The sequence below is a fragment of the Canis lupus genome, chromosome 10, assembly GCF_003254725.2.
Source record: "Canis lupus dingo isolate Sandy chromosome 10, ASM325472v2, whole genome shotgun sequence".
In the NCBI taxonomy this organism is placed as follows: domain Eukaryota; kingdom Metazoa; phylum Chordata; class Mammalia; order Carnivora; family Canidae; genus Canis; species Canis lupus.
Window position 1 is genome coordinate 27,873,391 of NC_064252.1, and position 124,710 is coordinate 27,998,100.

Consider the following 124,710-nt stretch of genomic DNA (forward strand, 5'->3'; position numbering starts at 1 on the left):
GATTACCGCTGTGTGTGTGTGTGTGTGTGTGTGTGTGTGTGTGCACGCGTGCTCGCGTGTGTAGGCGGGTGAGACTGAGCTCACAGCCCTTAGCTGCTGCAGGTTTCTCAACTGCCCCGGAGAAGATCCAAAAATTTGCCTGTGGTGCTTCCTCCCTTTCCTTGCTGAGACTCACTCCCCGTTGTTGACCTGGATCCGTGCATTCACTCCAAGATGCTGTTTCTCCTAAATTGCTTCTCCTCCTAGGGGTTCTGTGACTCTAATGGTGGAATTTCAGTCGGTGTCAGAGGGGAGACAGCTCGGGATGGAGGGAGCTTCCTGGAGCCCCCTTCACGACGCGGACAAATCGAGATTTCCGACCTTGTGTTTGACAAACGAATCACCTGCAATCACACTTATTTTTACCTGCATAAACTGAAGCAGGAGGCAGAGCGTTGGGTTGCACCTCCTGTGCTGGGAGGCTCTTCGTAGGGTTAATTCTAATAAGAGCAGTTAGTGTGAAGTCGGGATGAAATGTTCCAAAACCGGTGAGTAAATTCAGGTTCCTATCACACACATCCATAAAGAAAGAAAGTTCTCAGCATGAACATGATGACCGTGGCCGACGATAAACAGCCCCTCCTGGGTAGCAGCCACCACCGCAGGCTCTTCCCGGGTCGGCCTCTGTAATCCTCACTCCGTGGTGCCCATTTTACAGATGGAGAGACTAAGGCACGAGGAGGGCCACTGTCTGTGGAGCAGGGCCCTGAACTCTGGCTGTCTGGTGCCGGTGGGGCGTCCCCAGCCACTGTGCTGTGCATTGCAGGACAGTCGTGTAGGGTGCTCACGGCATGGCTTAACAGCACCCCTTCTTGCAGGAGAACCACAAGCCATGGTGTCACAGGTTGCTTCTTGCCAGTGACCCAGTTTCACGTGGCAGAGATGGAGGAGGGCAGGCACAGAGGAGGGCTCTACACCCCACCCTGGCTAGTGTCCGGATGGTTGGTTGGTTTTCTCTTTGTGATTTGTAAATATTCTGGCCCGTTATCTCTGCAACAGGTACGCTGTTGGGCCCAGCGCTTTGCAGCCTCAACAGCCCTTGTGTGAAGAGCTGTCACTGTGGTGACGCGCATGGAGCATCATGGGCGCTGGGCTGTGGGGTCCGCAGGGGTCTGGGAGCTGGGATTTGAACACTAGTCTCTCTCTCGGGAGTCATGGCTGTCTGGGGGGGCGCATCCGTAACGTGGGGGTGTCAGAGGTGGGGGTTGCCCAGTAATTGCAACCTCACGGGGCTTTCGTGGATCAGGTCAGGATTGTTTCCCATTGCAGATAACAGAGACAGGAAATGAAGGCTTGGACCAGATTGAGGCTTATTTCTCTTCCACACAAAGGATGTCGGGAAGTAGGAGAGTCCGGGGCTGGTGGGAGCCTCAACAGTGTCGTCAGGGACCCGGGCTCCTCCTTTTTCTTAGTCCCACCAACCTCAGCACATGGCTTCCAGCCTCAGAGGCACCTCATGCTACAATGTGGCTGCTGGATCTCCATTATCACATCTGCTTTCTGGAGCGGTGGGTATCGACTGGCTAAATGTTTCCCTCTGTCCCACCTAACAATTTATGCTTGCTCTCATGTGCCTCACCTCGCTGCAAGGGAAGCTGGGAAAGGGAATATTTTGGCTGGGCACATGGCCACATGAGGTTGTTGCTAAAGTAAATGGGAGACAGGACACAATTAGGGTACTCTGCAGTCTCTGCCACAGAGTACAGTAGCGTCCTATGCACCCCAAAGTGAAGCTTTTTCCAGGTGCAGTGACTATTTCAGACCAAACGGCTGGAGGGGGTTAGGGGAAAGAGCCCTGGCAGGGAATGCCAGCACCCAGGCCTTGCAGGGGCTTGCTGGTTTGGGGTCTTATTTCCTCCTTAGTGTCCCGTAGTAGTTCTAGCCTTGAGGAAGGGGTTCTGCTGGACAACCACGGCAGGGCTGGGGAGAGGGAGGGAAGGCTGCCCAGGAGGGGGCTCTGTGCCTTGCAGATATGTTCTGGAAGAAACTGTGATGACCGTGGTGATGGTATAGCTTGGCACTGGGTTGGCGGTCTGGGTGGTCCACCTGGGAGGGCAGGATACGGGTAACCCAGAGTCTTGAGGATGTAGGTGGCCAGCAGAGGGTAGCTGGTCTGGGAAGACCTCTTGACACTCCTGCAGGTCCAGCCCCAGGTGGCTCTGGTCCAGTGACCAAGTTCATGCAGGTCCCCCTGCTTCTGCTGGGCCCTGAGAGGGCGTCACGAGGGTTATGACCACCCGAGGGAACATTTCACTGTCATAGGCATCTTCACCTCCATATCACACAGATTTGCCCCCATAGACTGGTGAGATTGGCAGAAATTCTTTCTTTCTTTTTTTTTTTTTAAGATTGATTGATTGATTGATTAGAGAGAGAGAGAGAGAGAGAGAGAGAGGCAGAGACATAGGAGGAGGGAGAAGCAGGCTCCATGCCAGGAGCCTGACGTGGGACTCAATCCCAGGTCTCCAGGATCGCGCCCTGGGCCAAAGGCAGGCGCTAAACCACTGAGCCACCCAGGGATCCCAATTCTTTCCTTTTTACAACGGAGAGGGAAACTAAGACTGAGAGTTGGTACAAGGTGTGCTCAAAGTCACACCATGGTGGAGCTGGGCTGGGCCCCAGGGGTCCCTTGAGTCCCAAAGGGGTGGGCAGGGGATGGTCTGAGAACGTGTTCCAAATGTAGTGTCTTTTCATTTCTCTTTTTACTTAAAAAAAAAAAATTGAGGTATAATTTACATATAGGAAAGTGTGTAGATCCTAAGTGTACAGTTTGGTGAATTTTGCCTGTTTGTCAAAGCTTCCCAGTGCCCCAGACGGCTCCTCATGTCCCTTCCTAGTCACTAATGTGTCCTCTCCCAAAGGGCAACCACGATCCTGACCTCTGTCACTAGAGATTGGTTTTGCCTGTTCTTATGCTTCATATAAACAGTCATGCAGTGTGTTCTTTTGCTTTTGGCTTCTCAGACTTAGCGTAATGCCTGTGAGACTCATCCTTGGTGTGGCATGTGTGTCTATAGCTGATTCTTTTTTATTGCTAAGTACTGTTCCCCTGTGGGCTATGCCACCATTTGTCTATTCATTTACCCGTTGGTGGACTTTTGGGTTGTTTCCTGTTTGGAACTGTAGTGAGTAAAGTTGCAGTGAGCATTCATGTTCCCATCTTTGTGTAGACATATACTTTCACTTCTTTCGGACAAATACCTAGTTGTGGGATGACTGGGCCAGAGAATAGATAATATGTTAGATAATATGTAAACTGTCAAGCGGGTTGGACCACTGCCACTTCCACTAGCTGTGTACAAGCTGTGTATCCTTCCTGTATTTGATATTTTTCAGTCTTCTTAATTGTGGCCATTTCTGTGGGTGTGAATGATACTTAATGTGGTTTTAAATTGTAAATCTCTGATGATTGATAATATTTAGGGTCTTTTCATGTGCATATTGGTTATTTTGCTATTTTCTTTCATGAAATTCCAGTTTGTACCTTTTGCCTATTTTTTAAAGTGTTTTTTTTTCTTATTAATGTGCAGAGGTTCTTTATATATGTTGGATACTAGTCCTTTGTCACATGTATGTATTGAAATATCTTTTTTGCATCTGTGAATTGGTTTTTCTTTCTCTAAATCATGTCTTTTGATGAATATAACTCTTAATTGTAATGAAGCACAATGTATCATTTTTCTGTTATGTTGTTTTGTGTTCTGTTTAAGAAAGCTTTGCCTCCCCAAGTGGAGTCTTTTTGACACGTGACTCCACCTGGCCTCACGCCATCTGTTTGCTCTCTCTGCCTCCTCACTCTCTCTGCCTCCTAGTCTCCTATTAGACATGCCTCTCAGTAGCAGGGGGTGAGGAAGGCAGAGATGGGATGAGAGATCTGGGATAAAATGCAGGGTTAAAAGCCTGGATTACTCACCTCCGCAGGGCATGAGATTTGTGTCCCTCGCCCCCTTCCTTCCCCTGTGCGGATTTGGGTTTATGCTGCGCTGCAAGATTAAAACCAAAGAGATTAAAAGATTAGCTCTGGCAGGGAAGGCAAATTCTCTGTCCCTTTGCTCCTGGAGTCAGTAGGGAAGGTCCGGGAGGAGGTGGAGTGAGTGGTAGTGATGGAACCACCTCTGCCTCCAGGGCCTTCCCCTCCCTCCTCCTCTGGGGAGGCTTGGCCAGGGCCACCTTAAGCGTGTGTGGCCTTGGGGCACACACTTACCTCTCTGGGTCTCTGTTCTCTGTTGAAAAGCAGGTGGGGGAGCTGAGCTGGAGAGTGAGCACCAGCATGGGCTTCAGTGGGTTCTCAGAGGGTGAGCCCCAAGCCAGCAGTCCCAGCAACAGCTGGGGATGTTCTAGAAATGCAAACATCAGGCCCCTGCCAGACCTACCGAGGAAGAAATTCTGGGGAGTGGGAGGAGGGGCAGCAATCTGGGTTTTAAAAGCCCCCCAGGGCATTCTGATACGCTAGGGTCTGTGTACCAGCATCTTTCATTATGGTGACAATTGCTAATTTTTAGAGCATTTGACTGTGCTCATCAGTGACTCTTCTACAGAGTATGTACCCGCTCACCAATGATGGAAGTACTATTACTCCACTTTGCCCCAAAAGAAACCCAGACACAGAGAGGTGAAGCAGCTTGCCCAGGGTCACATAGCTACTAAGTGGCTCAGCCTGGATTTAGATTTGGGGAGACTGGCTCCAGGCGCTGAGCGGCTAACCCCTGTTTGAATGTGCTGAATTCCCAGGGCTGTGCACCCTGGACCTTCATTGAAGTCCACAGTCCTCCTCGGCTGCTCCAAGGAGTGGTGGCTCCAAAGGGCTGACTTCCCTGGGCGCTCCTGGCTCTCACGCTTCTTTCCTGGCCTCCCCCATGAGTCTACTTCGACCATGCAAGCCACCTTCCCACTTCCTCTTCCTGCTTCCTGGGGAGGAGGTGGTTGGGAAACCCCTGGGCTGAGGTTGAGAGAAGCGGATGTGTGTCTCGCCAGACCCAGAGATAGAGACCTATGGTGCGCTCAGTGAAACTCATTCATGTATCGGGTCATTTCCACCTTCAGTGTTTAGTGATCCCAACCAGAGAGAAGTAGAGGCCAGCAGAAGGCCAGAGGCAGAGAGAAGGGGAAGAGAGGAAGAGGAAACCTGTCTGTTAATTTTACATTCTTCCTACAAGTCCCCTCCTGCACTAGGGCCGGTTGAAAACACCAACCCCAATGCTGGAAAGTGATCAAGGAACAGCCAAGGCCCAGATGAGGAGGCTGATTTATGGCAGCAGTGCTGGGGAGCCGGGGTGAGCATGCCAGGTGGGAGAGAGCAATCCATCACTGCTCCCTAGGGGAGAGGAAAGGCCCCCCACCGGCCTGGCCTGGACTGGGATGCAGGCCTGCCCTGCTGTCTGCCAGGTCAGCGAGACCCCTGCTCTGGGGGGGTGAGGTGGGGGGAGTGGGGGGTGGGCGGGGGGGTGGCATTTCCTGGGTAGCTGGGGAGCCCTAGCACTCCCTCCCACTTTTATTCCCCTTCATGGGTCTAGAGCCCCTTCGAACCTTTGGGTGGGGGCAAGGGTGGTTGGGGGCAGGAGGAAGGACCCCCAGATGCAACTCTGGACAAGTCCATTCTCTGAGACCCAGCTTCCTCGTCGGTAAAATGAGGGCCTCAGCCCAGCTGTGCCAGCCTCACAGGATGGTGGTGGAGGTGAAGTGGTCTAGGGGGGGCTCTGCAAAGCTCTGTCCCACCTGAGACAAGCGTGGGGTTGGAACAAGGAACTGGCCTCCTACGGCTGTGTTCCCGGGCGTGTGCTGGGCTCTGCGTGGGGAGGGGTGTGTCAGGCACTCAGGGGCTGCAACCCAGGGTCCTTGCAAGCAGGGTTGTCTACCAGTGCATCTACATGACGAATTCAAATCAACAGCTACGCACGTGGTGCCTGTGTGTGCATGTACCCATGTATGTGCAGGCATGTGTGAGTGTGTGTGTGCAACGGCACTGACGGCCTGAGCTGCCTATAATCCCTTTACTCCTGCCAGCTGGGGAGGACCCCTCTGGGTGGTGGTGGAGGTGTGGCTGGGTGCTTATGCCCAGGCCCCATCCAGCTGGTTATTTATTGATTAATTTTGCTGCCAGTGGATGGATGCCAAGCCTTTGCCAGGCGCAGGCCCTGGGCTGATTTACATAATTAAAAACCATCAGTAACAGAGCCAGGCCTCACCCGCCAACTGCTTCCTCTGGCATGACAACAGGCTGAGCCTCCCTCCTCCACCCCTACCCCTGCTTCTGTACCCCAAGACTTCCTCGCCTCCCCAGCCCCCTCGCTCTCCGGGCCTGCCCCGAGGCAGCCCACCAGCCAGGGCTGCTCTGTGACATTGGCCACCACCCGGTCGGTGATGGAGAGATTGTAGCATCCTGGGATTCTCGAGTCACTGACTCCAAGATTCTATTAGTCCATGGTTGTGAGGTTCTTTGATGGAGAGTCTCAGATTATAAGATTCAGCTGTGATCCTCCAAGTATGTGATTTTTCAAGAGTCTATTACTCTATGTGACAAAGGGGAGAAATGTTTGCTCTCAGCAGTCCTGCCCGCTCTCAGGAGAGCCCGCTCCCCGTGGAGGCCACTGCGGAGGGTGGAGGGTGTCAGTCACTGCTTTACAGAAGGAGGAGCGATTGCTCAGGGCCCAAGGCTCGGGGCAGGGGTGGGTGCTGGTGAGTCTGGGCAGAAGCAAGGAGGACCGAAGGACACCTTGGGGAGGGGAGGGAAGATACCCCCGGTGGAGGCCTCCCCTCTAAGAGGGGCTTCGGAAAATTCTGGATTCTGTGGAGTGTGTGACATCAGCCCCCTTGCTGGTGTTGCTTTCAGTGTCTTCAGAAAAGGCTCTCGCGTTCAGAGAGGCAGTTTGGGGGTGACCAGTGTAGGCTCTCCGTCTTCCAGCTATATGACCTTGGGAAGCTGCTCTGCCTCTCTGAGCTGCAGTTACCTTCTCACCTATAAAATGGGGCTTGTCTAAGTGGGGGGTGTTAATCCGTGTGACGTGCTTAGTAGGCAGCCGGCACGTGGTGAACCTCCATGAACGGTGGCTATAATTGTGTGGGAGGTGGTGTCTTGGGGAGACCTTCAGTGGGCTGGTTAGACTTGGTGATGCAGGGGCTCAGGAGGGTGGGGGCTCTACACAGGTGGGCTGGGTCTGCTTGTCTCTGTAGGCAGATGATCGAGGATGTTTGTTGAATGAATGAATGATTTTCTCTTCTCTCAGCCCTTCCGGAACACAGTACTGGCCTCAGCCAGCCCACGGCCAGCTCAGGCAAGGTACCTGGCACGCGTGGCTTCTCACAGGTGGGTCCCAGGCCTTGCTCGCTCCTGCTCCATCTGTCCCCGTGTCTCCTCCTCTCCTGCATGCCCACAGCCCAGCCCCAGCCACTTCCCCTCCTGCTGCCCTTCCTCCAAAGCAGTTTGGGAAGATACAGCCCAGTGACCCCACGCCCAGCACCGTGGCCTGGAGGTGCACCCACAAGCCCCAACACAGAGCCACATGTCTTAGTCTGAGCACGCCAAGACCTCAACTTCTCAGTTTTCTGATCCAGAACCACAGAACTGAAAGCCCACAGGGTCGTCTAGCCCCTGCCCATGACATCTTGGACTACGTAATGGCACAGGGGAACCACCAATCTTAGGTAATTAAGAAAAGATGTGTCATAATTAAAAAAATGTAAATAAAATACGTTTAAAATTAATGGTAGAATGTAAGATGGTGTGGAGAACAGTTTGGCAGTTTCTGCAGAAGAGAAATATCGAGGGGCACCTGTGGGGTTAAGTCAGTTAAGCGTCTGCCTTTGGCTCAGGTCATGATCCCAGGGTCCTGGGATCGAGCCCCATGTCAGGTTCCTTCTCCCTCTGCCCGCTCATGCTCTCCCTCTCTCTCAAATAAATAAAATCCTTAAAAAAAAAAAAAAAAAGAATGAATAAGTTAAAAAAAAAAAAGATTCTCTCTCTCCCTGCTCCTCCCCCTCATGCTTACAAGGTCCCTCTCTTAAAAAAAAAAAAAAAAAAAAGGTACATAGAGTTATCATCGAATGTAGCGATTCTACTCCTGGCTAAGGAGTTTGAAAGAACTATGGAAGCAGAGATTCAAACACACCCCCAAATTCACAGCAGCATTATTCAGAAGTGCCCAAAGGTGGAAGTAACCCAAATTCCATCAACTGATGAATGGTTACACAAAATACAAGACATTGTATAAACATACTGAAGGCATAAAAGAAACATGTATCCAATGGAACATTTTTCAGGCTTAAAAAAAAGGGAGTAAAGTTCTGATCCTTGTTACCATATGGATGAACCTTGAAGACCTACGCTAAGTGAAAGAAGCCAGACACAAACTGGCAAATTCTGGAGGATTCCACTTAAGTGAGGCATCTGGAGTAGGCACATCCATAGAGAAAGAGAGTAGAATGCTGGTTCTGGGGGGGCTGAGGACAGACGATGGGGAGTTTGTGTTGAGTGAGCACATCGGGGAGGATGAGAAAGTCCTCGAGATGGGCCGTGGTGCTGGTGGCACAATGATGCCAGTGCGCTTAATGCCGCTGAACGTACATTGAAAAATGGTAAATTTCGTTATATATATTTTACCACAATTAAAAAAGTGTCTTCATTTCACCAGACGAGATCATTATGTTTGTAACCCCTGTTTTTAAATTTTTAAGATTTTGATTTTCCAGGCCATCTGTGTTCTGGGCACGTAGTAGGCCCTCCATCATGACTTGCCAAGTGTATGAATGAGCCAGGCCTCCCCATCTGGCCCGATGACAAGCTAGCTTGTCCCGCAGTTCATGGTTCCCATCCAGGCAGCTGCTTCTCTTGACTTCACCAGAGCAGACAACCCATCGCTCAGCCACAGGTTGGTGGGGCTGGGACAAGTGTCTGGTGGTGGTGGTCGGTGGCCCTGGGCTTTGAGGATTGGACACAGCCCCTGAGCTGATGAAGAAGCAATTTTGCACGGAAGCTTCTTTCTGGAGCCATCAGAAGGGAAGATGCCACGCTCGGCGCACTCCAGAGCTGGAACGCTGTAGGGACCAACAGCCCAGACCCTGCTTTGGTTGCATTTCAGGCTAGAAGACATTCCTTCTTGTTTGGCAGCAGCCCTTGGATGTGACTTTTAGTATGCTTATTGCCGTGTCATTGATTTGTCCCCCTGAGCAGTGGAGAGAATCGTCAAGTTCTGGGACAGTCAGGCTGTTGGGAAAATCATGAAATTTGCCCCACAGTTGGTCTTTCAAAACCCTGGTATCTTTTAATCAAATGTGAACATTTGATGGAGTCTGATTATTCCAGGTGCTAACTGTGGAGACAAGTCATGTTTCCAAAAACCAAAGGAATGGTTTGCATGGGCACTTTTGTGTCATAAAGAAAGACTTTGAATCTTGGCCTTCATTAAAAAAAAAAAAAAAAAAAAGCTCGATGTGCACCTTCATTCAACAGCGAGAGCGGCTCAGGTTGGAAAAGCAGACTTTTGTTCAGCCCATCTCTTTTGACAGCTGGCTAAAAAGACGTCCACTCAGTGGCCTTGGCTTGATTGCACTTGTAATATTCTCAATTTCTCTCGGCACTGAATGAAGATCAGGAAACACATTGTTGCCTGCCAGCTGCTTACTGTGAATAAGCTCTGAGCACTGGTGTTCCAGGGCAAGTGCCTCCATCCACGTAGCTGTGCCCTTTCTCGCAGCTGACATGTCAGAGGAGAATCAGGCCTGGTCTCATGGCCCCTTCTAGTCTACATCGTGGCTCACAAATAATCATCAACTTAACCAAAAAACATCCTTTTTTGGCAGCACCAATGTTTGAGGGATGGACAGGACCAGATAAATTGTAGAGAACATTTCTCTCATACATGGACAGATCAGGCTGCGGGTGTTGGGGGAAATATCCAACCACTATGTTTTATTTATTTTTTATTTTTTATTATTATTTTTTTTTATGATAGGCACACAGTGAGAGAGAGAGAGAGAGACAGAGACACAGGCAGAGGGAGAAGCAGGCTCCATGCACCGGGAGCCCGACGTGGGACTCGATCCCGGGTCTCCAGGATCGCGCCCTGGGCCAAAGGCAGGCACTAAACCGCTGCGCGACCCAGGGATCCCCAACCACTATGTTTTAATAAATAAAGGTGCATTCCTGAGAATATAGGTCTGCTATAGCAAAAGCCTGATAATGGTGATTTAAATAAGATAGAAGTTTACTTCTCTTGAATATAATAGTCTGAGCATGACATGACCAGCACTGATCGGTTATAGTTTTTCATATTCAGTGTTACCGGCCTTCCCAACCTGGAGATGGCCCCACTGTCTGGCTTAATATGGCTGCTCCAGCTCCTGTCATCGCAGCCACATTCCAGCCTGTGGGAAGGGCTGAAAAACGAAGAAGAGGTATGCACTTCTTCTTTAGAGGGCATGAATAGGAAAGTTCACACCTTGGCTCTTCTCTTGTTTCATTGGCTGGAATCCAGTCATGTGGCTACACCTATCTGCACAGCAAGCTGGGAAATGTAGTCTTCATCTTTATCAGCAAAATTTCTATTATTATTTTTTTTAGAGAGACGGCATATGGGTGTGTGTGTGCAAGCAGCTGGGGTGGGGGGGGGACTAGGGGATCAGAGGCAGAGGGAGAAAGAGAATCTTAAGCAGGCTCCATGCTCAGCCTGGAGCCCAACATGGGGCTCTGTCTCACGATCCGAAGATCATGACCTGAACCAAAATCAAGAGTCAGACACTCAACTGACTAAGCCACCCAGGTGCTCCCAAATTTCTATTTCTGCAGAAGAAAAAGAGAGTAGATATTAGGGGACAACTAGAAGTCTCTTCCTTTTTTTTTTTTTTCCCCATAGTCACTTATTTATTTTTGGTACAAATGTACATGACACGTCTTGACAGCCCACCCACCGCCACACAGGGAGAGCCTGGCCCCTGGCACAGAGGCGGGACAAGGAGGAGAGCTGGGAGGCAGGCCATCTCCCCCTCCAGCCTTCCCAGGCTGCAGCCCAGATTCCAGATACCCAGATACTGCAGGGTAGGTGCTGGCCTCTCCGAGGTTATGGGGAGGGGGCTCTCCGCTGAGTCAGGGACCCTGCTCAGTTCTCTGCCCCAGCCAGCACATCCTCTTCCACGAGGGAGGGGGAGGAGAGAGGTAGGGAAGTGGTTTTTGTTGAATTCATAGAGAAAGGGGTATGAGTGGGGGTCCAGATGAGGGGAGGCAATGGGTTGGGCCCCAGCTGGTTACCAGCAGTCCCTGGGCCCCAGGATGGGGAAGAGGGGCTGACCCCCAACACTGGTCCTGCTGCTCTGGTCCCCTCACCCTTCACAGAACTCCAGACGGGCCAGGCCTCCGGAGCGGCACTGCCACCCTGCACACTCACACGCGAGCACGCGGGGACAATCCCTTACTGCCATGTTAGAACTAAGGGGCGGAAAAGAAGAGTGACGGTAGAGCAGGGAATGAGATAGGGAGCATCCTGTTTCACACGGACTTGACACTCCAATGCAGGAGAGCAAGAGGACAGGGTTTCAAGGATGGGGGAGCGGTCAGCCGTGCCCGCTGTGGCCCAGCAAGAAGCCTCGAGGTGGCACCAGATGACCAGCGCAGCTGGGTTCCAGGTGGGCGGAAGGTGGGAGGGATGTGGGGCTCACCAGCTGTGTGGGACTTCTTTTAAAAGAAAAGAAGAGCTTTCTTAGAAACGTCCCCTCCCCCCCCAGCTGCTCCCTGCTTAGATCTCATTGGTCAGAACGGGGTTGTGCGGCTACCCCTGAGCTGCAAGGGAGGCTGGGAAATCGGGATCCTAATTCTCAAGATGGGCTGAGAGCAGGGCTCATGGCCCATCAAATGTAGGGTTCAGCCTCAGAGAGGGAAGGAGGCCGGCCTGCCCCGTCCTTCCACGTGTGTGCCAGAGTCTGAGCTGCCCTGCCCACCAGGGATTTGGGGCAGCTCTACAGGGAGGTTATGTGCCAGCCCGTGTGTGATAATCACCCATTTTCTACATCATTGGCCGCTGATTTTTATTTTAAAGATTTTATTTATTTATTCATGAGACACACAGAGAGAGGCAGAGGGAGAAGCAGGCTCCACACACAGGGAGCCCAATGGGGGACTTGATCCCAGGACCCCAGGATCATGCCCTGAGCCGAAGGCGGATGCTCAACCACTGAGCCACCCAAGCGTCCTTTTTTTTTTTTTTTGCCTTTATTTGTTACCCGCTAACTTTACGGACCACCCCCACTCCCAATAGTGTTATCGGATCAGAGAGAAAATAATTTTGCCAGTAGCTTAAGCTGTTCGCTCAGACTTGTCACTCACCGTGTGGCTGGCTCTGTACCTGTCCTGACAATAGAATAGCTTCCACCTGGCTTTTCTATGAGGCAAGTGCCTTTGAATAATGCCTCTGTTGCTTTTGGTCCCTTCTCTGCCTTTCGTGACGGAAGTCATCAATTTTGCACTGGAAAGCTTTACTTCGTGCTTGTTCTAGAAACACTCCAATGGTTTCCCAGAAGGCTGGCTTGATTGTTTGGTGGGGGAAAAGATGTGCAAACTTCAAAGGCTCCTAGCCACCGCCGGACACCCCGACATGAGAGACCCCACACTGGTCGTGGGTATGACGTGATTTCACTTTCAGTTATTTAGGTTGTACTATTTTTACTTTTCTTCTTCCCTTGTGCAAAATCCTACTGCTCCAAACCAGCACATTTCACAGGCACATCAAGATCCTATTCACAATGGAACTTATGCCTTATTCTGAAATGTGGAATTTTCGTTAATATTTCCATCCCTACTTTAGTGTTTCGACAAGCCATTTTGTATTACCAACCTATTTGCACTGTTTGGGGGCTATAACCCAACAGCAGGTGCGTTTAAGGGCTCACTATGTGCCCAGCGCTATTCTAAGTGCTTTATATATATTGTGACAATTTTAAGACATGCTCCCCAATTTTTGGGACACTTATTTTTTTATTTTTTTTAAGATTTTATTTATTTATTCATGATAGTCACACACAGAGAGAGAGAGAGGCAGAGACACAGGCAGAGGGAGAAGCAGGCTCCATGCAGGGAGCCCGACATGGGACTCGATCCCGGGTCCCCAGGATCGCACCCCAGGCCAAAGGCAGGCGCCAAACCGCTGCGCCACCCAGGGATCCCATTTGGGACACTTTTATTAAGAAGTGGCACTTACATTCCTTCCTCTTTAATCTGTGCCAGAGTTAGTGACTCACTTATCACCAACAGAAAGCAGTACAGGTGATGATTTGTGATTTCCAAGGCCAGGTACCAAAAGGCTGTGTAGCTTCATCCTGGTTCTCCTGGGGCACTCGTTCTGGAAAAAGCCCAGCTCCCCGATTCTGCCGTGATGGAGGTAAGCACTTCAGTCACCAGCTCCAGCAGAGCTGCCAAACGACAGCAGGCAGCAGGTGCCAGCTGTGCAAGCGAGCCATCTTGGACGTGCCGCACAGCTCAGCTGGGCCATCAGATGATGGTGCCCCCAGAATGCATCTGACCTCACCCACACGAGGTGCTCGGCTGAGCCCTTCTAGGAGTCCTGACCCATAAAATGGTGAGCAGAATAAAATGGTTGTGGGGTTTTTCCCCCCACCTCTAGAATTTTTAAAAAAGATTTTATTTATTTATTCATGAGCAACACAGAGAGAGGCAGACACAGGCAGAGGGAGAAGCAGGCTCCCTGTGGGCAGCCTGATGCGGGACTCGATCCTAGGACCCCGAGATCATTCCCTGAGCCAAAGGCAGAGGCTCAACCACTGAGCCACTCAGGTGTCCCCATCCCTAGAATTTTTAAGCCAGAATAGTAACCAAAGACAGAGAACTGATTTGGTCTGGAATTTTTAGCTAAAGAAATTGAACCCCAGAGAGATTTGGCCAGTTGCATACGTTTTCATGGCAGAGGTAAGAGCCGTGTGCAGGCAGGCTGCTTCTAACATTCTGCCTCTTGACAATAAGGGGGTGGGGGAAGAAAAGGAAACAAATGAGTAGTAATGCACAAAATGTAAAAATTGAAAAAAAAATGTAAAAATTGTGCCAGCCAGGCTAACAGCGTCCCGTCGAGGGAAGGTTGCTACCTTTGGAACCCCCATCACTGACTGATGGACTTCGGAAAACATATCACCACTTTTAAGAACCCAGTGATTTCTACAAAAATCTTGATTAATTTTACACTTCAAATTTACAAAGTGCGAGTGAGTGAAAGTCTTCTGACAGTTATTTTCTCCTCTAAAACCTCCACCCTGCCCGGGGATGTCAGGATTTTGAGACCACATGAGGTCCTTCTCCCTGACCCCTCAACTTGTAGTATCTCAGGCATAGGAGCTCAGAAGCTTCCTCACACAAAATATTAAAGCCATAAAATTAAATGACATCAAATTTAACTGTTGGAAGCACATTGGAGTTCATCTCATGCAACCTCCCACCCGGGGCAAGACAGAGGATAAACCACGTGAGAACAAAGCAAGTGCTCGATAGGATGATTCCAGCGGAACCAGTAGGCAGCTTGTGATTAAGGGCCAAGGAACTGCAGAGAAAATATGGTCGTCAGATCCCAAGGTCAGCGTGGTCACTGAGGGCCGGGAACTGGGTCGGCTTCATGGGCATGTGACCTGTGCTGTCACCCTTGCCCTGAAGGACCCCACACTTTCATGTCCTGTATCACTATCTCGAAAGTGGCTTCCAGGCTCCCGGGTCGATCCTAGGACAGGGCCTCACACCCGCAAGGGGAATTTTTGGCCTCCGTCCTCTTGCTGCAAACCTCATAGCAGATTCCACGGTACAGTCTTTCTCACTTTCCCGTCCCCTAGAGCTGGGCTCCTGCCTCGGTTTCCCTGTCTAAAACTCCAAGGAGGGGATCCCTGGGTGGCGCAGCGGTTTAGCGCCTGCCTTTGGCCCAGGGCGCGATCCTGGAGCCTCGGGATCGAATCCCACGTCGGGCTCCCGGTGCATGGAGCCTGCTTCTCCCTCTGCCTGTGTCTCTGCCTCTCTCTCTCTCACTGTGTGCCTATCATAAATAAATAAAAAATTTAAAAAAAATTAAAAAAAAATAAAACTCCAAGGAACTGTGGGAGAATGGGAGTCGGACAGGCCTGGTTCACATTCTACCTCGTCATTTGCTCTAAAGCAAGCAGCTCAGCCTCCACGAGCCTCAGTCTCCATGTCTTTTAAGTGGGAGTAAATCCCCAACTCACTCAAGTGATCAAGGTTGGCATCACCAGTCATGCGGATCCCGTGTACCCCCGGATATACAGTGATGACAAGGCCATCCCAGCTCTATGCTCTCCCCCTTTTCCCATGATCCCTGATGGGAGAAAACATGAAATAAACCCCAAGGGGTCAGGAATGTCGCAGAATCCCTGACTGGTACCCTTCGAATCTGCCAAGGCCATGCAAAGGAAGGGAAAAATGACAACCTGTCATAGAGCAGCAGAGACTCAGGGGATGGGGTGACTGAATGCTAAGTGGTGTTAGGAATAGGGTGCTAGAACAGAAATAGGACATTAGTGAACAATTGGGCAGATCTAAGTGAAATCTAGAGTTTATTGTTATTTTTTTATTATTATTATTTCTTAATTTTGACAAATGTCCTGTGGTTATTATGTAAGATGTTAACCTTACCAGAAGCTGGGTGAAGGGTACACAGGCAAACTCTCCTGGGCTCCCTTTGCCTTTTTTCTCAAAACCTAAAATTATTCCAAAATAAGTTGTTCATGAAAAACGACTGCTTGGGATGCTGGTGGCTCAGCGGTTGGACATCTGCCTTCAACTCAGGGTGTCATCCTGGAGTCCTGGGATCGAGTCCCACATCGGGCTTCTTGCATGGGGCCTGCTTCTCCCTCTGCCTGTGTCTCTGCCTCTCTCTCTGTGTCTCTCATGGATAAATGAATAAAATCTTAAAAAAAAAAAAAAAGAAAAACAATCGCTGTTTATTGCTTTTGTGTGCTCAGTGTTCCTGCTCCATTCTTCTGCTGACCGAGCCCCCCTCCACCCTGGTGACAAGGGTGGGGATACCTGACCCAGGCTGGACCATTAATTTGCCCTCAACATCCTGGCCGCAGTGATTGGTCCAGGAGGGTAAGCAGGTGACCCAGGCTGGGCCTATCAGAGCCCTTCCCTAGAATTGTTCAGCTTGGAACAGGAGGCAAAGCTCTCTTAGTCTCCCTGTGAATCTGGGAGGCTGTCAGCTGGAGCTGTGGGTGCTCCTGGCTTCACTGCAGTGGACACTATGACCCAGAAGAGCTAAGCCACCTAGAGAGGGAGGGGGAGTGAGAGCGAGAGAGTGAGAGTGAGAGAGAGAGAGACAGAGAGACAGCTGATGGCATCAAGGTGGCCTCTTCCTCCCTCCCAGTCTTCCTGAGGCAGGGCCTCCCCAGCTTGTCCTGTTATGGGACCCAGTATATCTTCTCTGGAGTTTAAACCCGTTCAAGCTGGCCCGAGTTGGGTTTCTGTCACTTACAACCCATGAGTCCTGATTAATACCTTCCTCTCAAGTTGTTGTGAGGATATGACGGGTTGTCTCCAACAGGGTATGGGACCCCCTTCCCTCATAAATGGTGAAGGGTATTGGGATCCTCTTCAGGGAGTCTGGGCCCTGCCCCAAACTCCAGCCTATTCTGCTGTGGCCCTGACACGGGCCTCACTGCCCGCCTGGCTCCCACACAGCCCCCTGACTTCACATACCCTCCCACCTCCAGGCCCTGGGGTGTGCAGGGTGGCATGGGGGCTCCTCCTCTCGGTGCTGGGAGCTGAGTGTGCTGCTGACTGGACTCTGGGCACCAGGGAAGAGGAAATTTCCTCTGCGGAAATAGAGGGACAAGCCCACACCGGCCCTGCCAGACCAGACCCAGGTGAAACCAAATGTCGTTGGCCTTGGAATGCTGAGGCATATCCTAGTGCTTGTTCTGAGGATAAAATGATGTGGCTCCAGGGACCTGGTTCCAGGGAACCTAAGCAGGAGGGGGCCGGGGAGCAGGAGATTTGGGAGAAGCCTGAGGGAAACCACGGGTAGAGCAATCAGAAGGGTTTGTGTGCTTGCGCAAGGGCAGCAGTCGCTCTTTTATCTGAGGTCGGGGCTGTGGGCCAGGAAGGGAGGGAGACACCACCAGGAGAGTCCAGGGGATGTACAGAGGGCACGCCGCCACCTTGCCCAGGCACCTGGCCTTGGGCTGGGGAGGACCTTTGTAGGGCCCGCGGAGGGATGGGATGGGGTCCTGGGTTGCCTTTCAGGGGCTCAGCTGCCCCCTGTCATCCTGGCCATGTCACGCTTCTGGGCCCCGTTCCTTCCAGGTGTGCTGCCCGCACGCCCCTGTGCACCTGCCAGGCTGGCAGGGAGCTGGGGCGTCTCTTCCTGCACACACTTCCCATTCGCCCAGAGCCCCCACCCCCGGTGCCCAGGGCAGGACTGAATTTGCTCACCTTCCTGCTCTCCCACACGTCTGCTTTCCTGCTCCGCTTCCTCTTCCTGCTTTCATTTGTTCCCTCAGGCGTGAACCCGATCGTTTTATTCCACAAACGTTTTTGGAGTGCCTACTGCCTGAGAGCTTCTTTTTTCTTTCTTTCTTTTTGAAAAGATTTTATTTATTTATTTGACAGAGAGAGAGAGAGAGAGCACAAGCAGGGGGAGTGGCAGGCAGAGGGAGAGGGAGAAGCAGGCTCCCCATGGAGCAGGGAGCCTAAGCGAGGTTCTCGAGGCTTGATTCCAGGAGCCCAGGATCATGACCTGAGCTGAAGGCAGACACTTAACCGACGGAGCCACCCAGGAGCCCCTGGATGAGAACTTCTGAATGAAGAGAGAGAAGAGGATGGATCTTGCCTTTGCTTGCGTGGGGGAGACGGGGAGGCCAGGGGCTGGGTTTAGGGTACACTTCGGAGGCAGCGTTAACAGGAGTTGTTGATAGATCAGGTTTGTGGGGAGCCCAGGCGGCATCAAGGTGGCATCTGGTTTTGGTCTCAGTAAGCCAATAGCAGCCACATACCCTTCATTCCCCACAGAGCCTTGGGAACACACAGCTACTCTCCCGCCCACAGGGACCTTCTGACACCCAGATTTTAGACTGAGAGAACAGTAAGTATAAAGGCTAGGAATGGGGTTACCAGCCTAAAATACCCCAAGACTCCTGAGGCTACAGCATGGCTTCATCAACAGGACAACCTGGGTGGGTCGTGGCATTGCTCCTTCCTCTCTGTGCTGCCTTGGTCAAATTGCTTAGCACCTCTGAGCCTCACCAGTAAAATGGGATTTTTTTTTTTTTTTAATTTTTATTTATTTATGATAGTCACAGAGAGAGAGAGAGGCGCAGAGACACAGGCAGAGGGAGAAGCAGGCTCCATGCACCGGGAGCCCGACGTGGGATTCGATCCCGGGTCTCCAGGATCACTCCCCGGGCCAAAGACAGGCGCCAAACCGCTGCGCCACCCAGGGATCCCTAAAATGGGATTAATAACACTGAGTACCTCGTGAGGTTGTTGTCATCGTTCACTGAGACTTTAATTCATGGGAAACACTTGGCATTGAGCCTGAAAGAAATAGTAAACGCCCCCATGTCGCGCTATGATTATGATTCTAGGTAGAAGGTGGCCAGGTTGCAGAAAAGCCCAGATGCTAGCGCAAGGAATTGGCGCGTCACCCCATGGAGTCAGAGCCTGGAAGTTTTCGAGCAGAGAAAGAACACAAGGAAACCAGCCAGTCAGCACCTCTCCAGTCCCTGCAGCAATCTGAGCCTCAGAGCCGGCAGCAGGTCAGCGGGGGCGAGCCAGGCCACGAGGCTGGTGACCTCCAGCCTCCTGGGGCCTACGGCTGCCCCAGTTCCAGACCCAGGCGGTAGAAATGACTCTGCCCTCACCCCCAGCATCCCTCCGGGCAGAGCCAGATAGATGGTTTAATAACGCAGGCTGCCTGGCTGACCCTGTGGCCGCTGAGCCAGCTGAGACACATGCCACCCCCTTGCGACAGCTGTGGGGCCCAGGCTTGAGGCGCCAGTGGGGTCCCTGGACAGGAGAATTCTGAGGCCCCATGTAAGGGTGCTTAGATCCCAACGGCAGACACTTTGACAGCGTGGGGCTCCGCAGCCTCTTGCTAGTGGGCAGCAAAGACCAGGTAAATGCAGTGCCTGAGCCCCTCATCCCCTCCCAGCTCTCCCTGGGGGGTGTCTCAGAAATGACCCCTGGCTCCAAAGGCTGGGGAGCCCGTCTGTTCCATGCATGCAGACCCTACCTGTGTTGGAGAAGGCTTCAGTCTCACCCCTGTGCTACCGGCTTGGGCAGCTCATGAGGGCTCTCCAGGGGCACCCTCTCTGTGCCTGGTGAGTGGCTGGGCACCCAGGATACAGATTGGGTCAGACGTGGCTGGATCTGGGAGCTGGGAGCTGCTCATCTTCCAGTGGAGACACCAGGTAGACCCACAGAGGGGCTCTCATTTCCTTCCTGTCTGAGGGTGCCCTCCAGGTCTGCTTTACCAAGACTGGTGGGGAGGCAGGCTGGCCAACCTCGCCACCTAGGGATCTCGGCTCCAAGCTGGGCAGGTAGGGTGCAGTTAGCACCCTTAAGGAGCTTCCCTGGGGGCCCTCCCATAACTAGATCTGTGGGTCAAAGAGTGTCCCCATGGACACTTCAAAATATCCCCCAGAGGGTAGCCTTGCTCTCTGGCCCTCATAGGCACCCTCTCCTGGGGGCCAACACCCAGCCAGCCTCCCGTCTGGCTTCATCAGGAACTTTATACATTCTTCCTGCCCCACTAGCCTTGAGCTGCCCTTGATTCATGGATATGAGGACTCTAGACTCTCAGCATCATCAAATCCCATGGAATTAGGTTCTCCAGCTCCAGTGTCCATACTCTTAATTCTGTTTTCGCCTTTGCTAGTCTGGATGCAGACACAGAACTTTCTGAATTTCCCCCAATATAATTGATTGACCTCAAGCCCATGGGCTCCCAGGATGGCCCCCGGTGATACCTTCCTCCTGGAATTCATATCCTGTGTAGTTCTCTCCCACAGGGAACAGGGCAGACCTATATAACCAGTAGGAAATTGCAAACACTGAGAATGTGTAAGTTTGGAGGATGGGGCATGTAAGACACTGTGGCCTCCTCTTTGTTGGCTCTGGGGGAAGCAGCCGCCATACTGGGAGGACGCGCAAGCAGTCCTGTTGGGAGTTCCACGCGGCACAAACTGAGGCCTCCCCCCACCAGCAGCGCCAACCTGCCAGCCACATGGATGAACCACTGTGGAAGCAGCTTCTCCAGCCCCAGCCCAGCCTTCAGATGAATGCAGCCCCAACCAACAGCCCGACTCACTCTTTGGAGATTTCTCAAGCAAGAATCACCTGCTCCAGGGGGTGTCTGGGTGGCTCAGTAGGTTAAGCATCTGCCTTTGGCTCAGGTCATGATCTCAAGGTCTTGGGATCCAGCCCTGTGTGGGGCTCCCTGCTTAGCAGGAAGTCTACTTCTCCCTCTCCCTCTGCTGCTCCCCCTCTCTTGCTCTGTCAAATAAAGAAATAACACCTTAAAAAAAAAAAAAAGAATCACCCACTCCTAAATTCCTGACCACAGCAACATTGCAATAATAACTGGGTTTTTGTTCTGTTTTGTTTTGGCTGATATAAGCCACTGGGTTTTGAGGTACTGTGTTACACAGCCACAGATGACTAATATGATAAGCATGTAGACTTTCCTAAAGGAAGCAGGGAAGGGAAGGGGTATAGGGAGGATGAAGTGGGGAGGGGGATTATACTGCACACTCCACAGCAAAATGACTTAAGAATCCCTTTGGGAAGTGTGTGTGTTCTCCAAAGTCCATTCTTTTTTTTTTTTTCCAAAGTCCATTCTCTGGGGGCTTCCCTGCATCCCTCCTTCCTCCTGACCAGCCCTAAATCCTCTCATCCTATTAGGCCTGGGAATTTGCCCTGCCTTCAACCTTGCATACTGTGACCTGTTATGGTGCCAGCAAAACAAAACACTCCCATGTAAAGGAACCCCCCTTCCCCAGAAGCTCGGTCTCCATGTCATCATATTCCCTTGGGATGGCTCTGTGGTGGGCAAGGTGCAGAGATCTGGGGGTGGGGAAGCTTCAGGTTTTCCCTTCTGGGGGGTCCTGCATCTCATCACTGGTTCTTGTCTCTTGTGATTGTAGCCTTAATTCCAGCAGCAGAGGCACAGCAGAAAAAGCTGATTTTTGGTTTGGATCCAAAACAGGAATGTGACACCTCATACACACTCTGGTATCTGTATGTTTCACTAAAAGCATCTTAACCTAATCTTCTTAATCAACTCAAAATGCCACGTAGACCAAGTGAAAAACAATTCATCTAAGTACAAAGGGTAGATCTCACGGTTCACTTTAGACAGTGCGGGGAGCTGTTAGCATTCCTGGGTTCGTCTGGAACTTACTGCTCCACTAAGTCCTGCAGAAAGGAAGAGCTTCTGGAAAAATGTCCCTGTAGCCATGTGGCCAGGGCAGTGGGCTCATCTGGGTGTGATCCACGTCTGGTCAACTCAGGGGAAAGGGGTGCTCATGGGTGGGCTCTTAGAGGCAGCTCACCAGCACCACTGGGAGATTCCAGAACTCATGGGATCTGGGATTCAGGACAGGGGTCCAGGCAGCTGGAAATACCTGCCTGTCATCTGGCATGAAGGCTTCTGGGATGGTTCTGCTTCGGTGGTTTTTCCTGTCCACACATCACTCCACCTACAAGGGCTCAACGAGCCCAGCAGGGGCGGGGGTGGGGGTGGGTGGGCAGGCATTCTGATTCGCGTTCCACCAAGACTGCATATGCACGCACACACATACACACACGTAGGTGGGAAGAGAGGCGATTGTAGTGTTGGTGGGAAGGGAGATAGATGCTGGGTGCCCAGAACAAAAGCCCCCTAATGTCCACTTCAGTGACTTATTAATGAGAATAATGGATCAAAAGCGCTCTGCGCAGTGTCTGGTCCTGAGTCAGCCACCATATCCAGTAGCTGCTATGATGGAGGTGATGGGTGAGGAGTAAGTTGGGGGAGGACACATGTGAGGATGAATAATAGTACTGCTGTCATTCAGACCTACACAGAGTGTGGCAGGAACCAGTGGAGGAAGAAGTAACTTGGCCAGCTCAGCTTAGGGGTGCTCAGGGGAGGCTTCACAGAGGAGGTGGCCTTTGAGCAGTACCTGATGAAAGACTGGAAGTGAACAGGTGGAGAGGGAATATGAGAGGAGGAAAGGCATCCGGGCTGAGGGAATAGCGGCGTCAAAAGTACAAATGGTATGGAGATTATAAGATGAGGATTTCATGGCATGTTCTGGAAAGGGCAGGTCTTGGTGTTGCTGGGACCCAGAGCACGTGTGGGGTGATACGAGAAGATGCTGGGGTGGGGGGTAAGTAAAGGCCCCACTGCAAATGGCCTGATCTGGGCAGGTTAAGGAGTTTGAGTTTTATGTCGTGGCAGAGAGGACATACTACTCTTCCCCGTGTCTGCGCCGAAGGCAGACAACACCAGTGGGTCATGACACTTTCTGCAGAGGGAGCACCCAGGCAGCTGCTGCCAATCCCATGGCATTGTCATGAGAAATGGAACACACTGCATTGCTGCATGGGAGCTCTTGGAGGGTGATGATGAGGTGACAGCACAGGTGTCCATGTGAAAGATGGCAAGGCCTGATCTAGGACAGTGACGACGGGGATGGACTTATTGCTGCCCATGTTTGTCTTAACTTTACCTGTCCATCTAGAGAGATTCTAGACAGTCTCCTTATCACCCCTGCTCCCTGGTCCGGCCGGGATGCTCAGGGTGCTGTGTGTGTGTGTGTGTGTGTGTGTGCTCCCTATGGGCCTCTATTTTAGTGAGGGTGCTGCTGTCTTTCTGGACCTGCACTATCCGACATGATAGTCACTAGCCACCTACAGCTGTTTAAATCTAAATTAATAAAACAAAAATTAAAATTCAGCTCCTGCTCGACCACACTAGCCACAATTTTGAGCACTCAACAGCCATATGTGCTTAGTGACTACTGTGCTGGACAGTGCAGATAGAACATTTCCACCACCACATCTCTAGTTCTCTCTCTCTCAAATAAGTAAGTAAATAAATCTTAAAAAAAAAAAAAAAAAAAAGAAAGGAAGGGTGCCTCAGTGGTTCAGTTGGTTGAGCATCCCACTCTTGATTTCGGCTCAGGTCATGATCTCAGGGTCATGGGATTGAGCTACTACGTCGGGCTCCACGCTCAGTTGGGAGTCTGCTTGTCCCTCTCCCTCTGCTCCTCCCTGCACTCCTCCCATTGCACGTGTGCTCTCTCATATAAATAAATAATCTTTAAAAAACTAGAACACTTCCACCATCACAGGAAATTCTATTGGACAGTACTGGTCTAGAGAAAGCCCAGTGAAGTGTCCAGATGGTGTGGGCCATCATGACGGGGGTGGGGTGGGGGGGGTGGGGGGTGGGGGTGGGGTGTGTGTGGCGGGGGTGGCGGGCAGACCAACTATCTCCTATTTAGTGACAGTGACTAAGTTAAGAGTTTGAAAGTCTTTCCAGCCCATGTCGGCCTAGGAAGGGCAGCCTCCAGGAAGAGAGTCTCACTTAGAACATTTTAGAGCTGAAGTCACCCCAGAGCTAAGTCAGCTAGATCTGGGGGTCCCAGGTGGGAAGGCAGTGCTCATGTGGCGAGCACAGCGTGGTGATGAGGACAGGGCTGCTTTGGCTACTCTCATTTCACCAAAGGAAACCAGGCTCAGAGAGGGGTGCGACCTGCCCCTCGGCAGATGGCTGGGAGAGTCACGCAGCGGAACCAGAAGAGGCTGTCTGGCTGCCCGCTGCCCGGTGTTCCTTGAGATCCCGGCTCAGTTTCTGGGGCCGGAGCGCGTTAGGCAGGCCTCATCCCCTAGGAGGGTCTGCACGCTGGAGCCACGGTCACCGGGGTGACCAGGGGAGCTCTGTGCAGTGGGGCACTCCATCCGCCAGAGGGCGCAGGGGCCGCTGTGTCGCCTCCTGAGGTGGACGAGGCGGTGGAGGGGGGAAGGGGGAGATTCTTCTCGCCAGGACTTGTTGGGGGAGGGGAGGACCCGGCTTCACGCCCAGCTCTGTGCGGGGTGGGGGTGGGGGGGACGTCCTGGAAGCCCTTGCCCTCTAGGAGCGCTCAGTTCAGAGGGCAGAGACGGCATAGTGACTCGTAGGATCTGCAGTGAGGGGCCTTGAAGGGTGGGTAGGAGTGCGCTGAGCAGCCTGCAGTGCCGCTGGGGAGGGCAGAGGTGCAACGCTCTGTTGTCTGTCTCCTCCTTGGGGAGATAAAGGTGGCCTGCGTCCCAGCTCTTCTCCGCCCTCCCGATCCCATCCCGGACCTGCTTTCCTGTTCTCAGTTAACAGGAGGGAGGAATTTCTGAACAGACGGTCTTGCCGCTCCAGTGGCACCCGGCTCTGTGGAGTTCCCTGCACACACACACCTGGCTGTTTCACGCCTCTGTGCCTTTGCACAGGCTGTTCCCACAGCCTGATACACCCCTCTCCACCTTCTCCAGCTGACCACCTCCTACTCATCCATCAGAGATTCAGCTCGGGCAGGGGCTCCGGGGAGTCGCTGCCGTTCCTGGCCTGGACGGGACGCTCCTGCCGCCCTCCTGCAGCGCGGACCTCAGGTCTGCTGAGCACCACCTGAGGACGGGCACTGGCGCATGCGCCCCATAGAAGTGATGGAGACACAGAGGACCTGCTCCAGGCGGGGCTTCAGCGTGTGGGTTCGCGGGTCCTGGGAGCCGAGAGAAGGCGCCTGTTTCTTCGGGTCTGACGGGCACAAGCCGAATCTCCCCACGAGGTGCTCGTGTGCCCAGGTGCCGGCGTACAGGGCCCGATGCCAGACCTTTCTGCATCTCCTACCTCCTCCCCCTAGCTTCTCCCCTTTCGCGGGTGGCCCAGGTGTGTGGGGGCATCGGCCGGGGAGGGGCCAGGGCCTAAGAAGTCTGCAGGGGTCGGCGGTGAAGGGCAGGGAGCCGCAGCCCCGAACCCCCGCGCAAGGGTAGAGATCTGAAGTCTAAGGCGGTCTCTGCGTGACCTTGGGCGAGTCATTCCCCTCGGGAGCCTCAGCTGGCTCGCCCGTCAAGTGGGAACGCAGCGGCCGCACTTGGCGGGTTGCCCGCGGTGGAGCGCGGAGCTCGGCGGGGCGCCGGGACGAGGTGAGGAGGGGTCCAGCCGCCCAGGGGGAGTCGGGGGGCCGCGGGCGTCCCCGGGCGGGCGCTGGGGGGCGCTGCGCGCCGGGCGGCTCGCCCCGCGGCAAGTTTGCCTCCAGCTGTTGAATGCGCCCGCGACGGCGACGGCGACGGCGACGGCGGCGGCGGGACCCGGAGCCCGCGGGGTGAGCGGGGCGGGGGGCCGGGCGGGGCCGGGGCTCGGCGCTCCCCGCGGCCGCCGCCGCCGCCTCCCCGGGCGCTGCAGCTGCGGCGTTGGAGCCGGGCGGGCCCCCGCCCCGCGGCCGCGTGTCTGCGTGCGCGCGTGTCTGTGGAAGGATCGGGCCGGGGGAGGGGGCGGGCGGGGTCTCGCTGCGGACGCGCCTGCGGACGGACGGACGGACAGACCGCGGGCCGCGGCCCCTGACGCACGCTGCGCTCCCACCCCGGCGGCGGCGGCCCGGGCCGGGCGGGGGCGGGGGCGTCTGCGCGCACACGCGGGCTCGCAGACACACACACACGCACACGCGGGCCACGCCGCGCACACCCGCACCCGCGCCCGCGCTCACACTCACTCACACTCACACTCGCGCGCAGGCCCCGCAGCCGCCGCCGCCTCCGGAAGCGGCGCTCGGCCCGGATCCCGGCCGGGCTGGAGGTGAGTGAGTCCGGCCGCGGCGGAGGGAGTGAGCGCTGGGGCCGAGGGGCACCCCGTCCGCCGGTGGGGGTGGGCCTGCGGGGGCCACAGCCGGGGGCGGCGGAGGATGAGGCCGGGAAAGCCGCCCGCAGGGGCTCCCGGTCCGGGGACCACCGCGAGCCCCCCGGGACCCCGTGCGCGGGAGGGTGCCGGGGGCGGTGGGCGGAGGCGGGCGGGAGGACGCGGAGGACGGCCGGTGAGGTGAGCATTCTCGGGGGGTGGTGCAGAGGCTCGAGGGTGGACGGCTGTTCCGGGCAGAGCCACGGCGCACCTCTCAGCCCCCATCCTTGCGAATCGGGGCCCTCGTCCCCCTCTCTCACGGGGGGCTGCCGGCCGGAGGAATTCATCTTCGTAGCCGGTGAGGGGGGTTTGATCGCCGCTGCTCCAGGGGGGAGGGGGCAGGGTGGGGCTTTACCCCCTTTACCCGCAGGAGGGCGATGGGTTTGGTAAGGGCCAGATCCGGGGAGTGGGGTCCCCTGGCTGGGTGGGGACCCCGCAAAGGCTTTGCCCCCTTCTCCGTGGTGCTGGTGCGGGGCAAGCGGGGAGGCAGCCCTGGGAAGCGGCGGAGACCGGCATAGACTGCAGCTCTGGCAGGGCCAGGGCCACTGCCGGGCTGCGTGTGTGTGTGTGTGTGTGTGTGTGTGTGTGTGTGTGTGTTTGCATGTGTGGACTCCAGCAACTGGCAAAAGCTGGGGGACAGGGGGGTGGGCGTGTTAGCTGGTGGGGCGCTATGTGCACGTGGGGAGGGATGTGTGTGCCCTGTGTGTGCACACAGGGCTGTGTGCAGGGTGGACACACACACACACACACACACACAGTCTGTGGCCCAGCAGGATTTCCTTGGAATGTCTGGAGGGGACAGAGCTGGTTACGTGTGTATGTGTGTGCACTCGGGAGGCGTGCGTCCAGGACAGAAGCAGCCACGGAGTGTCAGGCATGCCCAAGGAGAGAGATCAGAAGGGGATGGTGGCGCTGGCCCTCGGCTTAGCCTCGGAGGAACATCAGGCTTAGTACTTGAGGGCACTTTCTGTAGCACTGCGCCCCTTCCCTCTGAACTCTTCCTACCCCAGTGGCTGCCTCTGGGGGACACTGCCTGGGTCCCCTTGCCGAGACACAGGTGTTGGGCTGGACTGTGTGTGCGCGCGTCCGGTCTGCGGCTGTTGCCGTCATCAGGCCAGGCTGTCGGAGGAGGAGAGAGGCTGGGGTGGGGGGGGGGGGGTGGGGGGAGGAGGGGGTGCTGGCAACACCTGGAGGAATGTGGTAGAAGGCGCCAGCCCCGACTGCCTGATTTAGTGATTTAGTCATTGAGGGACATTTTCATACAGGGAGCTGCATCGTGGGGGTGGGGCTGGGGCTGGGAGGATTTGCCTGTGTACATGTGTGTCCATGGCTCACACACCTGTTCCCGTGGTCTGTCGGGCACCTGTGGGACGTGTTGTGTCTAGGCCATCAGCAGGGCACATGGGCCTGCTCATGTGTGTAAACGTGTGTCCTATGGGGAACGCACACACATGTGCATGCACGCGCAGGCCTTGCCTGTAAACGCCTGTCCGGAGTGAGCTGTGCCCCTGGAGCTGTGTACGTGGGTGGGGACTTCTGGGCCATCTGCTGCTGGGCAGCATGAAAGAGGAGTAATTGCAGGGGAGGGGGTCTCAGGGAGAAGTGTGCGTAACATCAGCATCGGCCTGTGGGTGTGACGTCAGTGAGAACCTCTGGGTGTGACATCAGCTCCAGGCTGCCAGTGACGTCACTAGGACGGCAGTGATAAGGGGTCACCCCCAGCAGCCGGAGGGTGTGATGTCAGTGTGTGTGTGTGGGGGGGTGCGGCCGAGTCTGGTTATGTCCCCTATGTGTGAGCGGTGAGAGGGGGAGGAGGATGGAGCCTCTGAGTGAGGGGTCCCTCTCCAGATGCCCCAAGTGGATGTGGAGCCCCTTTCCTGCAGGCATCCTGCCCTAATAGGGCATCTTCTCTGCCCTCCACATTTCATATGGGGTGCCTTTCCTCCTCCCCCTGGCAGTCCCTATTCACCAGTTCCAGCTAGGTCATAAAGATACGTGTTAGCCAGTGAGAGTGTGTGTGTAAATGTGTGTGACAGCACAGCCAGGGAGACAGGGCCTCGAGAGTTCCAGTCCTATGTTGTACTCTGTGTTTTGTGACTTTGGCATTCTTGTCGCCTCTCTGGGTCTCAGTTTGTCATCTGAACCTGGGGCAGGGGTGGTTGGAAAGGTGAGGGGTGTCCCAGGAGACAAAGGGCCTTTGGGGTGCTGGGTGCCTGGCCCACAGTGGGGGCTCAGTCCACCACGGCCCCCGGCCTCCCGTCCCCCAGCTCAGAGTCCAACTTTGTAAAGAACTTCTCTTTCCCTCCTCGGATCCCCAGAGCTGTCCTGTGGGGCTGGCAGGCAGGCTGCCATCACGTGGACACTTGACAGATGAGCAAACTGAGGTCTGAAGGGTAAAGTAAGCTGTCTGTTGATTCATTCCTTAGTGAGAACTTGCCCCCATCTGCCTTCTCCAGCTTGGCGGGTGCGGGGAGACACTCTGGATTGGCAGGTCCCTTCCTGCAGGGCACTTTCATTTTTTTTTTTTAATGGAAGGACAGAGAGCTCTGTGCAGTGGGGGTGGGGAGTGCCCAAGGCTCAGGGGTCACTGGTGACTGCAGAGGCTGCCCAGACTCCCAGTCCAGTCTGGTTCATTCTCCCACTCGACAAGGTTCAGGGACAGGCAGGGTGATAGAAATGGGTGCTTCTGGCTGCTGAGCCTTCTCCAGTGCACTGTATGCCCGCTCCCCGGTGTGGCTTCCTCATCCTCTGAAGCCTGCGGGATGTCTGCTTGGGAAGCAGAACCAGTTCAGTGACACCTCCACCACCGAGCAGCGAGCAGCAGTGTGTGACACGGGGGTCAGCCGCTCTCTCCTCTGTCTGTGAGGTGGCAGCGGCTGCTGTCTTGCAGGCTCAGTGAGCCAGTGTGAAAGTGTGGCATCCACGCGCAGGGCTGGGAGGTACCCATCGCGGTTACCCTCACCCAGTCCAGCTTCAGTGCCCCTGGGTCCAGGTCTGTGCCCCCCACCCCACCCCCAAGTCTGCAGTGACACCCTGGGCCATGCAGAGCAGAAAGCCAGGAGGCAGGATTGCCTGGAAGCCGAGCCTCCCTAACCAGTAGTCCAGAAGGTTAACTCAATCCTCTGCCTCCCGCTGCTCAGTCCAGTCCCCTATTAAATTCACCTTCTTGTGGCTCAATTAGCCCCTGGGGCAGAGTCACTGCCATTATTACCTATTACCGGGAGGCCCCTAGTCCTGGTGGGGTGGGGGGGGTGACTGGGGGTTGGAATAATAGAGCCCCTCCCCCTCTGCTCTGCAAACAGTCCCCAGGGAGGCCCCAGAGAGGCTCTGAGGGCTAGGGAGCCACCTGGGCAAGCCGAGGCTGCATGGTGCTGCTGGCAGCAATAATTACAGTGACAATAATAATCATGATATTAGCTAATATTCATTGAGCCTGAGAGCCAGGCCCGGGATGAAGCTCTTTGTAAGTGTTTAATCCCGCAGAACCTTCTGCAGCACAGCTATTCTTACTCCCCATTTCCCACACAAGAAACAGAGAGGTTACAGACCAGCTTAGGGCCACACAGCAGTGGAGCCAGGACTGGAAGTCCCATATCAGCACCGTGAATCAATGAACTCCTTTGCCAGGGGACCTTTCCATCTCGGGGTGTTCCTCACTGAGGGACCCCTCTGGGCCTTGCCTTGCTCATCTATCAGCAGGAGAAGCAGTGGGTGTGGCAGTGGCTGCAGGGACAGAGAGGCGGGGAGCCTCAGGCCTGTCCCACGCTCCTCTGTGCCCCTCCCCCACCAGGTGACCTGTGACATCCCTGTTGACAGCAGCACACTCTCTTGTGCATCCCTGTGGCACCGAGCACAGCACTGGCACACAGTGGGTCCTCTGTAGGGGCGTCCCCTGGGTGATGAAAGGGATGCTGCTCCCAGATCAGTATCTTCCCCGGGCTTCAAGGCTGTCACTGTCTCAGCTGTGGTCCCTCCTGGGCCACTCGGCCATATCCTCCCCCGTCTCACTCTCGGAAAGAGTAGGGCCCCAGGGTCCAAATTCTGCCTCTTTTTAACTGTGTGTGTCTTGGGAGAGTAAGTTTTCTTCCAGAAGCCCTGCTTCCTCAATATAGAGTAGGGATAATGATGCCGGGTTCCTAACTTTTCCAGTGTGGTTACATAAGAGAATGTCAAGTGTGGAGCATTGTGTCTGGCACATAGTAGGTGTCAATTAGATGAGTTCCCTCCCCCTTCCCATCTGTCTCCCTTATTCATGCCTGGTTCTCTGGAGTGGGTCCTGGGCTGTGTGTGTGTATGTGTGTGTATGTAGGTATCCCTCCCTCTGCTTCCAGCTTCTGTGTTCACCCCCTAAAATACATAGAAACTGTTTCCAGAGCCAGGCTGGGGGCCCCACAGATGTGTGAGAAGGGGCTGGGAGCTTCCCCAGCTGGAACGTGCAGAGGGGCTGGGAGGGGGCAGGGCATGTGTGTCTGTGTGCACCTGTGCGTGTATGTGATTGTATAGGTGTGCGAGTGTGTGTGTGTGTGTGTGTGTGTGTGAGACTCTGTGTGTGTACCTGCACATCCGGTCTCCACCTCTCCCTGGGGAAGGTGTGGAGCAGTTCTGAAGGGCTGCCTGACCCGTCTGCTCTGGGCCCAGTCCCCAGACTCGGGCCTGACTCAGTTTCCCTCCTTGGCCCATCTTTGTCCTCCTTGAAATTCTCCGTGGATGGTGGAGAGACCCAGGCGGTAGGGTTGGCAGCCCCCCTGCCTTGGTTCTTGTGCTTCTCATTACCTGGGAGGAGGGGGTTCATGGTTCTGCTTGTTTAGCATTTCCTGTCTGTCTCCTACGAGTACGGCAGCTCCACACAGGCATGGACCGGTAGGCCCTCAAAATTTACTTGCAGAAGTTCTTCTTATTTACATGCTATTGAGGATGGACTGACTGGTGCATTTCACATTCAGTACACACACACACACACACACACACATGCGTGTGCACAAGCATATCTCATCCAGGGATAAAACCACTGGGTCTGGGGCTCAGGCAGGAACTTGCAGAGAGGAGTTCCTGCCTTGGAAGAGAGATGGGACACGTGGAACATCTGCCAAGTGCCCTGCGTGAGGCCTGCACACAGTAGGGCTTGGGTGACAAGGGGTTCTTGGTTGTCTGTGACCCCACCTCGAGGGGGCTGGCCCTGCAGGTTGCGGGTCAGGTGCTGAGCCAGCCTGGTAAGCTGGGCAGGAGAGGCTGGGGACCACTTCTGCTCAGGGCTCGGCAGGATTCCTGTGACAGTACACCTGCTGTGAGCCAGGCATGGGACACAACACTGTCCATTATCTTGTTTAATTTTGGCTGGAGGACAGTGACAGAGGTCCAGCCAGACTCTGGGTGGGGGCAGGCCAGGTGAGAGACCACCATGTGAGCCAAGGTCTGGAGGTCGGAAAGCCCGGAGTGGATTTTGGGAAAATGAGTCTGGCGTGTAGTTGAGGGACCAGTCACATAGGACGTAAACTTTGGGCCAAGAAAGTGAGTGTTGGCCTTTCTGTCAGGGGGCAGGCGAGGGGGTGGGCACCAGAGTCTCTGTGTGTTTGTTAAAAATGCAGATTCTTGGGCCTCAGCTGATGAGGTTTTAATTCAGTAAGGTTGACGTGTGCCCCGGGAACCTGCATTTTCAATGCATTTCCAGAATATTAATTCACCCACGTTTGCTGGTTGGAGGGCAGCCGAGGGGGCTGCATCTTCTGGATCTTCCCACACAGGTGAGGAGGCAGCAAACCACCTGCATTTTTCAGAGGAGCCTGGGCTCACAGAAGTGCGGTCCCTTGTCTGCGGCGAGGCCAGGCCCCTACTGACTAGTCGTCTCCACGGTCACTGACTGCAGTTCTAAGCTTGCTCAGTGGCCCTCTTTATTTTTATTTTTTAAAGATTTTATTTATTTATTTATTCATGAGAGACACAGAGAGAGAGAGAGGCAGAGGGAGAAGCAGGCTCTACACAGGGAGCCCGATGCGGGACTCCATCCTGAGCCCAAGGCAGACGCTCAACCACTGAGCCATCCAGGCGCCCCTAGTGGCCCTCTTTAAAGCCCCAGAACGACCCTCTGCATCATTCCTGTTGTATAGACAGACGAGGGAGCGAGAAGAGTTGGTGGGCACAGGTTCAAGGCTGCACAGCTGGTAAAGACCTGAAGTGCGGTGGGGATGAAGCGACACAGGAGAGGGCCTGCCTGGCATCTTGGACAGACCGTGCCCTCCCTCTCTCTTCCTTTGGTGCCAGAGCGCAGGTGGAGGTGAGGCTGGAGTTGTGCATGTGAGCAGAGGCCAGAGGCTGCCAGGCGGTGGAGGTGGGAGCAGAGAAGCCAGAGGAGGACGGAGAGCCTGGAAGGCCTCCTGGAGGCGGCAGTGCAGAGTTGCTTAGCTGGGGCCTGAGAGCTGTCATCCTGTGGGTGCTCTGGCCCAGGCGGGTCTGGGGGTGTGTCCATCCCTAGTGCCAGTCCGAGGCCCGTCCCGGACGGCCCCAGGGTGCACCTGCACAGCCCTCGCAGGGCACATGCATGATGGCGGGGTGGGCGGGGGTGCACACGGAGCCCCAGTACCCCCCTCCCGCCAGCTCGGTGGCCTGCTGCCCGCCAGTTTCTGCCTTACTTCCCTGTGCTTGGAATTTGCAACCGCATCCCTTGCCGCTCTCAGCCAATTTCACGGCCTCTGGGCTCAGCTCGGTGCACAGATCGTAAACCCGAGGTGCAGGGCAGGGGCTGGCAGACGGCAGGCCGCGGGGCGTGCCTGGGAAGGGGGTGGAGGGGCGACCCGAAGGGCCTGCGACTTGTTGGTGAGGGTGTGTGTGTGTCAGGTGGGTGTGGATGGGCCGGGGGCTCCCCTGAGAACTGCCCTGGGAGAGTGGCCCTGCGCCTGTGGGGGGGTGGGGGGCCCTGCATCTGCAGGGGGTGGGGGGTGGGTTAGGGAGTGGTTCCTGGTGTGTGGGGGCACAGTGTGTGGGGCTGTGTCGGGGCCCCTGTGTCTGTGGGCATGTTTGTCTGGGTGTGTATGGTGAAGCCTGTATGTGTTGGGGGCCGTCCAGGGTGAGTGGGCTCCAGCGCATTTCCATGGGTGTGTGGACGGGTGTCTGTGCAGTGGCCCTGGGCGTGTGAGTCTGTGTGTCCAGGGGGTGCCCCTGTGTCGGGGTTCTGTGGGCAGCTGTGTACAGTGCATCTGCGTCCATGTGCACACGTATGTCGGAGGGAATGTGAAATTCTGGTGTGTTGTTTGCTGCCTGGGGTCCTGTGGGTGCTGGTGTGTGTGTGAGGGTATAGTGTGGGGGGGGGCTCAGGGTCAAGTGTGGGGGGAGGTACCCCTGGGGACCTGGGCCCCGGAGCGCTCTCCAGGAGCCAGCTGGTCGGTCCTCGTTCTGTGCCTGTGAGCGGGGCCCGCGTGTGCTGTTCTGAGGCGGCCAGCTGCCAGCTACGTGTGTTTATGAATGGCGGTGTGGAGGGGGCCAAGGTGTGAGCCCCTGCCTGTGCAGCAGGGCTGGGATTGCCATCTGGGCTGGTGGGGGGTGGGGGCCACACAGAGGAGGGGCCTCTGGGGGAAGAGGATGAGCGTCTGCATGTGCACGTGTGCGCCCAGATGGAGGAAGGTTGGGTGGAGGCACGTCTGTCTGGAAGTCTGTGTGTCTGTTCAGGTGGAAGTCAGGCAGGTAGTTACCCTTAGGGCGTGTGAGTCTACGCGGCAGCCCTGCAGCTGGCAGGACGCAGGCTGTGGGCACGCTGGGGGGCGGGGTGCGGGCCGGAGCGTCAGTGAGAGAGGATAGGCTGGGACGGGTGCTCATTCCCTGTCGCTGTAGGATTAGGTGGGGTCCGCGTTGGGGTGGCCATTGGGAGGTGGTGTGGTTGCCGTGTGAGGAGGGAGGGGCTGTGTACGTGAGCACCTGGCGACAGGCTGTGGGAGGGTGTGGGGGCCACCCCACCTGGGTCTGCTGAGTGGGGTGTCTGGCTGGACTTGGGAAGAACCTCCAGGCTCCGGGGCCCTGCAGGGTGCTAGGACCATGGGCTAGGCTGGGTGGGGTGGTAGGAATGGGGTCCCTTCAGCTCCCAGAGAATCTCCCTATCCGTGGGCTGCCCCTCCTCCGGGAACCTGGAGGCCTTGAAAGAAGTCCTGTGGCCCCTTCCCTCCCCTCACTCCCGAACCCTGTGGGGGAGGATGGGGACCCAGACTTCTATCTCTTCTCCATCATCTTTCTGTAGCCAGCCTCCCTCTTCCCCTCCCGCCAGCCTCCATCTCCCCCATCTCCCAGCCTCCCTCCCCACCCAGCCTCCATATCCCTCATCTCCCAGCCTTCCTCTCCCCTATCTCCCTGCCGCCATCTCCCAGCCTCCATCCCCCCAGCCTCCATCTCCCCATCTCCCAGACTCCACCCCCCCAGCCTCCTCTTCTCCATCTTCCAACCTCATTTCCCCCATCTCCCAGACTCCATCCCCCTAGCCTCCATCTCCCTATCTCCAGGTCTCCATCCCCCCATCTCCCAGCCTCCATCTCCCTGCCTCCCGCTCCCCATCTTTCTGCCTCCATCTCCTTGCCTCCCTACCTCTATCTCCCAGCCTCCCTCTCCCCCATCTCCCTACCTCCATCTCTCCACCTCCATCTTCTCTATCTCCCAGCCTCCATCTCTTCACCTCCATCTCCCAGCCTCAATCTCCCCCACCTTCCTGCCTCCATCTCCTCTGTCTCCCAGCCTCCACCTCTCCTGTCTACCAGCCTCCACCTCCCCTGTCTCCCAGCCTCCACCTCCCCCGTCTCCAAGCCTCCACCTCCCCTGTCTCCCAGCCTCCATCTCTCCACCTCCCAGCCTCCACCTCCCCTGTCTCCCAGCCTCCATCTGCCCTGTCTCCCAGCCTCCATCTCTCCACTTCCCAGCCTCCACCTCCCCCGTCTCCCAGCCTCCACCTCCCCCGTCTCCCAGCCTCCACCTCCCTCTTCTCCCAGCCTCCATCTCTCCACCTCCCAGCCTCCACCTCCCCTGTCTCCCAGCCTCCACCCCCCCCCCCCCCCCCGTCTCCAAGCCGCCATCTCCCCTGTTTCCCAGCCTCCACCTCCCCTGTCTCCCAGCCTCCACCTCCCCTGTCTCCCAGCCTCCATCTCTCCACCTCCCTGCCTCCATCTGCCCCATCTCTCTCCATCTCTGCCTCCATCTCCCTCCATCCCTCCCCTCTCTCTGCCTCCTCCCTCTCTCTCACACTGATATTCATTTGTGGTATATTCGGTTGCCATGGGAAACCTAAGAAAGAAGTGAGTGTACCCTTCAAGACTTCAGCATTCTCCCTCCTCCCTCCCTCCTGCTGCCCCCTCCCCCTCCTTCTCTCCTCCTCTCCTCTCCCTCCCTCCCTCCCCTCTCTCCCCCTCGCTTCCTCCTCGCAGAAGGAGAAGACCTGGGTGAGAAGCTGCTGCCGCCTGAGCCAGACTGGGACCGAGACCCCGTTGCTCCTGCTGCCGCTGCCAGCGCAGGGCCTCCCTGAGACCAGGCCAGGGATAGACCTCGTGGGCCGGAGGGGCCCCCTTAGCCTGCAGACATCGGTAAGGACAGGGTCCTTCTGACCGTGCTCGACTGTGTGGCTGTGTGAGCCCGGCTCACATGACCTGGCCTGGGACCTGTGCTGGAGCGCGGCCTGCCCGGATCCCCTGGGTCCCTTCCTGCCCTGCCCTGCCCGCCCCCGGCTGTGGGCGCCCACCGGCTCCTCCCGGGCATCCCTTCCCCGGGCTGTGAGGCAGCTGGCAGGGCGGCGGGCCTTTCCGGGGGCTGGGACAGGCCCCCCGTGGTGGGTGGGAGGAGGCCCAATCCTGCCCTAAGCCTGCCTGCGCCCCAGCAGGGCTGGGGCACCTGCGCACGGGCTGGGGCAGGGGTCGGCTTCCAGGTGGTCTCCTTTCCTCCCTCGGGCGGCGGGCGGCGGGGGGGGTTTCGGGTGTCGGGGGCCAGCCTGAGGGGCTGGGAGCACAGACAGGCAGGTCAGAATCGATACCGGGTCTGATCCAGCGTCTGGAATTTCTTGGGGGAGCCGTCAGGCAGCTGGAGGCCTCGGGCTTGCAGGCGGGCGGGCGGGAGCGGCTCCGTCTAGGCTGGGGCTGGTGGCTGCCCCGGAGAGGAGAGGCTGTCACTGTCACCGCGGCTGTGTTGGTGGTGGCCACGTGGAGGGAGCTGTGGTCCGGGCGGGTGCTGAGTGACGGTGGTTGCCTTGGCGAGGGAGCCGCCTCTGTGGCATTGTGGTCTCCATGGAGAGAGGAGGAGACGAGGGAGGAGGCTGGCTGTCTGGGCCTGGGTGTTGGTGGTTGCTAAGGAGAGGGAGATGCCGTCTCCAGGGCGCGGTGGTCCCCACGTGGAGGGGCTGTGGCTGCCGAGCTGTTGACGGCCCGGGGAAGGGCTGGTGGTGGGTGCCCTAGGGGGGCCGCGCAGGGAGAGAGTTGGGGGTGGGCTGGTGGGGGTGAGGCAGGGAGGGGAGGGGCTGCGGCATGGACTTGGGGTGGACTTGGGGTTGCTGGCCAGGGGGTTAAGTGGGGTCCCTGGGGAGCAAGGCATGCTGGGTGGGGCTGAGCTGTGCCTGTCCCTTCCATGCTCATCTTGTCTGTCCCTGGGGCCAGACTGGGGACCCTGCTACTGTACAGGGCCCTCCCAAGACCCCGTCTTGCCTCTTCTTCCCTCCCACTTCCGCACCAGGCTCCCCAGCTCTGCCTCCTGGAGCCTGGAGCCTCCTCGGGGCCTTTGAGTCTACAAGTCCCCCATCTGGATGCTTGTTCTCTCCTTGGCCCCAAGTGACTTCGTCCCCTGCCCTCAGGCTTGCTGTGCCCCGGGATACCCGGCTTTGACACCTGCCTTTGAGACAGGGGAGGTACCTTGCCCACAGTCACACAGCAGGCATGCACTGGGGCTGGGATTGGACCCCTGGGCCCCTGCCTCCCCAGATGTCTAGCTCCCCGGTCCTGACTCCTCCCCGGGGAGCCTGCCCCTCTGTGACCACCCACTGAGAGTTCTCTCTGTCTTCCCTCGGGGCCCTAGGTACTTTGCCTAAGCAAACAGTTCACTTAAATAATTCCAGTAGGAAGCAGCATGGAACAGCAGAGTCCTGGGTTTGAATCCTGACTCCGGTGCTTACAGCTGTTTCGGTCCTGTGCCTCAGTTTCCCAGGCTGTAAAATGCAGGTGATGCACATGCATCGGGGGGCTTGCTGGCACTCGGGATAATGTGTGTGATGGTCCCGGTGTGGCTCCTGGCACGTAGTAGACTCTCCATAGGTGTCAGCCACCACCACCATCATAATTACTTTGAAAAATGATTTTTTGACTTGCCTGGGGGAGGACAGAGGTGACTTCTCACTGGTGATCTGCCTTGCTGCTTCCTTCCTGTTGACCCTTGAGCCCCAGAGGAAGTGACCCGATGGTAGGAAGCAAGGCTGGAGAGAAGGGCCTCCTTGGGTGCTGAGCACCTTGGGTGCTGAGCCAGTATAGAACCAGATGTGCAGTTGGACACACAGCATGCAGCACCTTGGGAGCTGAGCCAGTATAGAACCAGGTGTGCAGTTGGACACTCCCTGGCTGCTTGCTCCAGGGGCCTGCAGGAGCACCTCACTCGGGGGGCTCCTGGCTTCCTTCGCAGGGTCTGAGCATCCTGAGCCTGCTCGACTGACCCCGGCCTGGGTGCAATGTGCCTGGTGAGTGGCTGGTGGTGTCCTGGGACAGTTGGACTCAGGGCCAGCCCTTCCCACTGCCAGGGGACAGGCCAGATGATGGAAGGAAAAGAATGCCCAAAGGGGGACTTTGAGGATATTTGATTTGGAGGGTGAGTGGCAGCACGACTCTTTTTCTGAGTTCAGACCTGAGTTCAGAGCCTCTGCTGCTCTCCAGGTAGGTGGCCCCGGGCCAGGTTCTTCTCTTTCAGGGCCTCAGTTTTTGTATTTGTACGATGGATGTGATGAGACTCCACTTGACTCTGCCCATGTGAGCACAGAGTCTGCTGCCTGGGAGGGGCTTCCTGGAGCAGCAGCTGCTCTTTTGAACCCATGAGCCCTTCCCTACCTTGCCAGTGACCTGCAGGAAGCTGGGTGGGGTAGGGGTGGGTGGGTGGAGGGGGCTGTCCTGTGTGGCCCCAGATGGCAGAAGGGGGCCAACAAGGCCCAGATCTCTGTTCATCTCAAGAGACTTTCTGACAGTCAGCATGGTCTCGGGGTAACCCGGGAGAGAGGGAGTGAGTGTGTGAGTGCTCTGGGACCCGTGAGGCCCCAGGAGGCCGTCAGGACATAGGGTTTGGGATTATGAGACCCTGGTTCCCATCTTCATGTTACCGTTTATGGGCTGTGGGGTCTGGGGAGCCTCAGCTTCCCCACCTGCAAAATGGGAGGAATAAAAATGAATTGGGGGTGAGTGGAGCAGACAGGCTTCCCTGGAATCTGCACAGCATCCCATTTTCCAGAGGGGGAAGGCAGGGCGCAAGGCGCTAGCGCGTTTATAGCAGTTAACACCACCAGCTGCTCTTTCTGGAGCTTCTGCTGGGGGGCTGGGCGCTTCCCCCAGGCTCCGAGTCTTGCTGAATTCCTCGGCCTTCACACTAGCTGTTCCTTCTGCAAGAGCGGCTGTCCCTCCTGTGCTCACTGCTGCTCGCCGGGCTGGTTACAGGGCTGTCCCCAGTTCCCCAGGGAGACCCTTTCTGACCGCTCTATTTGTGGCTCTGGGTCTCTTCCTTCTCTGTGTTTCCTTTAGCCCCTAGCATAACCTGATGCCATTTTTATTTTTATTTTTATTTGCTTATTTATCATCTGCCTTGCCACCACTGCCACGTGTCACCTCATGAAGGCAGGAGCTTTTCCTGTCATGTACCCTGCTCTATCCCAAATGCCTCGAAGGGGGCCTGGCCCATAGTAGGTGTTCAATAAATATGTGGTGAGTAACCCTACTGGCCACCCTGGAACGCCAGTCTTGTTGTTCCCATTTATCCCACAAGGAAAGTGAGGCCTGGGAGGCCTGGTAAAGTGGCCGTTGCTACACAGCAGAAAGTAGGTGGCTTCTGAGCCCCAACTGGGCTGACTCTGGGTTCAGTGCTTTTTCTGCTACGCTTCGCTACCTTGCTGGGGACCTGGCCTTTCAAGCTAGAGAGTTTGGACTTCACTCTGAACTTGCAGAGGCAAGATCAGCAGAGAGGCTCCGACGTGGGGAGGCTCTGGCTGTAAGGAAGAGCTTTCCGTAGCAGCCTGAATTGTCAGAAGCGATCAGTTCAGCTGCTGCTCACTAGCTGTGTGCCCTTAGGCCCATTACTTAACCACTCTGTGTTCTCAGTTTACTTGTTTGTAAAATGGAGATGATATCCTGGCTTATCTAGATAGGCTTTTGGGAGGCAGTGGGCTTTGAGCTTCGATTTGCAGGCTTGACTCCAAGGCCCTCTCCTCGGGGTAGAAAAACAGCCACTGCTGAATCACCCTAGTGCTGGGAGGCCCCTCTGCTCATTCCTGAGGGATGCACTTCTCACTTCTGAATAGGAGACATTTCAAGCGCTTGGAAAGGGCCGTCTTCTGCCCTGCCAGCCTGTGCTCTCCCCTCTGCCCGTGCCACCCCCCTAAAAAGAGAAAAATCAAAGAAAGTAGGAGCCTCGTTTTCCTTTGAGCACTGGCCATGTGCCGGGGGCCTTCCTGTCTGTCCCCCTCCGCAGTCGCATCAGCCTGGGTGGAAAGGGATTGTTGTGCCCATTTTACAGATGACCTGACTCAGGTTGGGGGAGATTCTCCATAGGGCACAGAGCAGGGATTTGGACCTGGGCTCAGAGGCTCCTGCTGGCATTGTGCTGGGCCAGGGCAGGCATGATGCCGGTGTCTGGGGTGGGCCTGCTCTGATGTTACCCAGGGAGTGGGCTGTTGATCGTAGCCCCACCAGGACATAGCTGAGAGAGCCCTGGCCCTGATTTTGGAGGCTGGGCCTTAAGAGAGGCTGTGGCCCAGACAGCCTGCTCCTCGCAGCCTGGCTCCCCCCTCCCCGCCCCCTGGCCCCCTGCTGGCAGCGACATTAGCCCCGGGAATAGATCTGGCCTTGTGTGCGGTCCCAGTGGCTTACTCAAGACCCCATTTGTTTGGGGAGGAGAAAGTGGGGTCTGTGGTGCCCAACAGAGGTGGGATTCATGGCCAGGGCCCGGGGGAGGGGAGGAGGCTGCCTGGTACGGGCCAGGCCTGGAGGACTGCCAGGAGGGAGAGAGAGAGGAGGAGGGGTCCTGCTTGTGCCATGGGTGCCGACCGTTCTCTGGGTGGGCGGCTGTGTGGGTGGGCGTGCGGCAGGAGTAAGGTGGGCGTCCCACCCTCGGTACTTCCTAGTCTGAAGGAAGGAGAGTGTAGTGGCCCTGTCCTCAGGGAGTCCCTTGTCATAGTGAGAAGAAAGTCTGCCATCAGTATCCTGGTCTGAGGGAGGCGTAGCCCTGACTTCAGGGAGTCCCCTGTCTCCCAGGAGCCCAGGTCTGAGGGCAGAGGCTCAGTTGGCTTCGGGAGTGTGGGAACAAGGAACAGTCCCTCTGCGTGGAGCTCCCTGAGTTCTGGGAAGACTTCCTGGAAGAAAGTCCCTAAAGATCAGGAAGGGGTTAGATTTTGGGCAGGGGCTCTGGGAGGGCATTTTCTGTGGTTGGGAAGCAAGGCGCTGTGGGTTCCACCCCGACCCTGAGTGGTCCTGTGCACCCGATGAAGCTCTCTGTTTACTCATCCGTGAAATGGGGACATTGCCTGTGGAGGGTGCTGGGCTCCTGCGGGGGATGGAGAGAGGAGTGTTTACACACAGCAGGCCCAGAGGGCTACTGGGGCTGCATGGTTGGTAAGGCCTGAGGCATTCTAGAAGTTGCTAAAAATCCCAAATGCCTTTCTTTCAGGAAAGGCACAGCTCAGCCAACCTAGCTTTAGTGTTTATAAACACAGGAGGGAGGGCAGACTGTGCTGATCTGTGAGGTAAAGCCAAGGGCCGTAGCTCTCCTTCCTTCCTCTGACTTGCTGTGTGACCCTGGCTAATCCCACACCCTCTCTGGGCCTCAGGCTGAGACCCAGCTCCTCATCTTGAGGATATTAGCTGAGGTCAGGGGAGACACAGACCGTCCCCTCCCCACCCAGGGCTGCACTTTAAGGATGGAGGTGGGAGCTGGCTGGGGATCCCGAGTGTCGAGCATCCTGGGAAGAGATGGGCCGTGGAAAGGTTGGGAGCGGAGAGCAGGTGTGATGGTACCTTGGAGTCCTTGAGCTAAGCAGGGACTCGAAGGAAGCCCGTCTTGCCTCTGTCTGACACTCCTGGGTATCGGCTTGGTGTCACTGGGTCAGAGCAGAGAAACTCCCAGGGCTGGAACATGGGGTGACACAGGGGTCAGGCATGTGGGCCCAGGCCTGGATCCAACCCCAGATTCTACTCTGAGTGGCCACACTTCTGTAAAATGGGAATAAAAATAGTACCTGTCTCCTAGGATTGATCCTATAAAGTGCCCTGCTCCTGGTATGTATACAGAGAGTGCTCAATACATGCTCACTCTGTTGTTGGAGTTCCTGGGGGCAGGAGCAGGTAGGCAGGGCTTCAATGGCCCTCCCAGCCACCACCTCTCAGGCTGTTGGGGACTGGCTGTGGCCTACGGAGTCCTGAGGCCTGGGGTGCCGGGTTAGGAAATGTGGGGGTGTCTGCCTGTCGGGTCCCTCCCACTCTCCCCAGTTCCTGCTGGACAAGACGTGGACATTGCTGCTGAGTTTTGGAGTAGGTGGTCTGGGCTCCATCCCAGCTCATTTGTCCCCTTGCTGGCTGTGCGCATGGTTCTGGGCAGATCAGTCTCCAGACCTCAGACTCTCCATCCGCAAAATGGGATCAAGCGCCTTCATGAGAATTAAGTGAGACGAAGCGGGCGGGCTGCATGCGCTCCTCTCCAGGCTCGCAGGGCGTGTGGTACTTGCTGTCCTTGTCACTGGCCTGCTCCTGCCCTCTCTGACTGGGGCTGGGGTTAGTGGCTGCAGAGAGGGAGGGGGCTTTGGGAATGGGGTTCATGGATTCAGGGGGGAGCTCCAGGGAGGAGGAACGGGGCTGTGCTCAGAGACCTCTGGGCCCACAGGGCCGCTTGCAGGCAGCGAGGGGTGCAGGGAGAGGTGGGTCTGCATGGCATCAAGGTCTGCATCCCCCCAGAGAGCCCCGGGCCCCGGGTCATTGCACGGTGAGCGGCCGGGCTGAGGGCAGAACCCAGGTCCCACAGCTTTGAGCGTGGGCCCTTTCACCTTCTGCAGCCCCCGGGCCTGCCCGAAGTGGCCGCTTCTGAGCCGGTCACCCCAGGGTCTGAGCAGAGCTTTCTTGGCTCTGTCTCTGTCTCTCCCTCCATCTGTGTCTCCCCGTCTCCTCTCTGTCTCTCATCTCTCCACTCTGCCCATCTCTGTGGCAGCTGTTGTGTCCCTTCCTTGGGTCAGACAAGGAACGTGGCTGGCTGGCTGTGCGTCTGCATGCACTGGGTGATTTATGTGTGTTTGAGTGTTGGAGTGTGTACGTGTGAAGGAATGTGTGTGCAAACACCTGCTTTCTAACTAAGAACTGACATGTGTTCTCTGTGCATAAAACAGGGCGCCAGGCTGGTGCCCCTGCCCCATCACTGGTAGGGCCCTTCCCCGTGTTTCCAGGCACCTGCAAACACATGTGCGCCATCTGGTCTTACCCACGTGGGATTCGCCTTGCAGCCTCTACCCCTCACTCCCTGCCCCTGACCCCACACGCTGGGCATCTCCCCTCAGGACCGCCGCGGGGGCCTGGTCCCGATCTGCCTTGGCACAGGGTCCCCTTGCACGGCCATTTCCCTGTTGGAGGGTGGAGTGGGCTGGGTTGGTTGCATGTGTTCCACTTTCACCAACGGTGCATGACTTCAGGTATTCGCACCTCTGGCCCGGGGGGGCTGCCCTGTGATGTGGGTGAGCTTGTTTGTGGGGATCAGCTTCTGAGGTTGAATGTGGTCTAGGTTCCCCTTGCAACTGAAGGCTTCAGGGAGGACCCCTATTCTGGATGGGATTCATGCCTGTGGGGCTTCTTGGAACCTGGGGAGGAGTGGGCCCAGGAAGCCCCCGGCTGTCCCTGGGGCAGAATGCTGGAAGCAGCTGCTGGGGGGCCATACTACCCCTTGCCGCTCCCTGCCTGCCATGTCCCAGGACCACTGGCCTTGGGCCCTTGGCACCAAGGAGAGCTGCTTTGGCACCTGGCTGCCCAGGGCCCCTGGGTGGCCATGAAAGTGCCTGGGGCTTCTGGAGCTGGGGGTGGGGCAGGGAAGGAGGTGCAGGGCCTGGCTCCCAGCCTGTGCTCTGACCTCTGTCTCCATATAGCCTCTACTTACCTCCCGGGGCCCGAGCCAGGGTCAGTCCTGGGACTTCTTCGTTCTTGTGGTAGCTGAAGCTACCTTGGTGCTGTAAGGAGAAAGTACTAGGCAGGGAGTCCTGGACTCAAGAGTTTGAATCTCAGCTGTACCCCTTGCCCTCTGGGGGACCCAACTCTCAGGTCATCCATAGAGTCAAGGGGAATAATTTATTCCTTTAATTTAACAACAGCCAAGTAATGCTTACCATGTGCCAGGCTCTGTCCTAAGAACTTTACAGAAATTAAATCCTCTCAACTATCCAACAAAATGTCTTGACCCCCATTTTACAGATGGAGAAACTGAGGTGCGGAGAGGTTAAGGATCCTGCCCATGGTCACAGAGAGAGCCAGTGGTGAGACTGAGATTTGAACCTGGGCCATCTGGCTCTCGGGCTCCCCCTGCCCCCAACTGCCTTGCAGTGTGGAGCCCTTGATAATCTGTAGAGAGCAGTGCTCCTGCAGGGTCTGGGCCAGCCTGGTCCCCTGGTCTGAGCCTTGTGGGTGGTCCAGGAAGGTGCACAGTGGGTGTGGCAGCTTGGGATGAGGCTGGATTTGAGTGCCCAGCTCATCAGTTACCAAGCAAGTCACTTGACCTAGCCGAGCCTCAGTTTCCCCCTTTGTCAAACTGGGTAACATGCTTACCTGGGAGGGCCATTGTGAGAATTCTGTGCAGTGAGGCCTAGGGAGCACCAGGTACATTGCAGGCACTCAGGATGTGGTGGCCAGCTGTGATGGCTCCACGACAAGGCAAGAGGGAGGTGGTTGAAGGGGTGGCCTGTGCCAGCAGGGGTGAGTGTGCACCCTTGGGAGCCTTGATTGGGAGAGGATGAGCCCCTGGGGGTGCAGGGCAGCCCCTCTCATCACTGGGTGCACCTGTCCATCCAGTGTGTCTGCCGTGCTCCTGGACCCAGGGCTGGGACAGTCAGCTGTGTGTGTGTGTGTGTGTGTGTGTGTGTGTGTGTGTGTGTGTCGGGAGCATACCACCACCCCTGGTGTCACACATGTACACGCACCCACAATGGGGAGACGACCGAGAGTCCTCGCTTGTGAGAGTTGGAGACCATCTCACTCTGCTCTGTCGTTGTTGCAGATGGGGAAACAGGCCCAGACAGGGGAAGGAATTTGCACTGGGACCCCCAGTGAGTCACAGCTATCTGAAGTTTCGCTGCTGGGCAGGACCTTTTCTGAGAAATGCAGTGACCAGCCCTGCCTTCGGTAGCCTGTCTCGGTCACACTGGCCCATCTCCATGGGGTCGGTGCCTTGCAGGATACTTCTTTCCATCCCACCCTGTGGTGATCGGAACATGGAATTTTGGAAGAGTGGAAGCCATGAGGACAGAAACCTTGTCTGTCTGTCCACAGCTGAGCCCGCGTGCCCAGCACGGAGCCTGGTGTGTGCGTAGTAGGTGCTTGGTATCCATTTGTTAACTAAGTGACCCTAGCGATTGGCCCCTCCTGCTCCCTCCCGGTAAAGCCTGGACTTCGGAGGGGCAGGGACTTACCCAGTGTAGAGCCGGGGATTGAGGCCAGACGTGCTGGCTCCCGGTCCCAAGCCCTCTCGTGTGCACTCACAGATGCAAGTAGCACGTGCGCGCGCGCGCGCGCGCGCACACACACACACACACACACACATGCAAGCCCACAAGCACACGTTCAGTGCACTCGCTCTGTGCCATGATCCAAAAGCTTCACTCTGATTATCGCTCAATTTTCTAGCTTAAAAGTATCCATCTGTCCATCTCTCTGCCAAGGCCGTGGGCTGGACACCTAATGGGATGCCTGTTCTGGGGCCTCCCCCAAGTCTGGCTGCTCCCAGGATGGGGCAGGAGTCCCGGAAAGGGACTCTGGGAGGATAGGACCTAAGGGACACTGCCCCAGTCACATTCCCTGCTGTGCCCCCACCCCCACCCCCACTTCGGGCCACATCCAGCTTGTCCCACGCTGAAATCCCTGCCCAAGCATCCCTAGTTCTCTCCCTCACCATTTCTGGGCCATCTCAGGCTTTGGGGGAGGGGGTGTCATTCCTGAGGACCAGCCTCCCCGCCTCCCCCAGGAAGCCTGCCCTAATGCCCAGGAGGATGGTAATTAGCATGAGGCAGGCTGATTAGCTCAGAAATTAAGTCTTTGTTTCCCTCGCTCCCCCGTTTCCCTAATTGAGCAGATGCAGAGTGGGGGGAGGGAAGGGGCTGCCGGGTTGGTCATGGGGCTGGGTGGGGGCTCATGTGGCTGTGTGCTCGGTGCTGGAGGCGGTGGGGGTATGGGTGGGGGTGGATCAGGGCACGATTGGTGAACGGCTGGGTGGCGGGGCTGGTGGAGGAATGCCAGGGTGGGGGTGGCACCTGGGGTGGACCTCCCAGCTGTAGCCCTCTGGGGATATGCTACCTTGGCTGGGGCAGAGGGGGGAGAGGGCATCACTCCCAGGGCCCCACTGGAGTGCTCGTGGGCCATCATTCTTTCCTTCGGGTCTTTGCATCTGCTGTCATTTATGGAGCACCTGCTGTGTGCAGTTCTTGGGCTGAACACCTTTTGTGTATCTCCTCGTTTAGTCCTCAGACAGTGGTGCAGGCAAAGGGTCCCTCATTTTTTAGGGCAGGAACTTAAGGCTCAGAGAGGTGAAGTGACTTGTCCGGAGTCACACAGCTCAGAGCAGTTAGGGCAGGGTTCAGACCCAGGCAGTCTTGCTTGGCCCTATCCTGGGCTGAGAGGCCCTTTGGGCTGGGGAGGGAGGATCCTGGGGTCAGATGGTGGCCAATTCAGGTCCCGGATGCTAGGGTAAGTGAGGCCTTTGCCCTTCTCATTTATTGCGTGGGGATCATTACATTCGCTTTCTTGGGGAGGAAGCTGTAATGATGACCACAGTGATGATTTAGTTAGTGCTTGCTGTGTGCTGGGTGGTGACACATGCTAATGGGGTTTCATATTTCACACAACAATCCCATGAGCCATGGGCAGATGCCCTCCTTATCTCCATTTCATATTCCCAGAAGCAGAGGTTGGAGGGGAGGCAGGGGGCCGCTCCTGGTCCTGTAGTTAGAAAGCAAGGACCCAGGGTTCAGCCCCGGACCAGCTGACTCTGGGCACTTCCTCCTTGAGCACCCCTCCTATGGTCTGTAACACCTGTGAGGTGCACGGCTCGTGCTGGGTGCTCTACAAGGGTTAGCATCCTGCCCCCTCCCTGAAGGAGCAGGTTCCTTGAGATCCCGCACCTCGGATGCAGGAGGAGGCCCTCCTCATACAACCTGTGGGATAGGCATCACCTGTAGTCCTATTTTAGAGATGGGGACGTTGAGGCTTGCCAGGGATCTCACAGCTGGTGAGGTTAAGGGGCCCAGATTTGAACCAAGGCGGTCTGGCTCCAAGTGCTGCCATGTGGAAGGCCCCTGCTCGCAGTGTCCACTCCGGGCCATGCCTGTCCCTGGGGAGTCAGCTTCCTGGCCTGATCGTCAGCCTCTGCTCTTGCGTGGTGCTCCACTTCCCTGTACAGGGGAGTGGTGGGAGGGAGCACCCAGGCCTCTGTCCTCTGCTATGCCCCACCACTGGCTGGTAGGCATTGGGTATGGCCACCTGCTGATTGGACACATCCTTTGTGGGGGTTCTTCTCACCCCTAAAATTCAACTTGTTCCATCCTGGACTCCTCTCATCCAGCATCCTGACCCATTTGTTCTTTCTCTGAAGCTTTCTGTTCCGGGGTGGGCACTGCCATTCCTGAACCCTGGGAGTCATCCCTGAACACTATGCTCAGCCTCCTGTCTTCATCCTGAAGGTGACCCTATGGGTCACTGAACCCTGCTCTCGCAGCCTCCTCCCATCTGGTCATCCTGCCACCATCATAACAGCTCCTCAAAGGCTGCCCCTCCACTCCTGTCCCTGCAGTTCATTCTGTACTCTCCCATTGGCGGGACTCCCTAGCATGTTACTGGCCCCCCATTTTCCTTGGGCCAAGATCCAAAATCCTTACCCTGGCTTCGGAGACCTGCCGGGACTTGGCCCAGGCTCAGTGCTCCTGTCTCGAGGCGCCCTCTCCTCTCATAGGCCGTGATCCAGTCCTCCTGGCCTCCTTCCAGTCCTCAGACTGCTACCCTTTGGGTGCTGCATAGGTGATTCCATCACCAGGATCTGCCTCCACAAAGCCTTCCCTGATCTCAGGATAAGGAGGTCCCCAGGTGCACAGGGGACGTCCCTCTATTTCTCTGAAGAGCCTTTTGAGGGGAGTGGTGTTCCCATTTTGCAGATAGAAAAGCTCAGGCTCAGAAAGCTGGGCTGGCCTCTGACCCCAAGGCTCTCTCACCGCGGAGCCCATGTTCTCGGCGTGTGCATGTGTGCGTGCTCGTGTGCGCTTGTGTGCGCGCACCACAGACGCTGCTGTCTGTTGTCTGGGCCAGGCAGTGTTTGGGCTGGGACGAGCCGCCCCCTGGGGAGAAGGGAGCGTCTGGGATGGTCTCTGGGGACCAAGCCTGCCTCTTCCTTTGCGGGGTGGGGATGCTGCTTGTGCACGTGGGGCGGGGCGTCAGGCTCTCCAGCCCCGACCCGCAGCCTCCCAGCTCCTCCCACTAATCTCCCCTTCGCTTCAAAACAAACACCCGGGAGCCCAAACCACCCATCCAGCCAAGGCACAGATGGAGCTCCAATCGGAATCAATTAGTCAGGTTACCAAGGCAACGGATCCCAGGATCCAGCCTTACCTCTCCATGGTGGGCCCCCCCACCTGCCAGGCTCCGCCCCTGCCTTTCACGGCTCCGCCCCTCAGCCAGGCCCCGCCCCTGCCTTCCATGGCCCGTCCCTCATGCCCCAGGCCCCACCCTCTCCCTCTGCAGCTGGGTGGGGGTGCCTTGGGGATTTTCCCCAAATCTGGAGGTAGTGGGTGGGAATGTTCGAGAGCTGGGTTCGAGTTTGCATTCAGGCATGCTTGGCTTGGTGGGAGCTGGGGCAAGACCTGCAAAGCTGGGAGCCAGGCTTTGTTCAGTAGGAAAGGACGATGGCTGGACCTGCCTGAGGAGGGGCTTCGAGGGAGCCGTTTGAGGCTGGCAAGAGAGGGAGAATGACTGTGGCCTGAACTTGAGGTCCCGGAGGTGACGGGCACTGTTAGGGTCAGGCGGCCTCTACGGTCGGCAGCAGTGATGGGGCTGCCTCCCAGGCTCCAGGCACTGGACTCCTTCTTCCTCCTCCCATCCCCACCTGGTTCGGCTCATCCTCTGCCTCATCTGGGCTCCTGTAACCAGGCTTGGGTTTTCCATCCTTGCTCCTTGGTCTGCACATCAGTCCACCTGCTGTTTCTTGCGGAGTAGCCTTGGGCAAATTACTTAGCTCTTTGTGCTTCTGCTTCCTTGTTTGAAAAACGGGTATAGCAGCATCTGTGTAGTAGATTCTGCACCTACCTAGCCCCCAGCGTGGTGTCCACCTGATTGTTCCTTGTGCCACCGTTGGATGCAGGCTGGGGGCTACCCAGTGAGAGGGGCTCTGGGGAAGGCAAAAGGGACGGAAGCCCCACTGCCCTGTTGGGGAAGTTGAGGCACACACAGAGATGGCCACATTGACCTGGTGTTGAGGACCCCCCGCCCCCACTGTCTTCTCTCAGAACGGCTCACTGTGTGGGAGTTGGCCATATTGCAGATGGGGAAGTCAAGGCCTGGAGGGGGTAGCTGGTGCCGCAGGCTGGCCTCTGGCGTGGGTCTGGGCTCTGTTTCCTGGATCGTGCTGGCTGGTGTTGGCTGGACGGTAGCACAGGACAGGTCTTAGAAGGCTAGCCTCTCTTTGTGGAACCATAGGGAATCCATTTCTCCTCCTGCTCGGGCCTCAGTTTCCATTTCTGAGAGATGGGGGATCACGGGGATGTAGCTGGTGTAACCCTGATGGAAGCAGGTTGGGGCCACAGCTTCTTTTTTATATATATATTTAAAATTATTTTTCTTAAATAATATATTTTTATTGGTGTTCAATTTGTCAACATACAGAATAACACCCAGTGCTCATCCTGTCAAGTGCCCCCCTCAGTGCCCGTCACCCATTCACCCCTGACCTCCTCCCCTTCCACCACCCCTAGTTCGTTTCCCAGAGTTAGGAGTCTTCATGTTCTGTCTCAGCTTCTTATGCTTTGTGACGTCAGAAGAGGAGCTAGTGTGGACGAACGAGTTGCAGTTTCTGGCCTAGGCCATCCCTGGAGGTCCATCCAAGGGGGTGGATTTTGAGGGGCCGTGAGGGGAACAGGCCAGCTCTAGCCCTGTCCCACATCCTTGGAGGGCCCTCTGATGCTGGGCTCTGTGTGGGTGTGGCGCATAGGAGTGGCACGTGGCTTGGCCCACCATCGCCAGGTTGGGATGAGGCTCAGGACAGGCCTTGGCTCCTACTCCGCCACCCACCTGGTCCCGAATGCACTGAGCTCACGGGGGCCAAGCCTGTCTCTCCTGCCACCTGGCTAAGGGGCCATTTGCTCCTCCGTGTGCCCTGGGGGCGTCTCGCAAGCTGGCACAGTGGGGCTGGGCCTGGACTGGTGGCTGCCCCACAGGGACCGTGGGCATATCGTTGGCCCTCCGTGAGCCTGTTTCCTCGTCTGCCACCTGGGCCTCATGTTGTGTTCAATGAGATCACCAGTTGGAGAAACTTCTCGAGGCATAAACCAGGGGTGGCAAACTCAAGTGCCCACGGGGGGCAGGTCACTTAAAGGTTCGAATCCGGTTCATGGGACAATAGGGTGCGGTGGGGCCTGTGGTGCCCGCCAGCACTCAGAGCCTGATGGTATCAAACTCCAGTTTTTATCAACAGTGAGCAAGCCAACCAGAGTGATCCGTGGGCAGCGTTTGGAGCTGCCAGCCTGCCCCAGAAGGCAAACTCTACAAATGGATTAACTGGGGGGTATTTAACTCTCCTTTACATAATAACAAGGGCTAACATTTATTGAGGGCTCGTTCTGTGCCAGGAGCGAAGTAAGCACTTTAGTGGGATTATCTTGTGTGATCCTAACACCAACCTGGAGGCAGGCGGTGTGGGGTACTTTGTGGCTATTATACCAGAGAGGTTCGGCCAGAGCCCAAGGTCACACAGCCGTGGTGGGGGGGATAGCAGGGTCTTCCCCGCCCCCCCCCCCCCCCCCCCCCCCGCCCCTCATCCGGGGGAGCCTTCTGATTCCTCTGTGGAGGTGTCTCCTCTGAGCCCAGAGGGTGGAGGGAGGAAGGGCAGACCTGCCTGGCCAAGGGGGGAACCCCCAGATCTGTGACAGCTTGTGCTTCTCTCTGGGTTGTGGGGGGAAGGTTGGAGAAACAAAATTAAGCAGAGGGAGAGTGTTGTGGAGCTGAGGAAGGATAACTGATTTTTTATGAGCTTGTTAACATTTGTGAAGTTAAGTAAGCAGAAATTTATGCGCTTCATTTGCATGCATTAAAGGAGGGCTGCCCGGCCCAGGGCCCAGCGTAGTTACCAGGAAACCTCACGCTTCCCGGGGCATCGGGCCCACCGCCCCCAAGGCTGGCGTCCAGCAGTTGCCCAGGTCCGGAGGGTCTGTTTTGGCGGGTGTGCGGGGATTTCTTCAGATCCAGCTGTGGCCATTTCCTGACGGCCACTGTGTGCGTGGACTAGCTCCTGCGCCCGGACTCTCCTTGCTGTGTCTGAGACCAGGTGACCTGGCTGCTCACAGAGCAGCTTGGCCCTTAGTTCAGAGGCTGAATATACTAGAGCCTGTTCCCTCCCCACCCTGCCCCTGGTTGGGGGAGGCCTCGGAAGGTGCTGGAGGCCCAAAGACCACCAGTTTTTCTGCGTAAGAGCTGTGAGGCCTGAGGCAGGTTGCTCCAGGTCTTGATGTTCTCATCCGTAAAATGGGGACGGTGGTGGTGCCGACCTTATGGGCTTATGTCCTGCTCACGACACGGCTCGCCCGGGATGATGTTGACTTGGGGGGTGGCATGACCTCTTTGCACGTTGACCTGGCTCTTTGGGGGACCCTTTGTTTCCAACAGCCCTGAGAGCTACGTGGCCCTTTCTCTGGGAGGCCTGACTGGACACCCCTGACCTGGCCTTGGCAGCCCCCGGGGCTCCCCGACGTCCCCTGCCCATCCTGCAATTACTGGTGTCCTGTAATTATAATTCCCTTCCAGCTGTGAGCTTCCTCAGGGCAGAGCCACGACCATCCTGATCCCTGGGGTGCCTCGTGCCTGCCCCAGGGCATGAGAAGTGATATTAAATGAATGAGTGGATGAAATCTATCATCTCAGCCTTTGTTTTTCACCCGTTTGGAATTAGAAGTCCCTTCCAGGTGTGTAGTGATGTATGTTTTTTTTTTTCAAGTTTTCAAGATTTATTTATTAATTTGAGAGCGAGGGAGGTGAGGGAGAGGCAGAGGGAGAGAGAAGGAATCTCCAGCTGACCCCCCACCGAGCATGGAGCCTGACATGGGTCCAATCTCACCACCCTGAGATCATGACTTGAGCCCAACTCAAGAGTCAGATGCTCAACCACCTGATTGATGGCTTTAAAGACACTTTTGGGCTAATGCCCTCATTTGATCTCTACCTTTTCGCTCCCCTGCAAAGAAGGCAGGGTAGGTCAGTGGTTGAGCGTCTGCCTTCAGCTCAGGGTGTGATCCCGGGGTCCTGGGATCGAGTCCTGCATTGGGCTCCCCACAGGAAGCCTGTTTTTCCCTCCGCCTGTGTCTCTGCCTCTCTCTCTGGGTCTCTCATGAATAAATAAATAAAAAATCTTAAGAAGGCAGGGCAGGCTACAGATGGGGAAGCAAAGGCCCAGGTGGACGTGGAGGGATTTGAATCCAGCCCTCACTCATTTGTTTGCTCAGGGCAGCTCCTGAACTCCTGCTCTGGGCTGGGTAGGGAGGTCCTGGGGGGCATCAGGTGGGATGCTGCCTTCCAGGGATTCAGAGGCTGTCCTCCATAGGTAGGCACAGCGTGGGTGGGAGGAAGCTGAGGAGGCCGTGGGGCGCAGCTGCATCGCTGTAGGCCCCGGTCCTTCATCTCGTCTAGTGGGTGACAGCTCAGAGGCTTACAGCTTCTTCCAGCTCTGATGGGTGAGATTCTCGGCAGTTCAGGGGGTTTGTCGCCAGGCACCTGCCAGGAGGCCCATCTTGCAGCCCTGTCCACACAGCCCTGGCCTATCCAGAAGGCCGACGGGCCCTGTAGACACGGGTGACTGGGCCTCTGGAGGGAGTGGCCGTCCCTGCTGCTGTCCCTGGGCCTGTGACAGTGGGGGTGGTCGTCTGCACACTGTAGGGGTCTGTCTCTGGATAGAATTTGCAGTCAGCCTGGAGCTAGGAGGCAGGGGTGCGGGGAAGGGGATCTGAGGGGCCTGAGGATTGGTGGGATGGGGGGTAGATGTGTGAGGGGTGGTCAGCTTCTCTGAATGGGGTTGTCCCATTTGGGGTGGCCCCCTGGGGGGAGGTTGAGGCTGAAGAGTAAGGGGTGCCTTCCTTTCTGATCTTCTCCCCCCCTGCTCGCTGTCCCCTCTCCCAGGGACCTGCTGGGTGGGCTGGGGTCATGGAGGGCTTGGCCTTAGGAGGCAGAGGGGTGCCTGGCTTTGGGCAGGTGATCGCCCTCTCTGTGCCTCGATTTCCTCATCAATGCCTTGGGGGTGGTGCCAGTTCACATCCTCCTCCTGGGGATTTAGTGAGGGTTCAGTCACCTAAGGGCACCTTGGGGGGCGGAGCCGGCCCGGGTGGGGGTGGTGGTGAGCAGAGAGGTGAGGAAACCATGTCGGGAAGGCTGTGGGTTTTATTGTGACCTAATGGGAGTCAGCAGGCAGGTGAGGTTGGCAGCAGGGAGGAAGGTGCGGGCAGCTCCTGCAGTGGCTCAGGTGTGCCACTGGAGGCTGGTGGAGGTGCGGGCAGGGGACAGATGTGCACTGGTGCTTGTTGGCTCGTGAACTTGTTCCCTCTGTCCCCTGGAGCTCGGGGAAGGTACAGGAGGGAAGTGCATTTATTCAGACAGTTCTCCAGTATCTGGTATGAGCCAGGCCTTGTGCAAGGTGTTGAGGGTCTGGGGGCTCAATGAGGACTGTGCCTGGCACCAGGGACCGCACTGCCAAGGGGGAAGGCAGACTAGCGTTGAGTGCAGCCCCGGAAGGCTGGAGGGCTTCCTGTAGGAGGTGGCTTTGAACCCTACATGAGGTGGGGGCGGGGCAGAAGGGAATCTCCAGGGGAAAGGCCAAGAGGTCTCAAAAGACCTCCTGAGTTCAGAGGAGGTGAGAAGTCATATGTGAGGATACGAGGGTCTGGGATGGATTTGGGAAGGAGGATCTGGGAGTCTGGGGAGGAGGTAGGGCTCAGAGCTCCATCCAGGCCAGGAGGAGTCTGGGATGTGCAGTCTTCAGCAGCAGGGGGCATGGTGGGCACTTGGACTTCTCAGTGGTGCTGTTCTGGGGTCAGGTGAGAGGCAGGTGGTGGGATCAAGGCTGGAGGAGGGGTCAGGGGAGGAGCCGAGGAGGCCCCCACGTGTGCATGCAGCGGGGCGAGGTTTGTTCTGACGGTGTCTCGGTTACTGGATGGTGTTGCAGGGCAGATTTGCAGAGACAAGTCCAAGCCAGATCAGGAGAGGTCTTGAATGCCGGGATAAGGACCACGGAGGCAATCAGAGGCTTCTGAGCAGGGCAGTGAGCCACGAGCCCGCTGTGCTTCAGGCAGCTTCCTCTGGCAGCTGGGCAGAGGATGGGTGGGGGCGGGGTAGTCTGGGCAGATCCCTTAGGAGACTGCACCCATCTGGGGGGGCTTCCATGTGCGGTGGCAGAGGCATAGGAGAGGAGAGAGGGCAGCAGAGCTCAGGGAAGGCTCAGTGGAAGAGGTGGCATTTGATCAGGGCTGTAGAGGGCGAGAGAGGTCTGCTCCCAGGGGGTGGAAGAGAACGACACAGCAGGTGGCTGGCACGTCGGTGGGGGGGGAGGGTGCGTGATGGGAGAGGCCCGTCCCTTCAGGATGCCTCTGAAGGATGAAAGGGAAGGTCTGAGCTGGGAAGGAATATTATCATTACTGAGGACCACCCCCCCCCCAACCCCGTGCAAGGCTCTCTGTCCCCAGAGCTGGGTGGGTACCCAGCTCCACTCCCAGCTGCTTGGCTTGGGGCGGGTCTGTGGAACCCAGCACCTCCGTTTTGTTGTCTGTAAAATGGGGGGACTGTTAGGACCTGCCCCCTGCGGAGTCTCTGAGGATTAGGTGAGCTAATCCGCCTTCAGCAGGCCTTGGAGATGCTCCATGGTTAAGTGGTTAATTGGCTGTGGTCCTTCCGATCTCATTGAGCACAGCAGGGCAGCCTCACAACCTGGGGACAGATGAGGGACGGCTGTGAGGGGTACAGAGCAAGGGTACCCCAGCCTTGGTGCACTTGCCTTCATGCCTCCTGGCAGTGGGCTGGCCTGTCAAATGCCCGGCCCAGCATGCTCGGTGCTCCTGGGGTCTGGCGGGGGTGGGGTTGGGGGACAGGAGTCAGCCTCTGGTCCCAAGGTAGGCTGGCCCCCACCAGGCGGGAGGCCTCAGGTTGGCTGCATGCTCTCAGAGCCTCAGCTTTCTCATCTGTTAATGGGGACCGCACGTGCCCCATAAGGCCAGTTTTGTGTGGGCTCCTTCCCCTGTTTCTCTGCACCTACTGACCACGCGGCCTTGAGTGGGCTGGGGCCAGGGTGGACTCGGGAGCCACTGTGTCGGTAGAGGCCCTAATGGTCATAACAGCAGTGGTAAGGAGCTGGGAGGCCCTCTTGTCACCAGTAGTAATAAAGAGCACACCTCAGCCTGTGGGGAGGTGGGGGGTGGAGGTGGGGATAGAGACCAGCTGGGAATGACGCACCTCTGGGGGCGCTGGGCGGTTCTTTTTCTTTTTCTTTCTTTCTTTTTTTCTTTTGCTTTTTCAATCCCCGTGCCCCAGGCACCTCCTCTGGGCCAGGCCCCCATCTGTTGGGGGTGGGGGGATACAGAGGGGACATGGTGCTGCCTTGGCCCTCCGGAAGGAAGACGGTGACTATTTAGGGGGACACCATTTGGAGCTGGTGAGCATGGGGTTGCTGTGGAATGGTGAAGGCAGACCTAGGGTTCAGGGCAGGCTTCCTGGAGGAGGTGATACCTGAGCTAAAGATAGTAGGGGTTCAGGTATTGGCAGCAAGTGTAGGGAGAGGGAGGTGCCAGTGCCAATGTGGGGTGGAGTGGCGGGAATGTGAGGAGGGCCATGTGGCTGGAGCAGGAGCTGGGGAAGGTACAGCCCACCTCACAGAAGCTTCTCATGCCAGCAGGGAGCTCGGCCTCTAACCCTGGGCCTTCAGGGAGCCCCTGAAAGATGGGGAGCAGGAGAGGCAGTGTCAGAATTGCCCCCTGGAAAATTCTTTCTGGCTGCTGTACGGAGGGGCTCGAGAAGGCCATGCGGGCTGCTGGGCAGGTGATGGTGGCGGCCTGTCTTGGTCAGGTGGGGGAGCAAGCAGACCTTCTGGGGATAGAAGTGGCCGATCATCTGCTGGGGGAAGGGGACAGTTGAGGAAAGCTGGGGTCTGTGGCCTGAGCAAGCAGGTGGGTGGTGGTGACCTTGACCAGGAGGAGACGTGTGGGCAGGCGTGGGCTTGTTCTAGGTGACCTGGCCTGGCAAGTCTGGGGCATCTGAGGGCAGGTGGGACGGGAGAGCAGCTGTGGGGAGGTCGGGGATGGAGCCAGGAGGAGCTGTCGTGTTTCAGGGGCTGGGGCCGGAGGGGACCCCCTGGAAGGAGGGGCTGCAGTCTCCTCAGGTGCTGCACACCCAGGGCTCAGACGTGTTCAAGGAGCTGCCAGCTCTGACGTTCTGTGAAGCCCTCCAGAGGGTCAGGAAGTGGAAGGAGCGAGGTCCCCTGGGGGTCCCCACACACAGTGGCTTTGGTCCTGGACACGAGTGCACTGATGGGGTTCGCTTGGCCAGAGCTACTGAGCACCTCCTGTGTGCCAGCTCCCGTGTTGGGGCTGCAACAGGGCATGGGCTCGGCCTGGTCCCACCCAACCCTCTGGGCTCACGCGGGGTGTGTGGCCAGGAGGCCTCCACAAGGCCAGGGCTGATACCTCACTTGACAGCCCCAGTCTGTGAAAATGCAGATTTTTTTTATATGAGAACTTAGAAGCTGGTTATCTATTTTACAAAATAATTTGTAGGAGGCTTTCCTTCAACAGCAATACTCTCTAGTACGTGTGGGGGGGTTTCCATTTGCCCGAGTCCCCTGCCGGTCTGTGAATTCCTTGCTCATCTTTGTTCCCTCCACCATGGGCCAGGAATCCCAGGCCAGGCAAACAGTAGGTGTTCATTAGATGTGGGACTTCTCTTTTTTTCTTTTTTTTTTAGATGTGGGACTTCTCGTTGGCAGAAGTGTGGCCCCCTGTGCGGATCCCCAGCCCCCTCGGGGAGAAGCAGGTCCTCCAGGCGCCAAGCCCTCCCAGTTAATAATCATCTTTGGTGTTTGGGGCTCAGCCAACCGCACCCTTGGCCTCCTGGCTGCCTGTTGGATTTGCTGTGTGCTTGGTGACAATAGGCCGGCCTCGTACCTGCTTGTCCCCGAGCCCTGAATGAACTCCCTGCTCCATCCCCCCCTGGGTCTCCCACCCCATGGGGATCCCTGCAGGCCAGAGACCAGTTGGCCAGCCCGTGGACAATGTGCCACCGCTTTATGTGTCTCGTCTACCCCCTTACAGATGACGAAGTTGGGGCCTGAAAGGGAGGCCCTGGCTCACGTCCTTGCTGCCAGGGAGCTGGGAGGGAGATGGAGCCTGCAAAGTGGATGCCTCTTGCCCCAAGCAACCCTGGCAGTTGAGGGCCTGGGAGGATTTGAACAAAGCTAAAGGGGCAGGATGGCCTCATGGCCACAACCACGTTTGTCTCTAGCCCTTCTGCTTCTTAGCTGTGCGCCCTTCCTTGAGCAAGTGGCTTCACTGCTCTGGGCCTCAGTTTTCTCATCTCTCAAATGATGCCTACCTCACAGGGCTGGGGAGAGGGTCGATTGAGTTAATTCCTGTAAAAGGCTGATCAGGGTCTGGCATGTAGTTAGTGCTCAGACACAGGCAGCAGGGCTTGAGTGCTGTTTACCAGCAGTGACCTGGGAGGCCACTTTGTCTTTCTGGGCCTCAGTTTCCTCCTTTGAGAATGAGGTCTGACAAGCTTTATCCTCTCATCCCACTAGGTAGGGGGTTGTGTGTGCACACAGATCAGGGGCGGTGAAGCCTCCTTTGTGTCAACCAGGCTCGCTGTTGGTGTTGGCCACAGCCCGGTGGGTTTGCTGTCTGGACCTGACGGAGGCCTGTTTGTTCAGGCCACAGGGTTACTGTACCGACTGGCAGGGCTGGAGCCATGGTGGAGAACACACTGTGCTTGGTGCTGGGTGGCCCCAGTGGGGAGGGTGGACACCTGTTACAGACAAGAACTGGGAGAGTCACTATGAGAGAGGGGAGAGCTGCCTGGGGCAAAAGCCGGAGGGAGGGTCTGGAGTGGGCAGCCCAGTCCGGCCTCATGGCTGCCTTGACCTTCAGGAGGACTTACGGCTTCAGCCTGGAAGCCATGGAAGCTTCTGGAAGTGTTTGAAGAGAGGGTCTTTCAGTGGGCCCATGGTATATGGCGTTTCAAAAGGTCTCTGGTGGCTGAGCAGAGGGAAGGGGAGGGACGCAGGGGACGCTTGAAATGCTGGGAGGCAGCTGTTGCTGTCTGGGTAAGAGCCTCGGTGGCTTGGATATACAGGCGTGTGGGCTGGACAGGTGTCAGGATGGATTGGAGGTGAGGGATGGACCAGGCAGAGGCAGAGTCAAGTGTGATTGGGATGGTGAGACTGAGCGCAGAGAAATTTGGTAATAGGCCCACAGTCACACAGCCAGCGGGGGAGGGAGCGAAACCTCGGGCCCAGGGCTCGTAGGGGGCGGCCCTACACAGAGGGGCCCACAGGGTGGAGGCAGAAGGCAGGACAGAGCCCGCAGGGGCAGTGCTGGCGGCCTCCTCAGTGCTTCATTCTCGGGCTCTGCCCAGCGCCAGGCATGATGGAGACGGGTCAGGGCATCTGCTGGGGATGGGGGGTCTGGGCTGTGTTGCCCGCGGCTCCAATAGGCAGGGCTCGCACGCAGAGGAAGCAGTCAGGGAAGGATGCAGCCGGCACAACTGGCAGCCGAGCATCCCGCCCTCAGGTGGCGAGTGTGATGGTGAGGAGCTCAGGACTCTAAGTGAGAGAGACCCAGGTTTGCAGCTGGTTCCCATCTGTAAAGTGGAGGTTGTTCTAAGATGAGTGGGACAGTGCAGGACTTAGCACATGGCCTGGGGTGTGGCCTCTCTGATCAGGGACAGGTCATGGCCTCCCGAGCCAGCTCAGCGCAGGGACAGACCGTCTCCTTGAGATGATGGGCAGTGCCCGGACCCAAGGCCCAGGCTCAGACGGGAGGAGGCTGCCAGGGGTGGGGGGAGGGCCAGGAAAGAATGATGGGCTCCAGTTTGTGGAGAATAGAGAGTTATGGGAGTTATGTGAGCCCCAGAGATACATGTAACTGCAGGGAAGTGACGGAGGGGTCTGCAGAAGGATGGGACGGGACCAACTTTGATGAGCCTGGGCAGTGCTTAGAGACCGTCCTTTGGTTTTACCAAGGTAAACATGCAGGAGGCCCAGAGAGGGTGAGGGCCTGGCTCAAGGTCACACAGCAGCTGGCACTGGGAGCAGACCTGCTGGCTTGGGGGCCTGGGCACTGCCCTCCTCTGAAGGAGGGTTGTGATCATTTATCAGGGGAGTTTAATAATGAATGAAGTCGAAGTGTCTTTAATGCAGGCAGCAGGCCCGAAGTAATAAGGGGCCCTGTATTAATTCGGAAGTTAATGAATATGCAGGTGTGTCTGAATGATTAATGGGGCTCCCAAGGCTTTGGAGCGGGGTGTGTGAGCTGCTGATGGAAATATGAATATTGCATACAGCTGGGAAGTCGGATAAACTGGGGAGTAGGTGGGCATTCATGCACTGGGGAGGACTCTAGCGGCCACAGAGGTTGAATTTATAGACGCTCAGGGGCAGATGGACCGTGTCATGGCCAAGTGTGCTCATGTTTTACTGTGTGATCTTGAGCAAGTCACTTAACCTCTCTGAGCCTCAATTTCCTCATCTGCAAAAGGCTCATACCTGGTACCTGGGCCGTTAGCATAGGGTCAGGCACTGTGCAAACATCTGATAAAAACCGGTATAGCCTTGTTAGAAAGGAGGGCAGAGACGGCTGAGAAAAGCCAAGGAAGGTATCACAGTAACCGTTAAATTCCCTTAAATTTGAACAACACCTTACGGTTTGTAAGGGGGGGGGGTGCGTCTCTCATTGGTCTACCCCTTGGCTCTTTGCAGCAGTGGCATGGGGCAGAGGAGATGGTTCTCGGGGAAGCTGAGGTTCAGAGAGGGCTGGTCACTGCCCAGGTCACCAGCTAGCAGGCACAGTCGGGCCTGGGCTCAGGTCCCCACTGCCTGACCATGAATCCCAGAGCAGGTGGAGATAGAACCACCAGTCAGGGGGAGGGTCCCACGGTGGCACTGACCGGAAGGACCTTCAGAGTATTTGTTGGGCCTGGGGTTGGGAGTCCCTGCATCACCTCTCGGAGCCTTAGCTTCTTTGCCTGGCGTGTGAGTGTCTGTTTGCCACTTGGGGCTGTTTTGGGGTTTTGATGAGAAAATGGGACACGGACCCCTTGTGTGTGCCTGGCCTTTGGGGAGTCCCTGGTTCTGCAAACGTCATCTCTTACTGTTTGGAATGGCTGTCCTGGGAGTCTGTCTGCAGCAGCCCTGTCTCATACTGGGGGCCGTGGGGGCTGGGCAACTTTGTAGCTTTGGGTCCTCGGGCGCAACCCTGAGCCTCTCTCTGCCTTTGTCTCTTCACCCTTCCAGTGGGCATAGCAGCGAGGCTGCTGTAGATTAAGTGTGTGGGCCCCGCACGCAGTTGGACTGGGCACAGTGAGCTCCCTTTCCCCCTTGCACCTCCCCCAGGCCCATATCACCGCCCCTGTGCGTGGGTACCCTTTTTATGCTCCCATGGCACCTTATTCATCCTTTGAGCCTGTGACCATTTATGGAGAGCCTCCTGGGCGCCCTGCTGGACCTTGGGTTTGCAGGGTGAGTGAGACCGCCCTCCCTGTCCCTGTCCTTGACAAGGTCATGGTCCAGGCAGAAGGCAGGTGTGAAACCCGTGTCCCGTGATGCAAGCTGGGATGGGGCATGGGAACGAGAGGATGGCCCTTACGCAGGCGTGGCTGGGGGTGGGGAAGACGTGCTCATTTATCTTGCGGGCTTCCCTGCTAGGCCCCCCACCGAGGGCTGTGTCTTGGCTGTGGGTGCTCAGCTCCCAGCGGGAGGCACTTACAGGGTGGCTGGCCGAGTGAACGAGGGAGTGAGTGGATGGGTGGTCGCTACCTAGGCCCCTGCCTGGCTGCTCCCGGGCTCTAGGCCAGGCCGTCCCAGGTGCGCCCAGGGGGAGGCTGTCTTGTGTCCTCCTCTTTTCCTTCCCACGTCTCCGGTGTGGGCCCTGAAAGGCACACCCCCTGCGGGCCTGGGCCAGAGAACTATAGGCTGTTGGGTAAAGAACCCGAGCTGTCACGGTTGTGGCGTGGCGTAGCCTGTGTTGACGAGATGAGGAGACTGAGGCCCGAGCGGGGAGGAGGGCTGTGGGGCAGGGCTGGGGTCAGAGCCCCCGCTGGGCCGCTCCCGGTGTAGCCCGGCTGTGCCCCGCCTGGCCGGGTATTTATAGTCTCGGCTGATCTATATTAACACCGGGGCCTGCAAAAGAGGCCTTTACAGCCTCTGGATCTAAGGATGGCTTTGAACCCCCCAGGGGCTGTGGAATCAGAGCTTGCCCCCACAGGAAGGGGAGAACGTGGCCTCTCATCTGTCCGTTTGCGGTCCTGGGGCTCACGCTGAGCCTTTCACCTGGAGAATCTTTGCTGGCCTGGGCCTGGGCTCGGGCCACCCTTTGGTGGGTTCCAGGTCTTTGTCTGGGGGATGTTATGCCCCGCTGCCCTCCTGCTCTGCAGGGGGACCATGTACACGGGCTGCGTGGTCTCGGGCAAGCCTCAGTCTCCCCATCTGTAGGATTGGGCCTAATTCTCTCCCAGCTTCACATGTCAGGCGCTGAGCACTCAGATGCTTGTGAGCTGGGAGTCAGTGTTTACGCTCCTCACGTCTCTTCTGGTCCCTGTCCCATGCAGTGCTCAGAGCCTGTAGGGACTGGAGTGTCCTCTCCATGGGCTAGCTGAGGCCATCGAGGACCTGGGGTGGCCTGACGTTGCCAGGGCCAGGCTGCCTGTTGGGGCACAATTCGGACTCCTGGAAGTCCGAATGTCCTAGCTTCCCAGACCCTGTCTCCTTCTCAGGGCCCGTGGGGTCCTTGGGGCAGGCCGGACTCCTCACCCCACCAACTTGGCTCCACCCCCGTTGCCACGGGGACAGCTCCACTAACTCTATGCTTCTCTTACAGAGCAGAGACGACTGGCCGCCCTGAGCGCAATTCAATTCAACAGACATTTACTGAGTGCCTACTATGCGCCAGGCCTTAGGCTAGGCACGGGGGTGGGGGAGCAGAGAGGAAGATGGGGTCCCATCCTCAGGTAGCTCTGGGCTGGGGGGGCTTGGAGAAGCTGAACGGCTCAGCACCAGGAGAGAAGCTGCATGCGGGGCTGGAAGCAGCAGAGGTACCTGGGTTCCAGTGCCTCCCTGGAGAGCTGCTGTCTCTCGTCTGTGCCTCAGTTTACCCATCTGTAAAATGGGGGTGGGTGAGGTGAGGTGGGGTGAGGCGATCTCTAGGATCCTTCCAGGATTCCATGGGGATAGAATCAAGGGATGGGGGTAGAGCAGCAAGACCACTACTCTCCCTGCACAGAGGAAATCTGAAGGCTTCTTGGAGGAAGAGGCATGAGGTCCGGGTTATAGGGGGTGGAGAAAAGTGGGAATGGCACCCAGGCTTAGGAACAGCATGAGCAGAGGCCCAGAGGACATGTAGATGGGCATCCCCACAGCTTCCCAGGTTTAAAGGGATGTCATGGGGTAGGAGCTGGGTGGGGGAGGGGCCCAAGGGTGACATGTTGGGGTGTGAGCTCTGCTCTGTGAGCTGTTCAGGGCAGAGAGTCAGGAACAATGGTCCTACTTTGTCCTGCCCCTTCTCTTCTCCTTTCCCCTGGGGTACATGTCATAGTCATGTTTCCATAGGACCTTGTGGGCAAGGTGGTGTCCGCGCCGTGCTGGGCACTTTGCAACCCTATAAAGTGGGCGTTGATGGGCCCAGTTCACAGACAAGGACATGGAGGATGAGAGAGGGAAGCTTCTCGCCCAGATCATGATCTGATCCCCAAACCCCCTGCGCTTCTCCCACTGGCTCTCCCTGAGGAGTTTTTCTGTCCTGTGTGACGTCTCCCATCCTGGGAACCCCCACCCTCCCAAGCTCTGAGGAGTGCCTGCCACGGGCAACGCAGCCGTCTTTGGAGGTGAGAGTGGGAAGACCCCCAGATGTTGTTAGCAGGTGGGCTCTCTCCAAGACCTGGCTGCCCCTGCAGCCACCCTTGGAGATGGTGAGGCGGGGTTCCTTCCCACTTTACAGATGAGCAGGCTGAGGCCCGGGGGTGGGGAGTCATGTGGCCTAGTGGAAAGTCAAACTCAGGGAAGTGACAGCCTGAGCAGGGAGCCCTGTCTCCTCTCGCCCAGCTGAGTGCAGCTGGAAGGAGATCCAGTTTCCCTGAGATCCGTGCAGAAGGAGACCCCTACAAGCCCTCTCCAGGAAGTGGAAAAGACTGGCATTGGAACCCAGACCTGGGTTCAATTTTTTTTTTTTTTTTTTTTTTTTTTTAAATTTATGATAGTCACACACAGAGAGAGAGAGGCAGAGACATAGGCAGAGGGAGAAGCAGGCTCCATGCACCAGGAGCCCGACATGGGATTCGATCCTGGGTCTCCAGGATCGCGCCCTGGGCCAAAGGCAGGCGCTAAACTGCTGTGCCACCCAGGGATCCCTCAGACCTGGGTTCAAATGCTGGTTTTGTCTTGCACAAATGGTGGGATCTTGAGCAAGTCGTTAATTACTCTGAGCCTTGGTTTCCTTATCTGTGGAGGGAGACAGCAGGCCTCCTTCGTTCAGTGGTTAGTAGATCTTTATTGAACACCTACTGGGTGCCTGGTTGGTGCTGGGCTTTAATGGAAAATCTGGCCCTCCCTCGGAGAACTCAGTCCAAGAGTAAAAGCAGCAGTTCCGATTCTGGTGGAGATGGGGAAAACCCTGGGGGCTGTGGGAACCCACAGGAGGGACCCTAACCAGACAGGTTTACTTGGCAGAGGAGGCAGGAGGGCAGGAGAGGAGAGCAGGAACCCACTACGCAGGACCCCAAGGGCTGGCCTCAGATGTCTGCTGTTGGAACCTTACCAGATCAGTAGGGAGCCAGTGAAGACTTTTGAGAAAGGGAGTGCCACACTCAGAGATTTATCCTCTAGGAGGCTCATGCTCTGCCGGATGGAGGATGAGTTGAAGGAGGCCAGAAGAGGGGAGACAGACCAGAGAGGATGCTGATAGAGAAGTTCATTTGGGGCAAGGAAAGAGGCTGAAGCATCACAGAGGGGGTGCACAGAGGCTTCCAGGTGTGGAGGGGCTGGGCAGCTGTGGGCTTCTGGCTGGCTCAGGGCAGAGGCAGGAGTGGGGAGAGGAGTGGAGGGACAGGAGGCAGGTGGTATGAGGGGGTGGGCCTGGTCAGAAGCCTCTGGAGGGGCGAGATGCTGGATGGGGCAGGGAGCAGGCTTGGGAGTTGCAGAGGGCCAGGCCGGGACCTCAGGGGAGGCCAGCGTAGAGGAGCCTGAGGGGGAGTGCATGGGAGGTAGGAGGAGAAGCCAGGTGTAGGGACTTCGGGAGGGGGATGGCACAAATCACATGTGTCGGGCACTTTGCCCAGTGCCAGGTCCACGAGAGGGCCCCGGGGCGGCAGGGGGGGGGGGCGGCGTTGCCACAAGTCTTTGACCGGCAAGCAGACCGTAGTCTGTCCCCTCGCCATCCCCGCCATCCCAAGGAGGAAGGTGTTAGGGAAGGATGAAGAGGGGAGAGCATTTGCATGCGTAACAAGGCCGAAGTGAGGGAGAGAGAAAGAGGGAACAGGAGATGAAAAGAAATTACCATACGCCAGGATCTTGTTATTCAACCCAATTTTCAAAGGACCACAGCTGTCGCACTGAGATAATCCGTTAATTATAACAGCCATTGTGCTTTGGCAATGGGAGAGAAACCAGGCTGGGGAGCAAGCAGACGGCGAGGTGGGGGTGGGTGCAGGCCTTTGGGGGGCCGGACCTGTGAGAGAGGCCAGGGGCAGGCAAAGAGGGGTGTGTTGCCCTTGAGATTGAAAGGAAGACACTGTTGAGGGGGGCCGGGCCTCATCCCCTCCTGGCCACCATCGGTAGGGCAGTGGGTGGCGAGGACCCGCTGTGGGTGGGGCGCTGTGCCTCGCCTGCCAGCCTGGCCACTGTAACCGTACTAGCGGTGGCTGACTTTATTGAGCACTTACTATGTGCCGGACTCTGCTCTGTGGCTGTTCACTCCGCCCTCTGAGGTAGGGCCCTTCTGGTCTCATTTCACAGAAGAGGATACTGAGACTCAGAGGGCACGTTCCGTGGCAGAGCGGGGATCTGAGCTGAATGTGGCCCGCCCTTCTAGAACATTCGGGGGTGGCCGTCTCTGTGGATCGCCCATGAGTTTTAGGACCAAGGAATTGGTAGCTAGGGATAGGACTCTTGAGCCCCAGCCTTTTAATCAGAGACCCGCAAGATGACAGACCCATGCTGTTGGAGGATGGCTTGGTGGCCACGCGCCCTGGGCCACGATTTCTGTGCAGCCGGCAGTCATGGGGTGCCCCCCCTGCATTTCCGGGGCTTTTCCAGCATGGACAGAGCTTCCTTGTTCTCCGATGCCACAGCTGCAGGCCCCTGGGGGCTCCCCCACCTGCTCCAGAGAAGCTAGTCTCAGGGCCAGGAGAGGGACCCCTTGCCACTGCCTGCTTCAGGGTTGGGATGGGCTGAGCCCCTGGGATGGCTGCAGACCCTGGGTGCTGGGGCCTGCAACAGACAGTGGCAGGCGGGGGGGGGCAGGAGTCCCAGGTGAGCAGAGCGAGGGGGTCTTGAGGTCTGTGGGGAGAGGGGTGGGAGCAAGGGGCCATTCCAGACACTCCAGAGCCCTTTGCTGCAGGCGCTATTCTGGGGTGATCTCAAAACTGTCCCTGGGATGTGGCTTCAGCAGCCGAGGCCTTGGGCCTCCCAGTGTCCACAGCAGCCTTGGCTGGCAGTGTTTTATGGGGGTAGGAATTATCTTTGGAGCCAGTAAACCTCAAACCTCAGCAGGAACCCCGAACCTGATCCGGGAACCCAAGCAACATCATTGGAGAGCCAGGGGTCCCCTGGGGGTGACAGGCAGAGCCAGGAGATTGTATGGGTGCTCCTCCGGTTAGAGGTCCCCACCCCAGTGGGCCTGCTTGGAGCCAAGGTGGGGTCTGCTTTTGGGTCAGAGCAGCTTAAAAGTAGAATTGATGACCCACAGAGACCAAGACTGAGTAGGCTTTTAGGATCAAGGAATGATTGATGGGTAGGTAGAGAACTCTTGAGCCCAGACTCATTATAGAGGCACCCCAAGATGGGAGAGCCTGCTGTTAGAGTGTCCCAGGGCCACAGAACAGGGAGGACAGGATGGCAGGGACTTCAGCACTCTCGGGTCCTAGACCAGGAGGCTTGTGGGATTCCCCCCACCCAACCCCAGGCCTGGGATTCTAATCATTCCCACACTGAGGTTCCCTCCGTGGCTGGGCTCATAACCTCCAAGGGGCAGCAGGCAGCCTCAGCCAGAGAGGCAGGGAGGCCGATGGGCATGTGCTTTGTCCCTGCAGGGACGCAGATCCTGGGCAGCCAGGCTTTCCAGGTGTTTCAGTGGATTCCAGAAATGGGGATTTTTGAAATGAAGCCTCCCAAGTTTTCAACATTGGGCAACTAATTGAACAAATGTTTTGGAAGCACTGTCCGGATGAAACAGGATCCCATGGCATCCCTTGACCGAGAGCCTGGTGCCACGGAGGGTCAAAGCCAACTGTGCAGGAGTCGTTGAGACCTCAGTTTCCTCCTCTGTAAAGTGGGAATGATAACGGTCCTGGCTCCCAAGGTGGTGCTGAGGATAAATGAGCTGACGTGAGAGGTGCTTAGGCCCAGCTCGTGAAGGAGCCAGGTCTGCAGCTTGCCCCAGGCTGCCCGTCCCTCCCCGGCCAGGCTGCCTCCCAGGGGGCTGCACTCTGTGCCACTAGAGCCTCCGCTTCTCCCGGTGGGCTCCTAATGTGCTACCCCGCTTTGGGATAGCCCTGAGGGTGTTGGAAGGCAAGGAAATGTTCACCCCTTGGGGCCCTGGAGGAGGAGCAAGCAGAGCTGGGAGGGCAGGCCTAGCCGGTGCCTGGTACATAGTAGGTGCTCCATAAATGTTTATTGAATGAATGAATGGAGGCCATGCAGGCAGAGGCAGCCGCGCGTGTGCAGGCACTGGTGAAAGAGCGGGTCCAGTGGAGACTGGTGAGTAGTGCCCGGGGTTGCAGCTGAGCGGGGCCTGGGGTTTGCTGGAGCCGAGGCCAAGAGGCCAGCAGGGACCAGTTTGGGGGGTTGGGGGCCAGGTGGGGGGGTCAGAGACTAGGTGGGGGGCGTGGGGACTAGGTATGGGGGTCAGGGGTCAGGCGGGGGGTCAGGGGCCAGGTGGGGGGTCAGGGGCCAGGTTGGGAGGCAGGGGTCAGGTGGGGGAGGTGGGGACCAGGTGGAGAGGTCAGACTGGGAGGCAGGGCCCCAGTGAGGGGGTCAGGGGTCAGGTTGGGGGATGGGTCAGGTGGGGGCAGGGCAGGGGGCAGGTGGGTATGTCAGGGGAGGGCAGGGATCAGCTGGAGGAGGCAGGGGTCAGCTGGGAAGGTCCTTTGAATAGCCTGGAGGATTCTGGGACAAAGTCAGAGATAACCCCTGGGATGGAACTAGGAGGCGAACTTTTAAAACAGGCCACCCTCAGCTCCGGGCAGGGGGCTCATAGTCTCCCCCAGGTGCCTGGCGGTAGGTGGGGTGGGTGCTGGGCCTCTCGGGGCTGGAGAGTGGGTACCAGGCAGTGGGCAGTCTGTGAGAGCTCTGAACCAGCGTCAGGCCTCTCTGGTTGGCTGCCGGGTAGTTTTTCAAGACCAAAGCCTTTTGGCAAAAACTCTTCCATCTTCCTGCTCGCCTCCTCCCACTGAGGCCTGGACAGGGCGTGGGTGCTAATGACGGATGCGACAGCCCCGGGAGCAGCTGGGCTCATGGGGGGTGACTCAGTGGGCAGTTTACAGAGGGCTTCGGGGATGGCCCCAGTAAACCAGGGAGACGCCAGTGCCCAGCTGTCCTCCCGCTGCACAGACGAGGAAACTGAGGCCCAGAAGGGTAAAGTGCTGACCTGCCCAAGGTGACACGTTGAGCCAGCCAACAGTGTGTTGTGACAGCCGAGAGCACCGAGGACGAGCCTGAGCCCTTCCCTGGTCAAGGTTACTGGGCTTGGGGACCAGTGCTTGTATGTTGAGGTCGTGCAAACCCAATTACCACCCCCCACCCCGCCCACTGCCCTTAGCTCTCAGCCCTTGCTGCTGCTGCTGGCGTGTTCTTCTAGGTGAGCTGGAGGCTGCATGAAGGCAGGGCCTGTGTCCGCTGCGGTGCCAGGCCCCTCGTAGGCGACTGCAGGCTGATGATGTGTCAGACGTGGGTGAGCGTGCAGCTGGTTACACGGAGTGCCCCGCCTGCCCCAGGGCTGAGTGGCCAGCCTGCTCCCCGTTTCCCGGTGACACAGATATGGATGCAGCCGCTGTCTGCTCGCCTGGCTCCGGATGGCAGGGAGCCGGGAGCGGGTGCTGAGGTACCGAGGGGCAGGAGCCAGCTCCCCCAAGATGTGGAGCAGCTGCACCATAGACTGAGCCTAACGAGACGTGATTGAATGGGGGTGGACGGAGCCCGGCACCTGGGGTGTAGCCCAAACCGACACTGCCCGGAGCTGCCTGAGGATGTTCAGGGTACTGGGGCTCCCCAGTAGTATGTGCGAAGGAAGGGGCCCCGGGGGTCTGGTCGACATCTAGGACGAGGTGAGGGCACAAGGCTGGGATGCGCTCCTGCTACTCGAACAGAGTGTGGTGCCAAAGTGAGGGAGGCAGAGGGCCCTGGTGCCTGTCCCTGCTCAGACCATGTTGGCCTGATGCTGGGCTCCAGATGACACATTTTAGGAGGGACCTTGACAGCAAGCGTGACCTGGGGCAGTAGGATCCAAGAGCTGGGGACTTGAGACCATGGCAGAGGAAGGGTAATAGAGAACGTGAGGCTGTGCAGCCTGGATAAGCTGACAATAGGGCATGAGGTAACTGATGGGCAAATATTGGGTCTTTAAGGGAGGCCGTTGGCCTTGTTTTCAGTGGCTCCAGATGGCAGTCGGACCAGTGGACAGGGGTACAAGGAGTCGGAGTTGGCATATAAGAAGAATTGATAACAATCAGAGCCGTTCCAGAAGGGTTTAAGTAGCCTCAGATGGGTGCTGAGATCCCTGTCACTAGGGGTATGCAAGTTGGGGGAAGTTGCCTCAGCAGGAATTCTGGGAAGTCCTGCGGTTCTAAGAGCTCAGGCAGGCCCTGGCTCCCCGCTGTGTGGTCTTGGGCAGATCACTGCACCTCTCTGAGCCCATTTCCTCATCTGTAAATGAGAAGCATAGGGGAGTCATGTGGCTAACAGGAAGGCTCAGCGTGTTTCCTGCAGCCTCTGAGCACCCCGTCAGCAAGGCCCCTCCCTCTGATATTATCATCCTGACTCAGTGGAGTCTGGGGTTCTAGGGCCTCCCTCTGCCCTCTGTCCCCATCTTTGGTCCTGAGCTCTTGTTCCACACACTGTGTTCTGAGCACCTGCTACATGTCCGACCTTGTTCGAGGCATGGAGGTTAATTATAGTTGCGAACAAAATAAAGCTTGTGTTGATTTGGTGATGGGAGGGGGAAGGCGGCTGGTAATAAAGAAACTAAATGGTGTCTGGTATTGATGAGTGCCCTGACGGGACCACAGCCAGCTTTGAGTGACCAGTGAGTTATCTCAGATTTGGTGTCAGGAAAGGTGGGCTTGAGGGGAGCAGTTGAGCAGAGACCTGAACCAAGTGGGGTCTGGGAGAAGAGCATTCTAGGCAGTGAGAATAGCATGTGCAAAGGCCCTGAGGTAGGAGTGTGCCTGGGGGCTGGGGGTTTGAGGAACACAGCTGGCCTGGAATAAGTACTTTCTAAAGATGGAGAAATTGAAGTCTCTCGGCCCGTGGAGCCCATCTCCTGATAGGGAGGAGGGTGCCTCCACAGTGGGTAGGAAAGCCACTTGGCAGCCCCTGCATATCCAGTCCCTGCTGTGGGCCCAGCTCTTTAGAGGAAGCTGGGGAAGGAGTGAGCCTCAGTTTTCTCATCTGTAAAATGAGGCTAATAGCACCAGTCATGCAGGATTGATAGAAGATTCGAGGACTGTACACTGTCAGGCAAAGGGATAGTTAGGACTATCTCCCAGGGGAGGAGACTGAAGCCCCAGAGAGGTCAACAGCTCAGCTTTCAATCCCAGCATCCTTTGCCTTCAACATCCATACTTCTTGCTCTCTGCCCTGCAGCTCGGGCTCATTGTACCTGAAATCCGAATGGTTTACCTGCCACTACCATTCAGTGGTGAAGGTATAATTATCCCATTTTACAGACGAGGAACTGAGGCCCAGAGTGGCCTGCCCTGGGGAACCCCGTGAGGTGGAGGCAGCGACAAGATTCAGGGTCCGGCCCCCAGAGGGCAGCGGGGTAGGAGCCCATCTCTGGGACCCCGGCCTGGTGCTGTCTTAGGGCAGAGTGAGGTGAGGCGGCTGCCTGCCCGGAGAATTCTGGCTGGGTCCCAGGAGTCCTCAGCCCTCCTAATCCTGGGTAATGGTGTTGACACGGATGGTGACAATGGCACCTCGGGGAACCTTGGCCAGCCTGGCCCAGGGCAGAGCCCGTGCCAGGGCTTATCAGCTGCTGCAAATGAGCTTTCCCCCAGTTAACCCTTACCTCCCTGCTCCTGGGAGGCCGGAATATGGACTGCACCTGTTCCCCAGATCCCACCAGCGTCCCCTCCTCCAGTGTCCCCTTGGGAGCCTCCTGCCCTGTGTCCACCGTGGCTTGGGGTTTCACAGGAGCCCGGGAGGTCTATAGGAGGCACTCACCATGCAGGTGGAGAGGCAGGTTCAGAGGTGGCCAGTCTGCTGACCCCTGCTGACCCCTGCTGACCCTGGCTCCCCCATCCCCCATCCCCTGCCCACCCCACCCCCCAGTGGGGGGACACTCAGGCAGGCTTCCTGTCCCCCCACCCCCACCCTGTTCATCCAGCCCAGAGTGCAGAGTGAGGGGAGCCCTGGGGAGCAGTCCTGTGTGCTGGATGATGTGCTGTGCAGCCTGAGCAGTGTCCCTGGGTGGCTGGGCAGGGAGCCCCTGTGGGGCAGTGAGCCCCCAGAAGGGATTTGAGGTTGGCAGATCTGGCCACCCTGCTCCTGAGCCTGACCTGCCACCAGCGGCGTGTGACCCTTCCCTGGGGTCCTGGTATCTGTTTCCCCTCTGGGCAGGGCCCCTAATCCCTCCTCTGACTTTCTAGGATTCTGAGTCTGTGGTGGCTGCATGGCTCTGAACTCAGACCCCCACCTTACTGGCCCTTCTTCTTCCTCACCATCCAAGGGTGTCCCCATGACAGGGAAATTTGAAGCCAGCTAGGCTGGGGGCCCACCCCAAGATCCCTCTACAGTATGCTGCACCCCCCAATTTTGCCACATTCCTTTTCTGTGCTGGCAAGAGAGAGGGGCACCCTTACAGTGGTGCCGTGGAGGCACTTGGGGCCTGTCCCTCCTCGGGCCAGAGGTCTTTAATTCCTGCTGCACCTCTCTGTGCCCTGAGGGTAGGCCCAGGGTGTGGGTGGGGGGTGGGGAGGCCGGGTCAGCCTGAGCGCTGCTCTTGCCAGATGCTGCACCCTGGAGCCCCTTACCCTGCCCCCCGGCCCCCAGCCTGCTTCCCTGTGGGCCAGGCCCTCCCAGGTTTAAAGGCCCTGCTTTCAACAGCTACTTTGGGTTTCTTGCCGCCCCCCCCCCGCCCCTCAGAGCTGGTCCCTGGCTGCGGTTTGGCCTGGCAGGTGGGCCGCAGGCTCCGTGCCCTCCCTCGCCTCCCTGAGCTGCTCTGCTGATTGGTTCCTGTCTCAGACGCTCGCTCTCCATTCATCTCCTTCCTGACTCTCCCGCTTGGCTCTCTTTGGTATTTTGTTTTCCTATCCTGCTCAGTCCTGGCCTCCTGTTTGCAGCGCCCCCCACCTCCCACCCCGGAGCGTGGGGTCGCTCCGCTTCCCCTGCTGGCCTGAGTGCTGGAGGATCGCTATAGCCACCAGGCCCCTGGGCTCCAGGTGCGAGGCAGCAGCCCTCCCCCACACCTTAGTGGGTGTGCAGCCGGGCTGGGGGCCAAGTGCTGCTGTCAGCACCTTCTTCCCCTTGCTGTCCGCCTTCCGTGGCGGTGTTGGGCCTCCAGGGGCGGTGGGCAGGCGGCCCAGGGACTGGGACGGAGTGGCTGACGCACACACACGGGAAAGGGTGATGGGGAGCTTCCTCCCCTTTGGTCTGAGTCATGAGAGGAGTAGGTAAGGGGAGCTGGGCCCTGGCCCAGGCTGTCCTGGAGATCATGAGGAGCAGGAGAGGGCGCCCCGGGCAGGGTCACCTTGAGGGCTTGGCTGCACACAGCTCAGAGTAGCTGGGGGTGGGGGCTTCTCTGGACTGTTTGGGAAGGGAAGAGAAGGGGTGGGAGAGGACCACCCCTGTCCCTAAGCCTGGGTGCCTCCTTCTAGTGCCCTCTCCACCCTCCCCCAGCCTTGTCACACCTCCTCAGCTTGGCTTTGGATTTCCAGAGGCTCTGGCCAGCTCAGCTTTGCCCTGCACCCCCTGCACCCGGCTGCGGGGAGCTGCCTTGAAACCCCCTCAGATCTGAAGATAGGGGGTGGGGAATGGAGGGGGCCTTCGTGTGGCTAAAGTTGCACATGTGCACACATACATGTACATGTGGAACACACACGTGCTTAAATGTGTTGACACATAAGCAGGTATCTGCCTTTGTTCCCAAGATGCCCCTACATGACCCCCTTCCCATCCCTTCACACACAAGTGAGCTCACCTTGGCCTGAGAATACTCTCTGGCAGGCTACAGGTGCCTGCATCCTGGGCGCTTGGGTGTGTATGCGCACACACGGCCGCCTGCACATCCGTCTGCTTGCACGCGTCTGCTTGCACACCCCTGCGCTGGCGTTCTGAGCTGGTGCACACCTGCACGCATACCCGCATACAAATTCGGTCCCCAGCCATTCCCAGCCGGATGTGGTACAGACAGAGGGCTCTCTGGCAGGGTGAGCTTGGCATCTCAGCCTCCTCCTGTACAACCTGGGTGCCTGTGGCAGGGGAGGGAACTGAGGGCCTACGGAGCCAGTCGCCAGGTCAGATGGCAGCTCGGGTCTCCAGACTCCAGCCCTGAGGCTGCACGGCGGCACGGCCAAGGACAGGAATGCTTTCTGCTCGTGGGTACCCGTCCCTGCCTGACTGCCTTGTGCCCCCTCATACCCCACCTGCCTGTCCCCCCCCAGTCCCCCCGCCGATCCCCATCCAGCCCCTCAGCCTGAACCAGCCCTGCGGGGGACCAGGAGGTGTGAGTTCTCCTCACCTAGAGGTCCTGATCATCACAGCTTCTGTCTCTGTGTCTGCCTTTGATCCGAGAGGTCATCAAATGCCCTGTTCACCTGCCACCTCCTCAACAGGAACTGCCTGCCTGGACTTGTTTCTCTCCCTGCTTCCCTTTCCTCTGTTCTAACCCTCTGGGGCTCAAGGCTGTAAATTGGTTTTGCTTTAACAGCAAAGGTTTAATACTTTTTTTTGCCCCTTTTCAAAGCACTCTGTCTTCCGGAGTTTCCCAGGAGGAGGAGCGTGAGGTAGAGGTGGCTCTTGTGAACAGTCTCTGGCTTGCTTTGTCTGAACATGGATTTCTCTGGCCCAGTCTCATGTCCCTGGCCACTGCCCAGGGTGAGGGGTGGGCACACTATGCTCTTCCCGCAAGTCGAGAGAGCCTGGAGTGGGAGCTGGAGCCACGTGGGGCTGAGCGGCCCCTGTCTGGCTTGCTGGGTGATGGGGGCAGGTCTCCCCTGGTCTGGGGCCCAGTCCCCACCTGTGAAACGAGGGTCTGCTGGCTGCGTACCCTGTGCCATCAAGTCTGCTCCTCTGCATCTCGGGCTTCGGCAGCATGGCTCCCCTTACTTCTTCCCCATCAGATGGCTGGGCAGGCATCTGGTCCCCACTTTACAATGTGGAACACATTCAGAGGTGGTTGGCTCCATCTGGCTAATTGGGCTGGGTGGAGGGGGCTCCAGACCTCCTGACTCCTGGTGCCTTGGGAGCCTTGATCCTGGCCTGAGCTGTGCTGTGGGACTAGGCGCAAGTCGCTGCCCCTCTCCGAGCCTCTGGCTCTCCAGCCACGGAGGGGATCCAGGGCTTCGGCCACACTCTTTGGGACGGTGCCTGCTGCAGGCCTGTGCTACAGGATCAGGGCCCTCTAATGGAAAGGGAGGTGATGCTGGGGGTGTGTCTGGCCTCCCAGACTCTCACCCTCTCTCCCTTGGCTCTGGTCCTGCTTGTAGAAATGAGTTCTCCCCATGCCCTCCCCCTGTGGGAGACCCCGGCTTGGGGGGGGCACGGTAATGCTGCTGTGCTCCCCCTCCCCCGTGGAAGCTGAGACAAGGGAATTATTTTTGGAACAAGAGCGGTTACACAACAAATGAATTATTTATCTTTGGGTATGGAGGGGAGAAGGCATTTTGTTGGGCTTCTTAATTCCTTTCCTGGATTGGAAGGTGCCTGCCTGGGTATGTGGTCGTGTGTGTAAGGGCCCATTTGTCCAACAGAAGACTGTGGGCGTGGGTTGCATTCTGGCTCACGTGAGGGCATGTGGGTCCTTGTGCAGGCAGGTGGATGAGTGTGGACAGGAGTGCTGAGGTGTGTGTTGTGTATGTGTGTGCACACGCATGCACCTGACCTGTCACTGTCCTGTCTTCCTTCTCTGCCCACCGTCCTCAGATTCTGTCCCCTTCTTCCTATTCCTTGTTTCTTGTCTCCTTCCTTCCAGACCTCTTGACCCCCTCCTCCCTCTCTCGCTGCCTGCCACCCTCCCTTCTTTGATGCAACAGGGACCCCAGAGTGCTGCTGAAACCAAGGGCCCCCGGGGGAGGGGTGGAGAAGGAGCAGGGCCCCGCTGGAGCTTCACTGGGGCTGCTCTGAGCCTTCACTGATCTGTCCCCCCTCTCGGTGCTGCCTTTCAGGAGCCAGGAGACAGATGGGTCTCTTCCTTCCTGTCCCGTCTCTCAAGCTCCCTCCTCAGAGCTTCATTCTCCAGCCTCCTGTGGGAATCGTGGGAATCGTCTGAAGTTTGAGCCTAGAACCAGAGGAGGAGGAGGAGGAGGAGGAAGAAGACAAGGAAGAGGAGGAGGAGGAGGGAGAGGAAGTCTTGAGAGCCCGTGCACCTTTCCAGAAACAGGCGGTGGGGGTGCGTCCCAGGCCCATCCTCGGTGGCCCACGCCTGCCAGTAGCACCCCTGAGAGGACCCCCCCCCCACCGCCGCCCTCTACCGCGGTTGGCACCGGCCGCGTCTGCTCCCTCGGGGGGACCCCTGTGCCGGGGGTCGCCCCCAAGATGGTGGCGGCCCCAGGGAGGACTGTGCCGCCAGCCCCAGCCTCCCGCTGCTAGGTCCCCTGTGCCCCGGGCCCCCCTTACCCCAAGCCCGGCCTTCCAGGGGGGCCACGGCCGGCGTCATGCTGCGCCTGGGGCTGTGCGCCGCCGCGCTGCTGTGCGTGTGCCGGCCGGGCGCCGTGCGCGCCGACTGCTGGCTCATCGAGGGCGACAAGGGGTACGTGTGGCTGGCCATCTGCAGCCAGAACCAGCCGCCCTATGAGACCATCCCGCAGCACATCAACAGCACCGTGCACGACCTGCGGCTCAACGAGAACAAGCTCAAGGCCGTGCTCTACTCCTCGCTCAACCGCTTCGGGAACCTCACCGACCTCAACCTCACCAAGAACGAGATCTCTTACATCGAGGACGGCGCCTTCCTGGGCCAGTCGAGCCTGCAGGTGCTGCAGCTTGGGTACAACAAGCTCAGCAACCTGACGGAGGGCATGCTGCGCGGCATGGGCCGCCTGCAGTTCCTCTTCCTGCAGCACAACCTCATCGAGGTGGTGACGCCCGCCGCCTTCTCTGAGTGCCCGAGCCTCATCAGCATCGACCTGTCCTCCAACCGCCTCAGCCGCCTGGACGGCGCCACCTTCGCCAGCCTGGCCAGTCTCATGGTGTGCGAGCTGGCCGGCAACCCCTTCAACTGTGAGTGTGACCTCTTCGGCTTCCTCGCCTGGCTGGTGGTCTTCAACAATGTCACCAAGAACTACGACCGGCTGCAGTGCGAGTCCCCACGCGAGTTCGCCGGCTACCCGCTGCTGGTGCCCCGGCCCTATCACAGCCTCAACGCCATCACCGTGCTCCAGGCCAAGTGCCGCAACGGCTCGTTGCCCGCCCGGCCTGCGAGCCACCCCACGCCCTACTCCACCGACGCCCAGAGGGAGCCCGATGAGAACTCGGGCTTCAACCCCGACGAGATCCTTTCGGTGGAGCCCCCGGCCTCGTCCACCACAGATGCATCGGCGGGGCCCGCCATCAAGCTGCACCACGTCACCTTCACTTCGGCCACCCTGGTGGTCATCATCCCGCACCCCTACAGCAAGATGTATGTCCTGGTCCAGTACAACAACAGCTACTTCTCCGACGTCATGACGCTCAAGAACAAGAAGGAGATCGTCACGCTCGACAAGCTGCGGGCGCACACCGAGTACACCTTCTGCGTGACCTCGCTGCGCAACAGCCGCCGCTTCAACCACACCTGCTTGACCTTCACCACGCGGGACCCCGTCCCGGGCGACCTGGCGCCCAGCACCTCCACCACCACCCACTACATCATGACCATCCTGGGCTGCCTCTTCGGCATGGTCATCGTGCTGGGCGCCGTCTACTACTGCCTGCGCAAGCGGCGCATGCAGGAGGAGAAGCAGAAGTCGGTCAAGGTCAAGAAGACCATACTGGAGATGCGCTACGGGGCGGATGTGGATGCCGGCTCTGTGGTCCACGCCGCCCAGAAGCTGGGCGAACCTCCCGTGCTGCCCGTGTCCTGTATGTCCTCCATCCCCTCCATGATTGGGGAGAAGCTGCCCACCTCCAAGGGGCTGGAGGCTGGGCTGGACACCCCCAAGGTGGCCACCAAGGGCAACTACATCGAGGTGCGCACAGGCGCGGGTGGGGATGGCCTGGCCCGGCCTGAGGATGACCTCCCGGACCTGGAGAACGGCCAGGGCTCGGCCGCCGAGATCTCCACCATCGCCAAGGAGGTGGACAAGGTCAACCAGATCATTAACAACTGCATCGATGCCCTGAAGCTGGACTCGGCCTCGTTTCTGGGGGGTGGCGGCGGCAGCGGGGACCCCGAGCTGGCCTTCGAGTGCCAGTCCCTCCCCGCGGCCGCCGCCGCCGCCGCCGCCTCGGCCGCCCCCCCTGGGGCGCTGGAGCGGCCCAGCTTCCTCTCGCCCCCGTACAAGGAGAGCTCCCACCACCCGCTCCAGCGCCAGCTGAGCGCCGACGCCGCCGTGGCCCGCAAGACCTGCAGCGTGTCGTCCAGCGGCTCCATCAAGAGCGCCAAGGTCTTCAGCCTGGACGTGCCCGACCACCCTGCCGCCGCGGGGCTGGCCAAGGGCGACTCCAAGTACATCGAGAAGGGCAGCCCCCTCAACAGCCCGCTGGACCGGCTCCCGCTGGTGCCGGCGGGCAGCGGCGGCGGCGGCATCCACCACCTGGAGGTGAAGCCCGCCTTCCACTGCAGCGAGCACCGGCACAGCTTCCCGGCGCTGTACTACGAGGAGGGCGCCGACAGCCTGAGCCAGCGCGTGTCCTTCCTCAAGCCGCTGACCCGCTCCAAGCGGGACTCCACCTACTCGCAGCTCTCCCCCAGACACTACTACTCAGGTTACTCGTCCAGCCCTGAGTACTCCTCCGAGAGCACGCACAAGATCTGGGAGCGCTTCCGGCCCTACAAGAAGCACCACCGGGAGGAGGTGTACATGGCCGCAGGCCACGCCCTGCGCAAGAAGGTCCAGTTCGCCAAGGACGAGGACCTGCACGACATCCTCGATTACTGGAAGGGGGTCTCGGCCCAGCAGAAGCTGTGACCCTCTCCTTCCCGGTGAGGCCGGAGGGGGAGGGCTGGGGGCTCGTGGGGAAGGGCCCGGCGGCCCGGCCGGGGCGGGGAGGGGGGTGACGGGGGGCGCTGGGGCCGAGGCCGAGGAGTGGACGCACACGCACACCCGCACGCACGCACCCATGCACACACCTGACCACCACCTGACTGTGAACAACCACCACCCGACAATAACGGACAGGAAAACAAAGACACGTTCTCCTTAAAGTTTACACACTGATACCGAAACCAGTCGTCTTTACTGTGCTGCCCAGGGACTCTGCTGGGGTGTGCGGGGCTGGGGGGCGGGGCGCAGGCCAGGAAAGAAGCTGAAAGGGGGTGTGGGTTCCGGGGCTCTGGGACTAGGGATGGGTTTGGGGGCAGAGGAGTCCGGGGCGGGGAGAGGGTTCCCCTCTCCCACCCCCGGCTCTGGGGACAGGTCACTCACATGGAGATTTAGCACCAGGCAGACACTGGGCATCATTTCCTTTCTTTATGGCTGGGGAAACTGAGGCTCAGAGAAAGGAGGTGATAACCCCAGGGCCACACGTGGCAGGTTAGGCCCTTGCCCAACTTCCCAGCCCCATGCTGTGTCCCCGCCCTTCGTCTGCCCGCCACCCCCTTCCGGAGCTGTGGTCTCCTGGGGCTGAGGAACTTGAGAATCAGGCAGGTGCTCTTCCTTTCTAGAAAGCCCCACAGCCATGCCCCCCGCCCCAAGTGTGGAGCTGTGATTCATCACACTGGGGGTCCTTCGCCCCCTTGCCAGCACCCAGGAGAGATGGGAGGTCTTGCTTGCGAGAAAGGAGCAGAGGCACCAGAGGCACGGGGCCATTCCACCAGCCCCCTTCAAGTGTCTTCCAAGTAGCCTGGGAGCTGCTTCTGGGGCCTGAGGAGAGAGCAGCGGGCCAGCTCCCACCGCCTCTCAGGTGCAGGCCCCCTTGCCCCACCCCCCAGCCTCTCTGGGCCCCTAGGGCCCCTACTCATCCCAGAGGGCAGCAGTGAACTGTGATGCCTGGGAGCAGTGGGGAGGCAGGGTGTCACGGGGGTCTCTCTGCCTGTGCCCGCACGTCCTGGCCTCCCGCCTGCCTGACCCCCAGGTGGGACTTCGGGGGCAGCATCTCTCGGCCTGCCCAGGGGAAGGAGGGCTTTCCCAGGCTTACTCACCCACCACTTCTTGGCTGCCCTTCCCTCCCCACCCTCTGGCCAGAGGGGCTCCCATGTTTCCATGGAAATGGCCGCTCCTCCCCTTGCAGACCCCCACCCAACATCGAACAAAGCACAAACAGTGAGCACCACCCCTCCCTGCTGGGGGGGGAGCGCAGGCAGGTTCTTGGGGCCCCTCCCTCTTCCTGGCCAGCTTCTGTCTCCATGGCAACCCAGGGCCTGGCAGTTGGGACTGTTGGGCTCCTGGGGGTTCTCTCTCAGTGTGGGCGGTGGAGGGTGGTAAGGGAGGGCAGGGCCAGGTGGCTGTGGCCTCTCTCACAGCTAGGGGCTTTCAGGGATGAGTCTGGGGGCTGGGGGAGGCTGACCTGGGGTCCTGAGGCTGTGGGGGCTTGAGCACACTGTCAGGGTGCTGAGGGGCCCTTCACCTTTGTTTAGGACGTGGGCCAACGGGCGGTGGGGACAACTATAGCTTTGCCCACCTGCCAATGTGCTGCTTGGCTCCCCACCCACCTCAGGATGGGGAGGAGCCCACTCAGCTCCCCCCACAGCCCTGTTGGAGACCCCTAGCCTCTGGCCTGTCACCCCGTTGGGTTTCTTGAGATTTGGGGAGTGTGGCTGTGGGGTGAGAGTGGGCACTGGGGTGGGATCAAGACCTGTACTGTGTGTAGGGGGCGGTCCTGACCAGGAAAGCTAGTGCCATCTCCTGGGCTGGGGTGGGGGTGTCTAGCGACCTTTCTGCCAGGGGTAGGGTCTGGGGGAGGTCTTTTGGAGGGTTGCCAGGGCTCAACGGAGCGCCTCTCTTACACCCACTTGGGCGACAGACCAAGCCCAGGGCTCACTTTGGGAGTGACATTTGCAAAGAAAGGACTGTTTTTCTGGGGAATAGAGAGGAGGGGGCCAGCAGGATAACGCAGAGCAGACCTCCCTCAGCCCCTGAAACCTGGCCCCCCCAACCCCTCCTCACACCAGATTGGCAAAACTGAGAACAGCAAGCAGGCAAAGCCAGTGGTGTGAGAAAGCAGATTCCTGTTATATTTGCATGACGATTTTACTGTATTTTTCTGAGCAAACATCTGTCGTGTATGTGCCAGTTTGTCCAGACTCCCAGGCCCCCCTCCCGCCACCCCCTCTTGCCCACATTCCCTCTGTTGTGATCTGACAAGCAGCTCTTGAAACCTGGGGAGGGACCAGCTCTGCAAAAGACCCAAAACAGGTGCCACCGAAACACAGCCCCCACCCCGTACCCGTCTCCTGTCTTTCTGAATGGTGGATCCTGCAAGCGTTGCCTCACCCTGTGGGTCCCAGTTTCGTGCCCTCCTCCTTCCCCCTCCTCCCTGCCAGAGAAGGGTAGCCCCAGGGAAGGGAGCATGGGAGGACCTCTTTATCCCACTTGCTGCCCTTCTCAGATGAAGATGGGGGGTGCTGAAGAGGGAAGGGCTGGGTGGTTTGGCCATCAGGTTGGTGGGGGGACAGTCACACTGCTGAATACTGGGGGCTGAGAGCTCAGGGCTTCATGGGTGGTTTTATGGGGAGGCTTGGGGCCCTGAGTGGGGGGGAGCCCATGGAAGGAGCTGGGGCCCAGGGTGGCCTGGCCTCAGTGGAGATGGAGCTTCCCCCGGGGAAGGAAGGGAGCCTCACCCTTGGAAGGTGCGGGAGCCCCACCCTTGCCATTCCCCCATCATTCCTGGTTGAAGATGACCTCTAAAAACCGCAGGCCATCTTACTTTGGGGGCTTTAAGGCTAGGTCTCCGTCTTAATGGCGAGGGTCTTGCCACCTTGGGAGGCAATCAGCCTTCACAACCTAGATCGCGCCAACCTTGGAGACAGAACAGGATCTAACTTGGGCCTCTGGCCTCCCAGCCAGGCTGTATCTTCAGCTGCCCAGCCAGTGCCCTCCACCTGGGAAAAGTGCCAGTGCACCGTAGCCCACCTTGGAGGCTTTCTTGCATCTGTGTCCTATATCTTCCTGTTCAGGATACTTCTTCTCCCAGCCGTGAGCAAAATACGAGACACAAATGAACATTCCCGTTGAGGCGTCAGGCTGGCCGAGGCCCTGTGTTTGTAATGGCGATGAGCACGGTGGGCCTGGGCCGGAGCCTGGGCAGGTGGGGAGGGTGGGCAGGCAGGAGGGAAGGGAAGGGGAAGCTACTGGGCAAGGCGGAGGGCGAGGAAGAGGAGGAGATGTGGGTGCTGTACCCTGGACCTCCTGAGGAGGCCTCCTTACCTTGGGTTGTGCCTGGGCTTTGCTGTCACTGTCAGAGCATCTCCAGAGGAAATTCCTGGGTACCTATCGCTGGAGGGTGGCACCAGGAGGGCTACTGTCACTGGGAGGGCTGGCGCTGCTAACCCTCTGTTGGAGCTAATGGTTTTCCAGAAGGGAAAAGCAGAGGTCGGGGGCGGGAGGGTACAAACAAAAAAACACCTTAGTGTAGTGTAGATACCTCCACAGGGGTCCCAGGGCCTGCCCCTACCTGCGGGAGGCCCCTCCCCTCTGCACGGCTCCCAGGGGGCCAGGGGACAGTGCCAGAGGACTGTGGAGGCTGCCCCCAGTCCAGGCTGGGGGTGGGGTAGGGTAGGGCTATCTGTGGGGTGGTGGGAGTGGAAAGACCCACGGGACAGCAAGAGTAGGCCTGCAGGGCCCCAAGGGCTGGAGGGGCAGGGGAGAGGCTGGGCCTGGCCCTGGGGCTCTTTCAAGTTGCGGACTAGAAGCCGCTCAGCATCCCCACTCCTGGAAATTTGACAGAGAGGGAACAGAAGCTCAGGAAAGGAAAGGAAGGAAATCTTCTAGGGTCTCGAAACCAGATAGGGCTGGACCGAGTCCAGGAAGGGGAACCAGGCATGGGGACCAGGAGTAACAGGCCCTAGCTTGTAAAGGCCTCCTGTGCAGACAAGGGACAGCCACAAAATGTTCCCCAGTGGGGGACACTGTGTGGAGAATTAAAAAATAAAAACGGAGGGGATGGTGCTCAGGGCATGGGGGAGGGGCTCAGGGCACCCCTCTGACAGGGGCCCGGCTGGGAGGACTAACCCACCAGCTGCAAGGACCAGACCAGAGGGGAGGGGGTGAGGCGTGGCTGGGTGTCCCCAAGAAGCTCCTCAGGTGTCCCCACCCCCTCTGAGGGAGCCTACCCCACCCCACTGGTGGCTGAGCAGCGGGGGGAATGGGGCTCTTTCTGGGTGGCAGCACTGGGGGTGTCTGACCCTGAGGGGCCTAAGGGGGCAGGGCTGACCCGTGCCCAGGGGGGCTGGCGGGAAGGCTGGGGCTTGCTCGATCCATCCCTCCCCACTGAGGCTTCTGCTCCGCAGTGCGCCCTCCGTCCCAGGAGCTGCAGGGCTCCTTGTCCTCCATCCTGACCCACGTCCTCCCACCTCTAAGACAGAACCAGTATTTACACTCTTTGCCTCTCCTGCCTGCCTCAGAAGCCTCATTAAAGGTCCCTCACTGCTGCTGAGCTGAGGGAGAGGAAGGGGGTGTCAAACGGGGTGCGTGGGAGGCTGTGGGCTTTCTCTTGCTTCTTGCCCCTCGCCCAACAAGCACAGGGCTGGACAGGGGCAGGGGTCCCTCCTGGCTCCCCCCTCCCCTCCTCCCTCCGTTGCTCTCTCCCTCCCCCCACAAGGAGCCACCAGCCCCGTGGGCACCTGCGGCTGGCTTGGCACCTGGTTTGGGTACTGCAGAGCTGGACTCCCGGCCCTGGGCTATGAACCTGTGACCCCTAGCTGTGTGTGGACCTTTCCTTCCTCGGGGGGGGTGTGGCCCAAAACCTCTCCTTTTCTTCTTTTGGGGGGGGGTAATAACTTCATTTATTTTCTCTTCCCTCTATCTGCCTCTCCCTCCTCCCGATTTCCTGTTTTAAACTGAATGGCACGAAATTGTTTTCCTCAACTCGGAGATTCCTGTATGGAGAGAATCAATTTCTATATTTGCAATAAATTTCTTATTTAAAACAATGGGGCCGAGGTCTGTGTTGAATGTCGACCCCCTCCCTCCCCCTGCCCCCTGGCCCCCTCCCCTCACCAGCCCCTGCCAAGAGGGTGTCCCAGCACTTCCACTTTCCCTTTCTCGATGGAGCCCCGCACGCAGGGTTGAGGTGTGTGGCCCACGGATGGGCAGCCGCCACCCTGGTCAAGGGAGAAAGCAGTGTGTGTGCCAGAGAGCAGGGGCCAGCAGGAGATGACAGGGTCACGGTTCCCCTGCACCCCACAAGCCTGGCTGGCTAGGGGGCCTGGTGGCATCTCTTCCTGAGGACCTGGGCAGCCCTCTGCCAGCTGCCCTCCTTCGCCTTGTGGGGCCCCTGGCCTCCATCGTCCCTGCATTCAGCCAGACCCGAGAGACGGACAGGGTGTGGGCCTTACAAGTCTCGGCTGATGTGCGGGGATGATGTCCCCTGGCCGGTGGCCTGCTTGCAACTGTTCTCTGCCCTTCGAGAGGGGCGGGTATGGGGCCCAGCGGGTCGCCTGCCAGTGGTCAGGCCAACTTCCGGGCAGCCTGCCCAGTCCCACCGGGTCTCCGAACGGGTCTGCTGCCCTTTCCTGCACAGCTAGGAGCCGCCTCTGCTCCTTCAGGGATCAAGAGATGCAACTTGTCTCTGGCCTGGCAGGGAGTTCAGGTCTTCATCCAGGGAAACCCTCGCTTAGGTGGGGCCTGGGCAAGCCCCACCTCCTCGTTTCCCCAGGCCACCCTGTGCGCGGACCCCTGCTCTCCAACTGCTGCCAACCACCACCACCCCTCCCCCACCCGCCCCCGGAAGCCCTTGGATTCAACCTGGATCGCTATGGGGGTCCTCTGAGTGGACTCGCTGGCGCCCAGCTATTCTTCTGTGAGTGATGTCACACGGTGGCACGTGGCAGCTCTGACCCCGGGTCAGGTGTCCCCATGGCCCTGGTGGCCCTTGGCCAATGGGTCTGTGCTGATCGCTTTCACCTCCCTGAGAACTGGTGTGCACTGGGGGATCTTTCTGGAAAAGCCCCTGTCTGAGCCCGTGCTGGCGTCCCATCTCCTCTCAGCTACCCTGGGGCACCCCGCCCTGCTGTCTCAAGGTGGCAGCTGCCTGGCCCACAGTCTCCTGAGACTGCTGCTTCTTGGCTCTTACCAAGCAGCCCATAGCTCGTGTCCTGTTTCCTGGGAGAAGGTTCAGGATGAACTTGCGTCGTGGGATGGGAGAAGAGAGGGGCATGTCTGCTGGAGGGGTCAGAGTAGGGGGCAGAGTCTGGGGTCTCATAAGCTCTAGCATCTCAGGCCTGCAGCTGGGGCTGCCCCGGGGTCCCCCAGCCTGGCTGAGGCTCGGGACCACCCTGCCCAGACACTTTCCTGTGACACTTTGCTCCAGCGTCTCCATCAGCATGGGCCTTTCCTTTTGGAGGGGGTCTCATTATTCCCAAGGATACAAAGCCATGACCCAAGGTGGGCCTGAGCCGGGGTGGGCGTGGGGGGTCCAGGCCAGTCTAGGTCATTCCATTCCTGCGACCCTAAGCAACTCGGACTCCCACGTTCCTTTCCACAGGGGTCTTAGGGTCATCTGCAGTTACTGGGAATTTGGAAGTGTCTTCAAGGACAACTTTGCTTTTGTGAACAGAAAGACTCATTCTGTTATTACTCAGGTACAAATGTAAAGACCTTTTAGCTCTTTCATTTCGGTACAGGACTCATTCTATTTATAAGTCTAGTAAATTTTCGTATTCACATAAGGGGATTTGGGTTAATTTAGGTCCTGTTTACAAAATGCAATTAATCAAATGTCCTTAACTGCCCCAAACTTTATCCAGAAATGCATGCTATCTGTTTTCCTTTTTAAATATTTCATTTAGTTGAAGAACAAACAAAGCCTTACATCCTGACAGATTTCTACTTGCTCCTAGGGTGACTTTGGTCTCTTGTCATGTACCAATCTTCTTATCACATGAGTGGTATTTTCAAGGAAAATCACAATCCCGAAATAATTCCCGATATACAAACAATCCATTTGAATTTCAAGGACTCTGGTGCGTTCAAGAGCAAACAGCACAAATAACCCAAAACACTAAATACGCCCAGGTATCTTAATGCCGATGTGAATCCTACAAACGTGACACGTGGGTTTCGTACCTACTTATTCTTCCTGGGGGAGGAGGTGTTCTTCCAGTGACGAGACACATGTCACCCAACGAGTCTGCCTTGTGGGCACTTGGGGGTAAAACCTTCTTGCTGACTGGGGCTCCCACGTACCGGAGATTTCAGCTGGGGTCTGGGATCTGGGCGCTATGGACAGAGGAGACCCCTCTTTTTACACTTTCCGGGTTGTGCCACGGAAGCCAGTGTCCGCAGGTGATCTGGTTCTTCTGTCTTCTCCAGGAAGTTTACTGCCCCATCCTGTCTTTCTGGCCTTGAGTTGCCCCCTCAGGACCGCCGTCTCCTCAAGATTCGCCAACAGTCCTCCCGCAGACGCGGGCTCCCACTTGGCAGCATGCTCCCGGGATGGCTCTCTGGGCTCGGCCCGGGTTTGGTTTGAAGGAGTTCACAGTTCTAGGGTTATTCTGTGACCTTCTCATAGCTGCGGGCCAACAAATTTGCTCTTCTATTCAGTCCCTTAGCTCAGGTCCCCTCCCCTGGGCTCCCACCTCCCCTTACTCCACAGCAGCAAAATCTCTTCCTCTGGAGATGTCTGCAAGCTCAGCCCTGTGCCTGCAGGGCACTGGGGACGTCACTGGGTCTTGGCTGGTTCTCAGAGGCAAGTCTCTGCAGGCACGGTCCTGCGCACCCCAGCCACTGGCCCGTGACCCCCGGGACCTGGCTTCTCCCAGGCCTGCCTGCCTCTTGGTTCTGCCTCGGGTGGTCAAGGTGTCTGTGGGACCCCAAGGTAGCCTCTTGCAGGCCACAGCCAGGGCAACCTCAGGCCGGGCTGACCCCTGACCTGGGCTCCTGGTTGCCTCATTCCCCAGCTGCCCTTTCCTGCACAGCTAGGAACCGCCCCTGCTCCTTCAGGGATCAAGAGATGCAACTTGTCTCTGGCCTGGCAGGGAGTTCAGGTCTTCATCCAGGGAAACCCTCGCTCAGGTGGGGCCTGGGCAAGCCCCACCTCCTCGTTTCCCCAGGCCACCCTGTGCATGGACCCCTGCTCTCCAACTGCTGCCAACAACCACCACCTCCCCTTCCCCACCCGCCCCCGGAAGCCCTTGGATTCAGCCTGGATCGCTATGGGGGTCCTCTGAGTGGACTCGCTGGCGCCCAGCTATTCTTCTGTGAGTGATGTCACACGGTGGCACGTGGCAGCTCTGACCCCGGGTCAGGTGTCCCCATGGCCCTGGTGGCCCTTGGCCAATGGGTCTGTGCTGATCGCTTTCACCTCCCTGAGAACTGGTGTGCACTGGGGGATCTTTCTGGAAAAGCCCTGTCTGAGCCCGTGCTGGCGTCCCATCTCCTCTCAGCTACCCTGGGGCACCCCGCCCTGCTGTCTCAAAGTGGCAGCTGCCTGGCCCACAGTCTCCTGAGACTGCTGCTTCTTGGCTCTTACCAAGCAGCCCATAGCTCGTGTCCTGTTTCCTGGGAGAAGGTTCAGGATGAACTTGCGTCGTGGGATGGGAGAAGAGAGGGGCATGTCTGCTGGAGGGGTCAGGGTAGGGGGCAGAGTCTGGGGTCTCATAAGCTCTAGCATCTCAGGCCTGCAGCTGGGGCTGCCCTGGGGTCCCCCAGCCTGGCTGAGGCTTGAGGCCACGGCACTCAGCGGCTTTCCCCTAGCCCTGTCTGAGGCCTCCTCCTGCATCGTCTGTAAGGATGGAGCACTGCTAGCCCCTCCCTCTGGGAAGGCCCTTGAAGTCTATTCCTGGGCAGCAGCAGCACTTGAGGCAATTTCAGAGTAGCTGAGGTGCTTTTCTCGAATTTTTAGACAATGGGGTTGGAGAATCCAGTTCTGGGTCTGGACTTTCTCTTGGCCCCAATTCACCCCATTTCCCAGATTTCAAGTGCCCAACTGTAGCTTGTAGGTCCCCCTGAATTTGCTGTCTTCCACATGGATGAATGCTTGTTCCTCCAGGGAACAATGCTTGTTCCTCCTCTAGCCCCACAGGCACTTTTACCTGCAAGAAAGGAGACCTGGTGCCAGATGTGAGGCAGAGGTGAAGGTTCTGGGCTTCTACATTCACTGGGTCTTCCTCCTCCTTCCGAGGGTCACTCTGGAGCCTGTTCCTGGCCCTGTTCCAGCCTTGCCCCCCCCCCCCCCCCCCCAGAATTCAGTTGTGGTGTTGAGCTCTAGGAGCATCCTCTCCTTCATGCTTGTCTTGGGTCCCAGAACATCCCGACATGAGTCCCAGATGGCAGGGTCTCTGGCTGGTTGACTCAGAGCAATCTGCCTGCCCTCCACTCCTCACTGGAGAATTCTGTGACTTGATCTATGGGGTCCAGTCTCCAGGTGAAGTTCGGGGCTGCCTCTCTGGCCTGGGCTGGGTCCCCCTCCTCTGCCCCTAGGCCTGGGGCCCCAGCCTGCTGTCTGTGAACCTCCCTCCTCAGTGCCAAGTCCGCAGCTCCCCTCTAAACTGGAGGCCCTGTCCCAATCTTTCTCGGACTTGAAGAGCCCTTCCCTGCATCTCTGACAGCCCGTCTCCGGTCCTCCTGGTTCTTGCCGAGCTAAACAAGATCAGGTGTGACGGGGGTTGCATGGTGACAGGGATGGGGATGTGGGAAGTTGTAGCCTCTCAAAGTCCCTGACCTCGACATCCTTGCCTACTCTTTCCCTGACCTACAGTTCCAGCAGCCTCCCGTCCCCTCGTGTAAAGAGCTACAGGAATCTGGAATGGCCCAGGACGTAAAACTTGCTCTCCACCCCTTCCTCCTCTCGCTTTGGCAGACAATATTTCCATTTCCTAGCCTGTATAATAGCCATGAATGTAGGGACTTTGGCGTGGGCTCTGCTGCAGGGAATGGAATTCTCTAGAGCTAATCGAAGCAGGAAGGATTCATGGGAGGAGACTAACAGGTGTACAGAGGACCCAGATTCGAGCTTGTGCTTTCCGGACGGACATTCCCCCAGGCCATCTGTGAGCCTGCTGCTCCCTGGTCCCTTAGGAAGCCCAGAGCTGCCGGCACCGGGACCACCACAGCCAAATGGGCGATGGTGGAAGCTGGTGCTGGGCTGAGGGCTCCCCCGCTGAAACCGGAACGGGGGTGGGGGGGAGGGAATGGCACAGAAGCAGAAGCCTGCCCTCTGCCCCCTTTCCTCCTTCCACACCTCTCTGAAGAGTATGTGACCTGCAGAGCCAAACCACCTCTGGCCCTCAGCTTCAAGATGGTCTGGGCAGGTGGCTTTTCACTTGGGCGGCTGTGCCAGCAGGGTGCCTGGTAGGAGGGCGGGGCAACCCCTCCCATCTCTTCCCGGGGCCAAGTTGCCTTTAATTCCCATGGCAACCGTGTGAAGTAGGTGCTTTAGCTCTGTTTTGGGGGAACAGGATCTGAAACAGGAAGTTCCTTGAGCTGGTAAGGCTTTGTCAAGAACGGCCGGCCGGAGCCCGCCACGTTTCACTCCCAAGCCTTGCTTGTTCCTCTAGGTATCTTCTTCCAGATATCCCCTCAGGTCAAGGTTCACAGGCCCAAGGCCAAGGTAGGGCGCTGCAGGACCTCCCACCCTGGAGGCCAGCAGAGAGTGGAGCGCAGGCCCAGGGCCTGTGACTGGCCTGGGTCTTGAACTTACATGAAGCTGTCCCAAGGCCCGCCAGTGCCTGCATTCTTGATTCTTGCTGTTAAGATCCTGGTTACTGCTGGGCTCTCTGTTATGGATCCTATGTTTCAAGTTGAGAAGAAGTCCAGAAAATAGGGGTTGGGGAGAACCTTCTCAGGTCATAGGGAGCATGGCATGACCTGGGAGGATGGAGGTCAGATCTTAGGATGTTTTGACTAGGCCCCAGAGATGGGAAGGGGAGGAGGCAGAGGGGTCCAGGGTCAAGAGGGGCTCTAGCTCGGGCTGTGCACATCAGAGGGTGTGCTCTAGCCCTCTAGCCCCCAGCTCCCCCTCAAGGGGCAACAAGTCTGCAGGGCCGACGGGTGCATGCCCGGGGCCTCATGGCTTCTAGACCCTGCTCAGAATACCTGGGATCCTGACATTGTCTGCCTAGCTGGCCCTAGACCTGCTGCCAGGTTCTGTCCTCTCAAGAGTGGACTGTGCTGCCCATGTGACGCCCCCCCCTCGCCAGTAGGAGGGATGGCCAAGGGTAGCTGCGGGCCTGTGGTGTGTGGACAGAGCTTGGAGGTGTGGGTTGGAGGATTACAGGCATCTGCAAGAGCTCCCTTAAATTGTGGGCTAGTGCTGAGGGTGAGAAGGGAAAGGGGGGGAGGGTTGTGCTTTGGGCCAGGAAAAAGGGCTCTCAGGGCCACCACACTCAGAAGTCTCAAGAATTTGAAATTCAAATCTGTCATAGGTCATTAGGAAGGTGTATTTGCGTCAAAGCAGGAGGATGTCCTCACAGTTTGTTAGCTTGATTTATAACTGTCAAATATTTAGATGACAGTATGTGAGCTTCCCTCTGTGCTCTGGCCCAGGCTTTGCAAGCACCAGGGGCGGGCCTGAGCTCAGGGCTCATGGAGCCCACCAGGGTGGCAGATGGTGCGGCACGGGCCCACTGTGCAGGAAAAGTCTCTATAAATGGTGTCAGACAAGGAAATGGTTTTGCTTTTTTGTGTCTGGGCAGGAGCAGGTGGGCTCGAAAGTCGGTCACAGAGGAGGGAATGACCGTGTGAGGCGGGGCGGGGATGGAAGTGAAGATGGCCCAGCTTGGGCCCAGAGTTGGGAGGCGGGGGGTGGATTTTGTCTCCCAGGGGAAGAGGGATGATGGAGCTGGCTCCTGAGGGGGTGAGGTGTGGGGGTAAGGGGAGGTCAAACAGGCAGTTAGCGTTGGTGCTATTGTCCTGACCCTGAGGGTCCACCCACGAGCCTTGCCCTATGTGCCATCTGGGGCACCGTCCTGGCTGGCATCTGCCGTGGAAAAACTTAAAGGAGACACGGCCTCGTCCCTTGGAAGCCAAGAGAGGCTGGGGTGGAACAGTGGCGATGGACGCCCAGGGGTGGGGGGCTGCCTGGATGCCACTATCCCCTTCACTGTCTCTAAAGTTCCCTTCACATCCTCTAGATGAGGATTAAAGGCAGAACGTAACCCTAGTACCTAGTGGGGCCTCATGTGGCTTGGTCTCTGCAGCGGATGCCGTTCCAAAAAGCCCAGTCCAGCCATCGAATAGCAAGGGAAGGGGACGCTGCTCTTCCCTGGCTCTCTCGAAGGACATCAGGATTGCATGTAGGATTCATGGCGATCCTTTTCAGAGGCCTCTCTTTAATCTGTTCATTTGTCTCATGCCTAGGAACTGCTCCCACACTCCCTCCCTCCACTTCTCTGGTGTTGCTGCTGTTGCTCTGCTCCTGGCATTCCCCCCTCCCCAGTTTTGGTCCACGGGTACCCCCCTTCCCAGCCCTTTCTGGCCTAAGGACCATTCTGACTTTGGATGTGACATCGCCTCACCAGTGTTCCTTTAACAGTTGCCAACCAATCCCCACATAAGTCCCTGAGCTGTCACAGTGCCAGGCCTGCTGTTGGCTGCTTTGCTGGAGTAGGGGGTGAGTGGTCCATGGCTCCTGCCCTGAAGGAGCTCACCTCAGGGACAAAGCACCTTCTATGTGTTGGCACTGTGTTTGCACATGATGCTAACCATTTAAACCTCGCAATAGTGCCATGAGGTGGGCATCAGGTCATTAGATCTTTGCAGCATGCTCATGAGAGACACGGTGCTATTCTTATCCTCTGTGTATACACCAGGGGACCGAGGCTCAGCAAACACTAATTAATATAGGCAAGGCCAGACTCACACAGCTCATGCCCCTGCCTCAGGCCTGGCTGCCCCGACCACCCATCAGTGGATGATGACTCATCCCAGGCCAGGCTGTCAGCCAAGGGCAGAAGTGACCACCAGAGCCTGGAAAGGAAGGTGAGCCTGGAAAGGAAGGAAAGGGAGTATGGTGACCTGAGCACTGAGACTTGGGAGAAGCAGTCCTACAGGGCCCGGCCCAGTGAAGCCGCCCAGGAATGTCAGCCGAGAGCAGGAGGGTGTGATGCAGTGATGGAAGCACACGCTTTGGCTCAAAGAAACAGGCCCCAGAGAAGGTGTTGGGAGCTGGGGAGGCAGAGAGGCTGGGGGTGGGATAAAAAGAAAAAGGCTGTGCTGGGGGCATGGGAAGGTGGGTGCTGGCGGCTGGCTGCCTAGCCAGGGGACCTCCCACCACCCAGCTCCTTCCTCTCCTTCTCTCCCTGCCCCTGGTTGGATGGTGAAGTCCTACAGATTGTATCTTCAGTGTTCCTAGAGTCACCCCTCTCCAATGGGGCCTGACCCCAGGCCTCCGTCTCTCTCTTGGGTCCCTGCAATAGCCAGAGAAACACATGCGTGCACCAAAAGTGCCTGCTCATTGATTCTCTACTGAGTGCGCTCTCTGGGGCCCCAGGGCTTCAGATACCATCCATATGTTGGTGACTCTTCAGCTACACATCCTGCTCAGACACCCCTGGTGTCCCTTCCCCGCCAACCAGGCCTCCTGCTTCTGCATAAGTGGCACCACTCAGCCACCCTAGTCAACATCAGGTGGTCTTTACTGAGCTGTCTCCTCACTCCCACATGGGGTGCTGCAGTGTGGGCCACACACTTTCCCCCAAGGGCCCATCTTGAAGTTGACCATACCCTCCACGTTGGCCAAGCCACATTGCCCTTCACCTGGGCCCTTGCAGCAGCCTCCAAACTGGGCTCCCTACCTCTGTCCTGAGCCTCAGGCCCTCCCCTTGCAGCTGCCAGAGGAACTGTGGTGGTCATGCATCTGATTGTGCCCTCATCTGCTGAAAGAGGCCCCCCTGCTTCCCTTAGCCAGGCCGAGAAGGTTCTTAGCCAGGCTGAGAAGTTTCTTCACCCAGGCATGCTGTTCTCTCTGTGGGGGGTTTCCTGCTGGACCTCCATTTCTCCCTTCTTCCTACCCATAAAGAATCCTCCTTTTGTTCATGAGAGTCCTCCCCTTGCCCCAACCCCACTGACACACAGCGTTGGACAGGGCCTGGTCCCTAGCCCGGGGCCAGGCTGGATTGGGCTAAGTCAACCGTGGTGGTCCTACCCCCCTTGCCAGTGATTGGTTTAGGAATGGCCATGGGACCTGGCTCCCACCAGGGAAGGGACACCTGCAGGTGGGCTTTCAGGGGGCAGGGCCCAGTCCTCCTGTGGATACCCTGTTGGGTCTAATTGGGATGCAGATACCTGGAACCACGGCAACCTTGTGGCCATGAGGCTCCTCCCTGCAAGCCAAGGTGACACACTGGGAAGGCCAAATGGAAAGAGAACAAATTCTGTATTTGAAGAAATGGCGGAGCCAAGGGACCCCTAGGCCTGGACCTGCCTGCCCCTGACTTCTTGTGAGATGACGTCTCTTTCATTGGAACTCGCCAGAGTAGGGGGCTTGGGGCTCCTTGTAGCGTATGCAGACCTACACCATCCACGTGTAACTCCTCTTCCTGGACACTGTGCTCAGTTTGGGCTCCGTGTCAGCTCACAGAGGGACAGAGCTGCCTCTAGGGCCGATGGCAACCGTGGGCCACGTTAACAGAAGCACAGGGTCCAGGCTGGGGGAGGGGAAGGCTCTGTGCTCTTCTGTCCTGCCTGGACCCCACCTGGGGAGACTGTGGTTACTCTGCCGTGACTGCTCCAGGACGGAGCGTGACCTACTGTGGTCCATCTGCAGAGAATGATACCACTTGGAAGGGTCTGGGAATCTTCCTCATTCAAAGGGCAGGTGAGAGAACAGGCTATGGGCCGGCAAAGCGAAGGCTCACGGGAGGCCTCACTGGTGTTTGGAGGATGCAAGGATGTGCGTGCGCAGGGCTGCTGAGGGCCAGGACCGGCCATGAGCGGGCGAGGGAGCGAATGACAGTAGAGTGAGTTGTGCTGACAGCTTGGGGCACCCTCGACTGTCAGGGGGCCTCCCTCTCACTTGGGGAACTTGGTGGAAGCACAAAGGCCCAGGCCCTCCCTGCCTTTCAAGGAGCCCGGCTCCTGAGCTCCTAGCACTCCAGGGGACCGCGAGGCCCTCCAGCATCCCGGACCCCCTGGCTCGGAGGAAAGGAAGCCAGCATTTGGTCTGGCGTCGATTTTGACACAAATCCTCAGGGCCGGGCGTTGTTGTCACAGACTGTTTTGGTAAGTAGTGAGTCCCCCGTATGAAGCATAACTGAAACTAGGGTAACAGATGCAGTAGGAAAACGAGAGTGCTGGAAGGATGGTTCTTAGGCGGTAAAACAAAAATGGCCAAGAAACCTCCCAGTGTGTCAGAGCTCACTAGCAGTCCTCCTATATCCACCTTCCCTTCTTCCAGAGGAGCAGAACCCCTGAGTTTTGTCCGGCCATGTGGTTGTCTAGAAAAAAGACACTCCCTAGCCTGGCGTCGAGGTGAGGCCATGTGCCCGAGTTCTGGCCAGTGAGAAGTAGCAGATTCCCGGAACCCCCTTAACAAGACAGCTGGTAGGTACTCTTTGTCTCCTTCCCCTTTATCCTTCATTTCTGCTGTTGGCAGGAAGACAAGACGTAATGGTCGGCGCCTCAGCAGCCCCCTCAGACTGTGAGATCTTGGCGACAGAGATCATATGCAGCAAAGTAACAAGAGAAAGAGTCAGGTGATGCCACCATGGAGTAGAACTATCATGCCAGCTCCAGCCTGCCAACCTCAAGATTTTAGAGCAACACGCTTCTGGCTTAGTTCTCTGTTCTTTGTACCTATGGCTAATTCTGATAAAAATGCAATCTAAGACCAGTAACTATCATTTTTTATTCACGAGATTGGCAAGAATGAAAAGATTGTTGTACCACCAGAGACAGCATAGCACCGTGGTTAATATCCCACCTGGGCTGGACTCCTGCCCTGGACTGACCAGCTGTGGAAACGTGGATCAAATATGTCATATCAGTGCCTTGTGCCTTTTTTGGGTGTGTCCTCATTTGAAAAAAAAAATGGGGGAAAACCAACGTGAATCTGTTGAGTCTTTGCGAGAAATAAATTCTGAGAGCAGTGCCCGGTACAGGGCACGCGTGCAAAGGTGTGCCTCTCCTGTTACCACCGAGCTGCCACCCTGTGCTCATGTGCAGGGGCAGAGGGGCTGTGGTCACACTTGGTCAGAGGGAGTATAGAGTGTATAAAGTGTAGACAGCTGTTTCAGAGGGCTCTGGGCCCTATCAAAACTTCAAAAGTACATATGAGACTCTTTTCAACAGGTCCCCTCGAACCTGGCAATCGGCCCTAGGAACCCAAAGCCTTTGGGGCCAGATGTATTCCAGATTTTAGGGATTTGGTGCACATGCCCCATTCTGTGTCACTGCTGTACAGGGTCTGGGGGAGCTTCGTGCTGCGGCCTCCTGGGGACCTTCAGCCCCCTCTTGGCTTCAGCCTCCTGCAGACAGTGGCCCCCCTCAAGGGCAGCTGGGAGGTCTTGGGGGAGTGTGTGCTCCCGTGGGGGCCCCCTTGGTGGAGAGGGCCCAGGGGCAGGTGGGTAAGTGCACGGCTGCCTTCAATCCTTCCGCAGGAGGTCCCAGAGGGCTCCACCTCCCTGCTCCTTGCCCCCTGGTCCTCTGCAGTGACTCTTGTTTTGGCTTTTCCAGGTTCCTCTCACTCTCCCCCAGTCCCCGCCTCCTGCTTCCTGGCATCACCCTCCAAATAAGCCACCTGCACCCAAGTCCTATCTCTGGCTCTGCTTTTGGGGGAGCCCAGCCCCAGATGCCCCCACCCCCAATGAAACACAGTGTGTCTTCAGCAAGCTGCATCCATACAGAGAAACCAAGACTTTAAGTAGCCTCCCATCAATGAGGGTCAGTCAGGTTTGTTGCCAAATCGGTAAAGAAAAGGGCCTTGGTTTTCAGAGTGTTTGGATCTGGCAGCTGTGGGTAAGGGCCTCGCCTCAACTCACCTGCAATACGGAGGCGTGGCCTCTCCTGCTTGGTTCGGCCAAGGGACTAGAGAACTTCCCATTGTCAGGGACTGCTCCCAGGAGGCCCCAAGGACACAGCAGTTACCATGACCTTGAGGTCCTGCCCTCAAAGAGCTGACATCCAAGTGGGAAGAGACAGTTGATCAATCCAGGTACGGAAGGTGATTTGGCTTCTGGCAACAACAGGAGAGGAGATCCGAGGTGGGGAGACAAGGCTGCATTTGATGGGGTTCCATCCTGTAGCCAGGATGATGTCTGAGTGGGGATCTGACTGGTGAGAAGGAGCCCTGGACACTGATCCAGGGACGGGGGAACAGCAGATGCAAAGGCCCTGAGGCAGATTAAGGGTAGACTTGTTTGAGGAGGAGCAAGGAAGCCACAGGGGGAGGCACAATAGCTGGCTGGGAGATGGAAAGCAGGCCTGAGCTAGAGAGTCTCCACTGTCTGAGAGCAGAGGGGTGTACTGAAGGGCTGGGTGGGGGGAGGCAGGAGCGCGGTGCCCACTATCTGATTTGGAAGATCCCTTTGCTTGCTACTCCGGGTGGACAGGAGCATTAGCAGCAACAGGGCAAATTCAGAATGAGCCGAGTGGTGTTGGCTGCCAACACCAACCCCCCACGTCCTCGCCAACCGTATCCATGCCCTCTCCACAACAGGAATGAGACCCCCGGCCACCACCATGGGTGCTCCTGATTGGTCTAAGGGGGACCACAGCCACAGTCAGTGGTCAGGTGTGTGCACAAGACCAGTCCCTGCCAATGAAACATCAGGAAAAGTCAGCAGGGGTGGTTCTGGGGGAGGCCTGGGGACACAGCTGGCTTGGGGTGACACCTGCAAGGAGCTAGGGAGCCAGCAGAAAGAGGGAAGGGGCTGCCCCTGCACCAGGGACCTGAGTCACTACATGTTTCCTGCTGAGCCACCCTGGGAATGTGTTGCTGGTCCACGTGGGACTGAGCCCTTTAGCTCTCCTCAGCAGAAACCTCCAGATGGACAACAAGCAAAAGGTCCATCGGAAGGGAGAGTCTAACGAATCAGGGCCTGTCTGCTGCGGATTATAGCAGAGCCACTGCAGAGAGTGAGAGGGGACCTCGTGTCCCGAAAGGGGCCCAGCCACAAGAGGTGCCGTTGGTCCTCAACCTGAATGATGTCTGTCCCCAAGGTCAATTGCCAGACTAAGCAAATAGAAATGCAGGGCAACCAGTTAAATTTGAATTTCAGACAAACAATACATAATTTTTTTTTAAAGTAAAAAAATCTCGGAGATGGAGCATGTTAACTGGACGGACGTCCTGTGTTTTTTCTGGCAACTGTACTCCCGGGGAACTTTTTGCTCTGCCTGGAGACACTTCTTATCGAGGGTATTGGGAGGAACAAGGCTGGCAGGTAGGTAGAGGCCAGGGATGCTACTGTACGCCCTCCGGTGCAGAAGACAGTCCTCAACAAGGAGTTATCCCGCCCCAAATGTCAGTAGTGCCAGGGTTGACAGCCTCTGTCTTATATGGAAAACAGCAACCTGATAGGATATGATAGAGTCCTGCACGCGCACACGTGTGTTTTAAATCCAACTAAACTACACAGTTGCATAGAAAAAGAAATGGAAGCTCCCACCCCAAAGTCATGGGGGTAAGGAGTGCATATTACTTCTCCATCTAAATATTTCTTCAATGCTTTATTCTTTTAAAGTTGATATATTTGAAGTTACCATATATGTGCACAGAAAGTACACGGATCAAAATGTGACATTTTTCAGAAAGTGAACACACTCATGACGCAGCCCTCCAGAGGAAGACACGGTAGGTGACCAGCCCTCCATGCGTCCCCCCTCCCCACCCCTGCCCTGTCCCCTTCCCTTCTCTGGCTGCCCTGCCAGGATCAGGGCTCTCCTGACTCCTAACCTGTAGGACCCATGTGAACGTCCTACAGATGGAATCATGCAGTATGTAGTTGTAGTCCTCTGTCTGGCTTCCTTCCCTCAGCACTATGTCTGTGAGATTTGCTCCTGTTTTTCTTTTTTTTAAAGATTTTTAAAAATTTATTCATGAGAGACACAGAGAGAGGCAGAGACAGAGACACAGGCAGAGGGAGAAGCAGGCTCCCTGCAGGGAGGCCGATGCGGGACTTGATCCCAGGACCCCGGCTGGGATCATGACCTGAGCTGAAGGCAGATGCTCAACCTCTGAGCCACCCGGGTGCCCCAGATTGGCTCCTGCTGAGGGTGACGTCGCGCGTACTCACGGCTGTGAAATGTATCACAATTTATTCATCCCTTCTCCTGTTGACGGACATGGGGGTTGTTCCCAGTTTGGTACCATGAGGAATAAAGCTGGTACAAACGTGCTCTCACAGGTCTTTCGGTGGGCAGGTGGGCCCATTCCTGACAGGTTCCCACCTGGGCAGAAACCATTCGGCCAGAGGGTGCGTATACATCCAGCTTTATGACCAGAGGGCGTCCCAAGTGCTGGTGCCCATTTCCACGTCCGCCAGCCGTGTGTGCAAGTCCTGGTTGCCGGCCCTCCACACGCTCTAGCTATTTCATTTTAGTTCCTCTGGTGGGCGTGGACGTTGGCAATCAGTGTGATTTCAATTTTGCGTTTCCCTGATAATGAAGCTAAGCCCGTGCTCACCCCCGGGGACCTGACCATCCCCTTTTATGAAACACTCATTCAGGTCGCTGGTCCACTCTGCTCTTAGGTCATCTCCTTTTCTCTCTTTGATTTGTAATGGAGTCCTGTTGGCGACTATCTCTCCCCATTGTGCGGCTTGCCTTTTACCCTCACTTCCAGGGCTGTGTCCTTTCCTGGACCCTGACATCATCCAGGTTCAGGTAATAGAACGGGGACTCTCTGAATTGACTCAAGGCGGACGAGGTCACAGACGCCCTTGGCATAATAAGGTCCAGGAGAAAGAACAGCTGGAGGTCAACCTTTGCAGAGTGAAAGGCCTGCTTGTCTTTTCCAAGTGCTGCTATTGGACTAGACTCCCCCGGGGTGGGGGTGGGGGGCTGCTGCTCCTCCCCCCAGGGCCTGAGCACCCCTCTGCCTCCCCTCCGTCCCCCACCAGGGCAGTTGCAGAACTGACAAAGCTGAGAAGGCTGGATGCAAGAGGAGGCGGAAAACTTCGGAGGGAAGAAGGAATTACAGAGAACTAAGGTACCGAGTAGATGGGGGGCGTGTTTGTGCAAAGGAAATGTGAAAGGGGCAGAGAGTCCTGGGCAAGTGCTTCCCGCTGTCAAGGATGGAACCCCCCCCCCCACCGTGACCCTCTGTGTGCCAAAACCCCTTCTCTCCATGCTGCCCTCTGCCACCAGCGCCACCAGTGTCTCTTCACTGCACAGAGACACATGCCCAGCTTCTGTTCTCGCCACCCCATCCCTAAGCACCCACGTTGTACCAGCAGCCAGAGTATCGAGATCAGTTAAAATGAACAAAAGAACACATTTCTCTCGTGCTTAAAACCTTAGAATGCATGTGCTTAGAATGCATTGCCAATAATTTCTAGAGTCAACCCAGGCAAGACATGATCTGGCTTGGGCTGGATCTTTGACCACCCTCCACTCCAAGCCACGCTGGGCACCCACTGTTCAGACAACCACATGTTTCAGCCTCAGGGCCTTTGCATGTGCTGTTCCTGCCGTCTAGAATGACATGCTCCAAACCTTTCCATGTTGGCTTCTTGTCATTTGGGCCCTTTCTCAGTGTCACCTCCCCTGGGTGTCTTCCCAGAGCTCTTGAATCTGGCCCTGCTCCAAGTCACTATCCCCTCTCTCTTATATTTCCTCCCATTATACTCACATTGAAATGATCTATTTGTCTGCCAGGTTCCTTGCCATGTCCCCAGAGTCCCAGCATGTACACAGCACACAGTAGGAACTTGACAAGGATTCTCCTCTGAAGGCTGCTGGAGTCTGGACTGATGGGAGGTCCCCTGGGATCCTGTGTAGGCCCTCCCTGCTGAGGGAACGTGCATTCTGGGGAGGACACTAAAAGACTGCTTGCTGGGGTTAGTTATTACCTGGGTAAATAAACAATCATTACAAAAAGTAATATTAACTAAAGAAGGGATGCCTGGGTGGCTCAGTGGTTGGGCATCTACCTTCGGCCCAGGGCATGGCCCCGGGATCCCGGATCGAGTCCCACATTGGGTTCCCTGCATGGAGCCTGCTTCTCCCTCTGCCTGTGTCTCCATCTCTCTCTCTCTCTTTGTCTCTCACGAATAAATAAATAAAATCTTAAAAAAAAATTACTAAAGAAAATCACAGAGCTAGGTGAACCATCGTGTCCCCCACCTGTGCCAAGGTCCAACATCTCTGAGGTCTCAGGAGCCCGCACAGGAGGCTGAGATGGGGGTTGGCTTCAGATGGGAGCATGTGGGGGAGGGCAGAGTGCTCCTTCCAGCTCCAGTCAGAGGCCCCCTCCTGGGCTGTCTGTGGAGGGAGGGGAAGAGGGGGAGGGGGAGCTGGGGTAACCTGAGTGCCCCTCCCTTGACTGCCAGCCCAGAGCCAGGGAGCCTGGGGGCCTCAGGAGGTGCAGAAACACTTGTCTGTTCAGGAGCCAGGCAGGAGCAAAGATGCATGAGTAGGTCCCAGGGATCCAAACTCTGTGCTTGGCCCCAAACCATTCAGAGTAAAAACAAAAACAAAACAAAACAAATAATGAGACCAGCCACCAGGACAGGTTTGGAGTGAACAGCTGGCGGCCTGTTGCTTTGGACGGAAATTTGAAAGGTGTGGAGGCCACATGGGTGGGCTTCAAGGAGGAATCTCGTTTTTATAGATGGGTAAACTGAGGCCCAGAGGGGGCTGGGCAGGGATGCTGCTCTCTGGACTAGTAGCCCAGTGCTCTTTCCTCCAAGCTTTGGATTCTGCTGATAGCCAGAACTCAAGGGAGGAGATGGGGGCACTTGGTGGGGTGTGGGGGAGTGGGGCGGGTGCCGGCTCCCCTTGAGGGGAAGTGAAAGGTGTCTGCAGGCCTCAGAGGAGGGGGAGCAGCAGGGGAGTGGGATCATCCCCAGCAAGCAGCCCTGCCTGTGCTGGGAGAGGTAAGGGAGGAGGAGGAGCAGGAGGAGGGCAGGGCTGGGGGCATTAGGATTCCAGGCAGCTGCCGACACCCAATTTTCCAGCTGGGTGCCCTAGCCTGTTCTCTGAGCATCCTGCCAGAGCCAGTCTAATTGACAGGGAGAGAGGAGGCTGCTGGGGGGTGGGAGCAGCGGGAGTGGGAAAGGAAAGGGGGAGAGAGGGAGGGAGGGGTGGGGAAAAGGGAGGAAGGAGGCAGGAGTAGAGGGGGGTAAAGGGGAGAAGGGGTGGAAGCAGGTGGACACAGACCCAGTGAGAGGAGGGTTTGCAGGTTGATGCAGCTGAAAGGCAGTCAGGGCCACCCCCTGGTTTAAGGGAACGCCCAGAGAGAGGCAGCAACTTGCCTGGGGTCACGCAGCCAACAGGAGGCAGGAGCCATAGAGACAGGGGCAGAGGTTTCCTGACTGAGGCCCCAGGAGGGAGAGAGACTCCCAGAGGAGAGGGAGAGGCCTCTGGGGGGTGGAGCCGCCCTGGCCTCCTCCCAGGGCCTGGGGAGGTGCAGGGATGGTTGGCTTCTGACAGGTGGGCAGAGGGGTAGGAGGCCGGCATGGGTGCCAGAGCTGCCCCCGCCAGCTGCCAGGGGTGACTGGAGTAATTAGTGCTAATGACAGGATCAGGGACTTGGGCGTCACACCCTCAGCCCTCTGGGCCTGCAACCCTGGGAGGGGCTGGCAGGTGGTGGGAACAGACAGGAGGGTGGGGGGCTGCCCAGGCCCTGCAGCCCCCAGGTGACCCAGATCCCTCTCGGGATGCTCCCCAGCAGCGCTGGCTGGGTGTGTGGTGAGCTTTTGTTTGCTCGGCCACTGGGCTGATGTCACTGTGTCCCGGCCACCCACCCACCCGTCACTGGGTGCCCACTGAATGGCACGCTGGGGGCTGGCAGCAAACTCCCTCAGGCCTCAGCTTTGCGTGGAGTTTCCAGGGGCCAGACATCATCTGTTTCTTGCCCCCTCCCTGTTGCTGCTACTTGGCCCCTTCCAGGCAAAGGTGGCCCAAAGAGGGACTTGGCCTTGGCTGGTGCGGCAGGTTCCCCTTCCACCTCTCTCCGGGTGTGTCTGGGCCCCGGGCTAGGTCGGGTGTGCAGGTGGGCATTGACCCCCCCCCCCCCGCGCCTTGTCCCTCCACCAGGGCTGCCCTTGGCTGCTGCCCCTGGGGGGCAGGGCTGGGGGCTCCTCCTTACCCCCTGGGATCCCAGAACCCACAGAGGGTCTCTGGGGGTGCGGGCAGGAGGCCCACGGCTATTTAGCTTCCAACTGCCGGTCCTCCCCCACCGGATCCCGATCTCCATCCCGATCTCCATCCTGATGATCCCCATCTCAGGAAGCGCTGGCTTCCTCTGTGCCCACCGACTGGGCGCGAATCTCTTCCTCTCTGTGCTGTGTGCAGATACAAGCTTCAGACTTTTATTTAGAAACTCAGAAGCTGAGCCTTAACTTCTGTGGGCATAATCACACCCTGAAGGTGGTGAGTCTGGAATGTTCCGGGCTGGAGAAAGCCAGCAGCGCACGTCGGCAGTGGTGAGAGGGAGATGTAAGCACGGCACACGGGTTGACATGTTTTCTCGTGCAGAGCCTCACGTTGGTGACCCCCCCCACCCTCCGTCAAGTGCCAGGTGATTCTCTGGTGGATGAGGGAGGGGGGAAGGGACCGAGGGATCGGCTGGACCTGGGAGGGAGGAGGGTCCATGAAGGGGTTTCCCTGCCCGGCTTACCCCGTGCCAAGCTGGGAGTCAGGTGTGTGGGTCTAGGAGGGGGTTCAGGCCGGAGGTGGAGATGGGCAGGGCCCCTAGGGAGCTTCTCCAGAACCTCTAGGCATCCTCGAGCAGAAGTAGGCCGGTCTGCCAAACTGGGGCAGGCACAGGGAATCTGGGCCGAGGGCCCGGTTTGTCCCCAGGCTGTGCCTCGTGCGCTGGCACCTCTGTGCTGCCCGCCCCTGCTGGGGCAGTCCAGGGCAGGGCTGTCCAGCCACCCGTTGGTGAGTCCCTGGTGCTCACACGTGCATAGCCCTTTGCTGACCCTGGCTCCATCGTAAGGAACCAAGGCCCCAAGAAGCAGAGTGGCCCATCTCCAAGCCCAGGACAGCTACGTGGCGGGGCCGGGATCTGTCCCCTGGCCTCCCGGATGGTAGGGCTTAGCCTTTTCTAGGCCACCACACTGCTGTGCCCTTCACAGGGGATGGGAGAGGCAGGTAAGCTCTCTAGTCCTGGAGGAAGCAGGTACAGGCCCTCTAGCCCAGAGTCAGGTTGTTGTAAAGGGGATTTGACTATTAGAGAGCTCAGGGAGTTCTTTGCCTTAGAGTATCAGCCATCATGCCTTTTCCAGGGAAATCTGCATCTTCAGAGAGAAATCTTCCAGATGCCAAAGAATGGATTGATAATGGTAGGTCGGAGGCCTGGTGACGAGCTTGCGTGTGTGTGTGTGTGTGTGTGTGTGTGTATTGCCACCTACCAGCTGTGCAGCATCGGGTAAGTCCCTTACCCTCTCTGAGCTCAGTGTGTTCACCAATGACATGGAGGCGGCAGGCCCTGGCCCAGGCCCAGGAGCTGCCGGGTCTGTGGGGGGCCACTGGCAGGTGGATGTTGAGTACAGCTGGGCTTCAGGGGCGGGAGGTAAGGGTTGTCATGTCTGTGGTTTTGGTTGTGATCTTTGTCCAGCCAGGCAAGGGGAAGCCCGTGTGGACTGAACGAAGCAGAGTGGTGTGACGGTGGACACCTACCTACTCTTCACATCCAAGGGATGGAGAATAGCCGGGAAGTCTACCCCTTCCAGAAATAACGACAGTGAAGTTGGTCCCACGCAGGATGCCTGGGTGTTTAGGGGAGTAGAGGCAGAGAGGTGGCCGAGGACCCCCGGGGGTGAGGGCCGTGTGTTAAGTGTGCAGTGTGCACACAAGTGTGCGTGTGCCTCGTTTGTGTGCATGGGGTGTTGGTATGTGTGCCTCCCTGTGGATGCCTGTTTTCCGCTGTTGTGGAGAGCACTGCACACAGGCCCCGCAGCCTCTGGCCAAGGGCAGAGGAATTCTTTATTTCCATGGCCTTCCACGGTGATTAAGTCTCCAAACTTTTCCTTAACCATCATTTCTTCAAAATGAAAAATCAAATTGCATCTCCAAGCAGCCTGGAAATCGATTTCTTTCAAAATGAACTTTTGGAGGAGCGATTCCAAAGAGAAATAAGAGGAGGAAGGTGGGAGGGGAGGGGGTGGGGAGGGAGCAGCTGCCAGGGCCTCCAAGGGCCCAAGGGGGTGCCCTGGCCCAGCTGGTGTTCCCCACCCCCCTGCCCCTGCCCTGCCTGGACAGTCTCAGCACCCCCACCCCTGCCGGCCCTCAGTTCTGACCCTGCCCCGGGGGGCTGGCAGCCTGGCCTGGGAGCCTCCGGCAAGTGCCCACCTGCACAGGCCCGAGCTCAACAGAAAACCCAGGAACGTGGCCCCCCAGAGGATTCCAGTGAGGGTGCTCAGCAGGGTGGCACTGGGTCCTATGAGGTCAATGGAGGGGATTCAAGGAAGGACTGGTGGCCCTTCATGGGGGAAGGGGTGTGTGCCTCAGGGTTTGCTTGCCTTCCTGCTGTGTGCCAGGGACTTGGGCATTTACTCATCCATTCTACAAGGCCCTGAGGCTCAGAGAGGTGGGGCAACTTGCCTGAGGTCACAGGCAGGGAGAAAACCCAGATTGTCCTGCGTCCCAAAGCCTGTACACCACTCGGGGTCACCACATAGAGCATCTGGGGAGGGCTTCCTGGAGGAGGTGGCTAGTGGAGATGATGGAGAGGGAACAGCAGAGAGGGTGTTCCTGGCAGGGGAAACCGAGCAGTGACAGGTAAAGTGGGTGCAAAAAGTGGGGATGGCCAGGAAGCCGCTCACAGCCTGGTGGAGCAAGGAGGCGGTGTGGACAGGGTACAGGCCAGTTCAACCCCTGTGAGGGGGCAGGTGGAGGGGTTCCTGGTCTCCCGGCAGAGAGGGGGGCTGAGGAGGGCTGCCTGGGAGCAGCGGGGCAGAGGGGCAGCGGGGCAGATGGTGGCTCACAACGAGTGCTTCCTAGGTGCTAGGTGCTGGGTGCTGTTCCCAGGGTCTCGTCTTAAGGAATCGGATGGTGAGGCCGGTTCCATGATGATCCCACCTTGTACATGCGAACGGGAGATGCGAGGGAGCTTGAGTCAGAGCCCAGAAGTGGTAACTCCCTGACTGCCACGCAGGCTTGGCTCGCCCCAATCCCCCCTGCTCTGCTGGAGATAGCTGGGGAGCAGGGGGAGGGGGGAGAGGGGAAGGGGGAGGACGCGGAGCCTTCCAGGATAGGGGCTGGGGTGATGCTGTGAGCCGGCCCCCCTGCCACCTTCCCTGCCCCCCCCCCACACGGGGGCACCGGGAGGAGGAGCAGGAGAGAAAGGCCGCCCTGGGGGGGAGGCTGAGGCAGAGCTAGAGGTGAGAGGTGTGTGTGTGTGAGCGTGAGTGTGTGTGGATTTGTGTGAGTATGTGAGGTGTCTGCTGGGTCCGTGTGCGTGGGGGGATGTCTGTGGGGGTTTGTGTGTGTACGCGTGTCTCGTGGTGGTGGGTGTGCACACAGAGCAGCCAGCCCAGTGCAGGAAGGTGCCTGTCACTCTGTCGGGAGAGGGTGATGGGACCTGGTGGCTGGGCTGCCACGCCGCTGCCTTGTGGGAGCTAAGGGTGGCTCTCGGAGGCCCTGGCCTATCCCATGGCAGGTGCTGGGGTCCTCTGCCCTTCCCAGCGCTGCTCTGCCCACCTTGTGGTCCACAGGCCTGAGGGAGGGAGGAGGCTTGGGGAGGGGGCTGGGTACAGTAGGAGGGGGGGTCCAGAGGTGGGGGGTGCAAGGACAGGTGGGGGGGCTGGGGGCAGCAGGGGGTGCCCAGAGGTGGGGGGCTGGGCAGGTGGGGGGCCCAGAGGTGGGGGGCTGGATGCAGCAGGAGGGGGGCCCAGAGGTGGGGGCTGGGGCAGGTTTGGGGGGCTAGGGGCAGCAGGGGGGCCCAGAGGTGGGGTGCTGGGGCAGGTAGGGGGCACTTGGGAGAGAAGCACTGCAAGGCTGCTATGTGCGGGGCTCCCTCCCCCATGGCTGGCAGGGGTGGGGGTGGGGGTGCAGCAGGGGCAGGAGCACTGGGGAGGGAGGCAGAGGGGCTTAGCAGCAGCCAGGAAGCTGGCCCATGGATGTGGAGGAGGCAGAGGCAGAGGCAGAGGCGGGGAGCTTAGAGGCCGCGAGCTTAGGGGCAGGGATATAGAAACCTCAGACCTGAGGCAGCCTGCTGGGGCTTAGAGGTGGCACCTCCCTGCACCAGGCCCTGAGCAGCTAGTCCTCACAGCACACTGAACAGGGGGCTAACCATGGGCTAGTTTCCCTAGGGGAAACTGAGGCTCAGGTTGTCCTGCAAGTGTCCAGTCAGAGGTGGGATTACAGAGCCCACAACGGTTTTGTGGGGAGAGGGAAGGAAGGGAAGGGAAGGGAAGGGAAGGGAAGCGGAGGGGGAGTGTGGTCTAGGCCTCTGGGCCGGGTTCCCTCCTGTGGGCTGGTGTGAGGGCAGGAGCTCTGAGATGTAGTCTCCACCTTGTGACACATTGATATGTGTCCTTGGCCGGTCACTGCCCACGCTGGGCCTCAGTCTCTCTGCAAAACGGAGGAAGCCTTGAACCAGATCATCTGCCCTATTTCTTTCAGCCTCTGTGGCTCGAGCCCCGCGAGCCCCACTTTGCTGGCACTCATGGTCACAGCTAAGCTCCCTACCCGGGACTGTCCCCTTGCTGCTGTGGGACCCTCTCTCCAGCTCTCCGTGCCCGGGTTTCCACCTGCTTCCACCGGCTGGAGGGGCCCAAGACGGGTCTGGCCGCAGGGCCTGGCCCGGAGCAGCTGGATGACTGCCTCCTGGCTCCCCCCCTCCCCCCCTCCCCACACCTAGCTTCCCCAGCTCTTGAAGCCTCCCGGGCTGGCTCCATGAAAGGTTCATTTTCGATTCATTGTGCAGGTGACAAATTCTGCCGCCAATAATCACTTGTGAAAAATCAACAGTGAAGCCCGGCGGCTCCCTGGCCCCCGGAGAAATTTGAGTGGATTTCCGGAGGAGCAGGGTGGAAAAACCCCGGGGGCAGCGGGGGTATCTGGGGGCGGGCGGACAGGGAGGGACAGCCACACTCAATAGTGTGCGGCCAGGACTGGACTGCGCTGGCCCCTGGAGGGAGGGCCCGCCTTCTCATCACATCGGCGCCTCTGCGCAGGCCGCCCCTTGCCTCCCCCAGCTCCTGCAAGGAGAGCGGACAGCCTTGTGGGCAGCAGGAATGGCCTGAGCAAGCCAGGGTGGTATGGTGGGCTTGCTCTGAGGATGTGGGGTGGGGGGGATGCCCTGCTTGAAGGGAGGCCAGAGGAAGACGGGAGAGGAAGACAAATGCTGGGGTGGGGGGCATCCTTCTCGGAAGGGCCCGAAAGCCCAGGAGAAGCTGGGCTCACTTGGAGGACATCAGGAGACATGGACGGTTTGGGAGCAGGAGACAGAACTGGGCCACCTTCTTCTCTGCCCCCCCCTTTGGGATGGGGGCCTCAGGGAAACTCAGTCAGCCTCTCTTGGGGGAGGGTGGGGAGTGCATGGAGGCTGGGGGAGGACCCAGCTAACACAGATGGAGCACCACTCTCCTGCCAGGTTATCTCAGAGCTCCCTGCAAGGCGACACAGGCTGTAAGTGGCTTTGTTTGACCACAGAGCCCCAGCAGGAAGGGCACTCTGGTGGTGACCTGTGTGCAGAGGAGAGTTCTCCTAAATGGCCTCATTTGTGCCTCTTCCTCCTCCCCCGTGAAGGGCTATGTCCTCACGGGCCCATTTTATAGGTCAGAAAACCGAGGGTTTCAGGATCCTCAAGGATTAGCGGCCATCAAAGAAACCAGTCTTTCTGGCTTCCAGACCAGTGTTCAGCCTGTAGACAGAAGGTGCTTAATGAGTGGATGGGAGCCAGGATTTGACCCCTCCCCGCTCCCTGGACTCCAGAACCAGTACTCTCCAGATGGCACCAACGAGCTTTCTCTGAGCTGGTGCTATTGTCAGAGAGCATGACGGCCCCAGAAATAGAACCATCTGGGCAATGCTCAACCATCTTGGAAACACAGCCCAGAGAGGGAAAGTCATCTGCCTGAGGCCACACAGTGGCAGAGCAAGGACCAAGACCCAGGTCCTCAGACTCGGCCCCCAACTCTGGGCCCAGGCCGATGGGCACTGTGGACTCAGCCCCCAGCTGGGCAGGAAGGGCAGGCACGGCCCGGCTGTGGGGGTGGGGGGCTCCTGGGCTCCGAAGCTGGCCCAGGGTGGGCAGGGAGACAGGGTGAGGGCCATGGCGACCGGGCACGATGCTGACACAGCAGGCTGCACACCGTGGCCAGCAGTGTGGTGAGCAGGGGTGAGGCTCCTTGAGCAGCGGGGGGGCCCCCCTCTGGCAGCTAGAGCCCCGAGAGGCAGGCGGGACCCACGCACGCCCTGCACCACTGCCTCCCCGCAGCCCCTCGGGCCCACTGAGCCCCTAATTCCCGTTTCCATCATGGCCCTGTGGCCGCTGGTGTGGACGGTGGATCCCCTTCCTCATGATCCGTCTCGCTCGCTCTCTCCCCATCTGATGTCTCTCAGCTTTCAGCTTCGGACAGATGTGGTTTCGGAGGCAGGCATCATTCAGCCGTGTGACCCCTGTGGAACCGAATCCCCTGCCCGTGGCCTCACGTTTCTCATCCGTACAATGGGGTTGGCATCCGCGGTGCCAGCCTCTCCAGGGCTTCTGCGTTCACAGAGGCCGCCGAGCATCCAGCAGGTGCTCCTCTGCGGTAGCCGCCAGACGTGATGGGGATTTGTGGTAGAATCATTGGGCTCCAGGCGCCTCACCACCCACTTGCCACCTGACAGCCGCCTTCCGGCTCTCCATCACGGCGGGGGAGGCCGGGAAAGCTCCCCACTCCCTGCTATTTCTCCCCTCCAGCCTCCCGGGAGGTTAATAGCAGCTTCTCACCCGGAGAGTTGGCTTTTTTCCGAGTCTCCTCTGCCTCTTTCTTCTCCGTGAGGATGTCCTCAGGCTGGTCTCAGTGGAGAAGGGAAGGAGGGAGACATTTGCCCACTGGGAGGGCCCATAGGGGTCGAGGGGGGCCGATCCAGGCAGGAGTTGGACCAGCCAGTGCCTGTTTCCAGAACCATCCCCAGGCGCCCGGCTGGGTTTAAGTGTGGCAGTAGAGGCTCCCGAGCGGGCTTGTGCAGTTCACCTCCACTACGCCAGGTTATTTGACTGGGGGGCCCGGGGTGTGTGTCTGAGCCTTTTGGGGCCCGAAGTGGACCCGGTGGTCCATGCTCTGCAGCCTGAGGAAAGGAAAGAGCTTTGCCGAACTGCAGATGGACGTGCGGACCAGGCCACATGCTGGATGATGCGGCTGGGGGAGCCCCCGGGGCCTCGCTGGCTCATCACTTCAGCCTGGGGCTCTCCTGGGCCCCCACCCTTCCCCGGTGTGAGCCCCGGCCCACCCTGTGGGTAGGGCTGGCCACTTTGTGTGTGTGTGTGTCTGTGTGTGCACGTGCATGTGTATAGTTTTATAAAACTGGTAACGTAACATTTACTATCCCAACCAGTTATAGGTGAACGATTCTGTGGCACTAAGCACATTCACATTGTTGTGCAACCATCGCTACCCTCCACCTCCAGAACTTTTTCATCTTCCAAATGGAAGCTACCCATTAGACAATAACTCCCCCCCCTTTCCCCCTCCCTTCAGACCCTAGAACTCCTCCTACTTCCCATCTCTATGAATTTGCCTACTCTGGGCACCTCACAAAAGTGAATTAAATATTTGTCCTTTTGTATTTGAATGACCTCTTTCAACATGAGTAAACTGAGGCCCAGAGAGACCATGGATGGCTTGCCCAAGCTGTGTGCCATATTCCACGTCCTTTCCATCTGGTCTCTTCTGTTTCCACATACCTGTGAGGGTCCCAGCTCACCCACCACAACTCCAAACCCCCATTTCAAGGAGGAAGAGACAGAGGAGCCAGGAGACCCTCGGTTGAGAGACTCTAAACGCAGTGCCCACACCTTCAGGGTGCCACCCGGCTCTGCCTGGGGGAGGCCGGGCAGTCCCTGGGCTTGGTGGGGAACCCGCCAGAGACTGCTCTGCCCCTTGGAGGTCCCAGTGGCTCTCCTCTAAGGCTGACCCGGTGACTACACAGACCTTGCAGATTGCCTCTGGCTGTGCTGACATCACCCCTCCCCAGGGCTCTCTGAGTAAAGAGGGGGGACAGGCTAGCAGCTAGCAACACGGCCTGAAGGGCCGCCTGAGGCAAAGAAGAGCTTGATCCAGGGCTCTGGCCTCAGGGTGACCCATGCTGACACAGTCCCTGTGTTGTCCTCCTAGGCTTCCAGGGAGGCTTACGGTTCCTGGGAAACACATTTATTACGCTCTCAGTGCGTGTGTGGGGACATAAGCAAGTCAGGTGTCTAGTGAGGAAAGGGAAGGTAGATTTCCCTGCCTTACTCACCTTCTTAGTCTAACACTTAAGGCCTTATGTGATCTGGCCCAACCCACATATCCATCTGCAAACTCCATAGATTCATTCATTCAGCAAGCATTGGCCGAGGATGTCTGTGCCCAGGCACAGGGTCAGATGCTGGGGTCACTGCCATAGCTGTGCAGAAGACAAACACGCCCTGCTTCCCCGGACCTCCTGAGCTTGTGATCCGGTAGGAACACCTAACATTAAACAATCAGATGAGTACAAAGGCAGGCAGTGAGCAGACTGGGAGCGAGGGTCAGGGTGTTGTGAGGGACCTGGGAGGAAGCTGGACTCCCAATGGGAGCTCCAGCAGGACTTCCCTAAGAGGCTGTGGAGCAGAGAGAGGGATGGACCAGCCAGGCAGAGAGCTTCAGGAGGGGTGTCCCAGGCAGAGGGAAGAGCACACGGATGGGCCTGGGGGTCACTGGGGAACCTCAAGGAGCAGAGATGAGAGAGCAGCAACCTTAGTCAGCGAGGGGAGAGGGGGGCCCTGGGGCTGAGGCCCGGACACTGGGGACTCCCCATAGGAGACTGCATACACAGGGCGATCAGAAGAGTTAGTAGGGATGGGGAGGAGAGATCCCCTAGGCCAGGGGGACAGATTCGGGGTGGGGCGATTGTTACTGGAGTCCAAGGACCACAGAACCAGGCAGGGAGCTGGGGTGAGGCAGTCAGAGTGGGGAGACACACCTGGCACTTCCCTCCCTATCTCCCTGCAGGCTCCCAGTAGGGCCTCCCACTGGCTGACTCCAGCCAAAGGAAGCTCTAGAAAGGTGACCTGTGTGGCCTTGGACAAGCCTCTTTTTCTCTCTTCATCTGTTAAAGGGACCAATCCCACTGATCTTGCTGATCTTTGGTAAATGTTGGAGGTAAAGGCAAGGGGACTGTTTCTCTGCTGGCAGTGGCACCAAGGATGGCCCTCTTCTGCTGAAGTTTGACCAGCAGACCCTGCTGCCTGTCATTCCTCTGATCCTTCAGTGGCCACCATGTCCCAGGGGTCCTGGAGCCTCAGAGCCAGGTCAGACCCCAGCCCCTACACCCCCAGCCCAGGGCTGGCCCATGGTTGCAGACTACATGGGACTGCTCTCCTAGGTGCGGATGAGCACTGTCTGCTTCCAAAATAGGGGTGCAATGGTGGGGTTGCACCTGTGGGAAGACCTCCCTGCGGTAGGAGGCTGTGCTGAGGGCCAGGGAGTGCGTCTCAGGCCCAGGAAGCATACAGCACATTCCAGGAAGCCGGACTGAGCTAGTTTGTGTTGGCACCTTATAGATAGTACTGCAGATGATGCAGGGGAGCTCCGTGGTGCCAGGTCTGACCGGCCGTGGACCCCCAGTGGAGTCATTTGACTTGGCCTTCAAGGCTGTTGGGAACCACCAATGATGAGAGAGAGAGAGACAGACAGAGACAGACAGACAGACCGGGCAGATATACACTGGAAAGGCCTGTTCAGATCCAGCCTAGCACCAGGTCCCTTTGTGGGTGGTGGCCTCAAGACAGGGAGACTAGTGAGGAGGATCTTTCTAGGGGGTCCCAAGACTGAGTCCCCTCGGTCCCCAGCCAGCCCCACTCCCATTGGACTGGCTTTCTGGGGCTGCCAGGGGGATCCCACTGCCCTGGAGCCCTGGGAGGTGCTGTTGTTTGGATTCTGGAAAGCTCCCTGGTCCTGGGCCATCTCTACCCTGTGCCCTGCACTGAGGGCAAACTGCCACTCCCAAGACTGACCTGGACAGGGATTATTACCTGTTGCCGGCTTGGGTTCATTCTTGCCTAGATCAGGAAAGGGAGTGCTGGGGGAGCCTGTCAATGAGGAGGGGGCAGTGGGGGGAGGGGGGCTCTTGCAGTGTGCAGGGTGATGGGGACCTCCCGATGCTGTGATGGGCTGTGTGTGTACAGCTGAGGGCTTTCTCTAGGAAGGGAGTGCACAGGGACTTCTAGCAGTCCCCTGGGGCCTCACCTGGTGTTTTTACTTTCCTCTCCCCTCCTTTCACGACCCATCAAAGGCTAACTAGGGACCCCCCTCCCCCACCAACTCCAAACTCCAAGAGGAGGTCATCCCTGAAGTCAGGGCCAGGAATCCCAAGCCAAGGGGAATCCTGTGGGCTGGGGCAGCACAGCTGCTCCTAGACCTTCCCCTGGCTACACTGCAGCCCTGCTCCATGGTCACACGTCCCCACCACCCTCCCTGGAGATAGGCTGGAGGTGGGTGGCAAGGTGCTTCAGCGAGGCTCTTGGATAGGAAGAGGCCCTGGAGGGAAGAGGGAAGAGGCCCTGGAGAAGGAAGAGTAGGAGAGGGAGATTGACAAGGCAGGGAGCTGAGAAGAGGCTGGAAGAAGGTGGGGGAGGTAAGGGGGGGGGGAGAAATTGAGAGCAGGCAAGAGAGAGCAAGCCCACAGTGACAATCAAAATAGGGGCGGTTTACTGAGTCCTGCCCGCGTCTGTCTGCTTCCCGCACATTATCTCATTTAATCTCAACACCTCCAGGTACTGGTATTATTTCTTCTAAAGTTTAGTTTTGTAAATGTTTGCGTTTTGTTTAATCTATTCATTGGAATTGCTAATGCATTTATGTATTTCAGTGTTTAAAAGACAAGTGTGCAATGCCAGGTCTCTGTCTCCTGGTCCCCTCCTCCAGGGACCTGGCTCCCCTCCCTGGAGGCAGCCGACTTGGCCAGTCCCTTGGCTTCTCCGCCAGAGTCTCTGCGCCCAGACAAGCAAACACATGCATAGGAAAGCAAATATGTAAACAGACATTCCCCCCGCCCCCTTTTTAACCCATTAAAGGGCCGCATTCCATCACCAGGCTCTTCTGATCCGCCCCCCCCCCCTCACTTTCATGTATTTTACACCGGAGCCCAGTACTAAGGGTGGAGGAGGTTAAGACCCTCGTCTAGGGTCGCACAGCGGGGTTGGTGAACGAGTGGGAGAGGGGAGAGGATCAGTTTGGGGGGGAGGGGAGGAGCTCTCCGGAGGGGGCCGCCGGTGGAGGCGCGACAGGGGCTGGGGACAGCGGAGGGCGGAGGCGCAGCCCCTGCGGGCGGAGGCGGCGGAGGCGCTGGGGCGCGCGAGGCTCCGTCTCCAGCCGCCTCCGCTGTGGCGGGAACTGGTGGTGCGGGTGGGGCGCCGTCCTGGGTGTCCTCCTCTGCCCCCTTCCAAATCCTGCGCTAGGGGCCGGCAGGTCCGCGCCCTCCCCTGCTCCCTGGCCCTTCCGGGCTTCCCGATCGATCGGGGCTGGGAACCCCCGGGAGAGCAACCTGGTCCTGGGCCTGCTCCCGACAAGCCACCTGCGGACCAGCCACCTGCGACCTGGGTGCGGGTGGCTGCGTGTGTGGGCGCGCGGTAAGGGGAGGCCGGGAAGTGGAGAGGTGACCACGGACTTCGCCCTTGGAAGTTCTAGGGCTACTCTCCTGATTGGCCCTGCCCCTCCCCTACTTGCTGTCCCCCCTCTTCCACCCCATCCCAGTGCCCTTGTGCCCCTTCCCCGGCTCCCCAAACTCGCGGGAGAGGTGATCCCCGAGCTTTGGGGGCCCTGCCTCCCGCCTCTCTGACCAGCAGCTCTCCGCCTGAACCCGCAGCTCGGTTCAGGAGCGCCCAGGTGGGGTCTTCACAGGCAGCCTGGGAGGTGCTGAGCTTTGGGGAAGGCGCCCCTGAGCACCGCCGGTCCCTGTGCACAGCCTGGTCCTAGAGCAGCGCTGCCTCTGCTGACCCACAGTGGAGTTCATATCCTAATCCGAGAGCCGAGAGCCGGGTCTCTCTGCTTGATCTCAGAGATACCTCCCTGAGCCTCACTTGGCTCCTCTGCATGGGTTGGGGTGCAGTGGGAAAGGAGAATAAGATCTTAGGATGTTTGAGAGGGTAGACAAGAGTAATCCATGGCGATTGCTTTAGCTCAGCGCCTGGCTTAGTGAATGCCCAATGAATGCCTGATGGGATGGTGATGGGGATGGTGATGGTGATGGGGATGCTGATGCTGATGACCATGACTGCGATTCCAGATGGCCTGGCTGGAGAGTTAGGAGCCAGAATGGACCTCAGAGAGACTGCATGCAAATCTCCAGTCCCCTCTACATTCAGGAATAAAGGAGCAGGTTGGTCCAGTCTACAACCAACACTAGGCAGGGAATGTGGTTCCCAAGTGGAAATTGGAGGTGTCTTGGCCCCCACTGCTCAGCAACACTTCCCCTCCACACAGTGGATACCATACCCAAGCCTCCCCTTCACTCTTTGTCTTTACTCTCTTCCTTGAAATATTGAAACTGGGAGGGCAGTTAGGTCATCAGCCCTTACCCTCAGGCTCACTGTGTGACCCTGAGCCGGCCGCTCACCTTCTCCGGGCCCACTTTCACACCTAATAACTGAGGGCATTGGCCTAGCCTAGCAGTTCCCAAACCTTGGTCATGCATTAAAGTCATTTGGAGAGCTTTTAAAAAACTGTCAGTGGCTAGACCCCTTTGCAGACCTGGTGAGCCAGCTCCTTTGGGATCAGGACTGGGGAATCTGCACCCAGGCGAGTCCTGGTTCTGGGAGGCACAAACCAAAGGGCCTTTGCACTCTCGACCCTGAGCCCCTCTGCAGCCCCTTCTAGGACAGATTAAGGACACTGAGGCCCAGAAAGGGGAGGTCATTGGTTTCCTCTCAGTCTCTCCTCTCAATGGGCTCCTGCCCAGCCTCCACCCATTCTCTTGGGCTGAGATGAAGCATCAAGGACCAAGCTGACCTGGGTGGGGTCAGGAGAGGGCGGCTGCCACCCTGCCTGTGGCTGACCATCCCTGTGCACTTTCATCTGGTTCTCACCCCAGGGCCAGGGGCCCCACCTCACTTTTCTGAGCCCACATTGTAAGAATCCCTTGGGTGCTCCTTGAACATTTCAGGTGCCCACAGCACCCCCTCCGGCAGGGCAACCTGGGAGGAACAGAAGTGGAGGTGACGGTGGGTGGGGGCAGGCATGCAGGAAGTAGGCTCATCTGTCTTCCGTCATGAAGAGCTTGTGTTCTGGTCCTGACTCCGCTTAGGAGGGATGGCCAGGGAGAGGAACTGATTGAAATGTACTTTTCGTTTCGGGAAATTAAAGTCCTCAATTTGAGAGCATGGCGGCAATTAGTGTTTAATCATGGGAGGGTAGAGCATAGGGAAACGTTCCCAGTGCATGCCTGGGTGGGCTGATTATCAGCCCAGCTTCCTCCTGGGGGGGCTGAGGCTCATCCTGCCCCTTCCCCAGGACAGATTAAAGGTATAATTTGATGAATCAATTTGTTTTCTGGAGGAGGGAAAAGGGAAAAGGGAAGCAGAAATATGATAATAGCTAGAATCAAGCTGCTCCATCTTGTCCTACAGGAGTCATTAGGAAAGGGGAGGGGCAGAGAAAAGGGCAGAGGAAAGAGACAGATCCAATCAAGGAGACCCCAGGGTCTTCCTTCAGGTATTGCGCTGACGTAGTGGCCTTTGAAGACTCGAAGACCCGAGTTCAAATCCTGGTTCTGGCATTTATCAGGTGTGTGACCTTGAGAAATCCACCTAACATCTCTGTGCCTCTATTTCCCTCCTGGTCTCTAAGAGAGGCGCAGCCCAGCAGGGTGGCTGGACCATTGGTAGATGTACCTCTTGCAATGTCTGGCACATAGCTGGTGCTCGGTAAAGGTGACATGAGAAAGAACATTGGGTTTGGGAGAGAGGAAGTGAAACTGAGACAGTTGCCCCTGTGGAGCCGGGCTTGAGATGCTGGGCCAGAGGGTTCTCTGCACAGCATCCTTTGGGTCCCAGAAGATAGGGCACGGTAGCAGGGCACTTCTAGGCAGAAGGCAAAAACTCCAAGCAGTGGGCGGTGGGACCAACTGTGTGGTGCCAGGATCTTAGCCTGAGGAGTGAAAATCCTCTTCCTTCCTTCCAGAAGTCACCCTACCAGGTCAGGTGCCCCCATGCATCTCAACATCCCCTTGTTTCCCTCTTGTGGTCCTGCGAGCGCCCCCGGGGGTGATGTGGTGGTGGGTGCCTAGTGCACCAAGTACACAGCCAGTCCTCAGTCGGTGTTGGGCATGAGGGATGCTGGGCAGCAGTGGCACAGGTGACAGGCTCTGGCTGCAGCTGGACTGGCCAGGAGAGCAGAGAGGCCTCGGTCTGAATCGGACAGACTTGGGTTCAAATCCTGCCTCTTCCTCGCTGTGTCTGGGGACATGTTCCTGCCTCCTCTAAATCTCATCTGTAATTTCCATTTTCCTGGGCTGGTTATTAATGATAATACCATTTAAAAAAATTTTTATTTATTTATGATAGTCACACACACACACACACAGAGAGAGAGAGAGAGGCAGAGACATAGGCAGAGGGAGAAGCAGGCTCCATGCACCGGGAGCCCAACGTGGGATTTGATCCCAGGTCTCTAGGATCACGCCCTGGGCCAAAGGCAGGCGCCAAACCGCTGCGCCACCCAGGGATCCCATGATAATACCATTTGCCTCCTTCCTCTTCCTGGCAAAGGTGCCCTAGAGAAGCCTTAGCTTGGTGTCAAGGGACAGTTTGGGGCACTGGGAGGCCCCTCTCTCCATTTACTGAGTATGAGTCACCTACCGGGCCTAGTGCTAGGGTTTCTATGTCCTTTGTTTGACTCTACCACTGCCTGCTAAGCCAGGGATAATTGTTCCCATTTTCCAAACAGAAACTGAGGCTCAGAGAGGTGACCTGGCTTGCTCAGGCTCACTTGCGAGGAACCAGTTGTTGAACTGGGGACTCTCTGACTCAGAGTCTGGGTTCTGTCCAATCCGACTAGCACTGCAGGAGGATGTGTGGGCCTGGAGGCTGCAGCCGGGAGTGGGCGGGCAGGCCCACGGATCCTGGCTCATGGTTCCAGGTGGGCCTGGCGCTAACCGGCAGGTGCAGATCTAGTGGGAAAGTGGGTGCTGGCTGTAATGGGGCCGAGAGCCCTGCCCACCCCTTTCCTGCTCCCACTCCTTTGGCCAGGAAGGACAGAGTGGGAGATGAGGGCTCAGGGAGGAGGTGTGCCCAGCTTCCCTTCTGGGCTTCCCTCAGCTTTTCCTTCTGCCCAGTGGGCTAACGATCCCCCCTCTCAGATCTGTTCTGAGCACTGGGTGCAGTAATGTATGGAGATAAAAACTTGTAAAAATCAGGAGGCCGGCTGGAGTGGTCCCTCTCCCTACCTCGGAGAAAGTGTTCTTTTTTGGGACCCCAGAATCTTGGGGACGCAGGCGGGTGCCCCTGGATTATGCCAGGCCTCCCCCTTCTGCCTGGAGCAGCCCGAGGTGAGAGACTCACACAGCCGGGCCTGAATGGGTGGGTGGGTGGGTGGCGCTGGTGCTCTGAGAAGTGCTTGTCTCTGATTGGAGCACTGGTTTCCATGGTTACCGATTGATTGCCCGAGTTGCAGAGACTCAAGGGGAATGAGCAATGGGCCTGTCTCCCAAGCTGGACAGCTCGGGCTTGGGCTGGGAAGCCCCTGTAGGGAGACCCCTCTGACTCCTCCCGGGGCTGAGGGGCCCGCAGGGAGCAGGAGGGCACCTGGGCTCAGCCTGGGAGTGTGTCTCCTGAGCTACGGTGCAATGGGAGGGGGCGGGGCAGGGGGGAATAGCATTTATGAAGCACCTACTGTATGGAATCAAAGCTCCTGGGATTCGAGCCTGGCCCAGTAGAGTCCCAAGCTCATGAGTTTAACCATAGGCCATGAAGCTTCCCCGTGATGTTTGTGAGGACTAAGCACGTTGACGGGGACATGCACCCCACAGCAGGCACCCTTGGGCCACCAGAACGGAACCGGGCAGCATCAAGCCCTGAGGGTGAGGGGGAGACAGGTCTCCACTGGGGGAGGTCAGGGCTGGAACGTGCGAGGGCTGAGAGAGTCCGTGAATGGACGAGGGATGAGTTCGGGTTGAACGGACCCAGGTTTGGAATGGGGAAATAAAAGCATCCTGGGTGGGGGCACTGGGTGTGGGACGAGCAGGGCATGTGGCAGGGATCTGATTCTTCTGTGGGGTGGGCTGGAATAAGCTGAGAGGGATGGCAGGGGGCCGCTGTCTGGTTGGTTAAGCCAGAACCCCACTCCCCATCTTACCTCTTCCCACTCCCCCACCCTCCTGCCTCCTCTCTGGGTCTGGTTGAACCCTGACCCCCTCCCTCTTTGCTGGGGTCTGGGTGAGTCCTTGGTCCCCTTGCGCCACACTGGTGCCACCTGCAAGATTAGGAGGGTGACAGAGGTGGGGTTGCCCCTGTGACTCAAGGTCGGGTGCTCCTGCCTCTGCTTTCCCTGTTCATACTCCCCTCTTATACTCTTTCTTCCTCCCCAACTCTTCCCCAAACTGCTTCCCTCTGTCCCCTGGCCTGGAAGGACCCCTTACTCTTTCAAAGTCTGTTTCTGCCCCCGAGGTGGAGATGACTTTGTCCCCATCCCCGCCACAGCACCATCTCCATCCTAAACCCAGTCCCTGCCCCAGCCTGGCTCCTCCCCAGTGCCAGCCTCCCCCCTGCGCTGTCCTGCCCCTCTCCTATCTCTGCCTCACTCCTGCCGGCCCCTGTCCTGGCCCAGCCCTGCCTTCATTCTGAGCCCTGTCCCAGCCTCAGCCTCGCAGATGGGCTCACTGAGGTGCCGGCCTCATTGGCATTCTGTCCACAGCAGCACCCGTCGCTGGCTGCGGGCGGTGTCGGGGTGAGGGAGAGAGGGAGAAAGACAGAGGTCTAGGTCGGCTCCCTGGGCCTCCTCTCTGGGCAGGGACCCCCGAGCAGAACTGGAAATAGCTGCTCTTTATCGAACACCTACTGTGTGCCGGAAACATCAGACAGCAGCCTCTCTAACCTCCCGGCGGCCCACCGTGGCAGGTATTATTCTCTATTTCACTTCCAGACATGAACGGATGTCTCCATGGTCGACATCGACAGGCCTCACCCTGGACCCAAGTCCTCCTGTCAGAGCCCCCACTCACTGTCTTTTGCGTGGGATTGGGAGGATGTGAGAGTAGTTGGCCCCCAACTCCAGCCGGTCCTGATCCCCGGAGCCCTGTGAGATCTCCGAGGCTGGTCAGGGCTCCCATGGGCACAAAAGAGGGTGAGTGAGGAGGATTCACAGGGAGGGGGAACTGAATGAGCAAATGCTTGGAGATTGGGACACTTTTGGGAAGACAGGCCTGGGCAGGGGATCAGAGCTGCTTTATCCAGGGCTTGAGGACTTGGAGACCAGGTGGAGTGGCTGGCCCTTACAGAGAACCGGAGAGCCCCTGGAATTTGTTAAGCAAGGGACAACTTGCTCAATATCATCTGTGTCGATTCCTTTTTTCTGTCATTGGTTCATTCTCTAGCCATGTCCTTGCTGGGACTGGTGATGCAGAAATACCAGTCACACTCTTGGCCCTCCAGGGGCTCACAGGCTCACCCGGAGAATGCATATTCGTGCATTCATATTCATGCACATTCGTAATAGCCCTGAAGCCCCACTGCTGCCAGGATAGCTCTGGTATACAGGGGACAGCCGAGGTGGATGAGAGATCTGGAAAAGTTTCATAGAGTCAGAGTCTGAACTGAGTCTTGGGGGGGTGTTCAGTAGAGGATGCCAGGCCCACTGGACTGGAGATAAAAAAGAAGATTCTAGGCGAGACAGAACAGCATAACCACCTGGATGCTTGATCCACCCTCTTGGATTCAGGCAATTGCTAGTAGTTTGGGTGTTCGGAAGATGGGTAGTAAGTAGCTCAGCCCCTTGTGTGCTGACCAGGGAGCGTGGCCTGAATAGAGAGGGCAGTGAGGGGCCAGGAGCAGGGGCCACAGGGAGGCAGGGCACAGGCAGGTCACCCTGTCTGCAAGATAGGAGAGAAAATGGAGAGACCTCCCTGGGGACAGACCTCCTGGGCAGGAGATGATGAAGGTCAGGGCAGAGGGGATGGATAAAAGGAAAAGCCTGCAAAGTATCCACCCAGCCATCCATCTAGAAATGTTTGCTAAGCACCTACTGTGTGCCAGGGACTGTGCTGGGCACCAGAGGCGGAACTAGCCAGGCTTGCTCACTGACTAGGTAGGTGGCTCTGGGGCTCCACTAGCGAGCGTGGAATGAAGACAAGTAGAATTAGGGGGTGGGCGATGGGCACTTTGAGCTCATGGAGCATTCCCCCAGCCTGCTGTGATTCGGGGTCGGGGAGGCAGGGAGGCGCAGGGCTAGGAGAAAATAAAAGGCATTTCCAATGGGGGAGTAGAGGGAGCTTGGCTGCTCTTTTCATTTAATCCTCATTGAATATCATTCCCATTTGTCCGGATGAGGAAACCAAGCCTCCGAGACTTCATCACTTGTCCCAATAGGTTAGGGGCGGGTGAATTTTTTCTGGGAAGTGCTAGGTAGGCAATATTTCCAGCTTTCGGGGCCATACCTCTCTGTCAACCAGACTCCAGTCTGCCATTGTGGTAGAAAAGGCAGCTGTATTCGGTACCAAAAATGAATGAGTATAGCTGTGTTCTAATAAAACCATATGAGCACTGGGATTTGAATTTCACATAATTTTCATGTGTCAGGAAATATTAGTCTTCTTTTGATATATATTTTTTAATATTCGAAAATGTAAAAACCATGCTCAGTTCCGGGTTATATCAAGACCGTTGCTGGCCTGTGGGCTGCAGTTTGGCCACCCCTGGATAGGAGGTGGGAAAGCTGGGTTTCCAACCCCGATCTGCAAGTCCATGGACTTCCAGCCCGATCAGCTCCAGAGTCAGCCTCCCTCCCGCGGGCTCTGCTCAGTCTGTCCCGTGGGTGCGGTCCTCTGGGACGCACGTGGGCACCCTGCTCCCAGGCAGCCAGGCCTGGGGAGGAGGCAGGGTGGGTGGGCCATGAGTTCTGGATCTGCCATTCTGGAAGAGGGTCCAGGGCCAGGCACTTATCGGCTGGGAAGACCAGAAACCTCTCTGGGCCTCAGTTTCCCTCCTCTGCCCCTCATCTCTGAGCCTGGTCTCCACTATTCCATCCATGCCTCTGCCTCTCTGCCTCTGTGCCTCCTGCATCCACAGCCAACCACCCTGTGCACCCTCCCTCCATCCTTTTTTTTTTTTTTTAATTTTTATTTATTTATGATAGTCTCACAGAGAGAGAGAGAGAGAGGCATAGACACAGGCAGAGGGAGAAGCAGGCTCCATGCACCGGGAGCCCGACGTGGGACTCGATCCCGGGTCTCCAGGATCGCGCCCTGGGCCAAAGGCAGGCGCCAAACCGCTGCACCACCCAGGGATCCCCCTCCCTCCATCCTTAACGCTGAGAATGACACCCCTGGTTTCTCTCAGCTGCCACCAGTGTCAACTGGTTTCTCGAAAGCTTTTAAAACTGAGGCTCCCCCTCCCCGGGGTGGCGGGGGTGGTTGGGAAAGGGGCACCGGCCTGCTGGAGCTTCCCGGGTGGGTGGCAGTGGAGGCGGTGAGGTGGCTCTAGGCCTTTTGAAAGGAAGATCTGTGGCTGATTATTATGGAAATCAGGCCTGAGCAGCGTGCCTGTTGGTGGCGCCGGAGCCTGGGCCTGTTTCTGCAGGGCTGATGGTCAGAGCTGCAGCTGGAGGGTCTGGGCTTTGAGGTGCTTGGGACTGGGGGCTGCAGTGCTGGTTTTATCTTGAGTCCAAAGGGAGGCAAAGGCTGTGGGGCCCACGTCCTCCCCCGTGGGAGAGGGATGGGGGCATAACCACAAGTCCCTTTTATTCAGCATGCGCTTTGCACCCAGCACTCTGCTAAGCGCACTGTGGCTGTTAATCTATTTAACATTTTCCATCCACGTGGGCATTATCACTCCCGTTTTCTAGATGAGAAGATAGAGACCCGCAGAGGCAAAGCCCACAGGGTAAACACCAGAGAAATCTGAACCCGAGGCTGCTAACACCTGTGGCCACTTCTCAGACCTTTGGTCCTCCTGTCTCCAGCTGGAGGATAGGCCGCTTGGACTTCCAGGGGCCTCTGTGCCCCCTGAGCTCCCCACGCCTGTCTGGAAGGGGCATCTGCAGATGGGGAGACAGACCCTCTGCCTACGTGTGGGGCAGAGTGAAGGGTGAGGGGTGGTGGGTAGTGCAGAGGCCCCCACTTCCTGTCTATGCCTCGTGCCTTGACCAGAGGGTTTGAGGTGAGCCCAGAGGACCCCTCCTCCCACCCCGCCAACCATAGGTGCACGAAATCCCATCATTCAAAATCCAATTTCTTTATATGTTTCACATTCCAGAGAAGGGAGAGCAATCTCGGCTTAAAAGTGATGGAGGAAATAAAACCGGGAAAGTCAGATGGATTTGGTCACTCTGTGAGCCAGAAAAATGACCCCAGTAAAAGGCATGCAGCAGCCTTGGAAAAATTGTTGTAGAAAACAAGAGCGGCCATGGTGCTGCTGTCTTTGCTCTATAATGAGCCCGAGAAACCCACAAGTACCCAGGCAAAGGGCAGGAGCAGACGATTCACACTGGAAAGGAAGCACAGGTGCTTCACCACCACATGGAAAAAAAATTCCATTCCAGCTCAGAGACATGAAAGATATGCAAACTTTCATAATGTGATTCAATTCAAATTAACAAATATTTCAAAATACGAATTTGATCCACCGCTGAATCAGACTATCTTCAACTGAACTCTTGCGTAGAGCCTTTCAGAGCTCCGCAAATCCTCACAATGACCCCAATTCACAGAGGAGGAAACTGAGGCTAAGAGAGGGTAATTATGTGATTTGCCCAATGTTACCCAGCTGCAGGGTATCTGGGCAGAAGCCCCTGACCTACTGCCAAGCCAGGGGCATTTAACCGCCAGGCCTGTGGTTCTCAAAGTGTGGTCCCAGATCAGAGGCACCAGTATTCCCTTGGGGACTTGGTACAAATGCTGGGGTCGGGCCTCACCTCAGACCTACTGAATCAGGCTCTGGGGCTGGGGCCCTGCTCTCTGCATTTTACCAAGCCCGCCATGGGATTCTGAGGCTAAAATTCAAGAATCGTTGCTCCGGGCTCTGGGTGAGCGTTCAGAAGTGGGCGCTTGCTCATGTTATAGAAGGCAAGTTCCCCTGGCCCAGCTCTTGAAATATGAATACATAGCAGGTATTCTGAGCTCGAAAAAATGGTCAGTAATTGCACTCCTGAGAAGCCGTATGGACAAGGTTTTATTCATGATGCTCTTGTAGACTATGTATTTCTAAATGTGCAAAACTGGAAACAATGTCAGTCTCCAACAATAGGGGATTGGGGAGAAAAACTGACTCACCTGCTAGATAGTCTTTTGTCATTTAGAAGTGAGTTTGTGAAGAATACACAACGCGGCCCAGTGAAGGTAGACGGCTGGTTCTGGTTTGCCCAGAACGCTCTTAGTTCTAGCTCTGACAGTCCTGTATTCTAGGAAACCCACTGACCCCTAGAAATGAGGACCCTTGGCCATCCTGGATGTAACGGGCATCAGCTTTGCAGTCCAAGTATTTCTGTTCTCTCTTCTCAAAGGGCAGGTGGCAGGATGGTCCTTCTCTTCCCCCTTGAAGTTAGGTGGCCATGTGACTTGCTTTGACCAATGAAATGTGGAGCCAATGCGATGTGTTATATCCAGACAATGCTCCTGGCAGCCTGTGTTGGGATGGCACCTCCTCAGCCTGGGGTCCTGAGGGACAGATAAGCAGAGACCCCTATCGAGCCTCGCACTGGGCCTACCATGTGAGCAAGACACAAACTCTTGTGTGTGAAGCCACTGAAATGTGGGAATTATTTGTTACCGCAGCATAACCTAGCCTGTCCTGACTGCTACCCGTGGGGGAATAAAAAAATTTCATGGTGTTAAGGAAGCCACGAGTTACAAACTTGTATGTCATGTAGCATGGCACAGATCTAACGCATAAAGCTTCCAGGTGTGCTGGAAATAATCTGAAGTTTTCATAATAAGCAGGTAGAGGAATTCTTGAGCTAAGTTTTTTCTTCCTGATGATTGCATTATCCAATTTTCTATAATGAGCATGCTTTATTCTTTTTTTTAATAAGGGATATTTTATTCAAAAAATACTTTCTTTGGGTCAAAGTGGAGGTTCTCTCTGGGCTCTTATTCATTAAATGAAAATCTGGAGGAGAAAGGGAAGAGAATTAAGCTTTTGCTTCAAAGGATCAGAAGGACTGTGAAGGTCAAGGAGTTAAGCCTCACTTGCGTCTGCAAACTCCCTGCCGGTTCCCAGGTCCTCCTGGCCTCAACAGCCCAGTGGAAGCAGTTGAGCAGATGCATCCCGATGAGGCTGGAGGTCCCTGTGCAGAAGCCGAGAGCTAGGGAGAAGGAGAGGGCTTGGGGACTTGGGAGTCCAGCAGCAGAACTAAAGCTTATACCCTCCCTTGGAGACTTGCAGGCCCAGACCACAAGACCGGCCTGCCAAAAGCCAAAACTGTAAACACTTAAGGTCAGGACCAAAGCAGCACTGGGTCTCCTTTGGAGGCCTGGGGCTAGCACACCTGTTTTTCTGGTATCACTGGAGTCTTTAAAGGGGATGGGGGTGGTCAGGGAGGACTTCCTGTGGGAAGAGGGCTTCAGCTGGTCTTAGAAGGATGGTGTGGACAGGTCCTGGCACCTATAAGGGTACCCTTGTTCTTGGCCTTGCAAGGAAATGAGTGGCAAATAATAATAATAATAATGATAATGATAATGATAATGATACGAGTGGCAGCTAAAATCTGTGGAGGGCCTGTGGTGGACTTGGCTCACTGTCCTTGTGGTGGGCCCGCACACTAGCACTGGGGCAGGACTTGGGGAAACTCATGAAGGGGACGAGTTCACTGGCATTGAGTGGTGGTAGAGGCCTGGGGCCCAGTGTGTTCTGGATAGAACCACTGCCCTTTGCTTCTCTAGGACTGAGCAGTCATAGGTCACATCCCTTCTGGCCCACTGGGTCACCTGGATGTCCCCAGCTGAACTCCCATGGATTTGACCAGTCTCTTGGGTGAGCATATGTCTCGGGGTCCCTGGGGCAGCCTGGTTTACTCCCCTCTAACCAGCCTTCTAGTATTCTCAGACGGGTCCCACTTTGGATGACATGGCTGCTCTACATCTACACAGGTCTCAAGTCAGGCAGCCTTGATTCCATGCCGGCTCGGGCCCTTCTGGCTGGGCTACGTGCCCCCAGGAAGTGGGGATCTATAAAGTGTGGATGACCGTGCTCACGTTGGAGGGTGTTGGGAGGTTGGGAGGCACCCTGTCGGCAGTGGCTGTGGAGGTAGTTATGCTCCATGACTGGCGGCCCTGGCCATGACCTATTGATGCTCGGGATGGCGGGGTGGCAGGGTGGTGGGGTGGTGGGGTCAAGTCAAATCTGGAGCACTGGGTCTTGGTAGGCTGGTTTTGAGAGTCAGCTAAGAACTCACAGCGGGACATAAAGGGAGACCTCCGAGGGCACCTGGGTGGCTCATTGGTTGAGCATCTGCCTTTGGCTCAGGTCATGATCCTGGGGTCCTGGGATCGAGTCCCACATCGGGCCCCCCCAGGGAGCCTGCTTCTCCCTCTGCCCTGTGTCTCTGACTCTCTCTGTG

General features: G+C 57.6%; 1 protein-coding gene and 3 long non-coding RNA genes across 10 annotated transcripts in view; 3 read left to right on the forward strand and 1 right to left on the reverse strand.

Moving 5' to 3' along the window:
* The window catches only part of LOC118350110 (uncharacterized), a 10,279-nt gene extending 855 nt beyond the window's left edge, over positions 1-9,424 (forward strand). The window contains exons 1-4 of one of the 3 annotated variants that reach the window (XR_004803340.2): positions 1,291-1,547; positions 7,263-7,342; positions 7,459-7,680; positions 8,710-9,424. This is a non-coding gene — a long non-coding RNA (uncharacterized LOC118350110). Of the gene's footprint in view, positions 1-1,290; positions 1,548-7,262; positions 7,681-8,709 lie in introns of those variants that run through there. The other 2 variants (XR_007413475.1, XR_007413476.1) reach the window with 2 other exon arrangements.
* Positions 9,425-25,651: 16,227 nt separating this feature from the next.
* ELFN2 (extracellular leucine rich repeat and fibronectin type III domain containing 2) lies at positions 25,652-82,659 on the forward strand. Of its 5 annotated transcripts, XM_035696448.2 has the most exons (4): positions 25,652-25,832; positions 35,324-35,479; positions 61,666-66,755; positions 74,597-82,659. In XM_035696448.2, the coding sequence occupies exon 4, from the start codon at positions 75,086-75,088 to the stop codon at positions 77,537-77,539; it is 2,454 nt and encodes an 817-aa protein (XP_035552341.1). In that variant the 5' UTR covers positions 25,652-25,832; positions 35,324-35,479; positions 61,666-66,755; positions 74,597-75,085; the 3' UTR covers positions 77,540-82,659. The 5 variants fall into 5 exon arrangements, with proteins under 5 accessions (XP_035552341.1, XP_025316504.1, XP_048971279.1 ...); XM_025460719.3 differs by lacking the exon at positions 61,666-66,755; XM_049115322.1 differs by lacking the exon at positions 35,324-35,479.
* LOC112668442 (uncharacterized) lies at positions 68,727-72,846 on the reverse strand. Its single transcript, XR_004803341.2, has 2 exons — positions 72,412-72,846; positions 68,727-68,918 (listed from the first exon to the last, which is right to left on the reverse strand). It is a non-coding gene; the product is annotated as an uncharacterized LOC112668442 (long non-coding RNA).
* A 6,861-nt stretch (positions 82,660-89,520) lies between the features above and the next one.
* Positions 89,521-102,847, forward strand: LOC112668438 (uncharacterized). Its single transcript, XR_003141686.3, has 7 exons — positions 89,521-96,048; positions 96,349-96,458; positions 97,726-97,814; positions 98,483-98,664; positions 101,148-101,348; positions 102,058-102,114; positions 102,390-102,847. It is a non-coding gene; the product is annotated as an uncharacterized LOC112668438 (long non-coding RNA).
* Positions 102,848-124,710: the final 21,863 nt, after the last annotated feature.

What these genes read in the sequence shown, in the direction of transcription:
- ELFN2 (XM_035696448.2), top strand. Translation starts at nt 75,086, where the DNA reads ATGCTGCGCCTGGGGCTGTGCGCCGCCGCGCTGCTGTGCGTGTGCCGG.